The sequence below is a fragment of the Columba livia genome, chromosome Z, assembly GCF_036013475.1.
Source record: "Columba livia isolate bColLiv1 breed racing homer chromosome Z, bColLiv1.pat.W.v2, whole genome shotgun sequence".
Lineage (NCBI taxonomy): Eukaryota > Metazoa > Chordata > Aves > Columbiformes > Columbidae > Columba > Columba livia.
The window spans coordinates 7,266,402-7,410,580 of record NC_088642.1 but is presented as its reverse complement, the minus strand read 5'-3'; the positions used below and the strand labels follow the sequence as shown (position 1 = coordinate 7,410,580).

The 144,179-nt window shown below is 36.5% G+C and overlaps 1 long non-coding RNA gene across 5 annotated transcripts; it reads right to left on the bottom strand.

Moving 5' to 3' along the window:
* Positions 1–50,238: 50,238 nt before the first annotated feature.
* Positions 50,239–125,065, bottom strand: LOC110360291 (uncharacterized). 5 transcript variants are annotated; one of them, XR_010469173.1, is made up of 8 exons: positions 124,891–125,065; positions 120,668–120,908; positions 112,575–120,319; positions 105,161–105,316; positions 101,340–101,486; positions 87,468–87,534; positions 77,448–77,501; positions 50,239–75,269 (listed from the first exon to the last, which is right to left on the bottom strand). It is a non-coding gene; the product is annotated as an uncharacterized LOC110360291 (long non-coding RNA). The 5 variants fall into 5 exon arrangements; XR_010469174.1 differs by having other exon boundaries at positions 105,161–119,237; positions 120,191–120,319; XR_010469176.1 differs by having other exon boundaries at positions 105,161–112,723; positions 120,191–120,319.
* Between the last annotated feature and the right edge of the window lie 19,114 nt (positions 125,066–144,179).

Sequence of the window (144,179 nt, the reverse complement as noted above, 5' to 3'; positions counted from 1 at the left end):
GGAGGAAGAAAATAAAGAAAAAGAACAGAGACAGGAGAGGGAGAGCATGATCACAAAGATCCTGCATGAACTTGGGATGCCTCAGAGAAACCTTTCAATATAATATCTCAAAGTTTTATTTAATTTTATTTAGGGATGGGGCTGAGCACAGCCTAGAAAGTAGCTATTTAAGAGCCCTAAATCTCCCACCAGCTATTCAAGCTAACTGGAACAGGCAGCAGCCATCTGGGACCCTTGCTGGACAGCAAGAGGGAGGAGGAGACTGCCAAATGGCAAAGAGCAAAAAAAAAAACCACAACTTCCATATCTATATTAGGCTTTCAGGACAGAGTGACTAAAAGTCACAGGTATCATAAATCCATTGGCACCTCTGGAAATGCCAGGGGAGAGGCAGGGGAGGATAGGTCTGACAGAGCACGTGAAGGCCTTCATGGCAAGGCTTGTTGTTGGAGAGTCTGTACCGACATCTTTGATTTCAATGCAAAAAACAAGCTTATTTATCACTGCATTAGACCCTTTATACTGACCATTTCAAAGGAAGAGAGGAAAGGGAGAATGGGAGTAGGAGGACAAGGAAGAGGAATGTGGTGGAAGGCTGAAGAGTATGAGTAGAAGGCTATGGAATTTGGAGGTGTTGGAGAGCCCAGATTTGAAGAGGGCAGCAGAGGCCTCCAACAAATAAATTGAGTCTCCAGTCTGATTCAGTTGCAGAGATGCTGAAGTTATTTGCTGAGCTGCCTGGCATTGTTTTGAACTATCAGGGAAATCAGTGGCATTCAGGGCAAATTAGATCTAATTTTCTGTACAAATTGCTGAACTATCAGACCCAGCAAATGTGTTTATCAAAAATCAGAGGCATAGGCATGGGTCACATCTTTGTGGCACCAGATAATCAGAGACTAAGCCTACTAATATGGACAAATTGCGTTTGATTTTTCATGCTGGAAAGGTAACCAATAAGGGCTCCGTCATCCTCACTTTGACTGTCCTGAAGTATGTGTGGCCCAGAAGGGGGTGCTTGCCTATTCCAGTGCTATTGATTTATTTGGGCACCTCAGTCATTGATGCACACTCATGATTAGCACTGAGTAAACATTTCTTTCAATTTGTAACTCATGATGCCCAGAAAGCCAGCATCTGGGCTGCAACAGAAGCAGCACACCCAGAAGATAGAGGGAGGTGACTCTTCCACTCTACTCCACTCTTGTGAGACCCCACCTGCAGTACTGTGTCCAGCCTGGGGTCCCCAACATGAGAAAGACACAAACCTGTTGTGGTGGATCCAGAGGAGGGCTACAAAGATGATCAGATGGCTGGAGCACCTTTCCAATGAAGACAGGCTGAGAGAGTTGCACTTATTCAGCCTGAAGAAGAGAAGGCTTTGGGCAGACCTTAGAGCATCCTTCCAGTACCAAAAGGGGGCCTGCAAGAAATCTAAAGATCTTTTTACATATAGTGATAGGACAAGGGGTAGATGGTTTTAATCTGAAAGAGGGTAGATTTAAATAAGATGCAAGGAAAAAATTCGTCCCCATGAGGGTGATGAGGCACTAGAACAGGCTGCCCAGAGAAGCTATGGATGCCTCGTCCCTGGAAGTGTCCAAGGCCAGGCTGGATAGGGCTTTGAGCAACCTGATCTTGTGGAAGGTGTCCCTGACCATGGCAGGGGGATTGGAACCAGGCAATCTTTAAGGTCCCTTCCAAGCAAAACTATTCTATAATTCTGTGATGCCTCTTCATTTGTCTACATATGTACAGAAATTTTTTAGATCTATAGAGAATATTATGTAGGAAAAAATACCCACATGTTTATATGGATTGTGATGTCACCCAAAACGAGTCATTTAGAATTAAATGAATCTCTATGGTAGAGTCTAAACCCAAAGATTAAAAGAAAACAAAAACAAAAAACTTTAAAGACCCCCAAAAACTAAAAAACAAAGCAAAACAAACAAAAAAATTAACCAAAACAAAACAAACAAATGAACAAACAAAAAACAAACAAAACCAAAATGAAACAATTAATTAATCAAACCTTGGTTGCAGACCTAGACTAAGATTTGTAATTTGACTGTAAGTGAATCTGTTTGCATAAGCTTACGTTGCTCTGTTAAGACCTAGTTTAAATGGATCTCCTTATTCAGAGTCTCATTCTATTGAGAACTGAACTCTGTTGTGCAAGAAACGTATCACAATGCAAGGTCCCAGTCTTTTAATGCTGTATTTCAAACTATGAATTGTATTTTTCAGGTAAAATTAGTTATGCACTAGACAATAACATTTGGAACAGTAAATGTGTGGACAAAATTTTCCATATCAAATAAAAAAAATATTTTCTCAAAAGACTGAAAGCTCTTCAAGGATAATTGGTAAAAAAAATAGTGGAGAAATATTCAGAGTGAGTCATAAAAACTATAGCTTTAATGAAGAAAAGAAGTACATTTTTTTTTTAAAGATTCATCTCCAATTTTTTATAAAGGTAGAATCTTGCAACTGGGAATGCAATTCTCTCCTTTAGCATGTTGCCAAATAATTACATGGATCGCTGTATAATTATGTACACTCAAGGCTCTCCTAAAAAGCTTGATTTATTCAAAATTGTAAAGCCTATGCTTTTTATTGTAAAGGTCTTTGTTTCAATCCCCACTTACGTAATAGCTGCCATCTTGGCTGACATTTGATGCTTGAACTAGATATAGGCAAAGAGAAAGTGTAAACTGTTACAGCTGGAGTGCAAGTTCCAGGGTTCTTTTGTTGGGGCTGGAATAGACTCAGGATCTGCAAACTGAACACACAAGGAGGCCTGTAGCACACAATCTCGAATGTACTACGGGTCCTCTGAATATGAATTTTGTTGGAGCATGATTTTTCATACTACAGGCTACTACTGGTTTACACAGATATAAGAAAAAGATTAAAATTGTTTCAGAAAATCAGAATTATTATCATCAACTCTTGTTTTTTTTTTTTTAAGTAATTTTTTTTTAGGGCAAATTAATCTCCCAGATAATATTCCCAGAACCTATGTAACTTGTGCAAACTAAACAAAAAGTCAAAGGTAAATGGAGGTGTGAAATTTGCCCACGATCGTGATGCAAATGATGGATAATCAATGAATGTGCTACTTTTGCAAAAATATGAATCACTTTTGCAATGTTTTGTGATTGGTATTTTTAAGCAATTATCATTTATGTGCTTGTGTGCTCTGATGAAACTCAAAAGTTTGAGTACTCAGTAATTCTGTGGAGTTTACTGGGAACTCACAACCTGTATATTAAAAGTACAGCAGGAGCTAGTCTGTAAATTAATAAAATTTCCAAAGGTACGTCTTGTGCAATTTCTAAATTTTTTGCGAAAAAAGGTACTTATACAGATTTTTCACAAACCCTTTTCAACCGAACAAATCAAGGACAATGTAAACAGCAAAAAATGTCAGTGATGTTTATCTGTATCACAGATAATTTTTCTTTTCCACAGAAAAGGTAGCAGGATGAATGTCACTTTAATTCCAAATGTAAATGAACAAAGAACTTGGAAAAAAATCAATTGTTTCAAATCATACCCAGACCTGGCTTCTGAATATATTCTTAATCAAAAAGTTCTTTTCTTTTTTCTTTTTTTTTTGGTCTGTGTGAAAAAAAGCTGCAAACATTTTTTGTGATGCTACAATGTACTCATTATCCATTTTGATCTCCCACATAACTTAGAGTACTGAAGCGACCTGTAAAAGCTGGCTCAAGCGTTTTTTCTCTACTGGAGTTCATTGTGGTCACTGTTTCAAATGCAGCTACTCTGATGACTGAGTGCTAGAACACATGTAGGCATCAGAAGAAAATACTTGGAAGGGAGAAGTGTCCCAGGAAAGTTCCTTTTGGCAGACAGTCATGTAAGGGAAGACAATAGTTTAGTATTTCTGCCAGATCCTTCAGATATGCAAAAGTCTGGTTTATTTTCAGGATTTATTAATAGCTTCTTCTAATCTTTTTTTTGTTTGTTTGTTTGTTGTTTGTTTGTTTGTTTGTTTAAAATACTCCATCCTGTTCCAAAAGTTAAGAATGTTTTCTTTCATAAACATATTATAAATAACAATATTATGTACCCAAGAATGACAACATCAATGTTCAGGAGACTCTGCATTGTCCATATATCAGAAGCATGTCTGTCCAGAAACACGGCCTGACATACAGGCTGGCTTTCTGTAATATGATAAGTAGTGTACAGGCAAAATCTAAGATTTTAGGGGTTTTTTGCAAGAAACAATCTTCAGTAAATTCAGGGTCATGATACAGCAGCAGCGCTATCAGACACTTGTCCAGGCCATTTGGTTGTGAGCCTGCTCCTTGGCATAGTTTTATAACAGGTTGTCCACCACTTCTCAAATCGTAGTCTGTCATATAATTTAACATAAATATTGCACACATATGAAAAGAGAAAATGAAGGTGACAAAATTTATGTAATGTTTTAATGGAAGGTTCTTAAATACAGCTGTGATAACAATCATATAAACAATTAAAGTCAATAGAAAAAGACAGTATTCTGCATTTGGTAGCCTTCTAGTTTGCTGTTGAATTAAATGTCATATGTTTATAGGCAATCTTTCCCAGCCAAAAAGTTACACCTTTGTGATATAATTCATGAGGTTTTATTGATATGTACAATTTGAATAAAAGTGGCTGATAGAAATAAGTGTCATTTCCACAGCACAACCACACATGTGCTTCTCAATGACAATATTGTAACTAATGTACTAGCAAACTGTACAAGACCTAACTATGGTCGTTTTTATTTTCCAGGTGTCTGAACTCAGCTAGATTCATAAATCATGAATGTTGGACTCAGGAGAGGTTCTTGGTAACTCTGTCATGTAATGATGCTTGGCAAGGTTAATTTTCCTTTTTAGAAATCCACATTTTAGATAGGAAACCAGTAGCATTCAAAGTTGGGTAGTACTTATCTTGATATTGGCTACTATGAAGGGAACTGAGGACACATTTGGATGTGGTGGCTATCAAGGATCAAATCATGACTCTCCAGAGTTTTCTGTGTGTTTTCATTAGGCTCACCAGGTTTTATACATTCATGAAGCTTAGGATGGGAGAACAAAATACTCATCAATCTGTTACATATATTAGGTAAATAAGTAAAAGAAGTCACAGTTTTCTAATGTCAGCATGCTCATTCTTCATAAGGTGAGCTTGGCATTTTTATTCTTCTTTTTTCCTGTCATTACCTGGACACACAGCTCACATAAAGTACAGTTGGATGAAAAACTGGCAGTGTCTCCTTCCAGTTTGCCCTGCTGTTTATTGCCATGCCTCAGCATCCTGAGTGGTCTGCAGAAGAACAAATTGTAGTCCTTGTCCAGCATGGCAACTGACTGCAAGCTCGGGACACATTGCCCTACCAAAGGCAATCTTTCAATGATATCTCTGGAATAATTATCAACCCTGCAATTATGGGTTCTTCTAGCCTGGTATTTGGTCTCTGAAAGCTACCAGCAGAAACAGCATAAATGGAAATAACATAAAGAACAGGATAAGTACAGTATTATTATTATTATTTTCCTGCTTCAGCTTCTATCATTCTTCTGACAAACTTCTCAAGTTGACTGACTTAATGGCCACTAATGTGTCTACCTTTCAAAAATTGGTTCCACACTTTTTTGGCTTTAGCTACCACAGCTTCATATGGCAATTTATTTCATACTCTAATGACATGCTTCTTTATATTTGGTTTCAGCTGACTTCATAATTATTTCATTGGTTCATTTTTGCATTGTGAGAAATACTGAATCATTGTTTTCTGGTTGCCTATATTATAATATTCAGATTCTCTTCATCCTCTCTTTTGCTCTTTCAGCTGACTGACAAATAACTTTCAAAATACCTTTATACATAAATATCTTCTTCTAGAAGATTTTCCAAAGAAACATTGGCAAAGTCTGGACCTTTAACAGATTGAGATAATGATTTTCAGAGATAAATTAGCTCTCTATCAATTCTGTAGGCTGGCTGTTTTTCTCAAATAAAGCGTGTTCTTTTCAAGTCTGTAAAAGGTAGTTTCCATAAGTGAGTGTTCTGAAGCCATTGTTTCAAAATAGTTATCTAAAATTATATCATCTCATCATGCCAAAACATTTTTCTCCAATAAACATTGATAGTACAGAGGATATTGCAATAATGAAAGCAGTCATTGTACTGTTCAAATTTGTTACATACTATTCCAAAATAATCACATTTTCCTCTCGTCACTTTCTTTCATAGTCAAGTATTGATTGCAACACTACAAGCCAAATGTTATATATCATCACCTCTACCTTACATGAAAGAAACTTGGATTTCAGAAAAAAAACAGCCTATCTCCTACATCTCTTTCTGGCTCCCTCCCATTGTGCCTATTCGAATTTTACTGATGAATAGTAACCTCATGAGCATGAGAGGCTGAAAGAACTGTGTTTTTCCAGCCTTCAGAGAAGGCAGAGGAGATTTGTAGACTAGGTTGACTACAACTGCCTATTGAGAGGCTGTAGAGAGAACTGAGCCAGACTCTTATTGGAGATGCATAGTGGAAGGATGAGAAGCAATTGACACAAACTGAAGTATGGGAAACTCTAACTAGACATGAGGATAATTTCCACTCCCCACCCCTCCTCCTGCTTCTCAACATAGGAGATGCTCACAGGTCTGTATCCTTGGAGATGATGAAAACTTTGTCAGACAATGCCTTGAATACTCTGCTTCAATTTGACTTGCTTTGAGCTGACCTCCTCAGGTCACTTTCAGCCTCTATGGTTATGTTGTTTTATGATTTGGCGCATGTCCCTGATGCAACTTCTGCTTATAGCTGAACCGTAAATAAGTTCCACATATTCATATGTAACAGCAGGTGGTGATAGTTTCTTACAGTTGAGGAATGATAATTTATATAATGCACAGCAGACTGCTTCTTGTAACAACAACAACAAAAAAGTAAAAGGATTCAGCAAGACTCCCTTTTCTCGTTACACCTGGGAGAAGAAAAGCATAAACATAGGTAATTAGAGTTTAACACAGATTTCCAAAAAAAGTACAAGTAACAAAGGGATTGAGGAAAGAGCAGCTCATTTTATTCAAGTGAGTGGGTTAAGACACAGAGAGGGATAGCTCAGAGTAGTCTTGACATAAATAGTCAACATGAAATCTCCTTTAATCTAAGTAGCCCAATTTACAGCAGCAGGTTATGTCCTTCTGGTTTCATTGAATCCCTGAATGGCTAACACCTACAACCGCATGTCAGCTGTACTCTTGTAAGGGACCATGATTTGGAACAGTACTTTGCAAAAAAGGATTGCGAAGTATAACAGGTCTGCCAGTGAAATATGGCAAAGGGCAGAAAAGGGAGCACAAAATGGGATTAAAAAGAAAATGGTTCCTATTACAGAAACAATGCCACACTGAGGGAATGAAACAGAAAATTACAGAATATATTTTCAACTAGGATCTTGAATGAAAATTAAAAAAAAAAGAGAGAGACGAAGAAAAAAAGAGGAACTCTTTTATGACTACTGTAAAATACTCTTTCACGACATGGATTTAGAGATCACACAGTGGGTTTTGGTCTCAAGGTTAGTGAATGGCTCTGGAGCCAGTCTGTGACATCAGGTGTTCCTGCATATGAGCACCCATTTCTAGTTGCAATTATATTTGTGGCCATATCATTGATAATTTACCTTTTTAAGATAAAGTTATCTGATGAATTTCCCTCCTTGCTTGTGGTCTTCAGGTGCCATGTATTCCAATAAACTCTATGGTTATTAAATTCAAAACAGCTTCTTAAGAATAGATGGTATTACTTGCTGGTTGCCAACATTTTTAGAGGAATCTAGTGAGGAAAGAGATGAGTAATACAAACAGGATTTTTCAGTTAAAATTCTTCTCATCCCACAGACGTCTGAAGGCTGAGGCACTTGAAAAAAAGGCACGTGTATGACCCTATTAAAAGCCTGACACCTGTTTCAAACTTTTCTGGATTTTGTTCCTCCCTGTACCACAGTGGTATCTATATCAGTCCTGTAGATAAATTGCTATTACCTTAGTCATGTTTTGGATCTCAGAAACTTTTAATAAAGTCATGCAAGGCTCACAGTTTAAAAGCAATATCTGACAATTATCCACTTAGGGGGTTAGAAAACTGCCTTGAGAATGCAAAGTACACTACCAATCATATCTTTGTTATTTAATGGAGATCTATTGTAATTTAGTTGGTACAACTGTCATTGTAATGGGCCACAGTAAATTCGTTTGAGAAAAGAAGACCAAAGGCAGGATATATACCACTACAACAGCTCTGATGGTCCTAAATTGATATTTTCCTGTAATGCTAAAGAGGTTTTTCAACTAGTTTTCCTTTCCAAAGCCTAAATTCTCCAGGCTGAATAAACCATCACTCGTAAATTCACTATGACAAACAAGGGAGCGAGTGTGTGTACATGAAATATAGACTTAATAAATATTCCTCATATACAGGATAAACGTTGGTATGTGTGTAGCCTACTGGTGTCCCTTCATGGACCTTTCACAAAGTTCGACTGGTAATGTAAGACAACTGACAACTGACTTTGTTACCTTATTTCTATATTGCTTTTTTCCTATAAACTAAAACATTTAGAGGCCCCTATTCATAAGAATAGTGGGGAGACACACCTCATAATCAAAAGACGGATTGCAAGTTACGTTCAATGCTGGAGGAAAAATTTAAATATTTCTTATACTAATTTAATAATTTAGTAAGTAATTAATTTAGTAATGCCTAGTTCCAAAGTTTCCTCAGCTGTCAGGTCCACCTGTATTTTTAAATTATTAATGCAAGAATAAAGCAATGTGGCCTTTTTAGAATGCTGAAGCTCAGACACTTCATTCTATATGTCTACCTATCTAGATCTGCACCCAGAACCTCAGTCTTTGAACACTTTTTTAAGGAAAGAAAATACAGCTCTTTCTTCTTTTCCAAACTGTAAGCCCTCAGCTAAACTACTCAATAAAACAGCATCTTTATTATTCACTGTACGATTTGTGCTTATATTATCATGTATTATTATTACATAATTAATCATAGTGACTATAGTGAAGAAGATAGAGAACTGGAGAAGTTCTGGGCAGGTCTGCTTCAAAATATCATTTGTGCATTAGAAACAATTTTTATTATTGTCTTATCAACATTTTTCAGTAAAGAATATCTTCTACAATTATTTTTATTTGAAAGAACAGCAATATCTTAGAAAAATCCAATACACTATTACTTTTGAATTACTAACTAAAATATTGAGAACTCTGTCCAAGGTGGGAATTTCTCTAAAGACAGGAAAGTGAAAAAAAAAAAGAAGTAATACATTCTTCACAGTACTAAGAAAGCTTTGGCAACGTATTTTGTTCTGTAATAATCTTGTTGTCTTTCTACAGATGCAGGAGAGTCCAATTTATGGAGAAATTTAATAAAAAGGACTGGAAACAAAATTTTTACCATTTTCTGTTTTTTTTTTTTTATTTGACATAAATCAACACTAATCTTACCTGCACGTTCTGTTATAAATGCAATCATTTCTCACCTTACTCTTTAGTAATGGGTAATGTTTTGTATGAAATAATGCAGTTTGTCTTACTCTCACTTTATGTTAATTTTGTTCAAATTCTACCACAAAGACCAGTACCTGCCTGTAAAGAACATACCACATTCTGGGATTAATATGCATTTCAAAATGCACCAGTGATTGCCTGTATATTAGATCTGGAATATTTTAGAAGCTTCTCCATTCTAATTAGTAATATGAAAGATTCTTTACCTGGCTTGACTCTACAGAGCTGTGATTGCAGAAGAGGTTACCATTAATGTGAGATACTACAAGGGCTAATCAAGAACAAGTAAAACAATGTGTCATGTTATAAAAGCAATGATGATTTACCATCAGAATGCTATTGAATATCCTCTTTAATCATCCTTTTGTTGTGAAAAATATCCATATAAAATATGGTGCCTTTTTAAGTAACCAAAGTACATGTCTGTAAAATAAATCTGTCTTCTGAAAAAAAGAGACAGTAAAAACAAAAACAAAAACAACAACAAAACAAAACAAAACAAAACAAAACAAAACAAAACAAAACAAAAACAAAAACAACAACAAAATCCTAGCAACTCTATTTGTGTAGTATGATGGGCACTTATTCACAAGACCATTTTTTTCCTCTGGAATATACACATTAAAGTTATTACAATTTCCAGTCTACTTGCAGTGTAATTGATTCTTTGATGTCTATTTTCTGTGTTACAAACATTAAATAACTTGTCTGCAGGTCAGTGATGACTTTTATTTTAGTGGGAGGTTATATTATTTTTGTGTGTGTGTGTAAGTGTGTGTAATTGATGAAAGCTTTCTGTCACTTATTTATTTTCTTAAAACTACGATGCATGACTTAACATCACTACAAAGGAATAAGATTTTTGAAGACACCTGACTTTGATAGGTTACTCTGTGCTTTCCTAACATGAGAAAGACACAGAAAATTGCAGGAATTTGTGATTACAGCCATTCAGAAACTAAAACAACCAACATATACAAAGAGATTTTTGGAAAGAAAGAAAAGTCTTCCTAACAAAGTGATCATCAACATTATTTTATATTCAATAAAAAGTGAAAAATATCGAAACATTTATTGTCTTGAGTGTTACTAAGACGTCAACATTTTGAGAGATCTTTTCCTAATTTAAAATGTGCAGACAAAAAGGTTTTGCTTCTATCAAACTATTTAAACATTAATGTTTTGTCTTGACCTTCAGTTCTTTTCTGTAATACTTCACTTAATTTTTGAATAAAAGCAATTTCTTATCTGGAACAAAGAATTTTTTTCAGTTTGGAAACATCAAAATGGGACATTTGGAACATTTATTTTCAAAAATGTACTTAACCAATAGATTTAATCTGAATATTAACTGTTCTTTATAGAAAAATGAAAAGGAGAATAAAATGAAAAAAAGAAAGTTTAAACACTTTTTAAAAATTATCTTAGTGTGATACGTATTTAGTAAATAGTTATTAAAGTACATAAAGTATGTATTTTCCAAATAAATAAATTTGGCAAACAAAATACTGGTTTCAAGGACAAAATCTGTCAATATCTATTTGATAATGAAAGGATATCTGAAGGGAAAATGGCATATATTCTTCTCTTTCAGGTTTACCAAATGAACTAGATAGTTCCTGTAAAATTCAAAGGATAAAACAGTATTTTCATTGATGTCAAAGAGCTGTTGTTCTGGACAACATCAAGGACTAATTCTTGCATTGCCAAGAACCGGCTTAGACTATTACCATGACTGAAATATTAAGTCACTATAAAAGGTTTGATTAGGAAGACACAAACACAAAAAAAACCCAACCAAAACAAAACAAAACCACCACAAACAAACCAAACAAAAAAAAAAAAAAGTAAAACAAAGAGTTCTACGGCAAAGGTGTTATCAGAAAGGCAGTGTTAAATAAGAATAATAGGATTATACATAGTAAATTCTGTCTATGCTCATTGGATTTTTTTCTTTTAGTCTACCTGGTAGCCCACCATTCTATTGTGGATCCTGGAAGATGATGTACTTGGACTTGAATAATTCTAGACACTAGAAACTACTCCTTTGAACCACTGAACATCAAATCCACTATCTTTAGAATCAGCAGTCATGAGCAAAGTAATGAGCTAATGAAAGCCATGAAGAACATCTATGATGATGTACTAAACTATCAAATTGTTGTTACTGGATTCCTGTAACATGATTCTACAACACCCAGAAAGGAAAATCATGCTGTCATGTAGGCTTAAAACTTAATACATGTGCAGCCGGTGGTCCAAGTCTTCTGAATGTCTGACAGTTGTTAATAAAATTCAAGCATAAGAAGTGTTGAACCCAGCAGCTCCTGGATTTCAGCATGGAATTCAACGGCAGAAGCACCTGGATTTCAGCATGACATTTAATGGTAAGACAGTGCTGAATACTGGAGTGAACTAATTATTGTCCAGGTACCAGTGATTTCCCTTAGCAGACAGAAGAGAAGATAGGGTGAGAATATATGGAGTGTAAATGTGCATGGTTTCTGAGAATGCCTGTTCAGCGTAGAAAAATATGCTGAGAAACAAAAGTAGCATGTTGAACACCCAAAGACACTAATCCTAACAAAAGTAGTTAAAGAAGTTATTACCAACAACCAATACTCTCATGTAACTAATCAATTGATAGATGGTTGAAGGCACCCCTCAAAGCCCTGAGGAAGTCCAGCCAGAACCATCAGCAACTGATATGAAGAGAGAAATAAGATAATCGTGTGTTTCAGGGAAAATAGCAAATTTATTGCGAGATATTTGAAAAAGCTTGTGGTGTTGCACAAAAATTATTGTGGGATATTTAGGGAAAGGGCAAAAGCAGGCAAATGAATGAGCAAAGTGGATCAGGGAGAAACTGTGGAAAATGAAGACAATGTGGGATAAAAGTCGTAGTGTAAAGAGGATGCAAATCAGTGTACTTTTGCCTAGCCAATCCCTCTACCCGATGACCAGTCTGGTCTTCCTTTTAATATCTTCTTATACAGCTCTACTCTGACCTGTTTTCTCCAGGGGGGGTGTTCTTTGCTCTCTGTGTGTGAGAGGACAGTGAACTTCAAGATGAAATAGCTAGAGCAGTAAGAGTTCTGGGAGCCAACTTCCAGAGACACTGGGGGTCTGAGGCTTGGCCACTGGAGGCACCACACATCTCTTCCACAGAAATGGCGTAGATATCTTCACGTTTGAATAGGCATGCCTTCAAAATCTGAAAGTAATCTTTGAGCCTGATTAGCTAGCAAGCACAAACAGGAACAATTCATTTGTGTTGCTCGTGTTTGGTGTGAGTGCTCTTTGTGCATATGTAAGGGTGGTCTTGTGTTTGTGTTGATTAGTTTGCATTTGATCACATACACTCTCAGCCTTGCTTCTGGCTGAACTGGGGGTCTGGGGACTACCTGGTTACCTGACTGTAGCAAGCAGGGAAGGAATCAAAGCATCCTTTGGTAGTCTTGGTGCCCAGCAAATGTGGATTCCCTTCAAATTCCCTGCAAATGTATAGTAGCTTAGAGTCATACAGGATACTAACACACTGTAGCCATGTTATCGTTCAATACTTCACATTAGTCAAGGCAGAGAATCATGTAGATATTCTGCAGGTATCACAGTTTATCTTCTGATGTTCACCAGGTGTTTCTGCTGACATTTTGCTTTGTGGCTGTATCCATAAGTTCCAGACCACAAAATAGATTGGTGAAGTTTCCTATCCTACTGTGTGACTTGTGGGTACAGTTCAAACTCCATGCAAGCCCTTGGACATAAGCCTCTTGACCAGATGCATCAGAGCCATTGAAGAATAAGGCCAATATAACACATTGCATGTTAAACTTTCTCCCTGATGGTTTCTTGTTTGGAAGTATGAAAACGTGGTGAGTGGCTTTCTAAGGTTAGGAAGCAAATTGATTATGAACTGGAGTTTTGTCTACCAACAATTTTTAATATGTAATCTTGTCATGAGTGAACTAAAGTCATTAATAATACAGTAAGCAAAATGTGCTACAGTTAACCTTAAATTATAACTTACAAAGAGCATTCTTGCAGTTTCTGCTATGATTTATGGGCTCAGTTTATTCTATGCAAATGCATGCACAGTTTCTAATAAGAGGGAGGAGGAAAGATAAAAGAGCCCTGAATATTTTATAAGCTTTTTCCACTTACCTTAATTTAGAAATATGAAGCTGAATATGTAAGTAGAGAATAATTACCTATTACTAATCTCCCACATAGTTTATCTATTTCAGCCCTGAACATCCTAAGCAATGCAAAACATAACTGTTTTACTACCTGTACCACTGTAAATATGATAATTAAGTATACTTCAGTGCTAGTTTTTGCTGATACATGAGAAGATAGATACTGTAATATGATCAGGCAGTGCTTCACTACTGGTTTATATCCCTTTTAAAAATAATATACCTGCTGTTCAGTATTTCATTCATTGGACACAGTAAAGTTAACTTTTAAGAGGATGGTGTCCTAGGCAAGTTCCTTGAGCATGTTTTTCCAGATGTAATCCTTAAATTTTAGAAACAGAATAACAAATTGGGGATTGCCATAGAAATACATGCAAACAGCTGCAGCAGAACTCAGTAGTCTTTGTTCTGCATTGTACTTCAGTACTCAGTGCTCAGTTGAGATCCTGACTCATAAAGGCACTTGGGCTTCTCTATCATATGTCCATTAATCCCATTCCAGAGAAATTTAGGCAATTCTGAAATTTTATCAGAAAGTTGATGAGCCTTGAGGTAGCATGTAAGGTATACCACCACTTTCACTCAACTTTGTACCTCTCTGCAGGACAGTAATAGTCCCAAATCCTCATGCTATCAGTGAGATTCCTCCAATGACAATATAGAAGAAGGATAAAATTTGTGGGTTGTACTTCACTTCTAAAAATCTGAAGGAAGATAATGTTGTTTGGTTTTGTTTTTGTTTTTGTGGTTTTTTTTTTCATTGTTACTGAAAAACACTAACAGGGACCTAGAAGGAGTGTCCACTGTGGTATTTGAAGGTTCCCAGCAAAGAAAAACATACTTATGATTTTATTCAATTTTGAATCCAAGAATCCCCATTTCTCCAGAGGACCTAACAAGACAGGAAAGATTTCCCTGGTTCATGTTGTTTTTTGTTTTATTTTTTCACATCACCATTAATACTTTGAAGAATACTTGAGCTAGTCACCTCTATTATTGCTCTTTACATGGAAGGAAGGAAGGAAGGAAGGAAGGAAGAAAGGAAGGAAGGAAGGGAAAGACAGAGAGAAAGAGAGAGAGAAAGAGAGAGAAAAGAGAAAAGGAGAAAGAGAGAAAGGAAGAGAAAGAAAGAAAGAAAGAAAGAAAGAAAGAAAGAAAGAAAGAAAGAAAGAAAGAAAGAAAGAAAGAAAGAAAGAAAGAAAGAAAGAAAGAAAGAAAGAAAGAAAGAAAGAGAGAAAGAAAGAAAGAAAGAAGAAAGAAAGAAGAAGAAAGAAAGAAGAAGAAAGAAGAAGAAAGAAAGAAGAAAGAAAGAAAGAAAGAAAGAAAAAGAAAGAAAGAAGAAAGAAGAAAGAAAAGAAAGAAAAAGAGAGAAAGAAAGAAAGAAAGAAAGAAAGAAAGAAAGAAAGAAAGAAAGAAAGAGAAAGAAAGAAAGAGAAAGAAAGAAAGAGAAAGAAAGAAAGAAAGACAGAAAGAAAGAAAGAAGGAAAAGAGAAAAAAGCAGGTCCTGGTTGATCCAAAAGTACAATGAACCCACTTTATACTGTATTGTATTTTTCTTTTGTTAACAAACAACAAAAATGTTTTTCTGTTGTCTTTATGTCTAGATATAACAATAAATTAAGATCAAATCACAAATGGCAAGCAGGCATCCTCTAATCAGGACAAAAAATAATTAGTTTTCCTGTAAATCACATTTCCTATTGCATTAGCTCTCTACTCTCCAGTCTATTTTCATCTCACTGTTTTTCATGCACTTTCATATATAAAGCATACTAACACCAAGACCTATCTCCCAGGCAAAACTTCAGTATGCAGTAGTCTTTAGCTTTTGCTGAAATCCTAAATGACCAATAGCTGCCTTTTCTGGTTTGAATCTCATGGCTTTAAGTACTCTTGTTTGCCACACCTAGCTCAAGACAGTTTCTGATGCTTCCTGGTGATCATATCCAGCCTAAAGCACGATAGGATCCTCACGGTGAATTTTTTCTTGCTAAGTTTGTCTCTGAATCTGGAGCCAGAACTATTTGTCTAAACATGGATACTGAAACTGGCTTCACTCAAAGACCAACAGGAACATCTGGGTCAGAAACAATGTTATTTTATTTGGGGAAAAGCAGGAAATCACAGTTTGGAACTGCACTTTCTGCAATGTGTCAAAAACTGGAACCTTTGTCATAATTGCAAGTGTTCAGACTACCAGAAGTCCCGATATATACACACAGTGCAGTCAGTGAAGATGCAGTGTTAACTTTTGAGGATACTATTCCTCTTGCTCTTAAAGCATCTGCTCCAGTTATCTGTTGTTTGAGGGGGAAGAATATAATTCAGATTTGAGTCTTCACTAAAATTTGAGAGGGGAAAATTAACCTAACAAAATCAAAACTAGCTCAGAGTTCACTGGGATCCTTCTAGAGGACTTGTTGAATGACAGCTGTAGCTGGTTAGTGATCAGCAGCTTTCCCCTGTCAAAAATTCATGTTTCGCTGGACAGCTAACTAGTTTTTGAAATATTTCACTGATAGGAGAACCTAATCAGTTTTTCTGGATATTTTATTTATGCGTTAACTGGAGAGTATAAAAATAAAAAATAATAAATTAGACTCTGACTTTTTAGTGGCATGCAAAGGCAGTTTCTTTTTCCCACTGGGGAGCAGTAAAAGTGGCTTGGAGTGAAGAAATCCAACTTCTTTGGCGTCGTCTCCCTTCTCAGGACTTAGGAGAATGACCCTGCAAGGTATTAGATGCTCTTTTCCCAGCAGACTCCTGTCACAGCTGAATAACAATTTCCTCCATCTGACTTCTGGCTGCTAACTGAGCTACCTAAATTATCAACACACTTGCCCTCTGGCTTTTACTATAGGTGGTGCAAAGAAATAATCACCTTTAGATATCAGATTCCTGTGCTCCACTTCTAATTCCTAAAGCAAAAAGTTACACTCATTTGGTTTATAATTTTAACCTTAGTTAATAGTATAATTAAAAAATGAGAATCAATATAGACCTTGAAAATGGTTTCCTATTTCCTAACTCTCCTATAAGATGTGTAATTATGTTTTTGCAAAATGATCACTGAGTCATCTCAGTTGAAACAGCAGCAATAAAGAGGCATGAACACTAGCATACTTTGCAAATTCAGTGAAAGACTTCTTAAACAACAACATTTACCACAATATGTGCTTTTCTGAAGGCTACAAAATCTTTAAGTCATTTATCATTTGTTTTACTCAGGGCCGTCCCAGAGACTGATATATTTTTTCTATCTGTCTTTCTTCTGTTCAAGAGCATTTGTCCAGTAACATCCCAGAGTTTCCATCCTTTGTCCAAAATGCCCAGGGATGTAGATATGCACAAAATGGCTACAGAGCTCCGGAAAGCATCTGACTTGTTATGCTTTCTCGATAACCAGAGGCTAACATTTGTAGCTTTAGCTGCAGACTGCTGGGACTACTCACTGAAATCACTTGTAAATTTTGACTGAAACAGTTTGTCATATCTGGAGTCAAGGAAAGCCATTTAGAAAAATGCGATTCCAGGATAGTCGTATGATGAAGAGCTACATACAAGAAACAGAGGTTCAGGCTTCTGAGTTTCATTTGTGGTGTTAGTACCAGTAACCGTCACATTCTCCCTGAAATGTTCCTGAGGACTGTTTGGAAGAGTCCTAGGCTTCATAGGCCAAATACCAGAGAGTGTGCTGACAGCTGACCTGAATGGACAATCATTAAACACTTACACTGTGGGGTTTATTAATACAGAGCTATCCTTAGCAAATCAGGGCTGAACTTATTGGCATTCCCTCTTACAGATAAACCTTGTCTACCTCAAGATTTTTCATTAAAGGACAGATTCTAAATATCTCAGTTTGCATGAAATAAAAATAAAAACAGATTTGGAAATCACGACAAACATATGTCCATATGTGTACACACATGTTGTCATTGGTGGCTTTCAGCCTATGCTTAGCTGACGAAAGCGTCAGAGCTTGCCGCTTTTCAGGATCCAGTCCCAGACACAGTAATAAAGCAGAAGCTTGTAAATGTGAATTGAGCATTCCAGGTGCTAAGATCTTTGCTGCGATTTAGAGGACCATCATTTCTGACTGGAGGGGAGCTAATATCTTACAGGATCAGCCCCATCAGTCACTGGAAGAGAGCTGGGAGAAGACCTCAACTTATTGCAATGATTGACAATGACTCGAGTGAGAACAAACAGGCTGATTAGCCCTGGATTTATGGTGGAAAATTACTATAACCTGACTCCTTGGATGAGTGGAACACAGTGAATGTCTCTCTGTCTTACACACACTCATTCACACACACATATCTTTACTCTTTTTTCTTCCTAAGATGTAACTGCTCTGGGAGAAGGAAGATTGCATTTCTTCAATGACTGCATTGTTTATAAGAAGCTGTTGGTATTGATCAGTGGTTAAAGCCAACAGAAAGAACATGGTTTACAGTTTCCATTTTAAATGTGTGAAGACTAAATAATCTACCAAACAGTGCTGGACAGAAGCTCCCTCTCACTAGCATTTCCTTTGTTGCCTAGTATGTGGTTTAGTACTATACATGTCCCATAGGAAATCTAGGAACTGGATCTCCAAACCACAGCCAGTGGTAACTCCTTCTCTTTCTCACTGCTCCCTTAGCTTCACAATTATCTCTCTGCAACAGTAATAAAACACAACAAATTTTGTTGTCTTAAATGTTTTCCCTATATGAAATGAGAATGGGACTGGAAGTATAAGCATGTGTATAAGAATTAGGTGTGAAATAAAAAAATCCTTTTTTTTTTTTTCTCGTTGAAGGCAAAGACATGATACTTGTTCAATTTCCCTTCATTTCAGAACAAACTCCTTACTCTCTTCTGATTTAGTTCTCTTTTGAGAAGTTAAATTAACAACATTTTGAAGAAGTCCAGTAGTTTTATGACATCTTGATCTGATCTGAAATAACTTATTTGTTTTGTTTTGTTTTTTTCCGTGACAAGGGTAAATTAGTCTAAAATGCTTTTTTTCTGGCTCACTCCAAACTTAGATTTTTGATCTCTCTCAGGCCATAAAGTAGAAAGAAGATTTTCTAGCATACTGATGTTGTCATCTAAAGTAAACCAAAGTTCATATATTTGAGAAGTGTTAACTTCATTTAACCTGAATATATCTTCTGGAGCACCAAATTTTGCAGAACACTATTTGAGCTGCTCAATTGAATTTCTGTGCATGAAAGCTAGTATATACCACAGGGAGTTCATATTTTTGATTTTCCTGGCTTATTACAACTGATCCAAAATTGGAACTTTTTGAATGACTGAATGCACTAGGGAGCACTGAACATAAATGTGGCTAATGAAAAGATTTGCTAACCATAGCAATTCCAAATTCAGACAGAACGTAAGGGCATAATTTACCTGTTGATTCTCCATCAGGTTTTTCGAGCATTTCAGTGATAAAGGAACAAAAGGAGAGGAGTTTTTGAAGCCAAATGATTGCAACCACCAGGGTTCATATATGATTTTCTGTGGGAATGAAATATAAAGGTCTCTCCAAAGGTTAAAATGCCACTGGACTGCTGCCTAGACACCAAGACAGACCTTTAATTTTTCTCAAATACATAAAAAGGACAAGGAGGAGAAAGAAACATGACAGGAAACCTACATTAAACAAAGCCACTGCTAGGAAGGAAATGGTGGGTATAGATGGTAACTGCCAACCAGTCAAGCTGTGTGATAACGCTCCTCTGTAGACCTGAGAGGGGAATTGGTAATGCAAGAAAGAAGGGTTAACAATACCTTCTGGGGCTTTTATGAGCCTTACTATCGATCACAAACCTTTGTTGTCAAGGAAAAAGGTAAAAGAATATCCAGATAAATTGGAATTGACAAAGCTAGGCAACTTACAGAGAGAAATCTCTTGAGTCTCCTGTAACCAAAGAAGAGATATTGAAAGTGATACAATCAATGTAGCCCAGAAAGGCTCTGGGGAAAAATGACTTTACCCATCAAGTACCCATAGTTGAGGCATGTGGCTGGTATCAGTTTATTTAGGTTGATACACTCACTGAGGCTTCTATCCCTTCTGCATTTCCTGCTGTAATTTTGGTATTTATTTGGAATCAAATGGAGACCATGTTAATAACTTACATAATTCTACAGTCTCTTTTAGTTCTAGGGGGTATAGCAGTCTTTCCAGCAGGAGAAAAGAGATCTAACTTCGTATGAGACAGCTGTAAAACAGAGGAAAGGGAAAATGGGGTAGTGAAACACTGGAACAGGTTGCCCAGAATGATGGTAGACTCCCCATCCCTAGAGACATTCAAGGCCAGGCTGGACTGGGTTCTGAGCAATCTGATCTAGTTGAAAATGCTCATTTCAGGGGGCATTGACCTAGGTGACCTTTGAAGGTCCATTCCAACCCAAAATATTCTATGATTCTAAGACCATTAATACTTGCAAAAATGAATATGCACATATACCTCTGAGTCCGGATCTAGTTATCAGTATCCATGTGAGGATTCACCCACATCAGTCCAAAGGCAAGGATGAAGGCACTGGGACTGGTACAGTTCCTGGAGAATACACAGATCTGCCTATAACTCTATGCTGAATGGTTCAAAATTATAGCTTCATTGGAAGAGCTGCAATGCCTAGAGTGGCCCTTAGGGCATAAAACCCTGCTGTATCAAATGATACAGCTTCAGCATGTGAATATAAGGACCATAATATAGAAGGTTTTACGTATTTAATTTCCTGGCAGAGACCAAGCTGCAGTGATTTAAGCACTCGTTTGCCTTATCCAGGGCCATTTGCCTATACTGCTTTTAGCACCGATGATGATATACTAAACCCTTTTGTTTGTGGGGGTACAAAACAAGAACTTATCTCCTAATAGCAGCAGTTTTGCTATGTTTATGCCAGTGCTGCAATACATGAGGACTGGCATGTCTCTGCTGTTTTAAATTCTCCTGAATACAAGCCTTCCAGAGCTGTAAATAGAGAGAGGTTAAGGCCAGATCTTGCAGCTCAGATGAAGTTGTTTCATCGTTTATTTTTGTTCAGTTACAATCAAATTATTGATGTTCTCAACATTGCTGAGGCCACTGCATGATGCAAGCCACATGAGTGAGATAGAGGGAAACAAATAAGACAAAAATAATAATGTAGAGAAGAATAGAGCTCTTAGCACTTGCATATGCAATCGTATGGGAAATAGAGCCAAGACTGGTGCAGCAAAACTATGAATATTTTTTTCTCGTTCCCTTTAGTCATGCATGATTTGAAAATCATTTGCGTGGGAGAGCAGAAAAAACAAAGTTAAACATTTTCAGGAATGTTGAGATGTCAAAGTGCAGCTTTTTTCCCTTAAGCATATAAAATATTAAGAATGCTCAGCAAAAACCAATAGGGACGCTGCTTAGATAAGAAGATGAAAAATTAATTCTAATGCATAGAGGACTAAGTAATACACTTATTTCACAACCTCAATCAATTTTAATATTTTAGTACTTAAAAATAGTGTTTCTCCAATAATATTTTAGACATTGCTTCTGTCTCTTTCTACTAGCAATCTAAGTCAATCCATTTCTCCCTTTGCCTCTCTTACTCTTTTTCTTTCTTTCCAATACATATAAGAGACTGCCTTAGATGCATTTTCTTCTGGATAACTTTCAGTACAGGGTGATCTATGGGTTCCTCTCTTTCACAGTGCGGTATTTCCTCTCTACTCCTCTCACATTTGAGAATAAAAGGTTCTTGCAAATACACATAAGCCAAACTCGGTGCACTGAAAACACTTTTCTTCAGCAACAGCCCAGATAAGTTGCAATGGAGGATATACATACACATAGTCACTTAATTACTTTGAAAAAGTAACCCATAGGAGAGAAGTTTTCAGTGCAGACTGTAAAATGCAGTGAAGGTAAATGTGTTTAAGCCAAGCACCTCCATGTCTTTGTGACTGTCTTCTGATTACTGTTTGCATTATATAGTTTATGTATATCTGCATGGGAGTGTTGTCTCATTAGAATACAATATAGATATACTTGGAGAGGAAATCCTTATCTTCCAGTGGGAAAAAAAGGGAGGGAAGGGGGGGAAGAAAAAAAATTGCCTTGATTTACATATTGGTAATCATGTCCATAAAAGGCCCTAGCAAAAAGCAAATGCACCTTTAAAAGTAAATCCAAAATCTGTAAGTTCTGTACTGATTTCCAGGTGGGTTCTTACAGATCAGGAGATCTTCTTTTACTTCTAACATCACTTCTATTGGGTGTCTGGGAAAATGTACTTATTATAGTCATTAACCGCAGAGCTATCAGTGAAAGAGGCTAAGTTTTGTTCCTTGTACCTCCATTTAGGCATTTATCTCCACCATCACATACCTTACTCGTTCTGTAACAGAGCTAGTGATGAGTAAATAATTTCCCTTGCATTTCCTCCCATAACTTTACTTGAAAGCATCACAGATTTAAGTTGATGTGAAGAGAGAGCTCTGAAACTATGTTCCTCTTAGGTGAACAAATACTTTATTTGTGCCTAATAATCTTACATATAACTGGAACTATATAAAAACAGAGCACTGCACATCAGGAAGATGACAATGTATGCTATAGGCAAATATACCAGCCTTTACTGATCACATTTTCCTCTTCATTGCAGTAGATTTCCTGATTATCATACCATTATAGCACTTAGAGAAAGAAAAGATTGGCTAAATACTGTCTCTATTGTTATGGCATTGAAGGGTGTTATTTTATTTTATTTTATTTTATTTTATTTTATATTATATTTTATTTTATTTATTTTAATGTTATTGTATTGTATTTAGTTTATTTTAAGATGTTTACATTTTTATTTGTATTTTTTATTATTTTTAATATTTTTATTTTTTAAGCTTCATCTACAATGGCTCTGGAATTTAGAATAATATTAAATCAGATATAGATTTAAGAAAGTACAAATATTTCTGATTATATATGTAACATCTTTAAAAAAATGTAGCAGTATGGCTGACTGTGAACATTTCCACAGGAAAACACTCTTACACATTTGAAGATGTAGAACAAGTGAAAGCACTCTACAAGAGCAGCATGCGGTAACTCCCAGATATAATCTAATCTACCATAATTTCCTTTTCTTTCTTGATACATTATCATCAAAACACAAAGAGTCTATTTACAAATGTCATCCAAGTTTGTTGTTTAATCAAATGTTTAATAGACAATGATGTTTCTGGAATGTTCAAAACTACCTAAATAATACAACTGCAATGCAATCAAAACATTCCTTCCTCTGTATGAACACTTTGTAATCGCTTAAGATCAGTTCAATAATTCTTTTGCATACTTACTTATCACAAAGGGGCCTTTTTTTTAATCAATACCTGAACAATTTTTAGCGTTTTCCTTTAATTGCTTATTGTACACTTTTTTCCTTATTTTTCTCCTTTTTCCTTTTTTTTTTTTTTTTTTTCCTGTCCTGATATTAAGTTGTCTGAACCTGTTTATAACAGTCTAAGAACAATCTCCTTAACAAGGCAGCTGTTTATGAAACAGAGCTCTCTGGAGTGTTATTAACATATGAACTCTGGTAAATATGTATCTCTGCTCCAGAGACTTTAGTTCAGACACATCAGACACATCCAAGATGGATATGTAAGGAATCAAGCTAAAGATAAAATGTTCTGATGAAAAATGTTTGCTTGCTTGTACGTTTTTCCTTTGAAAAATGAGTTTTCATTATTTTCAAACTTGTATGTAAAGACTGTCCATTTTGATGATCTTTCTGATTTTGGAAAACAATACTTTGGAACAGAATAAAATATTTCTTTTAAATTCTCTGTTCAGACCTAAGCCTTTCCCTTTGAATTGGCATTTGAATTAAAGTAGCTTTTGAATGGCATTTCAATTTGTGATGCCAATTTGATACAGAACTTATGCTTCACATCAACTTTTCAAAAAGAAACATTTCATTTTAAATCAATGTTTTGATTCAATGTTTCAAATTAACCTGTCAAAACATTTTGTTTTAATTGAAAAAAACTAAAGCTACATCAGTGTTCTGTACCCATTTATTTCTGAAAGAGTTTTTTATCATTCCGACATGGTGTATTTATCAAAAGTAGTTATAATAGAATTTTCAAACACACATGAATGCTATTTGAACTAATAAAATTTATTCTTAAAATTAAATAAATGAAGTTGCTATAAAATTCTGAAGAGAAATTTGGAATGTTAAAAAAGACCTTCTTAAAATAATTTTTAATTTACCTTTGATGTACATTGAATAATTGGGCAGGTTTATGCACAAAGTGTACACATCATGAAGCAACTCTTAGATACTTACATGATCTTAAAAAGCAGTGAAAAAAATTGTAAAATTAAATAAACCTTAAAATATGTATAAATGTTACAAAGAAGTGAACTATTTGCTTATAAACTATTATGAACTATTTGCTTATAAACTTATAAACTTATAAACCACAAAAGGAAATAGTTAGGATTAAATTAGAAGCAAAGAGGCTCCAAATTTTAGTGTTAATATTATTTATGTATCTATTGAAGTCTGAATAACATTAGAATTGGTATTTTTTAAAATTCTCTCCAATTCTAGTTACAGTTTGGACTAGAATTTTCAGAAAGACCAAAAACATATTTTGTTTACTTTTTTTTTTTTTTAAACATAAGGTTTTGCTGTTATTTGCCAATTCATAATATTTTTTTTTTTTAAGAGCAGTTTTGTGAATTTCTTTCCCAACAAAATAAACACACTTTGAAAATTGCAAAACAAAAGAATACCAGTGTTATCAAACCTACTTGTCTGAGCAGAGGCAGTAAGAATTATTTTTGTTATTAGCCAAACCAATTTGCTCATCTTCCATTAGCCATGTTTCTAAAATAAGATTAACTTTAGGTCAGAGTCCTATTTGCAAACTATATAACTGCAGAAATTATATACCGTATAATATATAAAAATAAAAACAGAATAACCCTGACTACTGTTTATCCTTTTTTTCCAACTGATTTGCTTACATTCTTCATAAGAGGGCTTAATACTGCCCTGCACACGTATTATGGACAATATTTTTGCACATGAACTATAGTAATTGATAACTAAATGTTGCCCAGATAAAACCCAAGCCTATTAAAATATTTACAAATCTTAGCAGAAATAAATATGCGTAATAGACTTCATCCTATTCAGACAGCCATTTTGAGAAGCTCTTTTCTATTTGCACAATGAATTAAAGCAATTATTGTTCATTCTACTCTAAGCCCCAGAGGCTCCATTATGTTACAGTGTAGAAAGGCATATAAAAATACAGTACTCATCCTGAAAACTCTAAGGTCTGCGTAGTGGAAAAACAAACAAACAAACAAACAGAATGAAAAAAGTGCAAAAAGTGGAAGGGTACTCACAGCTGCATAGAAAATCTTTGGAACCACCAAGGAGAAAACAGAGGTTTACATTAATCAGTACAGTCTTCCAGCCCAAGGCCACAACTGACTACTTAAGGGTAAATTTAGAAAAAGAGACTTCATTAACATTACTTTTGAACTAGAGAAAGAGTGACTGACTTCTCAGCCTAGGTGGGCCAGGTGGCATTGAGCAAATGTTGACTCTGCTACTCACCATTCCCTAGTCTAATGAGCAGGTTCAGCACTAAAGAGAAACTAATTCTCTGCAGATTCCAGCCTGAGAGCAAGCTGACATAAACACAGCTAAAAACATTAGCTGGATTGGCTCTAACCTGAAATAATTTGGTATCATGAAAGCAGTGGTAGATCATCACTGTTATCAACACAGTTTGGATTTTGTCTTTCAGTAAAAATGTTCAATGTTTTTTGTTTGTTTGTTTTTATTGCTTGCTCAAAGAAAAAAAATAAACACAAAAGGAACTACTTCACCTTAATGAAAACAGAGTATTCAGTTTGGCTGCAGACTAAATATTTTTGAAACTAATTGCAGGAAAAAATGTTTCAAGTAAAAGGGTGGGGTTTTTTTCTTGTTCTTTTTTTTTTTTTTTTTTTTTCCCCTAAATTAGAGCAGGTATAAATATATTAAAATGATGGTATTTCTTGACAAACAGGTATTCTGATCTTACTTCATTTTTGTCTTCAAGATGCATGCATCTTATTTTTGTTGTTCTTTGTATTTCAGGTCTTTATTTTCAAGCTGTTTTTTCTTTACAGTATAAAGCAATGACTGAAGTAAGTCCAGGAAGACTTTACACAGGCTACATACACAAACCACTGTGCTACTCTCTCTCTTTGTTCTTTCTAGTCCTGCTTCCATATAATCTGATACTCTCATAACCTCTTATGAAACCTGGCGAACAATTTTGATTAAGCAGTTAAATTAATCACATACAAGTAGCCAGTTTTCTTTCTCCTAGAACTTCACCAAAAGGCAAAAAAATAAACAAAAAAGAGAGAGTTTCATATTGTCAACTTGTTTTTGCTACTTTTGTTCTTTTCTGTCTCCTATTTTCATGCAGCTTATTTCAACTGATAAGAGAGAAACAATCTCCAATTACTGTATTATTTAAATGATACCTTTTTCTTATTATAACTGATCTAACTTTCCATATGTTTTTAAAGTAAAAATGGAACTATTATTCATTTATTTTGTTTTTTATTTATTTTGCAGAATGGGGCTTGAGAAGGTCAGGACATTCGGTTACAGCAAATGCTGGTAAAACCTCCATGGAAAAAGGCATCATTACTGGAGTTTTTACTGCAATACGACTGTCAGCTCCTGAGTGCAATTTCCTCCTTTTTGCTGCATGCAGAGAATCTTGGAGATAGACGGCTATTTTTAAAACATTCTCTTCTTTACCATATACTGCAGTAATCAACCTCTTCAGCCTTTTCCCACTCCCCAGTGAAAGAGAAATTGAGGTCTCCCATTCTACCCCATGCAAACATGCCATACTCCAGTGAATGGCATGTGACGGAAACGGGCTCCTACAGTGGACTGGATTAAATCAGATAAAATAATCTCTGACTACAGTTTGTTTCTGATGGTCTTTGCTTAGCACACAAGATGAAGAAACAAGAAGCTTGTGCATTGTTGATCTGACCTTGTAAATAGTGTAAGAATTGGAAAAAAAATAAAAAAAATTTTCTTCCATTAGGAATTAAAAAAAAAAAAAAAAAAAAAAATTGTTATTCAGAGTGAGATTGGGCTTCCAGACTCAGATATTCAAGCTCAGTTGTCTACATAAGCTAGATGTCTAAGATTTTGCTACAGTTCCTGGAAGATCTAGTCAATAAGGGCATTACTTATATCTAACCACATGTGTATCAGGCAGCATTTGAGAGGTGTTAGAGTATCAGAACTATGCACATGGGACTGGTAGATCTGTTGTGGGACTTGGCTTTCCAGATCATTAGTTGGAGACAAGGTAAGGGTGCCTTAGGGTATCATGGTTGTTTCTATGCCTTGTGCTTTAAAAGCTTAAGCAAGCTCCACTAAATATATTATGTAGAACTGCACTGAAAACTCTAGCTCACATGTAGACACTTACATGTGTCTCAATTTGTTTGAAACTGTGAATTTAATCTCACTTCTATAAAACAAGCATCCTATCCTTATAATCACTGGGGAATTTACATATCTTTCAATGTTGAATCAAAACTAGGACTAAATCATTTCCTGGAGGTGATGTTTTCTAGGGAGCTGCCTAGATGGTATTTAGCTTAGCAAACTTGTTAGATGTCTACATTTTGGAAGAATGAACACAGGCAGGTGTGGCTGGGAAAAAAACAGAAACTAGTTAGTTCAGCAATGGTTTTCATTACCAGTTGAGCATCTGCTGCCTGACTGTAAAGCATGTGTCAAGACGAGTGAGTAGAGCAGTTCAAGCTCTGAAATTAATCTGATGTCATTTTTAGCTAGTTGCCTGTTTGAATCAAGCCGAGCTGAACTGGAACCTAGTGTAACCTAGCATCTGGTGGTGGTTTGTGGCAGTAGATCTCACACAACTTGCAGATCTCCAAAGTACAGGAAGGTTATACGTTGGTTTGAAGGGATTAAACATAAAAATAGTGTGTTCCACCAGCTAAATCTCTGTTGCTAAGAAGATCTTTCTGTGCTTATCTTTACAAGTGTGTCAGTGGTCCCATTCTTTCCAGTGTCATCTTATTTTTAAAAGATGTTGACAATAAAGTCTTTCAGCATTGTATCTTAATGCCATCTTTATCAGAGAGACAACACAAAATAAGATGACCTCTGTGGCCTTTCTTATAGTGATAATTTGTAACACAAAATTACAGCCTTGAGTTTGAGATTGAGCTTTTTCTTAAGCATTCTCCTCTGATCTCCATTCCTTATTGTTCCCAACCCTTTTAGATATGACACAAGTTAATTGATGGTCAGTGGCCTGGAGAACTGTTGATGTGGATTATGACACTCTATATTGGATAAAATGAAAAAAATGATTATTGCTCTATCAGTATCAACTCCTTACTTTTATAGTGGCTGCAACCAAATGATATCATGCTGAACACGAGTATGCTCCCTACTTTCTCCAACCAACCTATTTAAAATAAATAATTAAACATGTAATAAACATGTTAAATTACTGAATTTCTGCTAGGTACTAATATAGTACAAACTATCCATGCAAATAGATATTTAGGTAAACTGTCTGCTGGTCCAGTTTCATTGGCTTTAATCAGTAAAGAACACAGCTGAGGCTTCCCAAGGGAAGATGTTGGATTTTAAACTGATGCTGTGTTTGAGTTTCGCCAAGGAGCCATGATGGACTAAACCTATACTCAAACATTCTGAGGATATTCTCCCTTCTTCATATGTTTGTGTGTTTCAAGCCATTTCACTTCAACAACAAATTATGGCAAAATATTTTTACTTCCATATGTTAATGTTTAAATGTAATTATTTAGGGGCAGATTCCAAGTAGTGGGGAAACATTATGTTGGGAGGAAGGAATGTTTAATATAAAACCATCTTTCCCTCCCCCATGAATAGAAAAGAAGTCTTACTCTACCTCTTACTTCCTTCCTCATGCCCTCAAAATGAAAATGAAACAAAACAAACAACTATTAATATATAGAGAGAATTTTCCTTCACTAATGATATTCAATTGTTCTAAGAAGAAAAAAATGGTACTAAGTATAATGAGATGCCAAATACAAGAAAAGCCATGCTGCTCATCTCTAAGCCCTTCTGTTCCTTGAAGTGAAAACTCATTTTAAGAAGATTATGCTGCATATATTAGAAGATGGACTGATATTCTGCATTCATACTCTACTGGGGCTTTGGCAGCAAAAGAGAGAGAGAGGAAGAGACGTAAAAGAGCAAAGCTAAAAACCAACATTTGTTCCTATTTACCTCATATACTAACATGAGGCATAAGTATCATTTCATTCATTTAGGCTTGAATATTTATATAATCTGATGGATTCTTCAGTTGAAAAGGAGTGATACAGTACTTTTTATTAGTAAGGGGGCTACAGAGAGGAATAAGGTGGTATTTGAATAAATTCAAAATTCAACATGAGCTATACAATTTTCCTGGTTTACTGGGAAAAAAAAAAAAAAAAAAGAAAAAAAGGCCTTTGATTAGAGAAGAGGGGCTCAGATTTCCCACAAAATGCTTCCAGAGTTGCAAAAAATGTAAAAAAAATTAATCTTTAATTATTTTACTGCATGAGAGGTAGGGAATATACTGCTACAGAACGAGTAGCTAAGAGTTCCTTAATGAATTTCTAATGAACAAACCCTTTTCAGTTCATACTCAAAGATATTGCTGGGGTTGGAGTTGAAATTTTAAATAAGAAATTATGTGTCTGTTCTTCACTTTAATTATCTCTTAACAATATTTTTGCTATGGTAATTGACTATAAGCTTTTAATCTAATGATTTGTTTAAGGTAGGAAACAGCACATGTAAGATTTTTGGTTGATTTTTGAACAGTTATTATGTCAGCTTAGGAGTAAATTTTGCTATCTGCTGTTGCATATGCAGGAGTTGCTCTGTCCAGAACTGTTTCCTAGACACATCTAATTTATTTTTCAAAAGGAATTAATACAAAAGTATGTTACTGACCACATGTTATATTGAACTCACATTATGTTAAGTTCCTACTGTGAGTGAAGGGCTAGGCCAGATGACCTCGCACTTCACTAGCACAAATTATTCTATTTGTTTGGCAGTTATTTTGTCTAAAGTCTTGTCACCTATTTTATTTAATTTTATTATTTATTTTTCATTCACTTAGTTAATAAGCACCTGATCCTGAGTTGTTACATTTTGAATGATGTGTGAATTTTGCACGAGAAGAATAAGCTTGAGTTGCAACTAGACAAAAATAAATCGGACATTTATTGTACTTTACATTTTCTGCATTTTGCAAAACTAAAGCACACCTAGCACTTTGTTACTCTCAAAAACAAATAAATGAAGAACATTTTTCCCCATAACAAAGCTATACACACACACACACCCCATTGCCTGTAGGTGTTACATATACATATACACACACACATACGCAAATACATAAATACACCGAGCCTGAGATAAAACAAATAGTTTTTAGGTGCAAAGAAGTTATATGTTTAAAAAGTCAAGTACCTAAGGTTTAGAGACCAACTTAATTTTCATTTGTGTCTTTCATGCTTTAAAGTCTCATTTTAGTTGCAATGCAAAGGATTTAGACTTCTGATTACTAGGCTACCACTGAAAATTAAATTTGGATTCCTAAATCATTTATGCATTTTGAAAAACAAATGAAACCAAACTCTTCAATTGTTTAAAGTGTACATATATTTAGACAAGTTAAGAAGAGTTAAAATGAAGCTCTTCCATTATTAAACTTAAGTGCTCTGCTATGCTTGTTTAATGAAATTTAGAGAAGAAAAAAATACATTTTAGACATTTTAAGCTCATCAAAATACATGTGTTTTTTAAAAAAAAAAAAAACAACAAGGTTTTAGTTCAGTTTTCTAACAGCTGTTTAAGAAATTAATTGAAACAAGTGTTTTGTTTATAATGTGTTATAACAAGAGAGAATATAGATATATCTGGTTTTACTGAGTTACTGAGTTACTGGTTTACTGAGTCTATGGTACTCCTCTACTCAGTCTAAACCTATAATGTCAGAGCTAAGGCACCTGATCAGAGTAACTTGAAATGCAGTTCATGAAAGCAGTCTTGAAAACATGTTTTATGCATGCCTATAGGTCAATAATGTTACTTATCATTACAGCATACTGGCATGCAAACAGAGCCTGAGAAAGGACCACAAGGCAGTAAGCAAAAGGGAAGTACAAACAAATGACAGCTGAGCACTGCAGTGCATCTGTTTGGTAGCAGTCATCAGTTTGTGAGTAACTATGGGAGAAGCTGTGGAAGAAATGACCTAATGACCACAGATGATGTTTAGAGACCTCTGCAAATTTTGTGGAATAATAGCAGAAGAAACTAGCTAGCTATGGGGTGAAGTAAATTATTCTGCACTAAGCAGTAACAAAAACCAAGAAAAAAAATGAAAACAAAAACACTTCCTCTTTCAAAGCTCTCTGATGCTACACAATGTTAAGAAAGGCTTTAAAATTAGCGCAAGAAACAAGTGTCCAAATTAATGAGATTGTATTGAGTATTTTGTTTATTTATGGCTGCCACCTCAAATTTTAATCAGATAAATCAGTTCATGTTTTCCCGTAGAAGTAATAATAAAAGTACTCAGGCTATATTACCCAGTGTGCCACACATAAGAAGGAATGAATCACTGCAAACACTCCTGCAGGAAAATAGTGTATCTACCTCTAGGAAACATTACTGCACAAAAAGGCTAAATTACAGTGACTGTCAGCCATACCAATCACAATCCAGGGCTGACTCAGATTTTCCTGGCTTTAAGGATGGGAAGAAGAAGAAATGCCTTCCAATGCCTTGACCACTCCTTGACTACAGATGTAAGAGAAGTTGTATTTGGCAAACTGGACCCCAGGGAACTAGGAAAATAGGAAGGAAAACATGAAATAAAGCCAACAATGAAGGAGGAGATACTAGAGGTCACACCATGAATTGGCATCAGATCTCAATGGTTTGGTAATTGCTTTCCTTTGAGCATGCCTCTGAACACGGCTTTGCAAATGTCGGTCCACAGAGTGCCCTTAGGTGTTCTGTAGAGACAGTCCTCTCAAAATAGCAAGCTCAATATCACATTTCTTGAGCTGACACTCCCTGCTTATTGCATTCCAGCCTGTTATCCCTTAAGAGTAGCATGAGATGTTACTCTGTTTTTCTCTTGGCTAGGTATTTCCTTGGAAGAATTGTGACTACATTTCTTTTGCCGAAGAATTCACAACTGAAGGAGATTTTCCACAAGAGGAAAAAAATGTTAAATTCAGTTTCTGGAAAAATGCAAGATTCAAGCAATCTGGAAGTCTTTACTTCAGGAGGGTACAAATATGTTCAAATGAGAGGTTGTAAATAGAAAATTCCATTTGTATACTTAGAAAAATGTAATTTTGTTAAAGTTTCTTTAGTCAAGGCAACACGTAGTCTAGTTGGCACACTCGAGATACAATAATAAGCTGATCTTGAGAAACATAACTGTTGCAATAGGTCTTCTGGTCTGTACAATCTATCCAAACCAGTTGGATTTCTAAATAATTGAAGAGGGGATTAGTTCTGGTGTTATCATGACAAGAGGATGGTTCTTGTGTACCTTCAGGCTGATGAAGTTTGTGTTTGACCATCCTGTCCATCTAAACAGTAAGACTTCTCTCCAGATTTGACTGAGGTACAAATTTGGCTCAGCTTTGGCAGCATAGCTGCCTTTGGCTTTTTTAAATTACTTGCAATGACCACAGAAGAAGTCTGATTTAGGTGCTACAGCTAAGTGTCTAAATTAGGATGGCATGAATCTAGTCCTTAAAGATTACGATTTTCCCTTGAAGAGTGGCTAGTACGATGGAAAGTTCTGAGTAAAACTGTAATACAAAATAATATATAGTAATAAGGTGCATAATGATAAGATATTACAAATCAAGCCAAGTGACATCTCTCAACTAAAAAGCTTGTTTTATTCGCTTTTTCCTGGTGTGGCTTACAGCATATGTTATCACTGTTATCTGTGTAGTATAAATATTTATTTATGTATTTATGTTTTATGCTTTCACAGGCCAGTAAAAACAAATAACTGAACAAGTTTACAGGCAGCTACTTCAGTGTTTAAGGGAAATAATAGTCTGCAAATGTCCTGCTTTGTAAGAGGACTGAGCTGAGCTTCTCCAGGGAACCATTTATAGTAAGTGAGCTTTTTCCATTTGGGTGCTGGGAACACAGTCTTTGAGTCCCTTTTTTTATTCTTTGAAAAACAATGAAAACAGTGAGATTATGTCAATGACACTGAAAGTTCTCAGTAGTTCTTCCTTTCAAGGATGGAAATGCTGTATCATTTTAAGAAAAATAAATTACAGCAGTTCGCCATCAAGATCTGAGAAAAAGTAATTCAGGCTTGGTCCTGACTGACAAATAATATTAATGAAACTTACGGCTCCTGGGTTTTATAATAAAAATATTTATCATATTTGTAAAAAAATTCAATTATTAAAAAAAATAATTACTATTATTATGTATTCTCCTTGACTTTCCCCCTTTTTTAAAAAAAAAAAAAAAAGGTACAGAAAAAGGAATAAAAGATAAGGGAACTTTGGAAAAAAAAGTGAACGCAAAAACAAACAAGAAAGCGTACTTCTAGGAAATATAAACAGAAAAAATAATCAGTGGTCCTGTTTTGGTTAGGTTTTTTGATATTATTTGTTGTTTGCTAAAATTGAGATCATTTAGGGGACAAAATGTTTTATATGTGAAGCACACTTTAACTAACTAACTAACTAACTAACTAACTAACTAACTAAAGACTAGGCTTTACTTCAAAATATTTACACAGAAAAAACATTCATTATTTCTTTGTCCCCAGGGTTGCACTTGGTCCAGCTGTCTCCTTATTATGATTTCACAGAATCACAGAATGTTAGGGATTGGCAGGGATATTGAAAGTTCATCCAGTCCAGTCCAATCCCCCCACAAGAACAGGAACACCAATATGAGGTTACACAGAAAGGTTTCCAGGCAAGTTTGAGTGTCTCCAGAGAAGGAGACTCCACAGCCTCCCTGGGCAGCCTGCTCCAGTGTCTGTCACTCTCACTGTGAATAAGTTTCTTCTCATATTTAAGCGGAACTTCATGTGTTCCAGTCTGTACCCATTGTCCCTTGTCCTATCATTGGTTGTCACCGAGATGAGCCTGGCTCCATCCTCATGACACTCTCCCTTTATATATCTGTAAACATTAATGAGATCACCCTTGAGTCTCCTCTTCTCCAAACTATAGAGCCCCAGCTCCCTCAGTCTTTCCTCATAAGGGAGGTGCTCCACTCCCTTAATCATCTTTGTTGCCCTGTGCTGGACTCTCTCCAGCAGTTGCCTGTCCTTCTTGAACTGAGGGGCCCAGAACTGAACACAGTATTCCAGATGTGGTCTCACCAGGGCAGAGTAGAGGGGAAGAGGAACCTCTCTCGATCTACTAACCACCCCCCTGGGGTGTATTAACACCCCAGATACCATTGGCCTTCCTGGACACAAGGGCCCAGTGGTGGCTCATGGTCATCTTGTTGTCCACCAGGACCCCCAGGTCCTTTTCCCCTGCACTGCTCTCCAACAGGTCTTTCCCAGCCCTCACAAAGGGGTTCTGTTTCACTGAAAGATTGTTGCTCATATGGGGTAGTTTCCTGTTTATCTTAGAGCAAAAATCAGCTGTACAACATGTCAGGAGAGGCAGAGCCGAGGAGAGGGGATGGCTGGAAACAACACTGTTGTGGGTTCCTGCTGTGCCAGACACCAAACGTCTTGTTTAAACCTTGACCAGTTTTAGTAAATCAAGGCAGCAAAAAAATGATGAATAGGCCCATCTTTTCCTCATTTCTGTTCCGAGGTGTATAAATGACCATGAAGTCCCCTGGGAGGGAAATCTGTGTAACAAGTTTCTAGCCATTGCTGTCATCCACTTCTCCAGAGTAAGCAATTTTATCATAACTCTTCATCAGCAAAGCCTTTTATTTCCTTGAATAAGCTTTTTTCTGTTGTTTGTTCTTGTGTTTGTTTTGTATCTGTTTTGGTTTTGTTTGTTTGTTTGGCTTGGGTTTTTTGTGTGTTTTTTTGTTTTGCTTTGTTTTGTTTTTTATTTATTTAGTTTCTGGTTTGGAGTTTTTTGGGATTTGTGTCTGTGCTTGTGTGTATGTGTGGGGGTATTTTTGTCTGTTTTCATTTTAAAGGTAGAAGTCAAAATTATTTATTTTCTGTAGTACTAAAAGACGAAGGAAAAGCTCACTGAATAGTCCATTATGTTCTTCTACCTCTTTTAAGAGGTTCAGAATTCAGCTTTCATTTTGATGGTGTTTTAACAGCACTTGATTAAAAAAAGTAAACTAATTACAATGGAAATGCAGCTCTGCAAAACTTTTAGAAAAACACATTATTTTGTTTTAGGGTTCAGTTAATATACATTCATTTATCATCTTTATAAGAGATGTACAGGGCAATGATGAATAATCCCTGGCTTCCAATCAGGAAATGCAAATTATTCTTCTCTGTCTTTTTATTTTTATTTTTATTTTTTTTTCCCCCAATGAATAATGCATACTAGTAAATTCGAAGTAAGAAAAAAAAAATGGTGCCAAAAATCTGGTAGGACGTAATGACAAGCAAGAAATATAATGTGGTGTGATACCAAAAAAAAATCCTCTAAAGAGGAATTAAATACTGGTTTACTTCAGTCACAATTACATCATCAACCTTGAATTAGGGGAAAGTCTGCAGAGTATGAAAGTAAAAATGGGGAGGGGAATATGGAAAAGTTCACCATGAGAAATAAAATAGATAAAATCCAACTCCAAATTTTGGAGGCTTTCTTTGGTTTGGTTTAGTTTGGTTTGGTTTGGTTTTATCATAGGGCCCAATATCCTGTCGCCTAACTTCAGAGGTTCATCTGTTTGTGTGAAAGACTTTAATGAGAACTGCCAGCAATCTTGACTCTCTATGAAGAGAGGCAAATCTGCATCACAGAGATCTTAGGCTGTCTGAACTTGCTGAGCTCACAACCTTCTTACAGAATGGATTGAAGGAGTTTAAATTGATGAACTGAAACATGGACTGGATTTACATGGACTGGATTTAGGTTACAGCTTCATCCTTCTGGCACGCACAAGAGTCAACTGTAATGAAACTGGCTGAATAATCACAGTTTAAACGTACCACAAGAAGGTCTCAGTGGAAGACATATTTCTATGCACATACAAGAAACAAAGAACTATATTGTAAGATGTCATTAGTTTCTGTAGAAATATCAAAACTAAGTAAAAGCTTACTCTTCTTCAGACCCGGCTTCTTATAACAGAGCTCTTGACTTTAAACCACAGTGCTGGCATATCTGAATCATAAAGGGCAGAGACAAAGCATTGTAAAGTTTTTTTATCTTTCTCTTTCCATTTGGTTTGTGTTTCAGTTGTTTTGTTGTTTTTAATTTTCGTTTCCCGCTCCCACCCCCATCCTTCCTTAAAATCTTAAAAGTGAAGGATTAGAAAAACTTTGGACTATAGTGCCCATGCTTGTCTCTGTTGTAGTCACAGTGTTTGAATCCAATCTTACTTCCTACAATGAAGAGATAATCCATTACCACTAATTTAACCACCAACTTGATACACTGAAGGCTATCTCCATCTGTGCTCTCTAAATGCCAGGATAACTTTGACAAATAGATTAGACAAGAGGAACCAGACTGCAGAATTTTAAGTGCTGAATTATTAAATGTAACTTGGCAACTTGCAATCACTTTTTTCTTTTTCTGAAGTCAGACTGATTTTGGAGGGCCCTGATTTAGAGCTCCATTCCTCTGTGGCATTTGCTTTGTGAACGAATCTTAGAAGAGTTTGGTTTACTTGAGATGGTTGAGCAAATACATTAATACACTTAAGAACAGATTTACCTTGCCTTTTGTTAAAAAAAAGGTGCAATTTGAAAACCTCAAATATTCATAAAACTAGAGTTAAGTTTTAGTGACAGGAGATCCTTTAAATTTTAAGGCTTTTTGTTGTTTTTAATTTTTCATGTAGGCTTCTTAGCTGTCTTAAAACTCAAGTTTTTAGTTCTGATTAACCATACAAAACTAGGAGACAGGAAAAAAAATGGCCAAATAATTGCAGGAAGAACTGAATACTTAGTTTTGGGGTAATGATAAGCTGACCTAAATATCTTCTGTATGCGTATTTCATTTTTCTTACAAAGCAAAGAGAAAGAAAGTCTGTTTCAGTTCTGTCTACATCAATTTTCCTTTGGGTCTTTTTGGTTTCAGTGTTTTGGTTGTTTATTTGAGACTGTAACTTTAGCCAAAAAAAAATAGTATTTTAGGAATTACAAGGCAACCAAGGCTTTTTTTCCCTTAGAAACAATTTTCTGTTAAAAAACCCTGCTTCTTTTCTAAGAAGTTGAGCTTTTTATTGCTAATAATTGATGACTTATATATATACATATGTGTGTGTGTGTGACATAATAGATAATATACAATACATCATTCAAATACATATATATGTCATATAATTTCATTCAGAGGAGTGTTTGTCATGAAAATGTAATAACCCATAAAAATATAATAAAATCAAGCACAACTGCATCAGTAGATTTACATAGAAGAAAAAAAAATCCTACATATCTATATGTATATGTATGAAGTTTCCATGAAATATCATCCAGACACCACCAAAATTGTTGCTTCCAAGATTTGAGTACTTAGAGATAATTATAGTAGTTAAGCATGTGGGAAGAGGTTTAAAGAATATGGGTTGCTAAATCACCTTGGATTTCAAAAGGTTTTGGATTGCTACACTTCTGTAGATTCCTTCAAATTTCTGAGCTCTCACTACAGATCTATGAATATGTCAGACTGCTGAATAACCATTTACATCTTGAAGCCAAGACCTTCTGAGCAACCACTTGAAACAAGAATGCTTCTGCCACAGAACTAGGAAGCAGTTGTATCTCAGCCCCTACTCTTTCTGATAGCCACCATCATTGCTAGAAATGACAGTTTTTGAGTTTCTTATATTTGACTGGAATAATTTCTAGTTCTACTGCTAAATTACTATTCTTTCAGTATTGAACAGATTGTTTGAGTTCCTTTTGATAAAAAAGTTCACTCACTTTTTTATGCACACATGAGCATTCAGGGCATAATCATTAAGATGGCTGTTGATAAACAAATCCTGTTTTCAAAGGTAAGTTTTCTTCTCCTTTTAGTAACAGGATTGAAATTATAGTTTTTATTCTGTTGACTTGCACATTGTCTTGCTGCTGCTATTTATTTCTTCCCATCTCCTTCCTTTCTGTCCCCAGGACCACAACAAATCCCTGGCATCAATTGCTTGTGTATAAAGACATTTAACGGATAGATAAAAACCAAAATCAGGTTATTTTATTAGGACACAGCAAAATGTCTTCTGGCATGCCTTTAAAAAATCAAGAAATTGAGGCAGGATGAGACATCTCATTGTGTTAGAAGCCAAAATATATTTATTGTCCAAATGTAATTTCAGTTTTATTACCCAGATCATAGGTCATTGGTTAGCAGATGCTAGGCAGGGAATCTAACAGGTCAGCTAATAGCCTCCCCACTGCCAAAATTAACTAACAGTCAAAAGGTTTAATAACCAAAGGTCACAATAGGCTGTTCAAAGAGTCAGTAGGAATCCAGCTGACAAATTATCTTCTTCTGTTCTAAGGGAAATCCTGCCTCACCTCCCTCCGTGATATAAAATGAGAAATAGAAAAGTAAACTCTTACTCCAGGCCAAAAAGTTGATTTTCACAGCTTGCTGACATCTTCCAAAGAGTACATTTCCTATCCTAAACCATTCCTTGTGCTGTTGCTATTTATTCTGAAACCAAAACTGATCAAATTAGTAAGTGGAGCAAAAGCACTGATTAGAGGATTAGGAGTGAGTGGAGATTTTGAGGTTTATTTTTATAAAAGGATTTGAGAATATCAAACAGAAGAAACTATGTAAGCATGTAGAATCCTTGTAATAATCAATTTTATGTTTTCCTTTCAGTTATTCTCCCAGTCATTATAGGGTTAACAAAAACTATTAAAGGGAGGATTAGAGTCCTCAAAAAGATTAAAATATAGGAATTTACCATCAAATGATACCAACCCATCAATCTTGACTCTAATTGCTAGAGGCATACAGACAATTTACAGCCTTGATACGTTGCTGGTATTTTCAATTAAAAAATGACCATTAGTGAACAATGAATGTTTCATGTTTATTGAAATAACATTTTTTTTTTTTCCCTTACCTTTGACTTTTCTCTGAAGTAGGCAGAAGCTTATTTTGCACACCCTTAGACATGACCTTACAAAACATAAAGGTCTGAAACAAGTATTATGGTTATGGAGCAATTTTGAGCAGTGAGGATAGGGAGACAAATTTTCTTTACTTTCCCTTTACTAAGATCATTCTTATGTGCCCCCTTATTCACACAATGGAAGAATTGCCAGACCTTTTCAAGCCCTCCTGTCATTCACATCATAGGGCTTTGTTCACGCTTTATGTACAAGGTCTGATGTGCAAGAGGATTCAGGCTATGGTGTTAAAGTTAGTGGAGAGATGGACCGGGTTTGGTTGTGCTTACCCTACCACAGTGCTGGTCCTAGACTTAGCTTGATCTTCACACTAACTCAGCTCTCATCAGTCATGTCCATGATTCCTACAGAGGGATGTGTTTGGCTTGCTTCTTGTGCCTGAATTATCCTACCTAGCTGACCTCCATTCTAAATGTGAATCAAGTCAACATCTGTGTGAATAGCAGATGAGTACAGTCTGGAACGTGAGTCTGAGTACCAAGTGTAAAAACAGAGCTACACTCTGAGCATGAAAACATTATTAAGCAACAGGAGTCAGTTTCCATAGCCAGCTTTTAATGATGGCCCAATTTCAGTCACTGAGATTTCATTTTAAACAACAAAAACCTCCCCTACTTGGAGAAACTTCTTTCATAGCCTGTAGAATCACAGCTAATTCTGTAGTTTTCAAAATATTCTTGTATCTGTGTGCTGTACTGAAGTTAAAATAATCATCTCCTTTAAATTTCGTATTCATGTCCTGATTCAAAGACTGAGAGAAAAGAAATAACATGTGAATCTCAGGACCAATGCTGCAAATACATGTGTAAAAGACAACATGACCATCACTGCAAGCAAGCACGAGATACTGTAGTAAACAGACAAGCCCCTAACAAAACACAGTGTGAACTCAACACACCTATGTCAGCAAGCAGAAGATTTATGAAGAAACCGCTTGACTAGAAAAGAAATGAAAGCAGCTACAAGGCAGGGCTTGTGATACTGTAGCAAAGCACTGCCAAAAATTTGAAGTTTCCAAACTGGCAAAGAAATTTAACAATCTCAAAAAGAGAATGAGAGTCATTGATCCTTGTGAACTGTAGACCACAATTCAAAAGAAGTCCTTTTTCTTGCATTTTTAGAGATATGCATGTCTTCATGTTTTCAGTTCAAGGGATTCATGGCACTGAAATTCATCTGACACATACATTTTAGAAGAAAAATTGTGGTTTGCTGTGAATGAAAGCTGGTAAAGAGTACAAGAAGGAATGTAAAAAAAAAAATAATTAGAAAGCTATGTTTATTACAGAACAGTTTGGATTAATAGGTGGGGCTCATTTGTCCAAACATAGATGAATGGATCAATAAATGCTTCTAGAAGTGACTGACTCACTTTAAGATATATATCAAAGCTAGATTAATATGAATCAATCTCTCTGTTCCTCTCTATTCTGGACTCTCATGAAGGAAATCTTAAGTAAGTAGATCAGACTTAGACCTCTAAATTTTAGACAACTGGAGTTAGTGGAGATGAATCACGTACTTATTTGTGATAAACTAGTCCTCAAATAACCCAGCTCAAAGGGACACTCACAACACATTGAGGTAATATAGCACAGTCAAGGGTATGGCAGTCACTCTATCAAAAAGAGAAAAATATGGAGAGGTTTTGCTTTTCAACAAAGTACCTAGTACTTAATTAACATATAGACGTTGATTTATTAAGCATAAATCCCACAGTAAACATTGGTGCTTTAGTTGCAAGTGACCAAACTTACTTGTTGCAAACATTCTCAGTTTTTATAATGTTTGGGTGATGTGGCCTTAGTTTCCCACTTAGGCCAGAGCTTCTACTGAAATACTGTGAAATACTTCAGAAATGAGAATGTGTAGAACTCTTAGGCAGGTAAAGAGCTATTCCACATTCAAAGACTTTCTCTGCACTTGCACAGTGATTTTGGTGTGGACTCTTGAGATGAACATTATATTAGCATCCCTTTAAAACCGTTCCTTTTCCTAGTCAGCAGTTTTTCTCTTTTAGTCCCACACTTCCCTTGGCCAATTACATTAATGTGTGTTTGTCAATACTGAATTTCATTTGCTGCATAACAGCTCAGAGCCCAGCAAATCTTGTTGAATTTTCTTTGCCTCTTAAGCCTGAGTTCTTGCATCTCCCCAGCTCTGTGTTGTCAGCAAAACTTAACGCATTTACAATCGGTGTCTTGATCTCGGGCAATTACAGAGAGAAGCAATAGCAGGTGCAGGAAGCTTAACAAGAGATGGATGTTGTACTATCGTTGTGGTTCCAATCCTGCGTTACTATCAGGGTTGTCAAATTGGTTCAAATTAAATTGACATGGTGGTAGAGTAGGTATCACACAGTTGTTATAAATCTGAGACTTTCTTGGCTCTAATGCCTTGATATGAGGCAAGGGGAAGGAGACAAGCATGTGCAGGGGCAGCAGAAGAAGGTGGGAGTGAATGCAGGGAAAAGGAGAAAATAATATGCTTTAAATGGCTACCTACTACATCTGTGGATTGTCACAAGATAGTTGATGAAGACATGCACAGTTCAGGACACAGGAAACGCATACATCATTATTAAATAATTTTTGCTATTCCAAAGATGGAGAATGAACAGGCTAGATCTTGTGTAGTATGAAAATCTCTGTAACTTGATGCCACATCACCCAGTTTTTCCTTTGATAAAATAGCTTGAGTGATTCTTCTGAGTCATTATACCACCACAGAACTGACATTGTCTAACTGTAACTGAATGCTTCCAGATATTTTTATCTTTTAGTATTCAATAAACACTACAAGACTACTTTTCACATATTAAACTCTTTGAAGGACTTATGGAAGGGGTATTCCTTGTATGAAATATGAAGAAGGTAAAGAGCATGTCAGAGTCATATATTTCTGGGCACACACAATGAAAAGAATGCTGATCCATCAAACAAGCCTGATGAAGTATTGTCTATTCACTAAGGTATCCAAGTCTGGAAGATAGTCACTCTGAAGTCCAGACAAATAAATATTTCCAGAATATGAAGAAAGCATCATGTGACTGCTTAAGGAGTTCAACAAAGAAAAATACGAACTCTTAGGCTTGAGGAAAAATAACTCCAGTTAACAATAAGTGCTGGGGGTCAGCTGGCTGGAAAGCAGCTCTGGCAGAGAAGAACTTAGGTCTTGGTAGGCAAGAAAATGAATATGAGCCAGTAATGTGACTTTGCAGTAAATAAAAACAACGGTATTAGGAAAAGTATTGCCTGCATATCAAGGGAGATGATCCTTCCCCTCTACATGGCACTGCTGTGACATCTGAAATAATGTCTGTGTTTCTGGGCTATGCAGCACAAGAGAGATACGAGTGTACTGGACCAAGTCCAGTGAAGAGCCCCAGAAATGGCAAAGATATTGGTGTTAAGCTGTCCACACAGAGAGTATAAATTTAAGCTTCTGTAGTAGTCAACAGATGTTGATCTAAAGAGGAAACATAACACCCATTTTTAAAAAGAGAAAAAAGGAAGACCCAAGGAACTTTGGGCCACTCAGTCTCACCTCTGTGCCTGGCATGATCATGGAGCACATCCTCCTGGAAATAACATTAAGACACATGGAAAATACAGAGGTGATTGGTGACATCCAACATGTCTTCATAACGGGCAAGTTGTGCTTGGCAAGTTTGATGGCCTTCTATGACAGGGTTACAACACTGGTGGAAAAAGGAAGACCAGTTGATGCCATCTACTTGGGCTTGTGCAAAGCATTTGACACTGTCTCACACAACAGTCTTGTCTCTAAAATGGAAAGACATGGATTTGGTGGATCCACTCAGTGGATAAGGAACTGGCTGCCTGGTTGCACTCAAAAAGTTGCTGTCAATGGCTGAATGTCCAAGTGGAGACCAGTGATGAGTGGTGTTCCTCAGGGTTTGATATTGAGAGCAGGTTGGATGGGGCTTTGAGCAACCTGATCTAGTGGAATGTGTCCCTGCCTGTGGCGGAGGGGTTGGAACTAGATGATTTTATTATTCTAAATACATGTAGTCCAGAAAGATATATACCTGGTCCTAAAACACACATCTAAATTTTTTAAGCCGAATAGCTCAGTAGGCTTAATTATGTTTGTGAATTAGCGGTTTGACTCAGCTGTCTAAAATGAAACATCTACTGTCATTTGAGATGATGAGAAAGTATGAAACATCCATATCAGTCTGGCAGGACTACACAATGCCCATATTTATGGGGATATAGCAAAAGATTTGGAGAGGAGGTTAGTTAAATGTAAATACGCTCAAGTGACTTGCACCTGTCTATAGAAAAAGCACATACATCCCACCAATTGTTTTACTGACCTTGTGTGCTTGATGAGTAGAACCTCTGTGTTAGATAACATAGGCCTGTGAGAAACTCTAGACACCTTATCACTATGTCTGAGATTCCTACTTAGTTGTGAGAAAGAGTGGGAAGCTGCGCCTGCTTGAAGCTTGAAATACAGGTGAGCTCAGCAGGCCCGGTGATCTTCCAGCAGGGCTGAACTTACCAGTGTCTCTGTCCCCGCTTGTGTCACCTCTGCCTGGGAACTTAGGTGCTACTTCGTAGATCCCCCAGTAGAGAGGTAACTAAAATAAAATTTGCTCTCTGCAATGCATTCATGGCCTCTGGCTCTTTTTGCAAAGTGCCTACGCATATGTGTACACATGATACCTCACTGGACTGGAATTTGGAAGCCAGAAGCAATTATCTAGAGCATATTGAATGACATTGAACACCTCTTTTAAACAGCTCAATCAAATGTCTGATTTCTTTTGACTGTAACAGGAGATTAGAAACATAGTTCAGTTAGACCTTTACATCTCAATATCTACATTTAGGTTTTCAGTCTATGAGTTCAATCTCACCCAGTATACCAAGGTGAGTTAGATCTCACTCAAGATAACATGGAATGAATGTGTGCAGGAGAAACATTTCCCTGATAAAAAACACATATTTCTGACAGAATAATATAAGAAAATGAAAGGAAATAAAAACAGCCAACCGGGTTACCTCATGTTCTGCACGTGGAGAATTCTCTTTTCTTTTTTATCCTTTTGTTATCCGGAAGGTAGTTTACTCATTCTTAGTGTTCTAAGAGCCTTCTCAGGGTCAACAGGTCCTTCAGTAAATCAGCAGTTAAGGTACTGACCCTGACTATGGCCTTTACTTCCCGAGCTCTAACCATCCTTGTTGTCCATTAAGTGGAAACAAATGGCCTGCTCATGAACCAAGGTGTTTGATGCTGCATCCAGTGTTTTAGGGTAGAAATGAAACTATTGTTCCCTGACTAGGTTATAGTTCCACATTTTGAAGTATCTCCATGTGAGAGGCATTACTGTTGAGGGGACTCCTGTGTACAGACTAGCTTTGCTCTTTGAAGAAAGAACCATAGAATCATAGAAGCATAGCATTCTTTTGGCTGGACTTTTAAACACCTTCAGGGGTGGTGATTCTACCACTTCCCTTGGGAGCCTGTTTCAGTTCTTCCAACCCTGTCCATGAATAATTTTTTCATAATATCCAGTCTAAACCTCCCCTGGGGCAACTTGAGGCCATTTCCTCTTGTCCTATCACTTGCTACTTGAGAGAATAACACCCTCCATGTTGCAACCTCCTTTCCGGCAGTTGTAGACAGCAATAAGGTCTCCCCTCAGCCTCCTGTTCTCAAGGCTGAGAGCAGAAAGCTTGTCAGCTTAAGAGAATATTTAACCATTAAGGTCATTATCATGAGATGGACTTCCTTTTCATCTCCATCCACCTCCTTTAGAAAACAAGTCTTTTCCATAAGGACTTATTGAAGTTACTATGGATTGAATGCCAAGCACTCCATATTTATCTTTTTGATAGATTTAGTCAAGCCATTTTGTTTAATTTTCCATATGCTTCACTCCAAATTGATTATTTCACCACCATCACTCACCTGCTTTTTTCTCCTCTTAGCGTGACCTTCTCCATTTCTAGGCTTTGCTTTACAGTTACAATTATTTCATCCAAAGGTTTAAGTGAGATTGAGATTATAGTTCTATCTGTTAACTACCTATCCAGAACAATTTTAAAAAGTGATATATATACACATACACACCTAAAAATAGATTATATTCATGGCCTCTTTATCATAGCCACCTTTTGTTACCCTACAGAAGAGAATATGTTACTTAATAAAGTTGAATCCATTACTCAAATATAAGTTCTTTCACAGTTACACACTGCTTTCTATCGGATTCCTGAATTCTGACATAAGTCGTTGACTTTGGTTGTGATGCACTGAAGTGATAGTTCATTTCTGTGTAGCTGTCATGAAAGCACATCTATAATTAGAGTTATTGCAAAATACAAACAAATCCCGTGTCAGGGAGGATTCATTTTGATAGTTGTTTTATTGAAGTCTAGAAAAACAGCCTGCATGTCTACAAAGGTAAGGAAGATTTCCAAAATCTTTCTAATAGCATTTTGTTTAAATTATTTTTCATTTGTTTGTTTTGGTTTTGGTTTTTAACTATAAGAATTAAAAATAATATAAAATTATATTTTTTTCAGTCAAAACCCAGATGTAGCCTTTACAGAAAATCGTTACCAATAGTACTGAAGAACAAAGTTTTGGCCAAATAAAGCCAATGCAAAAAACCCCTAAAAAATTATGGTAGATAAAGGAATGTAGTCATGATGGAAGACACAATGCATTACATAGAGCAAAAACTCAGCTGAAATATATACTGCGGAAATATCTGGTTATCTTGTATGATTCTCTCAGGGAATGTTGGGATATTGTCCAGCAGATGTTTCATTGTTCAGACATTTAAAACTAGATTAGGAAAAGCAATAGCAAAGTAAATGCAGTGAATAATTATTCAAAAATGGATTAGATTGTTAACAGAATGAATGAACTGATTCAGTGTGCCTTATTAAATATTATATATTTGATTGCTATGATCCTAACATACCCTACAATCCTTTGTAACTTGGTTGTATGTTTTTAAGACATTACCAAATGTAATAAACACTAGGAATGTGGATTTAATTCAAATCTATCAGTAAATTATGTCTTTTGTATATTTAACTAAGAATTATTAAACTAATACTAGGATGAAATCACTGTCCAGATTATGACATAGTTCACTGGTGTCTATCACCTTTATACTGAATGTTTTATAAATATATATATACACAAAGTGCAATAAAGAAGTTATTTCAGCTGCACCTTTCACAGTGTATTTCTCTATGTAACATATCCTTAGAACAACCAACTCAGCAAATGTTTTGGTTTTTCATACCCCTATGCCAACTCTAGGCTTCTAGAAGACATTATGGTCTCTGTCCCCTGAAAAATAAACATAGGCCAGCTACCACAAAATGGAAGCAACTCCAGATAGAGTACTGAAGCATAAACTATTTTTCCAGTCAGGGCACTATGATTTGTGTGCTTATGCGGATGTGTAGACTGTGTATGGTGGTAAGAGAAAGCTGAAGACTAAAGAGAAGAAATGAGACTGCACTTGAAAATTAAAATTACAACCCCACCAAAGGCAAACCAGAAAGAGTACAGAATTTTAAATAGGTTGGTAGATAACATCAGCTCATTAGCAGTTCTATTACAGCTTACAGTGGTGTGTTTTCTCTGAGCACAAAAAAAAAAAAAAAAAAAGCAAAGCTGATGTGTTTATGTGTATGTGTCTATTTGTGTATGGAAGGAAGCAAATTAGGCAGACATAGCACAAGTCATTTTAGGACAGTCTGAAAATTTAAATGCGTCCTTCAAGACACTGGAGCTGGGAAAGGGGAAGATTGTCAAAGCCGATTTTCAAAAACGGTGCTATATCTCAGGTCTCGCGCAAGACTTCTACTGCCTCAAGTGGGCCATAATTTCTTCCTATTTTAAAACCATGCTGTTCAAAGTAATGAACAGGTCCAGACAAGTGGGAGCTAGGGCCTTGCTCCTGCAGCCTGTGCCACAGCAGTCAAGGTCAATAGCAAAATGCAAAACAGAACAAAGGAAATTATACAAAATATAATTATTTGCATTTATGAAAAAAATACAGCACTTCGAAAAGTAGTGATTGGTTTTGTTTGTTTGAGGGAATTGCTTATTTGTTCATTTCCCAGTTTTCCTTAGAAGAAATTATGAAGCCACAAGGACAAATCAGAGATGTTGCAGTACCAGAGAGAAAAAGTCCCTTCCTACTTTAAGACTAAAACTTTCATTTCTGCTAATAGATGCTATCATGAAAGGTCCAAGAACACTATTTGCATAAAATCTTATTGCTGTTGTCTCTGTGACAAGTCAGTATGTATCAGCTTAATAAAATGAAGACTGAACAACAACCATATGCAAATATTAAAGCAAGTTTCCTTGGAGACAGGGAAATGATTGTGGGCAACATAAATGTGAACGAGGCTTAAAAGATTTTACTGGGATACCAGAAGAGAGAAGCACTCAGATTTCAATGATGGCTTCAAACAAGACGACAATCATAAAAGCACATGTAACTTTTACTTATTTGTTTTAAATTCATGGGGGTGCTTGTTTATAAATTGTAAGAAATATATATTTCTTCAAATGTTGTTCCCATTTTGTATTTTACAAATCTGTATAACCGTGTGGAGTCTAGTCACAGTGATCACACATGGATCGATGCATCTCAGAGTAGCACAATTAATTTTTCAGTGAGATCACTTTGGACTTCATTTTTGCTTGTAAAAGCAATATTTTCTTTGCTTTGGGAAAAAATATAATTAAAGACATGGCCCATTTACTATGTATATCCATTTTTTCAAAAAGCATTTTGGTATCTAATTCACATTGAGTCAACAAAACCTGAAGCCAAATTCAGTTCACTCACTGGTTCATAAAAAACAACTTCTACTCAAGGTGAGAAAGCCAGGCAACATAAAATTTTAGATACAGTAGTTTTAAGTGGGATGAATATGTCCCTGCAACCATTTACCATCACTGTAGTTTTGTCTGCTAGATGCTTCCTACTAAGTATAGACATGAGAATGAGTTTCTGTGATCAGACTAATGCTCCTAATTACCTTTAAAGGTTCATTTTGTAGTGTTCAATCACTGGTGTAAGGGACACTAGGAAATTAAACACTCTGTCTTCTTCACACTGTTCAGGATCTAGGTAGATTTTCACCTCCTGGGTCCTGAGACAGTATGGACATGGGTGAGCACGTTTAACTATCTCTTTATTAGAATACAGGCAAAATTTCAGCAAGTATAAGATGAGATAACTGTACCAGATTGGGTAGAGTGACACTATCCAAAGTCGCTGTAAAAGCATTAGCTAATAGGTTCTTTCTTGCTAAGAGGAACTATTGGCACATTGTGAAGAAAGAAAAAAAAAAGGAAAATAAAAGAAGGAAAATAAAAGGAAGAGTGAAAAAGAGAAAAGAGAAAGTAAAAAAAATAAAAATAAAAAATAAAAAAGGAAAAAAGAAAAAAAGAAAAAAGGAAAATTAAAAAATAGAAAAATAAGAAACAAAACAGAAAATTAAAAATGAAAAAAAGAAAAAATGAAACGGGAAAAGAAGAATTAAGAAAAGAAAAAATAGAAAATAAATAATAAAATATAAAAAAAAGAAAAAAGAAAAAAGTAACAAAAAATAGAGAAAAGAAAAAAAAAGAAGGAAAAAAGGTGGAAAAAAAAGAAGAAAACAAAAGGAAAAAAAAAAGAATAAACAAAAAAAAGTTGATTACTGAATACCTGGAAAATACTTATTTCTTGAAGTGTTTTTAAGCCAGAAAAATACTTAAATACTGCTTACTTCTATAGTTTTCCATCGAGAAACCCATAGGATGAAGTGCACCATAATGGAGACACTATTCATCTATGAATTGTTCTGGATAGAAGATTGAAGGTAAAATTAAAATTAGGCCTTACAAAGAACATTCACGGCAGTTATCACGTGCATAGATGCTATCCAGTAACGATTTATATAGATCTAAAAGACCTCAAAGGAAAGATTTTTATTTTATCTATGAATTGCAAGGAGAGTTATGGATAATTCAGATTCAGGTTTGGTGAAGTAATTTACTGTTTCTCACTTATCACAGTAATGTTTCTAAAACAGGGAATATTTGCAGCACTTCATAGCAATTATGCCAGAAAGTGATTTAGGTCTGAATTCCAGTGGAAACAATAAGGAACATCTCTCCATTTGGGGTTTATTTCTCCAGAACTGGCTGTTGTTCACTGGTAGTGGTGTATTTCAGGAGTCAGAAAAAAGCAAACAAATTCTGGGCAGCAGTCACGTCACACAATAACCTCACTCCTGCTATATGTAAAAGAAGTCTACTATTATGTAATTTATTACTAGCTGTATTACATGGTATGCCCACCACAGCTTCTTGCCCTCACCAATGAAGCCAAAGATACAGAAAGACAAGAGAAAATAAAAAGCAAACCTAGGATGGTACGTATTGAGTCACGGCCTTCCCCTCCCCCCTCCAAGAGACAACTGGAAAACTTAATTAAAAATAAATAAATAAATAAATAAATAAATAAATAAATAAATAGAATAGAATAGAATAGAATAGAATAGAATAGAATAGAATAGAATAGAATAGAATAGAATAGAATAGAATAGAATAGAATAGAATAGAATAGAATAGAATAGAATAGAATTGTTGCACTTCTACTTGATAGAAGTTATTCAAAAAATGTTGCAATCAAAGGCCGATCCATATCTGAATGAACATAAGGACAGGAGAAAATGTGACTATGTGGGTAAATGTACCAGGATATTTTCTTCCTTTATATGTCCAAAGAAGGATCTCTTTCACAAGAACAGTTATTGGAACAGTCTGAATACTTTGTCATGTTCCACAATGAACTTTATTCCTATGATTTCTGGTGCCAAGGTATTATTTTCACTTTAAAGAATTGCTTTAAGTTAGTAAGAAAAAACTCAATGTTTCTCAGTGAGTATTATATTTACAAATATATAACTTTTATTTTATTAAAAAAAATAAAAACAAAAACAAAGCAAATAAAAACCACCACAACCAAACAAAAAACAAACTACATAGAGGAGCTTGTAAATAAATTTTAAAACCACATCAGCAAAAATGAAGCAAGTAGATGGATATCATGAGAATCTGGGATTTATGAAAACTGAAGTAAGGCTCTAGAGGCAGGCATAATCAAAGACAAGGAAGCAATGGTGACAGAAATAATCTAGAGTAAATATTCATTTGTATTGCTCATATATGCATAAAGCCTGTTTTGTTGCTGAAACAACATTATTGATTTGAATTTTTTTTTTTCAGAGAGAAAAGGGGTTGGTCATAGAAATATGGATAGATACTTTGCATGAATTGCATTACATACATTCTTATGTTTCCTTACTTCAGAAACATGACATTGAATAGACCCCTGAGGGTCTAGTAATTCTAGTCTCCTAGTACTCTGAACACACTAAAATCCCTTTTGCAAGTCCAATTCCATGCCACTCTGGTGAAATATTTTCCCATAGAATTATTTGCAATTTGCTATTTAAAATCAACATTGTTGTGGTTTAACCCCAGCTGCTAACCAAACACCACGCAGCCATTTGCTCACTCCCTTCTGGTGTGATGAGGAAGAGAATCAGACTAGTAAAAGTGAGAAAATGTGCAGGTTGAGGAAAAGGCAGTTTAATAAGTAAAATAAAAGCCATGCACCCAAGCAAAGCGAAACAATCAGCAAATAGGTGTCCAGCCATTGACTGGAAAGCCAGGCTCCACTATGTGTAATGGTTACTTGAGAAGACAAACACCATCACTCCAAATGTCACTCCCTTCTTTCTTCTAAACCCATCTGTTATTCTGAGCATGATGTCATATGGTATGGAATATCACTTTGGTCAGTTTGGTCAGCTATCCTGGCTGTACCCGCTCCAAGCTTCTTGGCCATCTCCAGACATCTTACTGAAAAGTCCTTGACCTGGTATAAACATTGTTTGGTAACAACCAAAATATCAGTGTATTATCAACGTTGTTCTCATACTAAATCCAAAACACAGCACTATACCAGCTATGAGGTAGAAAATGAATTCTTTCTCAGCTGAAACCAGGACAAATATCTAGATTAGTCTAATTTTCAACACTGATGAAAGAAGTCTTATTCAGAAGTAGACTGAGAAGCCTCTTTGATTTCAGTGGCTCTTCTGACTCCTGAAGCCTCAGTGTCAGAGACAGTAATTTTCTTCTCCAGATTGTGTACAAAAGGAAATTTAGCCCTCCTTAATCCAGTGGTCTTCAATATCCACTTTTGATACTGATTGTGAAAATGCTATTTTACAACAGTGTTCTGGTACTGATTTTCCATCAAATATCTGTAACTGATAGTTGATTTTTACCTTATTTCTTTCTCTTCCTCCATTCTGCCTATAATTGTGAATCTCTATGCATGTAACCACCCTTGAAAGTATTTTTTTCATGCTTTCATCAGGTTTGAGCCAGGCCAATTGAGAGGAGAAACTAGTGAAATGGATTTGCACCATCAGGATAGCTGCATTTAATCTTGTGATTAAAATTTAGAGTTGACAGTATGCAGATGACTCTTGTAGTAGTAACCAAACTATTTGTTTAATATTTCTGTAGTGTCAAAATGCAGGTAGACATGCATACTCTGTTTGTTCCCAGAATTATAACCTTTTGAAAAAGACAGTGCTACTCAGAAAGTCTGTGGATGTTCTATCCAGACTGCAGAGACAACAGTCATGTTTGTTAGTGCTTACACACAAACACAACCTGCGACCTGAATACTTACGAACATCAGGGCAGCTAAAATAAATCAAACTAGAGGTTTGCCCAGCTCAGTCTCCTCTCTCTGACAGAGGTGTAAAGCAAATGTCTTGTGGAGGGTAAAAAGATCAGTACAAGTAGATGAAATAAAGTGTCTCTAAATCCTTCTTGATCTCTAGAGGTTCCTGAACTGGGGCAGTGTCTCAGTATTCAGTGGTCTGAAAAGGATTTCTCTGTCAGGAACCTTCCCAGTCTCCCTAGAAAATGTGTACCTTGTTGAAATTTGGCATTCAAAACAGCTATAGCAAAGAATAATGCGCTTTTGTGCTGCTAAGGTGGTCAGTGTCATTGTCAGTGCAATGGACAATGAAACAGGCAAATCTCGAAAAGAAGAAACTCAAATGTTCAAAAGTAGAGCTACAGGTTAAGCCTCTCCAATATCTGGCTGTAGATCTGAGAAGCTAAATTTCCACAGACCTAGCAAAGAGAGAGACTTATATTTGTATGTTACACCAAGTGCAGGAACAAGGAGTATATATTCCAGCCATAAACTAGTAACTCTCAAAATCATTTCAAAACAGTCTGGAGTGCTCTTTAAATAACCATAGGCACAGTGGTATCTTTACATTTCAAACTATCTCTACTGTTAAAATAAGAGAAACAGATAAGTAAAGTCAGTGACTTTGACAAACATGAGTCAGATTGTCCTCTGCTAAAAAGCAATAGCGTTCACTGAAGTTTGTGAACAATCCAGCTTACACCAGGCAGAGGTTTGGCCCAGTGATGCCTCTTCAAACTATTTTAGCACAGCATAGAGGTTATACCCGAAGAGTACAATCATAAAAATATAAAATCATAGAATGTCCTGAGTTGGAAGGGTCCCACAAGGATCAGTAATTCCAACTCCTGTCCCTGTATAGAACAACCCCAAAATTCACACCAAGTGTCTGAGGGAGTTGTCCAATTACTTATTGAATATTGTCAGGCACCAGCCTGTTGTGACACCTCCCTGGGTAGTACAGGCACCAGCCTGTTCATGGACATCACAGCTCACATTCAATGACAGTAGTGGAAATGAATAGCACTTTTATGGCATAACTGATACAAGCAATTTCAGACACCAAATGCAAAGTTAGCAAATCACCTCCCAGTAGTGCCTCTTTCCCTCCATGGAATACAAAGGACTCTCAGTTGATAAGCTCAGCAACAAGCAAGATTTGTCCAGCACTAGATGTTTTTGCCTTTCTGTCAGTTATGACAAAACTGAAACACAGTAAAGTTTGACTAAGCAGGTACACTGCTGGAACACAAGCCCACTTAGCAAAGCACCTCCACTACACTCCCTAATGCTGGAGAGAACTACCCACAGTGTCCCACAAGTCTGATGCCACCCTGAGGCAAGTTAGGTCTGGAAAGAGCCTGACTAAATACATTTATTTATTTTATTATTTTTTTCTTCTTTCAAGAATGGCATAGTGAGTTGCTCTTTCTTTTGAATTTGGGAAATAAGCATCAGTTTTAATAGAGCTTGACATGTTAAACAACCAAGGTAAACTGTGCTTTCACGCTGATTATATGCATTTTGGACAATTTTCTTTCAGTGAGGATTTTATGGGGGGAATACCATGCTTCTTATTTTTCTCAGTGTGATGCAGTTACATCTTGTAGGGCTCTGTATAACATGTGCACATCAAAACACATTTGACTTCTTTGACAATAATATATTTTGGGTTGGAAGAAAAATTAACCACTGCATGACCCAACTATGTATCCCGGGTTTGTTTCAACCTTTGTAAACTTTATATTGCCAAGCCCAGAATTACCTGCAAAACCCCAGCACTTTTTTTTTTTTTTTTTTTCATATAATTTTCAGTAATTGGAGCTCTGAGTGGTTCCAAAATTCATTATCTGGAAGCAACTGGTCTGCCTTAAAAGATCTTTGCACTGATCCAGAAGCTGCAATTGGTTATTTGAGAATTTGCTTCACTGGAATGAGAAAACTGAATATTCAGCTATTTTATCAAGTTGTAATTGTAGATCTCAATCCTGTTGCTGCTGGATAGGTGCATCTGTCAAAGAATCAGCTGTTGTTTCTATCAGTTGTAACAAGGCGGCCAAGTGAATAGGTGAAACTGAACATGCACATCCACACACACAGTTCTCATGACATCACTAGAGCTGAAAGCCAGGTTTCCAAGAACATGTAAGACAATATAACTACTTTGACTTAAATCTGCTATTCACAGCCAGAGCAATGTGAACAGCAATGGGAATAGCTGTTAGAATGTTCTTTGCCCTTTGCTGGGTGTCCACCAAGAGCTCTTGATTATGGAGAATCAAGTCTACTGGACACAAACAGCAATCCACAGTAAAAGTAAAAGGAATATAGGTTATAGAAAGCTTTATGTAGGGCTCAAATTGATCCAGGTGCTGTTGCTTTCTTCCTGCTTTGTCTTTCTTTTAAGTATGATCCAAGCAGTAATGACAGAGGGAGAATGTAAGAGAGAGATCATATAGGTTTTGTTGCATACTAATACTGCAGAACTGACAAGACTTTTTTCTACAAAAATCTTAGAAATATAAAATAGTCATAGCTTGTGTTAATATTTGCCTGAGCTTATGGAAAGGCTGAGTCACTTCTCCAGAAGATGAAGTGCTTTCTTGTTATTTTGTGGATCAACAAATTTGCACTTCACCAGACAAGCCTGTCTCTCCCTATATAAATATATAACACTATAAAGATAGAAGATCATATGGCTGTGATTCAGATACCAAATGATTCAGTTGCATGACAATATTGAAATTCTACTGAGCAGATCCAGTCTCCCCAGTTTAGACTTCTGAGTAACTCAAAAGCTACAGAAAGCTGAGACTTGCATGATAGCTAATGCAAGAATTTGGACTGTTTTTAATGATTTATGTTGCATGGGGTGCAGTATATATTGAAGGAAGAGTTAAATGGAAGCCATCAAGCACAAAGAAATGTCTTTTGAGAAAGGATTTATAGAATGACCCAGCAGATGGACGTTGTCTGATTGTAATCTGCATATGAGGGCAAGGCATAGGGGAAAGATACTAACAATCAACACTAGAGTAATTTGCCTGATAATAGAAAATCAAAGAACTGGAGAGGCAAGCAGCAGCCTGCAAAATTCATGCAGATTTAAATCTGCCTTATAATTAGCCACAACAGTTAAACTGGGAAAAAAAAAAAAAAAAAAAAAAAAAAGACATCAAATTTGAGAAACACTTCTGTAATATACAATAAAATGGCAAATTTTATATAAAAAAGGAGGCCTAGATAGTGGGGAGAAATTGAAAAAGCTAGAAAACTACTCATAATCTGAACAGTAAAAATTTTGATATGATTAGACAAGCATCTGTGACTTTACAGTCAGTACAGGTTGTAGTGTGATACTGAAATAAAATTGATGTACAATATGCTTGCACAGAACAAAGCCATCATACAAACATATACTTCAGGGATGGGTTGAATGACACTCAAAATAATGTAGTGGTAAGAGAAGGATTTGGAATTTTGTGCTCTGCATGCATCTTTAATTATATTTTAAAGATGAAATGTACCAACATCTTATCCCATTTTGGGCTATGTATATGAAAGTTAAGATTCTCTGAAAATTAGTTCAACCTAGTGCAAGACTATGGTCTTTGTCTGTCTTTGAGACCGGATCTTCCCATGAGGTGAACTCAAGTCCTGGTCTGTGAAAGCTCCTGATGAGAGGAACTGTTACATTTTTTTTTCTTATGCTTTCACCCAAGTTTCCTTCCAAAGAGGAAAGATATAACATTATTTAATAGAAATAGGACTCAATTAAGATTGGATCCAGGAATAAGGATTGTATAAGGCACTTAAGGCTAATCTGCCTGGAGTGAAAATACTGAAACATATGCTTGCATTTTAAACTCCTCCCTGAAGTAACAGGACATTAGTGCCTACACTGTATTCCTTCAACATAGGTTACCAAGTACTTTGCACACTGTAAATGGCTGTGCATCTTTATTCAAATGAACATTCAATTTACAGTGCTTTTAAGAACTCTCGTGCTGAGTAGTGGTTAGAAATTCCTCCTAGGCTACCAAAGGTTGTAGAGTACAGTTTAGGGACTGGTGAATTAGGGGAAAAATAAACTAACTTTCCTAAGGTCCTGAAATCTGTAATTGACTGAAGGACAAAAATCTTTCATAATCAGCCCTTTGATCTGTGTCATGTGTTCCTTTTCTTCTGTTTTTGTCCTATTGAGTTAATACTATGTTTTTATTTTTCAGCTAAAAAAAAATAACCTGAGTATGTCTTCCTGATTTTGCTCATTCCCATGTGGTTTCCACTGTGACTAGAGAAAAAATAATATTGCAAGTGTGCTTTGAATTAATATATGTTTGTAAAGAGATTATTGTAGACAAAATGTTCAGAAATATGCTGAAAAGTCTTTGGGTTTTGCAGAACATATTGTATCTCTGTGTTCTCTTTTGAGTATCTGAGTATTCAAGTAATTTAATACCAACACCTGGCCTTGAATCTAGGTAGGATATAGGTACACATTCAAACAGGGTTTATTGCAATAGATTAAAAATTTCCTATTTATTGATGCCTTGGAACCAATAATCAAGCTCTGCTTAACCAGAAGCACAGTCAAAAGTTGGAAGTGAAAAAAATAAATAAGAGATTTAACTTCTTGGAATTAATTACCTTCCTATTTTCTCTCTTTTTAGTTTTCTTTTCCCCCACAGTCATCATGATAAGCATCCTTTCTATTTTTAGACAAAGGATAAATGACAATACACAATAAAATAGAACAATTCTGAACATGAACCTACTGTCCATTAAAATTGCTACAAGACCCTGCATAGAATGGCCACCAGCAGTGTGTGCAAAGTGGAAGAGTATTGGTTAGAGAAATGAAATCTAATTTTCTCACCTCTCTCTCTTTTTCATTCCTTCCTCAATTTATTAAATACTTATTAAGAAGAAAACAACAACAACAAAAAAGGGTAAGGGACACTTGAAACTGAAAGGCAGCTAGTTCAAAGTCCCCAGAAATAAACTGTAGATGAAGTCTAGCATTGCTTTTCTAGAACAGTTGCTAGAGATTATAACTGAACAGCATTTAGAAGTTACAACTAAATGTATCTGAGCTTTCCATTGTCATTTATTTATGCATACATTTTAAAATAGGAATTACTGTACTTCATTTTGAATGGGGCTATGACTGCTGCTGATCAAGTTTTGAAGCATCGTGAAGCATGGTGTACTGCAGAGACTAGACCTGGTCTTGAGGAGATACTTTATAATTAAGAGGTCAGAAAGAATAAGTTTCATGCTTGTGAGTTAGAAAAAGAAATAATACTGGAATTTCAAATAGTGTAAGGTGTAACTTTGGTAGATAAAGAATTTTGCTAGTCTCTTTTTCTGGTGAAAATGACCCCACTTCGTATTCTGAACCAAATAAAATCTTTATTCAAAACTAAGAGTTATTTAATGGGAATAGACACTGACCAAATTTCAGTGCAGAAAGAAGTCTTTGGTATTTTTTCTCATATGAAACGGACAAGAAAATAACTTACCTTCCAGACACGATGGTTTTCCCACTGTATTTCCTCACCTGAATTTCTCTATGTTGTATCCCCTACAGGTAAATACTCTTTTTATCTTTAGCACCACTATTACACTTCATGTTCATTCCTGATGTAGAGTTTTCTTTTAGGACACTGTAGTAATCAGAAATTTGATGATGTTCTTGGAAAAGCACTTTTCATGGAGTACATTACTACCAGCTGAAAGTCAAAAGGCAAAACCACTCCTCATTTTTCTACCATAACTTTCTTATGAAGATTTTTTTTTTGTTAAATATTTAATCAAATCCAGGACCTTTCACTTGGGACTGTCGTTAGCCCTTCCTTTCCAATTCCAATATTTCACAGAGTTCTGAAGTATAAAGTGCTGGCTTTCTCCTCTTCTCTATTGATCTCATATACATTCACTTATAACATTTCACAGAAGTCCACTTCTCATCAGCACTAAAACGTTTAATAGAGGGTAGGAAAAAAAAATAGAATTAAAACAAATTCTAAAAATTTATCTGCAATATCTATCTCTCAATACCTTAATTCATCTGTCTAAAATATTCATTTAGTGATCAGTCTATCCATCAGCCTATATATCTATGTTAACTTTCACTGTAGAATAGATGAGACAACATGGAAGAATATATCCCCTCAAAATCGAATGTCCAGTTGGTAGCTTCAGATAGAAAAACAGATTTTCCAAATATGCAATTCAGCAGTTAAGTTCAGTAAGATTATTTCCACGGTAAAACACCAAAAAAATAATTTGGGTATTGCCAAAGTTAACAAGCCAACCTTCAGCCCTAAGAGATATGTTAACTTACTTACAAGTAAAAGCCTTCATTTCACATTCAGGATGGTATTAAAATAGAAAAAAAAAAAAAAAAAAGGATTAAAAAAAAAAGTTATTATTATTTTGTGTGTCATAGTTACCAAAAGTAACAAAGTTCTAATTTTTATGTAGAAATGGAAGAAATCATTTATGCACAATAGCATACAGTGGACATTCCCTACATTTTAATCAACAGGAATAAAGAATCAAGAAATTTTATGCATTTTTTTTCATCCCATTTCCATGTATCTCCTAGGTTTTGTGACTTTTTATTAGACTTTTCTTTTTGTTTGATTTTTCTTTTTATTCTTTATCTGTATTAGATTTTCTTTCAGATATTTTAACTTGGTTTAAAGTTTCAGATTGACACTGAGTGCCCTTTAATATTTTTCATGTGAGAAATTATCTTCTTGATATGAGTTTCTTTAGCATTCATGATTATGCATGAATGCAAAAGAACAAACATATGCCCTTCCATCTGTCCACTCTTTAGCCTGGAGATTCCCACATGGTTTCAGTCTCCCCATCTGGAAAGTCCTACCAGGCATCCAACCATCTTCATCTTCCATTTTTGTAGATTCTCCAGCTCTTCTAAAAGTGACTTATACCCAATGCGCTTTCTTGGTAATAACAATGAAAGATATATTTACTTGACAATAATGGTTTAGCAATGGTGACTTGCAGACATGACATGAAAATGTTCCAAGCATGGTGCACACATCCTACTCTGTCACACTTTACTTTTTAAATTGTGGACAAGTCATTCCTGCCTGTAATTCCTTCTTTTTTTTTTCCCTACACATAGTTAGACTCTCTCTCTCTCTCTCTCTCTCTGTATATATATATATATATATTTGTTTGTTTGTTTGGTTGGTTGGTTGTTTCGCTTTGAGGAAGAAGTTCAAGACTTTGAAAATGGACCAAAAACTCAGTCTGTATGGGCTTAATCTGGATGTACAATCAGAAAATACAACTGTCAATTCAGTTCGGTCTGATAGAAAGATGACTTTTTTATATTTCCATGTATAATAGTGTAAGTATTCATTATTACAAAAAATTAGCTGGACCATTCTGGATATTGGATTGGTCAATTTATTCTGCTCCTATCTGTATCCAGCTTACTTTATTATAAGATCAAAATAATTATTTCATGAAGAGTGGGCTATGCTGTTTGCCCACTTCTGTTGCAAGTGAAAAGTCTGAAACACTCAAGTATTATGTTCCTTTTGCTCTTTCCTTTCCCTTTAAGTCCACTTCTAACCCACGTACTTTAAAGCGAGCAGAGCAAAATATTCAGGGACTGTACTGAAAAATTTTCGCAGGACACTTTAAGTCAGTCTCCTTTGGCTAATTTGAAAAAACAGGTTTTGATTTAAAATAGAAGGATGGCATATCTCTCCCTGGGAAAAAACTCACATCCACTAATATTCTTCCAGAAGTGAGTTATGAGAAGAAACCTCAGAAGGATTAGAGACGAAGGTTAAATTCCGAGGCACTAATTTGTTGAAAAGGTGAAGGTGGCTAACTAAAGAAAAAGAATTAAAAATTGATAGACCAAGTCTGAAATATCTTTTCTTCTCACTGAATAATGATGATAACTTAAAGATCTCAAGAAGAACAAGTTCCATAAAATAAAGCAAGGTTGTTTCCCTTATGAAATGCTGGTGCAGAGTTAAGGTAAAGACAAATAGGCATCTTTTTATCTTTTTAAGTTGTTGTTATATGAATTCTGTCTATATCAATTTTACTTTAATAACTTGCAAGATTAGTAATAGAGAGATAGCTTCCACTTTAAAAAGTCCGATAACTTTTTTGTCTGTAGAATCATAGAATTGTTTATCTTGGAAAGGATCTTTAAAATCATCAAGCCCAACCATTACTTAGCACTGCCAAGTCTGTCACTAAACCCCATGTAAGGGGATAGTGACTCAACCTTTTCCCTGGGCAGCCCTTTTCAGTGCCTGACAACAGTTTCCATGAAGAAATTTCTCTTTATGTCCCAGCTAAACCTCCCTTGGTGCAACTTGAGGCCATTTCCTTTTGTCCTATCGCTTGTTACCTGCGAGAAGACACCAACACCCTCCTCCGTGCAACCTTCATTCAGGTAGTTGTAGAGAGTGATACAGTCTCCCCTCAACCTCTTTTTCAACAAGCTAAACAGCCCCAGTTCCCTCAACCACTCCTCATAGGATTTGTGCTTCAGGCCCTTCACCAGCTTCATTGTCCTATATGCTTTTCCATATTCAAAACAGTTTTGCCTTCAAGCATCCTCTGTATAAGAGACCGTTACATTTGTAGACTCAGACCAATCATCAAATTACCAAAGTTTAACAAATTAACACACATTGTATCTCTGCTTATGTAAGTCCTTAGGAAAGGTGAAATACTGAAAGGTCTTTGAGATAACTTTCTTTATGACTCCTCTGTTACAGACTCATTACGTGCCCATAGAACACAACTGAATCTCAGCTGATGCTTGGTTATAACATGAGCTGCAGGGACCTGACTGTATTTACAGTCTCAGAATGGCAAACGTATCCATCAAGACAAAGTTCCTATGCAAATAGAAAAGGAGCAGCATCAGAGAACAAGATTTTATCAGAAATACTTAGCGGTCCTCATGTCAGTTGGAGGTGCAATAAAGTTGAAAATGTAAAGTGTGGTACCAGTGAAAACCTTGACAAGGAGGTTAAAAACCAAGAAAAAATGTCTTCCTTTTCTCACATCCCCGGCCCCAGCATTCATTTTTAGCCAAATATTTCAATTTACTTATTGTAGTAGAGAAGTTTAACTGATTAAAAGGCAGAATGTTAGTGCTGTGCTATTCTGATTTCAGGCCATTGATTATGATAATAAAACATAGAATACCAAAGTTTTTGGTAAGCAGAAGTCTCAGGCTCTAATACACACTTAACCTTATTGATTACTCTGATTTATGAGATAATAAAAGTACAAACATATGCACACACCTTTTTCAAATAAGAAAAATAATCTGTCTTGGGCTATCTCCTCCTTTGTGCTTTCACAGTAATTCAAAAGTCATAATAGATAATGGGAAAACAGTTTGCATTTCATGAATGACCTTGGAAAAGTTGCCAGATCTCTCTGTAATGCAGTTCTATCACAGGGTAGGAAACATTGTCCATTGTCCTGCTGTAAACACTGGTGAGATCATATATATATATATATATATATATATATATATATATATAGTGGGGTTTTTTTTAATGAAAAAAAAGCCTACTCTTTTTTAGGAAAAAAAAAACATAGAAGCAGACAGTGTTACGTTAAAATGTTTGATTTCAATATCTGGGTGTGTTTTGGTTATAACTTGGCAAATTGTTTTGGAGAAGGAGTTCTGATCTACTGTCTATATATAAATGGGGTTAATTTTAGCTGTCTGTTCTTTTTTGCAGTTTGTCCATGTAATCTTCAAAGAAGTAGGCATGTATTTCTTTTCTTAATTGTAAGCAGTTCTTCTGTGGTAATTGGAGATCAGTATGGTATTTGGATCTGTTCATATTTGTGAGACATTATGTGCTCCAGTACAGAGTCTTGAGCAGGATGGTTCAGTGGATCACAGTTTAGACACTGTCACCATCCACCCAGTGTGTCTCAGTGGGGATCTCACTCTTGACATAACTGATGAGGGAATTTCACGCTTTTCATCCAACTCAGCTGTCACTACAGGTGCACACTTTCCCAAAATGCTTATGAATATGACTTGTCCTCAATGGGCTGTATTCACGTATCAGATGTTGGATCCACCAGAGAGTCAAAAGATAGACAGGCTACCTGATCTGGTGATATAATCTGGGTTTCTACTATCACTTTCCACAAGAGGAGTGGAGATACATTTTCTTGAAGCTTAGACTTTAATGCAGGTGTAATGGGAGTTATGATACCTAAGTCTTGGTTCAGTTAGTGTATCTCACAGTCTGCAAGCTGCTCCTGCATCTACCTAATGTGATGCAGATCTGTGTGGGATGGAGCCACATACTCACTCTTCCTCTCACTCCAGCTCAGACTTTGCTTATCACAGTGTAGCCTGAGCCCATCACTTTTTATGCACCTCTAGATATGACTTATGGACTTCAGTGGGAGATTAAAGCACTGGAGTGACTTAGGGTGAAAGATGATTTCTATATTATATTTTATTTTATTTTATTTTATTTTATTTTATTTTATTTTATTTTATTTTATTTTATTTTATTTTATTTTTTATTTTGTTTATTTTATTTTTTTAAATCTTTTTTTATTTTTTAAAATTTTATTATAAAACAACTTAATCAATTAATCAATGAAGTCAACCAGGTAGTAGAAACTGAGTCTTCTGTTTATGGGGAAAATGTTGAGATTTATTTTGGCCATTTGTAATCAGTGCAAATGTCTGAGCTCTGAAGGAAAAAGAAATGGAAAATGTGACATAATGTGCTGTTCTCAGTGTGTGATGAGTCAAAATTTCTTTTTCTTTCCAGGGGTTCTACAAAGTAAAAAAGTGACAAGATTGTCCTATTTACGATGTTTGTTGTGCTTCTGTGTGAAAATAAATAGATTATTCCACATGAATTCCAAATAAAATATATGTCTAAAGTAAATTTTACTTATGGATATTGATTGTGTGGACTGAAACCTTCTCCTTTCAAATTCCCTTGTTTGTATAACATAAATGTTACCGCTTGCCTGAAAAAAAGATACATATAATGAAATTTGTCACTGAATATTTTACTTAATAATCAACCAAACAGCTTTTATTTTTCAGAGATTTTTGTTCTGATTCCCAGTTATGGGAAGGGAGAGGTGGATTTTTTAAAAATTATTTTTTTAATAATAAGACTTAGTGTAATCCTAGGCTGGCTTTTTTTGTTTTGCTTTGTGTGTTCATTTGTTGTAGGTGTCTTTACAAACCTGCCTGCATTTTTGCACTCAAATAGACTGCAGTATGAAAGGTAGAACAATTGTTGAAGCCTGTTCTTCTGAAGTCTGCAGAAATTGTATTACTGTTTTCATCCATACCTATGTTAGTAAAAACACCCTCTCTATGCAAGCCCCCCCTTTTATTTTTTTATTTTAGAATTTTGCTAAATAGAGATTGTGTTATGCTGACCAAGAACATCAGCATTTGTTAATAATGATATAGAAGGACAAAGTGAAGTGCAAAAGAAACTAAACACCCAAATGTGGCCCACATTGTCATGTAAGTAAAATCAAATTACTCCTATACTACTCAGCTGAGATGATGGTATATTGTTTATCTTCTCTTGTTGCAATTGCCTGTCTTCATCACATACAGTGTTATTCCTCTACTCACAGGAGAGCTTCATCACAAGCATAATTATAATAAGACAGTGATGGCCACTTAAAATCTTCAGCACCTGCAAAGATGCCTGTCTTCCTCTTTGTTGACTTCACAGAGTAGGTATTCTTTACTCAGGTTCTTAGGTAGTCAAATGAAGACAAGTGGAATTAATTCAGACCAGTGTTCCCACCAAATATTTAGGGAGTGACGCCCAGAAAATATATCCCTAGTCAAGAAAGAGAGAGAAGTAGCAGAAGAAACATTTGCAAGATTATGTGAGGTTCAACATCAACTAGCAGATTATGCTCAGTAGGTGCAACATTAATTATAATAGAGCAACAGGTAAAACATCTGTTTCACCACAAGGCCCTGCTAGTAGTTTTTAGAGGAGTTAGTTTATGGAGACGCAGAAACTCCGCATAGACGGTAGGAAAAAGAAAACAAAATAAATGATCCAACACAACACTTCAAATTAAATTTCATTTAGCAGCAAGTTAATATATGTCAGCAATAACTAAATATGTTGTTCTCACTTCCAGTAGAGGCAAGAGTTGAAGTGTTGGGGGGGCTTTAATCTAAAAGTTTGCATCTGGTTTTTAACTTCTAGGTTGAAGAGGGAAAGTTTAGGAGTAATAATGACCAACCCATGTTATATTTGATTATAATGACATTGAGGTTCAAACTTCATCCTGTTTCAATCTACTTTGTCTGCAATTTACGATATACAATGGCTCCTAGTGTTCAGAAACCCTCTGTCTCTCATTGTGCTGTAAATATACAGAAGAAAAACTTTTTCACATTTTGTGGTCTGCACAGCCAATAATCAAAGGATGCAAAAGACTGAGTGTCTCTACACTGTAGCTGATGTGAGAGTGTAGGAGCAGTTTTATACACAAACCCCCACCATCTCCCAGTTATGTGGTGGACTCATAACCTGCAGGCTACATGCCTGGGCAGTCATGAGTGGGACACAATTTGCTGAACTAACTCAAGCATGTAAATTCACATATAGAATCATAGAATCATAGAATGGTTTGTGTTTGAAATTGGCAATTGCATGAAGTTCAACAAGAGCAAGTGCTGGATTTTGCACCTGGGACACAGCAATCCTGGCTGTACATACAGACTGGGGGACAAAATGCTGGAAAAGAGCTTTGCATAGGGGGATGTAGGGGTTCTGTTCGACAGCAAGTTGAACATGAGCCAACATTGTGCCCTGGCAGCCAAGAGGGGAACCATGTCCTGGGTGCATCAAGCACAGCATTGCCAGCTGGGTGAGGGAGGTGATTGTCCTGCTCTGCTCTGCACTGGTGCGGCCTCACCTGGAGCACTGTGTGCAGGTCTGGATGGCACAGGATACAAAAGATACAAAGTTACTGTAGAGTGTCCAGAAGAGGCTACAAAGTTGGTGAAAGGGTTTGGAGAAGAAGCCGTATGAGGAGCAGCTAAAGTCACTTGATTCGTTCATCCTGGAGAAAAGGAGACTGAGAGGAGACCTCATCATGGTTACAGCTTCCTCACAAGGAAAGGAGGAAGTGCAGGTACCAAACTCTTCTCTTTAGAAGTCAAGGGAATGGCAGGAAGATGTGCCGGGGAAGTTTACGCTGGACGTTAGGAAAAGCTTCTTTACCCAGAGAGTAGTGGAGAACTGGAACAGGTTCCCTAAGGAGGTGTCACAGTCCCAAGACTGTCAGGATTCAATCAGAGACAGGACAACACCCTCAGACACATGATTTCCACTTAAATTTGAGAAGAAACTTCTTCTCAGTAAGAGTGACAGAGCACTGGAACAGGCTGCCCAGGGAGGTTGTGGAGTCTCCTTCTCTGGAGACATTCAAAACCCGCCTGGACATGTTCCTGTGCGACCTCACCTAGGCGTTCCTGCTCCAGCAGGGGGATTGGACTAGATGATCTTTTGAGGTCCCTTCCAATCCCAAACATACTGTGATACTGTGATGATGTGAACTGCAGGGTTTTCATAGGAAGGGACAGGAGTTGGACTCAATTATCCTCGTGGGTCCCTCCCTGCCAACTCAGGACACTCTATGATTCTATGACCTTAAAAAATCTTCTAGTCCACCCCCCCTATAATGAGCAGAGACATCTTCAACTAGATCAGGTTGTTCAAAGCCCCGTCCAGCCTGGCCTTGAATGTTTCCAGGGATGGGGCATCTACCACCACTCTGGGCAACCTGTTCCAGTGTTTTACCACTCTCATAGTAAAAAATTTCTTACTCATGTCTAGACTGAATCACCCATTGTCCTAATGCAACAGGTCCTGATAAAAAAGTCTGTCTTTATTTTTCTTATAGTGTATTAGTACTTTTGAGTACTGAAAGGCCACAATGAGGTCTCCCCAGAGCCTTTTCTTTTCCAAGTTGAACAACTATAGGAGAGGTGTTCCATCCCTCTGACCATTCTCGTGGTACTTATGTATGTACACATGCATGTAAATGTCATCCTTCATGGCAAGTTCATTTTGTCTTGAAGACCTTGTCTTCAGCAAATAATAATGGAAATCTATTTTTTAGCCTATTGCATAGTGGGAGTCTAATGTACCAGACAAGTACCTGAATTCATCAGGATCAAAAATCTTTGACAGAATCAACAAAGTAAACCCAGGTCTCTTCAGTCACATTTTTTTTGCTTCCACAAAATGGGTTATTTTAGTCTTGCACTCTTCAGTTTTGTAAAAATGATGGTGGTTTTAATGTTTGGAGCCCCAGCTTTGACAACCAAATGTTTCAAAGAGTCTGTCTAGACAGTTCCTTCTTATGCCATAGGTAGGTACCTAATAATTCTTTTCCTTAGTTTACTGATCTTCAAAATGGGAACATACTGAATCTGTCACTAACTCCAGGAAAAATTCTGTTGACTTCATTGGCTGCAAAAAGAACCTTAAGGATTTGGCCCTATACTGACAGTCAGTAAGCTGGAGTACAAATGTTCTACATGTGCTATTTGACCTCTACAGTTGAGGATTTAAAACTTTAATTATAGGAACGAGAAGATGAGAACAGATTCTGAGTTAGCTACTTTTTTTGAATAGATATTCAGACTCCAGGGGGAATAGTGATTTGCAGGCTCATTGAGGGAGAAAAAGGATGTCCTTTCTTTCCTAGGTGTACGAGGGCAGGAACAAAGAGGGGCCTTGATACTGTTCCATTAAAATAAATCACTTCTCAATCCAGGCGAGAATTTGTATCAGAATATTTGATAATTGAAACTTTACCAACAAGAGCAAATCAGAGAGGGCATTTGATTACATAGGGCCAGATCCTGTCTTACTCAATCCAGGAGCACATCAGTATGCAAAAAGTTACCTGGATAAGACTGTTAGACAGAAGAGTCTACAAAAAAAGAGAGCTGTGTCACTTCTTTGTTCTGGGCAGAGTTGGCCGTGGACACATTACAAGGGTACTAATCTTGTAGCCTGACCTCCAGCTGCCATTGAAATTAATGAAAAAAAAAAAATAAATAAAATTTTTACTCCAGCAGAAGGAAGATAGGAGAGTTAGTGTTAATTAATGAAATACTTTCCAGAAAATACTTCCAGATCTTCTAATATAGAGATCCTATATAATGGCAAAATGGCATAGTAATCCAGAGAGATGTTTAGAGAGCTGTCATTCATTGGTACCAGAATACATTCATGTAAATTTAGTAAATCTGCTTGTTTCATTCCATTAGGGCAGAGACATATTTTTAGGGTTTTAATTGTCTAATCAACAACAGAAGCAGTAGTCTGGGAAAAGGGGAGGGAATTTAGTAAAAAAAATTGATCAATGAGTCTATCTGGATATGAAATGTGACATAAATACCATGAAACAGTCAAACACTTTGCTTTTTCTCTGAAAGAGGGTGTGTGTGTGTGTGCAACATACTTACTTGATCAGTAGGTTATTTCTTTCAGAATTGAGATGCAAATAATATAGATTAAAAAAAAACAAAACTATACTACCATCACAAAAAAAATTTCCAAAAGATAAAATATTTGCTTCCTGTTTGGTTTATTTTGCAATGTTTGAAAAGACAAATAACTGTGAGCACCACGAAGTAGTTCTTCCTTCCTTACTATCCCACCTACATTTTTAAAGCTAATCCACTAGTATTTCTTCATATATATCTATATGCACACCCATGCACTTACACACATATATATTCTCACAGTTTTTCTTTCTGCATCATATTTTGATTCTTACAGAGAAATTACTCCAAACTGTCCCTAAAAATAAACTCATAAAGCTGGATAGATATATATTTTTTTAGAAGACATAAAGAAAGTTCCTGCCCCAAATTATTAACAGTAATAAATGGCCTGTCTGCATTCTTTTTCAGTTACAGATTGCAGTACGTCTTATAAGCAGTCATTTAGTTTTGTAACACCCTGGCAATGTAATACAATATTACCATTCCCATTTTATAGATGAGAAGAACCAAGGCAGAACGATTAAACAAGTCACCCAAAGTTATACAAGGTCTGGGGCAGAGCCAGGAATAGAATCAAAGTCTCTTGAGTCCCTGACCTTCATATTAAACACAAGATCATCCTCCCTCTGTTTCTAGTTAGAGTGTTCAATTCACCCCATCTGGTGTGCATGTGTAATTTGTACCGGAGGGGTAATTCATCCCTAGAGGAGGGCAGGCGGGGCTTGCAAGGGGTGTCAGCTGTGAGCTCAAGATTTGCATAGCCTGAACATTCATTGAAATGAGAATTCTCCCAAGGAGCATCTCTGGTAAACACATTAAAAAAGAGACAATGAAAAATTCTGCTTAGACCTCTCCAAGCTTTTAGAAGGTGATATTCCTCAACAGTTTTCTTCCTTTGGTAGTAAAGCTAAAAATGAAGTTTATCCCTCAATACCTCAGCCTTCATTTACTACCTTGAAACTGTCATTTGGTGTATGGGACAGATGATCGTTTAATGTCTTCTTCTTAACCCTGCAGGGGACAGGTTGTTGATGGTGAATCTGTGCTGATAGAACCAATCCTTTACGTGGCCTTCACATACTTAATTAGCCAGTGTGAAATGAATGCCTCTCAGCTATCAGTGTCATCGTTGGAACTCAGTAGTGTTCCTTCCAAAGGAGTACTAAAGATTGAAGGGAAATAATTGCAATAATATTAAGAAGAACCTTAATTATGTGTGTGTGCATGCACATACTCATGTATATACAAAAATGTCTATTTTGTTTGGAAATTATATAGAAGTTCCCACTTTATGTTTAAAAAAAAAAAAAATCTCTGGAAATTCAGGAGCCCTTTGTTAGTTATTTGACAACTTAATTGATTATTGTTTCTTTTCATGGCACCAATTAGGATGCAAAATTGATCTAATAAGGTAGGTTGTCCTGGGAAGGTTCCCAACTAGATGCCTCAAACTCAGCAGCTTCAAACTAGGATAAGGATCCTCATTCTTTGATGTTTGTCTAAAATGCAGTATTAAACTTGTTCAGATTAACCTAGGGCTAAATTTAAAAGCACACATTTGCAGAAGGAGATTCTCTGTTCTGTGAACCTGAAACATTTGAGGTTCCACATTTTTAAAATATCTGCATTTTTAAAATATTAGTCACAAAAAATGTGACTAATTCTTCTCTCTGATCAGTTTGATGATGATGTAATCCTGCTGTCATCAAGAGATTTCTTCCCGATTTATGTCACTGCATGAATGTAAGAAGATAATCAGGTTCAGTATCTGTGTTTAAAGCATAAAGCAAGATAATTTGATTTGTTGTCTGTCATTGCAACAGGCAAAGTGTCACTCACTTAAGTCCCTAAGTTTTACAGTAATATTGGGTCTTTTCCTACTGAGGTTGAAGTCAATGAATGTTTTCCACTTGACTTCAGTAGTCAATAGGCTTGTATTTGCTTTAATATTTTTCTTTCCCATGGGACCAGAATGCTTCTGGTGACTTCCCCTAAGGGTTCAAATCAAGCAAGCCATTATTTACAATATGCTTTCCTGGGTTTGGCCCTTTGCATCACAGAGCAGGAGATAAGAGTGGGCAGGGGGCAGAGGAGCCTCCTCAAACCTGCATAAAGCTGTCAAGTTCTTGTCCCTCTTGCAAGCCTGTGATACTGTCCACTTGACCCAGGTGTGTGGAGAGAGGACAAAATACATCTTCAGCCTCCTTCAATACCTTGACAGAGACTTCATTTTGTCATTCTATCCCTGGCAAAGATCACCTCTAAAAGGCACATTTTGGAGACATAATACTTTGGGGGTTTGATACATAAATAGGTGGCAATTGTACATTCACATTTTCTCTTCCCCGTTTTCAGCTTTTACCCACATCAACAGCTTTGCAGAGAAATCTGCAGTAACCCGTTCTCAGGCACAAATTTCTTCAGAGGAGATGGAGATACTCACATGAGTAAAGCTGGGCTGGATTGGGCCCAAATTTAGTATTAAATCCTGGCAGTTCCAGAACTGTAGCTTTAACAAGGCTTATTTGAGATGAAGGCACATTTTTCAGTGCTCATAACAGCAGCAAGATTCTTATTATACAACATTTAAAAGCAATAATTTCTGCAGATTTAACCTCATAGATTTTCTAATACAATAAAATTAAATTTAAAAAACCCTGAATGCAGCAGATATAACCCCTTCATGTGCAATTAGCAAATTCTAAATAGAAACTTTAATATTAACATTATTCTTTATGCCTCAATGAGTGGAATATTATTTAAATTGATATGACATAAGAGGATATAAATAATTCCTAAGTGTAGATCTAAACTAGAATTTCAGATCGTATTGAAATGGCAAAACATTATCAATTCCCTATTTCCCAATGTATCATTCATTAAAAGCCTGATGACACATTTTTTCAAAGAGATTAAATTAGCAAGTTCTGATAAACCTTATAAATAAATACAAAAACTATTCTGAAAATCCAATGTAACATAAAATAAAAGTCTATGCTCCACTAAATTTCATCTTATTTCTTGTAGCTAAGAAAGTGGTGAGAGCAGACAGTTGAGAGTGAACTGCTGCTCTCATCACTGCAATGAAAATATAAACATATTAAAACCTGGAAATGTAATTTAATTAAGGACAATTCTTTATTCCAAATAAACCTACAGTTCATAATGGAGAGAATTGCTATTGACATTTTTACTAAGAAAAATGAACTAGAAAGGTTCTCTGTGCTGCTTTATACAAGTTAGATGAAATAGTCATTTTCTCTTGCACAAGGTACCACAGAATCACAGAATGTTAGGGATTGGAAGGGACCTCAAAGGATCATCCAGTCCAATCCCCCTGCAGGAGCAGGGGGAGTAAACCTATAAAATCATGACAATCTGTAACTAGAAAAAGCCCTGTAATCCATATATATATCTTTTTTTTTTAATTAAAACAGTAAGGTCAGTCTGAGAAGATCAGATGTATTGCCATCTAAGTAGTTACTTTACATTGACTACTTTCCTTCACAAAATCAGGACTGTTTGTTTGTTTTAATTGTTCAGTTGTTTGTTTTTTTTTTTTTTTTCCCTGGGTTTGTTCTTGTTTGTTTGTTTGTTTGTTTGTTTGTTTGTTTGTTTGTTTTGGTTAGGTATTTCATCAAGAAATATACAGCTATTGAATGTCATTTTTATGTGTGATGGCAGTACACCCAACAGGGACCAGATCTGTGTAATTTTTATGCAAAGTAATTTGGGGCTACAAGTCTTTTAGATCCTTTAAGGTAAGTAGTTTAAGGTACAAATCCACCTATCCTCTGTCATAATTCCTGTAAATTCAGTTGGATTTGGACTTTGCAATGTGACATTTGATTGCTGCTTCTTTTTAAGCAGATAGGAAGAAAATAACAAGGGTCAGACATAACATAAAACTTGACTTCTTCAAGTTGCTTAATGAGAAAGTTTATCTAAGTGATGAAAACTGTATCTTGCCTAAAGCTTCTCCCTCTGTTTCCCACAGTGGTCTTCAGAAAGCCAAAATACATTTCCTTTCAGAAGTCTACCAGGGTAGAATAATTAACCCATGGTACCATTCAAGGTTGCACGATATCTACAGCTACAAAATACACACAGCCTAATGGTCTCTCTGAGACATTAACCTCACATTCCATATACCCTCAATTCAAGGTTGCAGTTTTGCCCATTTAATTCCTAAGGTTATCATGCAACCCACTCTCCTGTTTGCTATTATTTTTAGTGAAAAATCTACTTTCCAAAATTCTTCAAAACATGAATCACCTGAAACAGGCCAAACCCAGGTGATAATGTTGGAAGGAGTGCAGTGTTCTCAACAGATTGTGCCTCCTTGACAGTGCTGAATATATTGTTAGATAAGATGGGCAGCTTTGGTACGTACTTCACCCCTGTGACAGTCAGTAAGGCCAGGTATGCACACAGGTGCTTATGTCCCTAATAACTACATTGCAAATTACCCACACCTTAAACTCTTCATGAAATTACAAATGCCTGTAGTTCCATGACCTTGCTATCATAAACTCTTACAGACCCCAACGAGTAAATTACCAGAAAATTAGTGAAGTTGATAGTGCTATACTGAATGGACAGAGTTAGTGCCTCTCAGAATCTACAAGTCAAAATAACTAAAAAGAAAATAAATAAATGCCAAAAGGAAGAGGTAGTTCAACACAGGACTTTGAAGATTAACAGAAAGAAGAGTATCTCACAAACAGGAGAGAGAGAGAAGGCGGCTGAGGATTTCGAGAACCCAGATTTCCTTCTGGCTGTTCTTACTTATCTATGAGAGTTTAAAGAAACAAAACAAAATACAACACTTGCTTTAGTTTAGTTTCTCCATGAGTTAAATCACAATGCAAAAATAACTTCTAATTCACATTCCTTAGTTTGAAGGAGTGTGAGATCTTCCCTACCTCAAGAGTTCGTAGAAAAATAATCCATTTCAGTCATAAAGATTCAGAAGAAGGCAGGCACTTAACCATAATAAGGAGAATATAATTTTATTTTCTAGTACACATCAAAACTTGCAGGCTTCCCAATCTCTCTGTTGAAACAGAGCTGTTCTGTGTAGACCATTTCTCAGCACCGCCACTGGTTTTCAAAGTTTCTGTGGTGAGTAACAGAAAAAAAATATCAAAAATATCCTAGAACCAACATGAACTCTCTTCTTTCTGCAGCTAAGAGTAGAATCACAAATAAGAGGAAGTGTTAATCAAACATAGACTCTGAAGAATAAGATTTGATTAACCTTAGTGTGTGCAAATACAAAAGCTGTTCAGAAGGTAACATTATTTTTCTTTTCTTCTTCTTTCCTTTGAAGTGATAGGGCCAGGTTTTCAGTCTAGCTCTGGTCACTATTTCCTATTCTGTATGATCAAGCACACACGCTTTGTAACGACATCTGCTATGCACACAGCTCTTTGAAAGCATAGAATAACTCACCAAACCTGTCCAGCCCTGTTAAGGACAGGCAGAGTTCTTCCTGTTGACCAGGATGAGATTAGGAGAAATGAGTTTTAGGGATCCTAAAATACATATTGTAGGCAAAGGCCAGCCCCCTGGCATATTTGGCATTGTACCTACCTCAAATATAAGGAAATCCATGAGATAAACTATTAGAACTTTGAAGGAAGGCAATAGAAATGTGTTTGGCCTCATACAGTGTTTGAAAAACTGAGACATATAGTCCCTGCTGGCTGTCTGTGACCACGATAACACAAAAATAAGCTAGCAGTGCAGTGAGCTGCTCACAGTGTAACAGATGAACAAAAAATGAACACAGTGAAACAGAAATTATTCCAAATTCTTAGCTGCTATTTCTCCTTTCTCTAGCTTAGCAACAGCACCTCTCAAAATTTTGCAAGACCCAAAAGCCAGCAGCATTATGCTTCAACTATGCTGAAGCAGGAAGGTTGGTTGTATTTGCTCCAAGGTGGGTGTAACACAACTGGTCCATGTTGGGCTATGCACTTTTATGGTTAGACTTGGTCCTAAAGAAAGAAGTGCAACATTCTGCAGATTTGTCTCTTGTAGTCTTAAGGGAGTCTTGTAGCTGGCTCCTGTTGTACTGAGTGGATAATACTAAGTGATCATTTAATAAAATATTGAAGTGTAAATACTTAGGCGCAGTTAGTTGCTCAGATTTTCTGAGTCTTCACCCCTGTGGAGGGAAGAAACACAGCTCTACACATCAAGCATTCAAGGGAAAAGCTATCAGAAAAGGTTTCTCTTTTTCAAGATCATGAAAATTAGTTTCTTAGCTCTGTAGGGAGGAAGCGGAACCAGCCTTGCAGTCTGTGGGAGAAGAAGGATAATACTCTTAAATCCTAAACAATACCTCCCTGTGATATTGGCTGGACTAGAAGATCTAGTTCAAAATTTGAAAAGAATGTGAGAGGAAGTAGGTGGAAATTTTATCTGAAAAAGCTCCTAGGTTGGTGAATAAAGAGCAGGTCACTTTATTCAAAGCTGTTTATGAGAGATCTGTAATACTGGCTGTCTGCCTTCTGCATTTCTTACATTTTGCTATGAAAACTAGCAGCTCTGTAATGAAGAGCTAGTGGCTTATTTTCTGCACGCACACACCCACGCACACACCCATGCACACACTTGGCTTGAAATGGGTTATCTGGGTTGTAAACACTGCTCTAAAAAACTTTTGGAACGTGCAGTGGTGCAAACCAATGAGCATTTCCACAGGCTTTTCCTTTGTTTAGGATTTTTGTTTCTTTTCATTTTTCATACAGCTCACTTTTTTCCCACTGGGATGTTTCTGCCATCAGAGCAAGCATTGCATCTGGCATGTCTCTTGTTGGCTTAGTCCAATGCACTGCACCAGCTCTTCTCTTTTAGTATACTGGAGACCCTTCTTACTGCCTTGAATCAGGGTCTTTATGTGTCCCTTATTCTCCACTGTCACATGTCTATCTTCTTCTGGTTTTCCCCTCAAGTAGGGATGCTCTGTGCCTGCCACACAGACGACTTCAAATCTCTGTTCCCTCATTCTTGCTTTCCTCCCTTGTCCTTTACTTCTTCCCAGGGAAAATGTACATATCATTCCCTTTTTCACATCCCTCATTTTTCTACCAAGTTTCTTAATACCCACATTAGCAATCCATATTGCCCTTAAACTGCTCCATGTTTGCAGTCCTACTTTTATTCCAGTACCCACCACAATTTTTATTGATTTTCAATCTTTACAGGAAATAATTAACACTTTTAGATTATACTAGGAAGAAGAATAAAACTGACTCTGTAAGTGTTCGCAGGAAAAATGGAAATTGATGATCCTTCCTTTTAATAAACACAGGACTGAAAATACCCAGTGGCTAACACTTGAACAGTAATGAATCAAAACAAAAACGACAATGAACAGTCAAAAAACAAACAAAATCCCAACATTAAAAATAAAATTATAGTGCCAGTGGTAAGCTCTGTAGTGTTGGCAATTTGAAAAGGTACAGTTTCCTTCTACTTTTTCTTTCTTCCTCCTACTCCTCCTCTTCCTCCTCCTCCCCTTCTCTTTCTTCTTCTCTTTCTTCTTCTTTGATTAAAATCTGTTCTAATTCCATGAAGAATTAACTCGAAAGCTTCATGAGCTGCTTCTGTGTTCTGTAGAAGATAAAGTTGCATGGCTATGATACCCTGCTTACATTATAGATTGCATAAATGTTTATAATGTAGGATGATATTAATGGCTGTTGTGAATGGTTTATTTTACTTCGCAAGACTGTTGAAGCTGGTGGGCATAATAAAGTGATGTGAGATTCTTTGTGTCCCTCATCCAAAGTGCAGCTTTTCCCCAAAGTCCATTGACCAGCTAGATCAAATGGAAAAAGCAAAAAAACAACAAACAAACAAACAAACAAACAAACAAAACAAACAAGAATAACAACAACAAAACAACAACCTAAAACCAAACAGACCTCTTTCCCTTTCTCTTTCCCTTTTTTACTAATCACGGTATCTCGTTTTCTAAGATAACCCAGGTAACCCAAACAACGGGACAACTTAATATCTAAACTTAATTTCATTTTTATTGTTACAATTTTTTGATCGATGCTACTTAGCATTATATTTCAGTAATTCTTGGGAACTTCAGTCATACATCAGAATCAGATGGATGTACATCTGCAGTACAGTACACTGTTCAGTTCATCAGACACTGTGCCCTACCCCAAATGAAGCAAAAGAAAGCACCTGTATTCATAACTATGAGCATTGTGAGAAGTGGAAGGAAATCTTTTCATTTGGAGTAAGAAGCGCGATTTCATGATATTAAGGTCCATTAGAATTAAAAATAGTCAGACAAAAAATACTCTGAAAACCTCCTCATCTAGGGAGCTCAAAACTGGTATAAAACAAGACCAGAACAGCCATGGGGAAGAACTCCACCTTGACAAGGGACTGGGAGCAACTTAGACGATATTCTGTTCCTCTAGTCTACTTTGTTAAGGATTGTGACTGATAGCATGGGCTACTTCTGAGAGTTTGTTTTGTCAACTAGTGAGTAGCAACCTTTGTGAAGGAATTTCTACTTCTCTGTGTTTGCTTGCTGTTCATACCCACTAAGACGAGTATTACCTTTGAAACTTTATTACTCTTACAGCACTCCTGCTAAGCTTTTCTGTCTCTGTCTACTAAGATCCTCTTCAGTTTTATAACTGTAACTTGTGCTTTTTATTCAAAAGTGTCTGGAAGAAAAAGTTAGATGACCCAGCTACAATGACTAGGCAATTTTTAAACCTGTAGCATGTTGTCCCCTTTGCAATCAGTTGGGGATTTAACTAGATCCTAAAACGCATCCATATCTGGATGGTTATGGTTCATCTAGGTTTTGTCAAATTCTCAGAAACTGGTTTTCCCTTTGTTTCGAAGACCAGTGATAAATAACTGTGCAATTTATTGAGCCTTCTTGGACATTGTTGGCTTTTCTTTTCCTCCAGCATGGATATTATTAAAAATGGTGGAAATGTTGGATACCAGGCAAAGCAAATAATTTAGGGTTTTAAATGAACCCAAGGAACTTTGATGTTTATTTATTTGATAGTTACTTTTAAATTTCTTTTAAAACCAATCGCCAGCCAAATCTCATGATTTTTTATGTCTCACAGTGTTAAGGATTTTGCTTGAAGGCTAAACTTAAAAATTGTATCAGTTATCAATAATACAGAAAACACAGCTGGAAGATACGTTGAGAAAGCAAGTAGTCCATCCTCAAGGACTCAAATCTACTTCCTCAAGAAAAGATCAATTCTATCTACATCATTCTTGATAAATGTTAATAATTTCTTGGAGACATCCAGTGATGAAATAGCTACAGCTTTCCTTCACTAAGAGTCCCAGAACTTCACTGTTGTTATGTCAGGGATTTCTCTTCTTCCTTTCCTTTTTCTTAAAATGTCTCTGTCCTCTTGTGTTGTCTCAGTGATGAACAGATGATTTCCACCCTTTTTGAAGTTTAAAATTACAGCTAAACATTTAGTACTTCTGAGTGTTTTCTCTGCTGAAACTAGTGCTTGCATGCTCACACATAGACAAAACAAAAGTGCTGCAAACAAAAATCACTTTAGAAATTGCTTTCTAATTCAAATGAATATTCAGTGTTTGCTCCTGTCTCAGCCAGATTTTTCTGCAAAAAAATATTTTTGTTATGAAAGATGTAATATAAAACCCAGCACATTTTTCTATTTCTTCTTGCTTTCCAGATTTTTGTATAATAAACAAAAAACCTCCCAAATAAATAATTAACAAAAAATGACTTATTTATAATCAGAAATGCTTGCCTACCAGATGGTCCAGAGTATATCTTCATGTAATAGGATCTCGAGTACGGTTTTAACTCTGCGGGAACAAACAGCAGAATATTAATAAAATGTCAATTAGTTTAATTTAGTCTCAGATCTATTGAATATATATATTGGCACCTACATGGTTTTAATTTCATTTTGGGATTCCAGCTGCTATTGAAGGCAGAAAACTTTTAAACAAGTAAATTAAAAAAAAAAAAACAAAGACAAATAAATATGTCAAAGAATGGAAAGAAATAATTTTAAATGAAGCTGGCAAGATACTTCACTGGGAATGTAAAAACTTTTTGTGCATCTGCATTGTTTATGTCCTTGATTATTTTCTTTCTGACATTAAATTGAAAGTGTTATTCTAATTCAAAGTAGTTTTCATTATCAGCATGATCATTAAATATTCCTAACATCAATGTTTCTCCCCCTCCCCACTATCTATTTTCAGACTATTAAAGTTTTTGGTGCATGGTTAGATTTTTGTATAGTTTATGCGAGTTTAATTTCCTCATATTTTGTTGACTCCTCTGAAACCCATTCTTAGATCCTCGATTGAAAGTCACTATTTTACATATTTTCCTGAATTACACTTATGTTAAAGGCACCTCAGAGAAATTTAACAAATATAATAAACTCACCATGAGCTAGTCAAAAGATTGTATTTGACCCGTTCTCAGACACAAGGTATTTGAAGGGTCAGACTCACAATCAGTGATGAGGGCAAATATATCAAACTGAGATTTTATTTCAGCTGTTGCACTGATCTGGCTGGGATGGAAATAACTTTCTTCACACCAGCCTGGATAGTGCTGTGTTTTGGATTTGTGACTTAGAGTTGTTAACATACCAATCTTTTAGCTGTTGCTGAACAATGTTTGCCGTGTCAAAGTTTTCTTTGTTTCTCACTCTACTCCTTTGCATTGAGTAGTCTGGAGTTGGGAAACAAGTTGGGAGGGACATAGCTGGGACAGCGATCCAAACTAACCAGAGGGATATTCCATACCACATAATGTCATGTTCAACAATAACTGGAGTGTTTTTGTGGGTTGTCTTCCAAGCTAGCTGTTGCTTGGACACTGGAAGCGCATCAATCTGATTGTAGGAGTGGCAATTGCTTTTGTGTCAATTGTGTCTTCCTCTCTTTCATTTTCTTGAACCATGAGTTTTATTGCTCTTCTCATTCCTATTTTCTCCCACATCCTGCTGGGGACAGGAGTGAGCAAGAATCTAGGCGGGTGCTCCATTTCTGGCAGTGGTCCACCCACTACAGCTGCTCATCACTTGCAGCAAAGGCTGCGAAATCCAGCTGGGAAGGTAGTCAGTGCTTGATGATTAGCCAGGGCTGAGCTCAACGCTGTTGCAGAAGTACTGTTAAGTCCACTGGGACGTGCCTATCTACAGCATTAGCATTGAATTATATATATGAAGTATCAAGACTTCTTTGTTTTCTGACACATGCTGGCTGTCACCAGTCTGGGGCCTGTGCTTGATAAACCCAAATTTCTCCTAGGAAGAGCAAAGATGGTGATGCCTAATGCAGGGCTAAGATGTCATATGTCAGGCTCCATTCATGCCTTCTCTGATCAGAGTTCATGGTGCATGAATGGGTCTGATTTTAGGGTTTCAGAAAGTCTAGAATTTGTTCCACACAAGTTCCAAAAGTTATACTGAGGTGCCCCACCCTCACTGAGGTGAGAAAAATCACTATGTCAAAGGTAGTTGAACTCTGAATTAAGAATAAGCTCAGATTGGTACATCAATTACAACGTAGTTTTAACCTTTAATTTAAAATTAGAAATGTCTACACAGGTAGATGGCGGAATTGACTGCATTAAAGAAAAACCCTTAAGACAATATTGCAGGATTACTTAACTTTTTTTTTATTTTTCTGTGTTGCAGCATGTAGTTCAACCCCTGTACTTCTCTGAGAGTTCAGAGGAGAGCATCCACAACTGTGTCCTGTGTAGAAAAACTCCCACATTTCAACTTAAAGTGCTGTGCCAGAAGAATCTAACCTCCTGTCCTCGTAGTGCTGGATGTTAGAGGTATGTAGCTAGCTTTTTCTTTCCAGGTTCCACCTTTTTTTATTTTCCTTTTTTTTTTTTTTTTTTCCCAAGGACAGAGTACAGAATTTCACACTCTCTGGCTATAGTAGTTTCTTTTAGGGAAGGACGAATTGTCAAGGTGAATACAGGTACCACTGCATTGTCTGAGGCAAATGAACACACAATACACAAGGAAGTGCTAACAGAAGGGAAGAAGGGACCTTGATCCCTTCCTTCCCTTTCCTGTGAAGAAATCCTGGACAATCTAGAAGAAATCCAGAAATCTGTCTTTCAGGCATACTATGTTTTTTGAACACCAGGATGCGGGATGTTCCCTTTCTTTTTTTCTTAGAAGTCACGTGTACTTTATGTACTTTAGATATAACACCATGTGGTTGTAGACTTATGAAAATCTATATTGATATTTTAACCAGGATCCAGGTTTTTGCAGTACTACACTGTACCAGAATTGATGATGCTACTTAAATTCTTTGTTGCCAGGGAATAGTTTTGTTTATTTCTATGATCTAGATACTGCATATAACCCAGAATCATCTGCAGCCACACTGAATGCAGAAAGGTAGATTAACATTATCTCTGACACATGGATCCTGGAAGTTTCTTTCAATTATTATTTGTAGGATGCTCCAACAGAGAAGAGAGCCCATTTGCACTTGAGGCTGTATAAACATGCAGCAGGGCATGGCACTTACACTGAAGAGTCTACAGTATGAATAGACAACAGAGTGGGGAGGGAAAGCTTGCTCAGAGACTTGCCTTAAGTCACACTGCAAGGAAGAGCTGGGAATAGTATCTAGGTCTCCTGATCCCCTCAAGTCTGTTGTTTATTCACTAGGCCATGTTGTCTCCCTCCACTTAATTCTCCAGTTTTTCACTTTACTGTAAAGAATTCATCAGCACAGGTTCCTATATGCAAACAGACATTCAGTTAAGAAAGTGGGGCGAAATCCACAAAGACCAACTTTATGGAAAAACACCCCTTCAAAAGATTTGTTACAGTGCTCTTTGAATAAGGTAGCAGTAATGGACATGAGTTTGTTTAGGGAATATTTGTATAGGGAATTTGAATGTATTTTTATATGTAGTTCTTGAAGGAGTGGTAAGTTTAAGATGACAGGCAGCTTGGCCTGTGTTTTATGCATAAGCCTCTTTACTAGGAACTTGTCATCTGTGGGATAAAGGCAGTGTGGCATTGGGGTGGGAGTAGGATAAAAATAAAGGTTTTTTCAATATTTTTCATTATTTGCTTTAAATCCAGTGCATGCCCAATATCAATTCAAAGAACTTCCCTTAAGTTCAAAGCTAATTAGCATGGTATACCCAGACATATCATTTTGCTCTTGACCTCTGCCAGATTTAATTAATTTATTTACTTTATTTTCAAAATGAGATGAAGATTCAAAGATCCTTAAGTAAAATTTCTGGGTCACACAGCACATAATTGACTACTGGGCATTCCTCATAACTGCCATAACCTTACTACTTATTTATTGATCTACACGAGTATAAATAAAAATCACATTAATGCACAGGTTGTTTTATAAACTGGGGATCTTGTACAGTAGTGAGCACAGAGAGCTGTAAATCACATTTCTTGGATTCTCATCACTGGAAAAGGCTTTGTTAGTGATCTTTGCAGAGGACATTTAAGGTAGTATTTTTAATTTGTTGTCACAGAGGAACCTCAAAAGTCAATTTAGATTGAAAACAAGCTCCAAACAGAATTTATTCTAGCCAGAAAAGTATAGCAAATGAACTCACTAGAAACTGGGTTTATCCAAATTATTTAGCACTCTGACAACATAAAATACAGGTTGGGATACCAGCTGGAGAAATTACTGTTGTATGACCACACAAGAACAATGAGCATTCAGAGTGTGCGTGCATTCACTCACAAAAACAGAACTAGAGGCCTTCTTCACTCAGGGGTACCCAGTGGAAAATAATCTCTTGTAGGGGTGGGAAAGGTCTCACTCAAGGGTATATCCAGAAGGACCATCACCCACTGAAAGAGGAAGCAAGATGCACTCAATCTTGAGAAGTCTCCGCAGACGGCATCCCAGTCTAAGGGGAGGGTTCTATTCACAGACCCACTGTTTCAAGACGACCACGCAAAGGGGGATCTTCAGTAAGGACATCATTTTATTGCCTGGTCAGATCTGGCTGTGTTGATTATGAGCATGGTCCAGAAGTTTCTCAACTTCACTGGGTAACTACTTTGTTGAGGATCCTATCAATTGACAGAGGGTCTCAGCCTTCCTAACCCCCTAGCCAGGCAGAGGTGAAGTCACCCTGCCCTGGGGTGGGGGAAGATGTGGCAGTCAACACCTTGGCACTAGCCTGGGTGTGTACATGGGAACAGGCACAATGGGTCTACAAAAGGTGCTAAAGATCCATCAACTGCCCTATTGAAGGATCTGGCTCTCATTCAGGTGATGTGCAACTGCCACATATGTTAAATAAGGACAAGGTCCCTTTTTGACATTTTCTTTCTGTTCTTCTGAATTCTGTGTAAGCAAAAGCCTTAATGTGAGAGGACCCACTTCAGTGTGTTGTCCCTTAAGTACTTTCTTAGCAGGCACAGATCACAACCTCTACTGTGATCACTGCTAGCAATGAGCTTCCTTCTCCTTTGACCCAAGTCTGATGATTTGCAAGAGACTGTCCATAAACCCTGTTGAATACTATATCCAAAAGTTGAGTTTGAAAGATACACATCAGATAGGACTGTTGTGAGGCATCAGGAGTGAAATCTTGTGATGGGCTCAGGGATATTAGTGAGAAAAATACTACAGGCAGTTGCTCTGGTGGGAAAAGCTACCTATTGATGAGAAAAATTATTTCATAGCTAGCTCATTTGATATCTGTGTTCACTCCTGCTTCTTTACACAGATTCATTCTGTTACTTGGGACAAGGCTTCTCTCCAATCATATGTCATCTCTGTTCCCCCTGTTGCAAAATAGGGAATAACAACTACCCTTTGCCTTCTTTGCTTAAACAGCAAGTTATGCAGACAAGACAAGATTCTTTATTATACATATGAACAACATCTGGCCTAGTGTGCCAGGTGCACAAATCATTTATTTATGCAATTAGTTAAAACGTGAGCTAAACTGTGATAACAAATCCATGTAGACACTCAGTCCAGGGTGAATACAGGGTAAGTAGAGTAAATTTTCTTTCTTTTAAAAGCCTAGTGCATATTGCCTCATATTTGCTACAGGCTAAATATATGTGAGTTGTCACAGATGAGCTGACACAGAGTCACCCCTTCTTGTTTACATCTTGGAGCCTTTACACACTTCACTATAATGCTCTTAGTAAGGTAAGGAATGTTACAGTGTTAGTTGTACTATACTTCACTTTGGAGGATAATTAAAGCTCCTCACCCTAGTTTATGCAATGTCTATTATTGCCTCTGGGATACATCAGGGATAAGGAAATTGCAGGAAACTCAGTTCCCCCAGAGGAGCTTTTTCTCTGATCAATTAAATGTCAATAGCATGGGCAGAAATTTGGGAAAGTAAGAACGGACAATCAGTGCAGTGACTATCTTTTTCTGCACTGGTAAATGGATGTGTGTTCATTTATCTTCTGATCCAGAGCAAAGTCAAGCAGGTTATCTCAAACCATCTGTGCTTTGCATTAACTTGTTTGTCTTCAAATTAGAATGGGACAGGAGAGACAAGGTTTTACATCCAGCTACGGTGTTCAGATGAGATATAGCAACTGAAAACATAATTTTCCAGTGATTATGGTGCCTACTGTATTTCAGCTCAGAGATGTGTGTGCTGTAGATACAGCAAATAGCAAAACTAGTTACACCAAGGGCCACAAGCCCAGCATAAACACAAATTATGCAGAACTGCTATGTTTTTCCAGATAATTAGTAGAATAAGTAACCATACTGTCTTAAATACCTCTACATCAAATTCTGCTCTTAAGCAGATGATAGAAATCTAGAGAAGTACACTAAATTTTACTGATTTCACACCACTGAAATGGTTGATTGTGGTAACATCAGTCACAAGCGCCTAGCAGGAACACTAAATACTTGCTTTAGTTCTAGAAAGGCACTAATAGCAGATATTTGTTGTGTGTATCATTTCTTCCTCTTTATTTTCTCCAATTCAGATTAGCTACACGTTTAATTAAATTAAATAATTATTTTCATGTGTGACGTAGGTTCCCCCATGTGGATTAAGCTGTAAGGTAGTCTGCCTTTCCTAGGGACGGGGCAGGGGGCAAGGGACGGGAGGCAGGGGACAGGGGACGGGGAAGGGAAGGGCAGGGACGGGACGGGCAGGACAGGTCAGCGGGGGCCTGGCCAGGTACGTTGGCCTTTCCGGTTCCTTTCCTTTCCTTTCTCCTTTCCTTTCCTTTCCCTTTCTGAGGGACGGGAAGGGAAGGGCAGGGAAAGGGCAGGGAAGGGACAGGGGGACGGGACAGGGAAGGGAAAGTGAGGGAAGGGGAAGGGAAGGGACACGGGAAGGGCCCGGGCCTGGACAGGGCCCGGGCACTTGGCCGAGGGACCGGGAACGGGAATCCCTTTCCTTTCCCGGTCCCGGAAAGGAAGGAACGGGACAGGTCCCTTGGGCCTTGCCCTTTCCCGTTCCCTTTCCCTTTCCCTTCCCTTTCCCTTTCCTTCCCTTCCCTTTCCCTTCCCAGGTCCCTTCCTCCGTGACCCGTTCCCTTTTCCCTTCCCCTTTCCTTCCCTTTCCCTTCCCTTTCCCTTCCCTTTCCTTCCCTTCTTCCCTTCCCTTTCCTTCCCTTTCCTTCCCTTTCCTTTCCCTTTCCTTTCCCTTTCCTTTCCCTTTCTTTCCCTTTCCTTTCCCTTTCCTTTCCTTTTCCTTTTCCTTTTCCTTTTCCTTTTCCTTTTCCTTTTCCTTTTCCTTTTCCTTTTCCTTTTCCTTTTCCTTTTCCTTTTCCTTTTCCTTTTCCTTTTCCTTTCCTTTTCCTTTTCCTTTCCTTTTCCTTTTCCTTTCCTTTTCCTTTTCCTTTCCTTTTCCTTTTCCTTTCCTTTTCCTTTTCCTTTCCTTTTCCTTTCCTTTCCTTTCCTTTCCTTTCCTTTCCTTTCCTTTCCTTTCCTTTCCTTTCCTTTCCTTTCCTTTCCTTTCCTTTCCTTTCCTTTCCTTTCCTTTCCTTTCCTTTCCTTTCCTTTCCTTTCCTTTCCTTTCCTTTCCTTTCCTTTCCTTTCCTTTCCTTTCCTTTCCTTTCCTTTCCTTTCCTTTTCCTTTCCTTTCCTTTTCCTTTCCTTTCCTTTTCCTTTCCTTTCCTTTTCCTTTCCTTTCCTTTTCCTTTCCTTTCCTTTTCCTTTCCTTTCCTTTTCCTTTCCTTTCCTTTTCCTTTCCTTTCCTTTTCCTTTCCTTTCCTTTTCCTTTCCTTTCCTTTTCCTTTCCTTTCCTTTTCCTTTCCTTTTCCTTTCCTTTTCCTTTCCTTTTCCTTTCCTTTTCCTTTCCTTTTCCTTTCCTTTTCCTTTCCTTTTCCTTTCCTTTTCCCTTCCTTTTCCTTTCCTTTTCCTTCCTTTTCCCTTCCTTTCCCTTTCCCTTTCCCTTTCCCTTTCCCTTTCCCTTTCCCTTTCCCTTTCCCTTTCCCTTTCCCTTTCCCTTTCCCTTTCCCTTTCCCTTTCCCTTTCCCTTTCCCTTTCCCTTTCCTTTTCCTTTCCTTTTCCTTTCCTTTTCCTTTCCTTTTCCTTTCCTTTTCCTTTCCTTTTTTCTTAATTGTTAGTATTTATTTTAGTTATTTTGACTTCATCACCCAACATTAAGTAGGACTGGCTTTTCTTTGTATCTTTATTGACAAATCTATATTAATAACAATATCAATACTGTATTAAACCTGAACTATGGGAATAAGTTGTAACCACACTGAAGTTAGTAATATCGCATATCACATGGAGAGTACTAGAGTATGGTAAGTAGAAGTACTGTTAGCTTGTGTTATTACCTTATTATGGCTATTTAAATAGACTGTAATTCTGGGAATTTAAAGGTCATTTTGATTTATTCATTTCAGTTTGTCATGTGTTTAGAAAACTAATTAAAGAACAAACAACATCGTTATATCATTCTTAATGGCAAATATGTGCAAAGGGGCTACTCATTCTGAAACCCAACTGAATAATGAACACTTATAATTTTCAACATTCAACATTGCTTTCTCTGAAAAATGATTATTTTTCCCTTGAATTAAAGTGGTTTCATGCAATTTTGCTCTTAATATTTTGAAAGGGATGTCCTGTGAATATTTCCCCCCAGGCCTGGAAGACTAAATGATGTCTAGCTAGTTTGAGCTTTCAGGAAAATGACAATGCTAAATAAATATGGAGAAAAAATCATATTCTCTGAAATAGCCTTTAATCACCATGACTGACCTACAATTTGTTTGCAAAGTAATGACTGTCAATTGTTTAATGTTTCCACAAAGACTTTTACTGTGATGGCAATTCTTCTGTGCTACCTATTCAATAAAGTACCTAAGTTTATGCTCAAAAAAAATGCTGGGCTGCCTGTAGCCTCAAGAGTCTCAAACACCTATAAAATTGTAAGCCAGATTTAAATGCTTCATTGAATAGGGAAGGATGTTTACTTTGTGTTGAGTATTTCACAGAATTGGATCATAATGAATAAAGCTGTTTAACTCATCTCTGCTTTTAAGTCTGCTCTAAAATGGACTGTGACAAATATTGACCCAAAGAGTTCAGAGCATGGCTATGCAGCATGTTTGTGCAAAGGTAGATAAAGAGGATTGTAGACAGATGGAAGTTATGGGGGAGATTCTATCTAAGAAGTACAGAATTCTCAAATAAATTAATGTAGCCATGACAAGAAAATTAACATCCTGGTTTTACATTGAAAAAAGTAATATTTCTTTGGGCAACCAATGGCAAAATGTGCCTGTTTCTCCAATGCAAGGCTTACATTATAATGTTTTACTCCTATCCTTTTTTTACAACACCGAGATTAGTGTCACAGAAATGCTTCTTTCTTTACATATTGGCATTAATATGAAAGCTTCCTATCTGAAAGGAACCAAATGGAAAATAAGAAGTTTATTAATATCATATTTTCCTAAGTAGCATTTCTGACAATATCTATCAATCAACATCTTTATTTTGTGTTTTTGGTTTAAAACTGAATATATCAATTTGGAAATGTTTCCTCAAGGTTGTGGGGCCCTATGGAATTCAAAGGTCATGTGACTTTTTTTTAAAAAAGGAAAACAGAATAATTCAAGATCCATTTTTTTCCTCTGAAAAAAATACTAATTAAAAATGATGATGTATTTTTGGGTTGTCATCATGCTGAGTCAATTCAGTTTCAATTTAACCATAAGGGGTCTTCTAGAATAATAGATATTAAAACTGCAAATGATCTTTCATGTCAGTCCAATCCATCTCCCTGCAAATGTACAGTCAATATCCAATATGAACCCATTACACAACACCATGTGCACACTTAGTCAAATACGCATGTGAACTTCCACTTGTTTCTGGAAAGGGAAAAACAAAGGAGATCTCCACGCTGAGAAACAGGGAATATGTGGCAAAGATCTCAAGTCAGTTTTGCATCCAGATGGAATTAAAAGTGGCTGGTTCAAAGCATAACTCCATTCTGCTTTTACCAGAGCCAGAAAACCTGTTGCTTTTCAATGCCTTATCTGGAAGGCAGTGTTTCTTCAAAGCTCAAGATTCTGGTGCTGGTGCCAGATATATTTGGCAGGCAAGAAGTGGATGCCACTTGTGCATCACCACCAACATTTCCCATAAGATTGGAGGATGTCACTGTAGCTTCTATTCAAAAAACGCTCCTCCCAGATGATCCACGGAGTACTAGCAAGGTTATCACCAGACACAGGTTGCTAAAGGCCCAAGATGACAAGAAGAATGAGGGTATGTGAATGTTAATGTACAAAGAGACAGCTACCTGCTGGAATCCCTTACCTGGAAGAGGCAAGATGTTTCATCCCCAGAAGTTTTGAGGCCAACACAAATGTGCAGTATCTGGGACCTAAAAGGCAACAACAGGATTGTCCTTCTGTTATTGTGCTCTTAATACATTCTTCATGTATAAACTTGTTAACCCTGGTTGCTGCTTCTGTGTCTGCTTTTATGCAAGACCTTCATCAGCAAATTAATCCTTACATTGTAATGGCACTTACTTGACTAGATATGTTGGACTTAGTGCAGTGCTGCTATTTGTTCTGTGTGCAGCGTCACACAGGGATGTGAGGGGTAAGAAAATTGAATGGTGGACCCTGTTGAAATGCACAAAGGGCAGAGAGAACAGGCTGAGCAACAGAGTGGTGAAGTGAAGAAAGACTCCATTGCCCGTAGTACTCTGTGAAATACTGGAGGTAACCAATGCTGATTTAAAACAAAAATAAATAGAGATGGTCACTTTTGAGGCCACTGTATCTTTCATAAATACTGCTCTTTATTTTGCTGTTTGATAATGTGTCTTTGTCTTTATTTGCTCATCCTCATTATCCCCTTTTTCCTAAACGAGAGCCTCCAAGAGTCCCAAATAACAGGTTAGAAAACAGATTACAGTCTTGAAGAACTACAAGGGAGGGGATTTGACTGCTGAGTAGGAAATACATCAGGCACTGCTCTGGAAAATGGTATGTGCACAAGCTCTCCTGACCCAGGAGGCACTGACCCTCAGAGACATTTCCCTGAAGGACTGTCTCTCTGATGCTTCTTGCTTGATCTGCCAAGTGGAGAAGCAAATGGAAAAGGAGAAACTTCTTATCTGGAAAAGTGAAGACCACCACCCATCTGGTTCAGCTCCAAATGGCAGTGCAGATGAGTACTCTTACTTCCCTCTGCTCCCTCAGTTTGCTGCCTCTGGATGCCTTGGAGAGCAACAGCAGAAGTTTTGCAGCCGTATGGAGTCAAAGGGTCAGACAGGTCTGAAGCCATGCTCCTTCCTCTTTTCTCTGCTAGTCCAGAGCACAGACAGTGAGAAAGGAACCTTTAAGCAGGATATATATATATATAGATATATATATTTTATTTTTTTATTATTATTATTTTTTTTTTTTTTTATTTAATATGACTCCTGGCATGAGATTGGGCTGTGAAGCTTGACTTCATGGCTTGACCCTGAATGTTTTTGTGCAGTGGGTTTAGCTTAGGTAGTGCAGAGCTCCAGAAATGCTTAGCCTGAGGTTGGGCTTGTTCATGCAACAGAAGACAGTGAAGCACAGAGAAATATTAGGTGAGAAGTGCAGTCAGTAATAGGAATCTCAGTTCAGTGCTCATTTATCTACAAATAAAAGAGAAGGAAAGAGGCATACAGCTTAAAATTATTTTCTGTTCAAAACATTTAGTTTGGCCCCTCTGCCTAGCTACAAAATGTTCTGAACTCTTCTTGCTTCTGTTTGCATCCCAGTGCATCATCTGTGCAATTCCTTCTTACAAACTGAGATTCAAATGCATGTGCACTGTATAGAAATTTCTTGCCATGAGAAAGAAAATCTGAGCTAGCTCTCACCTTACACCTCTAAGAAACACCTCTAAGTACAGGTATAAGGCCTGCTCCTTATGAGGTGACCTTGGTGGGAATATATCTTTTGACCTTTTCCTTTCATTTTTTGCAGTTAAAAAAGAAAAAAAAAAAAAAGAAAAAAGAAAAAAGAAAAAAGAAGAAAAACTCCAACCCAACAAAAACCAAAGAACAACAAAAAAACAAACAACAACCAGTGTTGGAGCAAAAGCTGGAATCAGTGGACCAGGACCACCTTTAGGGGAGGATGTCCAATATGCCACAAATGAGAGGTGTTCTCAGAGTGCAGAATCTCTTCTCCCATCCTCTGCTCTGACTGTGAAATTCCTTTCCTGACGTGAAGCTATGGAGAATATCAGTTGCTCCCTGCCTTTTAGTAGCTAGGACTGGCTACTTTTCTGAACCAAAACCAGAGTTCATGCCACCTCTGACCATAGCTGAATGATCCCAGATGACATCTGCTTGTACACATGTACAACCAGAGATGTTTCTGGATGTGCTCACAATTTTCATCTACACCTTTTTTTTTTTTTTTCCGTGTGGATAGAAGTGAAAAAATCAGCGCCTTCAATATCAGTTGACCAAAGCCAAGCCAGCTCCAAGCTATGGGTTGCCTGGTTGTTTTACAATGGCTTTACACTTAAAGCAGAATTGCAGAACAGCTAACAAGCTGTCTTAGTGCATCTCCACCTCATCCAGGAAGCTCAGAGGACAGAGAGGGTAAACTCCCATCTGTCTGCAAAAGACTGTATAGACTTCCACTGAGCCATGAGCAGGACTTTGTTAATGTGTAATGAAATTAATTAAAAACTCTCCCTTCCCCCAATATTGGTTAAATATTATGACTCACCTGGTTGCCTTCTGAGTATAATAAAACTTGACAGGATTGGAGGAGGGGGGAGATATGGGAAAGGAGGGCATGTGAGATGTTTCTTCCTCTTTGTGTCTTTTTGGCTTTTCAGTGCAAAGTCACATTCTGTCATGTTACATACCAAAATATTTAGAAACACACAGGGCAAGGATCAGTTTGCAAGCATAAGTTCACAAACCCTGCCAGCGTGCAGATTTCTCTGGCAGAGCAGCACAGCATCCCAGAGGCAAGTCAAATGAAAGCATTCGCAATAATATGCTCAGGTAACAGAAAAGGCAATTGTATGGCCAGGACCAATCCTGAATAGAATACATTTTGACATGTATTGAGACCTTGACAAAAGGAAGCCTCCAAGGTTACCAGCAGAATTGACTCTGTTTTTTATCTACCCTTTTATTATTTTTTTTTTAAAGGAGAAGGAGTGTTTAATTATCAGTTCTCAAACAAACGATGGTTCGGCAAAATGTCAGATCTCCAGCTGAGACGCCACCAGTTTATGCTTGGGATTGTGTGCCAGGCAGCTGTATGGACAGGCGAAGACCTCCGACTGTTCACTGAATGAATTTCCACTCAAGCTTCTCGACATTGATTGAAAGCGAAGGCTGCTGTTGGAGCCCTCAGGCTGTCTTAAGAAATCCATCCCTCCCCATGTTAGATCTTTGATGAGTGTAACTCCAGCTTCAAGAGAGACTGGAAAAAGTAGGAGGGATTTAACCCTTCTGGCCCCTGGAATCACAGTCACTGGTTTGGGCTGATACTCAAAGCAAAATAAAAGTAAGAGAATAATGAAACAAGAAGAGAGACAATTTTTTTTTTTCTTTCTTTCTTTCTTTCTTTTTTCTCCCCAGTAACACATAAAAGACAAAAAACACAGAGTCCCTTGTAAGATGTTATTTTGTTTTGTAAGTTTAAGGTAGAACTTCCTCTCCAAATCCTTTTCAATGTCAGAATGAAAAAGAAGGAGAACAGCAAGCCCATGAATTTGGCATGGAGAGTTAACTACAGCCTTTGCTGAAGCAAGGCAAGTTGGACTAGGCATAGATTGGTGTAAATCTGTCTCACTATGATAGTGGTGCTTGAACTGAAAATCAAATTTATGTCTTTTGCTAGCATTACAACTCTGATTGTCAAATACCGAGTGTGAGTTAAATAGCGTGCCACAAGGTTAATGTATGTTCTAATAGAAGCACCTGACAGCCAGATTCTACTGAGGCATCAATGGGTCCTGTCACATTAGTGCCACACCAATCCATTCTTTGCAGGAATGTAACCCATGAAATGTAGCAAAAGTGTCTGTTCATTGCAAGCAGCATTTCAACTTGTTTTTATCATGCCGTGTAGAATTTCTCCTAGAACTTAGTGTTTTATATTATATTTTTAATAATGGGACTGTATTACCACTAGAGCTAAATGAGACTGCAGTCTATCATATCAACCAATGCTGTATGTTTTTGTTTCAGTTCAGCTTTTTTTTGTGTGTGTTCACTTTGTGCCCCTCTCTCTGTATTCTCCTGCCTCATATTTCAGGGCCCATATTCTGTTTCAATAGTTGTACATCATGTAGCACAGTGGGGTTCTGATACGTCACTTGGAAATATTACAGTAACAGCACTAACAACTGCAGACAAGCCCAGAAAGTCACTAACACTGCATACCATAGACATAGCAGGCAGAAAAGGAAGCGTGAAACATCAAGCAAAAATTCCCCCAGATAGTAAAGACAAAAGCCACAGCTCACTAGTAAACCATATTAAATAAATAAAATAATAATAATAATTAAAAAAATTTAAAAAACCCCACATCTGTCTCACTGCTAAAGCTAATCAAAACCACCACTGATTATCATGGGATTTAGTTTAAAATTTTCCCCTAAATTTCTGACATAGGCAATCACTTCTAAATCAAATCGCATAAAGGCCTTTTCCTTTGTGTCTTTGGATTTTGGAAAAAATGTTCGATATAATAAAACCCCCTTTTACTTTCATCTAACCCTAAAATACAAATATTATACAATTTTCAAAATGAACAAACAAAAATTTTGGAATGGGATAACAGTTAATTTGCTGTGTATTGTTTTGTTTTTTAAATTTCATTAAATTTCATTAAAGTTCTTAGGTTTTCAAAGTATAATTTTTATTCGGATCTTCTTTACCCAGCAGAAAACCAAGAAAGTTTTATAAAAGTGAAAATTTTCACTTAAAGGGAAAGTTTCCTATACAAATAGCTTTTCAGCAGAACACCAAACCATCCCCATTTTCTTCCTTGGATAATGGATACAAAGATAATTAATATTCTTGGAAAATGGGAAGAGTAAACTACTCCCTACTGAAATGAATGAAACATCTACTATTGACTTAAGTGAATGCTCGATTGGTCCCTAAAACAGACTGATGAAAAAAGGAGGGAATCCAACCTTGGTTTCTGCTCCAGATGTCCCTGAAACCATTGAAAACTCTGACATTAGCCTCAGACTCTGAACTACCAGTTTCTGGTCACAAGTTACTATGAATTAGCTTCACCGAAATAAAGTAACGTGTGCAGATAGGATGGAGAAGCCTTGGTGGAAGACAGTCTTCAAATGCATAAAATCATTGAACCATCCTGTCTGACCAGGAGGTCCATCCATAGCTGTGCTCTCCTCTGTCACTACAGTCACGGCCAGGATATTAGACAGACAGATCCTTCATCGTCCTGAAGCAATGCTGGGAATATCTAACCCCTCTCCCACATCCTGGTCTCCTGCAAAGGACACAGTTGTAGCGTCACTCCACTGGGGGTGCTCATGTGCATAAATCTTTCTGTTTGTTCCTGGCTCTAATCTTTACCCCAGAATTACCTTGGTTTGTCATTCAAATAGCAAATTATATGTATAGCCTTAGACACCAGAGCTCTCACCTCAGAAGCATATCATGTTCCCCATGTACACAACTCACATGTGGGGACCCTCACAGTCCACCCTACACAAACCAAGAGGAAGGGATATACACTCTGTCGGGGTACAGGAATGGAGACCTTAGGCTTCTGGAGAATGTCATAGCCAGTGAGAGATCGGAAGAGAGATGTGTGGTAGAACACCTCTCACCTCCCTCAAAAGAAGTGAGCCATATGCTTTTAGTTCAAAGAAGAGATGTGTGAGACTGCCCCTGATGAGTGGTCCTGGCTACCAGATACTATATGTTTGAAGGCAGCTACCTGCAGTCTCAATGAGGAGTCTGAGCTCAATATATAGCCAAGATTTTCTGACAGTATTCAGTAAGCTTTTTTTTTCTTCCTTTCTCATCCTTTGACTTTTCTTTGTGAAAACACTCTTTGAGGTGCCTTATACTTTATTTCACCACACAGAACAGCTGAGGTGCTGATAGTCTATTCTTTGAGGCAAGGACTGTTAAGTTATTACCTGGTGGTTTTTTTTTTTTGTTTTATATATATATATATTTTTTTTTTCCAGCACCTTCAACATTAACTGATTTAAATGGAAGCCACTGTTATCTTAGTACCTGGGAGTAATTAGTACACACAAGTCATCTGAATTTGTTTAAGGAAATAACATGCATCATAACTGCAACTCAAACTTTCTACAATTTTTCCCTCCTTAGCTGGCAAATATGAAAGGCTTACATAAACCACACCAGAAAAACTCTTTCAAACATTTTGTTGGAGAAATTAATTTTTTTTATTAAAAAAAGAAGAACAAGAAAGAACCAGAAAATTCCTTGTGGGTATCAGTTTGCACTCCTAGGAAACCAGGCTATTTTCATTACAATATGGGTCTCTCTATTTGCTGTCTGTGACAATGAGAACCACTACACCATCCAGGACACAAAAAGGAAGATACCATTCAAAGAGATGCTTTGGCTCATGTGTAAAATTCAGTGTGTGAATTTTCTTCTGCTGAAAGTGGTATTTTGCAATGTTGAAGGAAAAACATACATGCAAAGTCTGCTTCCACATTTAATGCTGAACATAGTGAAGCACCTTGCCTGGGTGAATTTGGACATAACTACTTCATAGGTTTATCCACACAGTTATCTACTGGAAGTTACGGACAAGCAAGGTGAGCCAGCAGGAAGCTATATAAACCTGCACACTTCCGAGCTTGAGTTCATGAAGCCTTTATAGCATAATAGCTAAGATGGTTTGTTTTCACTTAGTTTAGAGAATGCCTGTGCCCTCTGGCTTAGGTATGATTTCCAAAGTATAATGAAGAAATATATCTAGAAGTAGACCTGCCAATGCAAACTACTGTTACATGTTTACTCACATCAGCAACATCATTCCTAGAAATAGCCTTAGATGAGAAAAGTATAGTCTAAATCCAGTATGAAAGCTCTGTGAATGTTCACTTAACTGAGCTCTGTCACAGCACAGATTTCAGAAGTCTGTAAAAAGGTCAGAGGAAAGGAATTTGGAAAATAAAGACACAAGGTTTCTTCTTCAGCCTACAATGACCCTACAATGTTTATTCTGAGAAAAGGCTTTTTAGCAACTTCAGTAGAAGTTTGTGACTGTAATGTGTTAAGTAAAATTGAGTGCTGCCCTGTCTGTTTTAGAGACTCTTGCTTCTCAGTGGGAATATTTCAGTTAGCCCAGGCAAGGTTTTGAGGCTGCCATTACGAATACATGGTACTGTTGTGCATGACATGCTACTACGAAGTGAAGCCTGTTACATCCACTACTGAAGCTCTCATGTTGATAGTGGCATCTGAAAGCAATACATTTTTTACTCAGTTTATCTTCAGAAAGTTGAATCTGGAACATAAAGAAGGAATTGTGGTAGAAAATATATTAGACAGATGGTGTAAACACACATTGCTAACTTTGCATTTCTAGTTTGGGACCTCTGTTTCCATCCTGGTCTTTGCCTTCCTCATCTATTTAGCTAAAAAGTTTTCCAGCATGGACAAAGGAAAGAGTCTGAAAGGAAAGTTGAATACTCTATCCTGATAAAGAAATTGAGAGACCAATGTTTAACTTCTGTCTGTTATCTCTCATTCTTTCACTGGACACTTCCAAAAATCATCTGACTCCATATTTTTGTTAGTACCTATGAGGTAGTCAGACACACAAAAAAATATCCCCTCGGTCATCTTTTCTCCAGGATGAACAGACTGGCCTCCATCAGCCTCTCTGTATTCATCTTGTTCTCCAGAATTTGACAATCCTGATGGTCTTTTGCTTGAATCTTTCCAACCTATCCACGCGTCTTGTGTCTTGGGAAGCACAGCATTCCAGATATGTTTCACCAGCCCTGAGTGGAGAGATCATGTCCCTTGACCTACTGGCAATGCTCTGCCAAATGCAGCCCATGAGGCTGCTGGCCTTCTTTACTGCAAGGGCACATTGTTGTCTTATGGTGAAACAGTAGTTCAGAACTATCCCAGGTCTTTTTTTTTTTTTTTTTTGCAAAGCTTCTTCAAAGCCCACACACAATAAAATAACATAATAATAGGAAAAGGGGATTTTATCAATGCTTATTAATATCTTAAGGATAGATGTCAAGTGGATGAGTCCAGACTCTTTTCAGTGGTGCTCAAAAAAAAGATAAGGGATAAAGGGCACAAACTGAAATGTAGGAGGTTCTGTCTGAACATAAGAATAAATATTTATTTTTTTTTTACTTTGAGGGTGGCAGAGCACTGGAACAGGCTTCCCAGAGAGGCTGTGGAATCTCCTTCTCTGGAGATATTCAAGGCAATACCTATGTGATCTGCTCTGGTGATCCTGCTTTAGCAGAGGGGTTGGATTGGATGATCTCCAGAGATGCCTTCCTAACTCAACCAGGCTGTGATTCTGTGAAAACCATACAGAGAGGTCTCATAAGCAAAGTTACATGAATGTTTTCTTTCCCACTTAGGAAGCCAGACATATCGAGAGCAATACAGCAGGGGACAGACATGGTCCTCCCTTTTCTGCGGATTTGGGGGCCAGGAAGCCAGCAAGAGCAGTGTGGCTGCCTCCTGGGTTTGTTTTCCATAAGGGGATGGGAGTGTTTGCTGATCCACTGTTCCTGTGTTTAAACTGACTTTAAGAGTCTAATTGCCTGGTGTTTTCTGGAGTGTATTTGCTTGCTGTCTTGACTTGGTTTGGACTGGAGTGTGTTTGTTCTGACTGATTTTGAAGTTTGTTTGCTTTAAAGGAAAGTGAGGATTTGTCTAGACTGAAACGTGGTGTGTCTGTGCCAGCTGCTTCAAATGAGGAATTTCTCTTCCCCTGGGGAATCACTTTCTCTGGGGCTTTGTCCTCATTTTTCCTCTATGCGAGCAGAGGTATCTCACGTAGAAAGGGGTCACCACTTTTTTCCCCTATTATTTCAGGTCCACTGCAATAGGAATTCTTTAGGAAGGAAGGAAGGAGAAAATTTCCTTTGAGATAATTTCTAAACAACTCCTGGATGTTTTCTCGAGAGCAACAAACTGGGTATATTCATTTATTATTTTTTTTTACTTAAGCAGAAAGAAACAAAATAAGTAAACAAAAAAGAGAAACAAAGAAAACAACAAACAAAACAACAGAACCCAACAAAACCTGAACAGATACGTTAGATAATTTTTAGAAGTAGTTGTGGCGAAGAAACATATGAAAGAAAAATTAAGAAAAACACTGTTTCTGTTTACTCTTCTCATTGACAGTACAATGCCAGGGAAGTTTTCAAGTATTAGAAATCAAGGTAAAAGAGCACAGGAAAACAAAGATATTGCTATGGGACTAACCTTAGCCCTCTGACTTCTCTACAAGAAGAAACTTCCACTGTTTTTAAGGGTCAGAGAAAATAAGCATCACTTGCTTCAGTGTTGTCTTTTTATTTTTAATTTTTTGTTCACTGAAATGCATTGTGAGTGATTAGACAGCAGTACATGAAGCAAAACATAGACCAAGAAGGTAAAAGGTGAAACCTAAACTTTTTTGAAGGATAGAATTATAGAAAGGTAACTCTGAAACATCACAGGCAGGTTTGTGAGTGGGGAAAGGTTTCTTTCGACAAGACAAATCCCTAGTATCCCACTTGAAAGGACTGGGAGAAAAGGATCCTTAAAACGTCAAGACAGCTGAAGCTGTTTATGCATCTTGAGCACTTTAAAATAAAGAGCTGCGTGCAGTTATACGCTTATTCGCAATTTATCAGTCAGCCACTAGATGTCTCTGATTGTTGCACACAGTCTCAAGCCAATTCAATCTCTAGTAAACAAAGGAAACAATAGTGGATTTAAAGAGGTGTGGAAGACTTTTGATGTAGAGCTCGGCTTATATTGGCTTTGTTGGATAAATATCCTCCTTGTAAAATGTTCACGGTCCTGCATATTACAGCAGTATCAAAATTTCAGATAGATGAACTTCCTTTTATCACAAAAGATGCAAGTGTACTTGTCCTCCTTCTTGTGACTTCCATATTGTGTAAATAAGTTTGTTTTGTTTTGTTTTGTTTTTTACAGTAGATGAAACCAAGTGTAAGACTCCACATGGTAGCACTTGTATCAGTTTAACAGAAAACATCACTGCATTGCCCTAAGCCCACACAAATGTGCCAACTAATGAGTGAAATGTTTTTAATAAATACTATTTGTGTTCATTGAAAATGCCCAAGTAGTTTTCGTGCATGTGCAACAAACAGTTGGGAATGTCATATTGGACAAATTCAATTGAGGGCATAGTATGCATTACTCATCTAAAATATCCTGGACCTTTTGATTAAGAGGATTATATAAAATGTATTTTTTTCCTAAACAAAGTACATGATGTCATAGGTCAAGCCTTTCCAGCCCAGAGTGTTGATTGTAAGGAAAATACATACACGCATGTGTGCATGCAGATCAGCCAGTGTTCAGTTTTTCTTTATGTGTGCAAATGTAAGGGCCAGGTTTTTGCTGCCTTTTTCTTAGTAAGCCAAGCATAGTGAATTTCAAATTGTGTATAAAATGGAATTACTATGTACCTGAGCTAGATACAACCATATATTTTAAAACAAGAGGGAAACCTACACGATGTATTGAATATAGTGGCATGGTTACTTCAGGAGCTATTCATTCCGTAGCTGCATTTTCATGTTCCCTATTATTCCAAAGGGTAAGCAATATCCGGAAAAGGAAGAAGACAGGTTTGGCACTTTGCAGATGTCTGCAGGTTTAACTTTTCCAAAAGAAGTCCTTCCAGACCAGAGAGAACCTAAATCTGACAACCCAAGTGCCACCTTCAATTTCAACAATTCCTTAATAATTTTCTGAAGTGGGTTAGGGCCTCTGGGATGTGTTAAATATCCACTTTATCAGAATAACAATCATTGGAAGGGTTTATTCATTGCCATTTTTGGCCAAAAAAAATTTCTCTGTGCTGTGCCAACCACACTGAAATAAGGTATCTCCCTGTTCCATGCTGTGATTAAGTGGGTTGGGATGTCAAACTAGAAAAAGACTTCTTGGTACAGGCAAAAGTGATAGAAATAGGAAGTTAGATTCTCAGGGAGATAAATGAGTAGGAGAGATTTATTGAGGAAGCATAGATAATGCTAAGAGTAGAAGTTAAAACAGTAGAAAATGAGGTTCAAGGGAGTAAATTGAGGGAAAAGATTTGTACTACAGGGAGAAGCAGCAAATGGAAAGTGTGTAGCTGTGATAAAAGGGTATGAAAAACATGGGCAAGAAGCAGACATGGGAAGCTATAAACATTTCCTGGACTTTCTGTGTGGGTAACCTATTTTAGCAATGAAATTTGGTATTTAGTGATGACTTTGAAAGGTGGTGGGCCACATGTATTGCTGCTGTAATCCCACTGGTGTCACCACAGACTGTGAAGTTCCTCAGGGGAGAGAACACTTGGATGTTACACCTGCAGTTAATAAACCTCAGCACACCTCAGCCTCTCCTTTCTGATCAAAGGCAGTGGTTCATGATAAACCAGACAGAACAGCTGGCTTGAGGCTTTTGTTGCTGCTCTCAGGAACAAGACTCACTGGCATGGTTGGCTTCATTATTTAGCTAACGTAATTCTTACTCTCTTCCCCAATTTACACCTGCAACAGATTTGATCCAGAGCTGTAAAAACTGAGCTTGAACTGCCTTTAGTTATTTAACACAATGATAATTATTTATAGTGTTTCTAAATTCAGAGTGTTAGAAGCGTAAATTATTACATTTGCTTGGATGTGTCTGCAGATCAGGTTTGTAAAACAATTGTAATGAGCTTTGACAGAGAGAGTCTTAGCTAATTCTGCTCTATTGAAAAGCAATAAGTCAAGACAGAAACAAAAGCATCAGATTGGAAAGATGTCATCTGAACTGTAAACGTAAGGAGGATTGAGTCTTGTAAGAATAAAGTCAGATAGACTGCAGTTTGGGTAACAAGAGCGTAAACTTGATGTAAATATTTCTGCATTGCTGAAGCTTGAATCAGAGCTCATTGTGGCTCAGCCAGATGCTAGATCTCATTCAAGCCCAGGGCATGATTCTTACCACTCACTCAGTTTAATACCGATCACAGAGCTGCTCTAAAGACCCTATAATTAAAAATTAATTACTTAAGTTACCAGAGATTTCAAACTAGTGCAGTGCTGCAGTAGTCAACATGGCAACATGGTTTATCCTGACCTATCCAGCGAAATTAGGATTAGGTCCCTGCCTTTTACAGTGAAAGTACAGCTGAGAGCTATGGTCCCAGGTATTTGACCTGACAAAGAAAACTAAGTATCTCCATCATCCAGAATAAGAAACACATTAACTACTTGAAAAACTGCTAAGGACAGAGGTTCACTTAACCAGGACTTAAATGTTCTAATATTTGCTGTAGTCAGGCAGGTAAGGTACCAACAGCCTTTACTTTTTCTTTTCCTTTTTCATTTTCTTTTCCTTTTTCTTTTTCTTTTTCTTTTTCTTTTTCTTTTTCTTTTTCTTTTTCTTTTTCTTTTTCTTTTTCTTTTTCTTTTTCTTTTTCTTTTTCTTTTTCTTTTTCTTTTTCTTTTTTTCTTTTCCTTTTCCTTTTCCTTTTTCTTTTTTTTTTTTTCTCTTTCTCTTTCTCTTTCTCTTTCTCTTTCTCTTTCTCTTTCTCTTTCTCTTTCTCTTTCTCTTTCTCTTTCTCTTTCTCTTTCTCTTTCTCTTTCTCTTTCTCTTTCTCTTTCTCTTTCTCTTTTTTCCTTAATCAAAGTCAGAAAGGGAAAAACCTACTTATTCAGAAGTCAAACAGAGTAGGCTTCACCCCCTTTGATTTTTGTGGTTAGACCTGCTTAGCTCTAGCCATACTTTCTTCTTAGATGATACTTTTAAAACAAATCCTACTAATAAGAAATCCACCCCTATCAATTGATTTGCTATACTAGACTTGACAGTGTTTACCAGACTGATAAATAGTTGACTATTAAAACTAAACATGTGTATTCATCCTGGTAACAATATCATCCATCCAGGAAAACTCTAACTTGTCAGACAATGAAAGCAATAGGTTGGGTCTTTTGTTCTGTTCTCCATGAACCCCAGGCATCTAGCTTATGCAGAAATAATTAAGAAATTAGCTTTCTGTCCACTAATAATTACAATAACTTAAGAAGTTGCTCTATTCACATCTTGTCTGACCAATTACTTCCTTCGAATTATGCTGGTTTTCTAGGTTGGCCAGTACTTTCAGACAAAACACATTCAAAGCCAAGTGTCAAACTCAACTCTACCTCAATAATTTCTTCACATAAGTACCTATACAGAAACAGTCACAGACACAGCTCAGCAAATCAAGCAATTTTCCTCCTCTGGGAAAGAAGAAAAAAATAGATTACAGCTGTCCTGTCTAATCTGAAATATTTGAGACATACTGAATTACTGCACTGATGAGACCTATGATTTCCACGAGAAAATGAGACATGTAGGCTCCCTCTGGGAAAGTATTTGACTTTAACAGAAACATGCATGTTCCCCCAGGCTGGGATGTGACTGGCAACGTGCCATCGATCCGTAAACCAACTGATTTCTTATCCTGCTTGCCATGCGTGGTGTTATCACCAAGGCAGTAGCTCTGCATTTAGAGCAAGAAGCCACTGCAGACCAGCTCTGTTGGGGGTTCACAAATGTACCTGATATCCTAGATGCCATATTTGAGAAAAGGAGAGAAGCTAATGCCTTTCAGAAACTTACAGCTGCTTATACTGTACTCATTTCAACATTTTGGGAGGTCCATCAATCCTATGCACTCTTCTAGTTATGAAAATATGGCCATGAAAATATGTAAGAGAAAGGGCTGTTCCATCCCAGACCCTCTCCTCCATCTCCTCTTTACTCTCTGTAGTCTCCAAATAGAGGAAGAAGTAAAGTTTTCACTCCCCAATCCAAACAGTAAGGCCTAAGCTGATGTACAGGTGAATAGCCAAATACAGTTTGAAAACCTTCTACATTAAGAAGACATGAAAAACAGCAGATTAAAACATACTGGAGAACCTGAGGTATTGCATAATGACACATACCTTACACCTGGGCTCATCCCCCAATGTTTTAGGCTCTCATGTAATACTCTGCTCTGATAGAACCATCTCAGACAGCCACCAGCATCCTTAGACACCTTCTTTCCTTCTCCAGCAGTGTAATCCTAATCAGCCTTTAAAGATGGATCACTGTAAACAAAACAAAACAAAACAAAACAAAACAAAACAAAACAAAACAAAACAAAACAAGACAAAACAAGGAATTTAGTGCAAGCCTTCTTAAAAGCATAAAGTCAAATAATGATACTGTTAGATATCTTGTACAGATATGTTAGTATTTCTGATATAGAACGCAGAATTACAATATAACAGTTCCTGTTTGACTGTGGTTAGACCTGTGGTTCACCATTTAACACCAGTTGACACCTTCCATGTCTCTCTCCGTCAGATTCCTCATCAAAAGGAAAATCAAAACCCCAAAACAAGATAGGTTATAAATCTCAAATCTCATTATTGGAATTATTTGTAAAATGCTTTAGAAACCATTGAAAAAGTTTCATTAGAGGCTGGTAGGTTAGTAATAGTCCAGGTATGAACTACATGTTTTCATCTGAAAACCTACAGACAGTGGGTTTGAGATGTAGACAACACAATACACTAGAGGGGTAAATGAATTAACTAATGGTGAGAGAGACAAACAGTGGGTGTATAAGTAGAAAGAACTGATTTTCATCACTGGAAGTAAACACAGTGTTCCCTTTAACTTCAGGCCAACAAAAAAAATGGATGTGTATGGGTTAAAAAAAGATATAAAGCATGAAATGAAGGAACTTGTCTTCCAGACCATTGTTCAGGTGACAGATGACTTTGTAAATGTCACACAGCTTTTTCCCTCCTGTATGAAAGAAGAAAGAATCTGATCAATTCCTGCCCATTCCCCCCTGCTTCCCCAGGCAACTTTTGCAACCGATGCAAAGCATAGCATTCAGTGTCAAAGTCTGTTACATGCTGCTATCTCCTAATAATATTAAAATGAAAATGAAAGTAGCTCCCAAACAATCTTTAAATCAATCCTAATGTGATCAAATGTGAATATCTCCCTCTTTCTTTTCCTCCTTCCCTCTCCCTTCCCTGTCTCTTGAACGTTTACTACAGCATTTTGTCTGCAGCAATGGATTCAATTGTCACATTGCTGATTGGTGTCCAGTCTCTCAAGTTTGACATAATTGTTCTGTCCAAAGGCCTGCTATACCTATCTTTTTAATGTGATTTCTTTCTCTCTCTTTTTTTTTTTTTTTTTCATCCTGACCTGGAGCTGCAGCATGTTTTTGGTGTAATTGAACTGACCATAGGAAGATAAAAACTTTTACAGTGATAGGGAAGGATGTAACTTCTGCCTTTTCTGGTCTAAGGATGGTCTATATTTTCCAGACCTTTTATTTTTATAGGCCACCCTTGATGCTTACCAGAACTGTTGTTTCTGGATGCTACTTCCCTGTTTTTTTGCAGCTGCTATGAAATAGCTGCGATAAAATTGTCTTTTGATACTTTCCATAATTCTTATCTGCACTTGACTTGTTCTGGAAAAATAAAGGCATTTTAAAAAGCTGAACAACTGTATAAAATGGTGGACACTTTTTTTTTTTTTTTACTTCTCCATGTAAAAAAAACTAAAAACCGATCTTTTAGGAGAAGACATTGTAAAATAGACTAAATTAATTTTTAATATGTCAGTCATTATGGCTTGAAAAGACTGATGTTCTGGTACTCAAACAGAACTTTGAAGTCTTGGACAAGGGTTGGCTGACTATAAGAACATTCTTACAAAAATAAGTTAGAATTATTTTCTAAGAAGAAGTGGAAGAGGGAGTTGGTAGTACTGCTTTTAATAATTAATATAGCTTACTTTGCACAGATGAAAAAAATACTGACTATTATATCGCAAAATATCACATAAAATGAGCAATCAGCCCTCAAAAACTCCTTTCAGTGGAATTCCAAAGAGGTCATGGTTCATATGTATCAAATAGTTTTAACAAGGAACTTGGGAAAAAAAATGAAATCATTACTGAGGGTATTTTCAGATGACATAAATTTGGGTATAGTAATAAATAATGACAAAAATACATGACTGACTTGGAGCTCTCTGGATTGCTTGGTAAGCTGAGTGTAAGCAAACAATTGGGACCAAGTGTATCATTACAAATTGAGGAAAAAGAATTAAAGCTGACTATACAAACAGAAGGATAATACAAGGAGGTAGTGACCCAATTTTTAAACACAGCTATAAATGCTACTCTTCCAGATTTCCTTTGTAAAATCTTTTTACATTAGTGTTCAGACATATTTTTTTCTTATATGTCCCCACATGAATTCAGTGTTTCATTTTATTTGACTTAACAGAGGTAAAACACATGTGGAGATTTGTTTAGTCTGTAAGTAACTACGTGAAGAACATTGTGGACAAATTTTAGCAATGTTTGAAGACTGGTTGTTAAAGTTATAGAAATTCAAACTGAAAATAAAGCCTAGATTTAAACAGTAACATGATTATCCATGGGAACTGTTTACCAAAGAAGATGATAGTTTTTCCATCTCTGGGTGTACTTAAAATGGGTTTACTATTCTTTTCCTACTTCAAGCACAGATTTTGGGCTCAACGTAGGAGTTAATATGAGAAACTCCCACGGCTTGCTTTGTGAAAAGAGGTTTTCCTTTATCCAGAGATCTAAAGAAGTTACACTGACAGCAACGACTTGTTTAGCCCAAGATTTAACCAACTGGAAAAGTGACTGTGAGGTATTCACCCACATGTATTTTACACCAAGCCCAATCCAGCTGCATCTGCAGACACGGCCCAAGGATCAAGGGTGCACTATTAATTGCCTCTGTCCTCTAAGGTCGCACCTCTTTTCCCTGATACACTCAAAATTTTCAGCTCAATCCTGAATTTGGCACTGCTTCAAGCTATTTATTATGATTTAGAAATAAATCCTCAAGTCTCATAACGCAGCAGCTTTTGTCACAATAATCACCTTAGCACAACATGTTCCTGTTTTGAAGCTTGATAGGTTAACTCAGCTTCACAAAGCTTGCAACAAGGTTTGAGATGCTTGGATAAAAGTGGTATTGGGTGAAATCACTGTTAATATTCTTTAAAACCTCTCAGGTGTAGAAGCACCCAGTTATACATGCTGAGAACATTAGCAGAGTATTAGTCAGGATATACATCAGCACCTTTCTCTCCTCAACCTTCTTTTCTATAATAAAATGGAGTTGTTGTTTTTTTTCATAGGTTCAGCACTGAATCATTAGGGCTGGAATCCGGACCCTAGTGGGTGGCATATCTTGTGCTTGTGCTTCACAGCAAGAATGAATTCATTTTCCTTAAGCCATTACTGTTAGACTGATTATAAGTCCGCCCTTGAAAGCTTCTAAGTGAAAGTGATTCTGTGACCTCCCTTGGCAGTTTGTTCCATGACTCTAGCTATCCTAATAGTTATAAAGTTTGTCTTAATCATTAACTTAAATTTCCCCTTTGTTGCAGCTTCATCCCATTACTTCTTGTTCTGACCTTGATGACTAATTAGAATAATTGGCCCCTGACCTCCTTCTATTATTCTTTATGTATTTGGAAGAGAGGTAGTTGTAGACCAGAAAATGTGGAACCGTATCCTAATGCCCTGACAGCCTCAGGAAAACATACAGTCTTGGGACTTCTGTTTGACCTACAGTAAGGTTAAAAGCCATGTGTAAAAGTTAGAACAGCATTCAAACTTTAAAGAAACTTCCTTGTACTAGAGTTGTTATGCAGGTTGATCAAATTGATCAAAGTCAAAAAGGGTTTGCTGAACTGAACTTACCTGGCTACAACTATCTGGTGACTCAAGTAAGGTCATCTCTTATTCAGTTACAAAGGAAATAGTGAGACATTAGTAGCTCAGAGAAGTACAGATGTTTACATAGGAGAAATTTGCCAGAAATTCAATGCTGAATGTTAGCAGATCCATCCAGGAAGGCTTGGATTTGTGGAGAAAGAATAGACAAGATTAAGTTATATGCTCAAAGATATTTGAGGAGCTGTTCTTACTGGTTTTGACAGAGAAACTGTTGAATCCATGACACTGTAAGACAGAAATAATTATGCTAATCACACCTTTCCTCTCCCTCTGAAAAACTTATCTGTTGAATTTAGGAGTCAAAATGTCATGAAGGCACACCAAAATTACTCCAAGCAAATAGGCTTAAACCAACTTTAATGCAGAACCAAAACAAAATGATGTATCAAAACCAAAGAGAAACAGGGTGAGCAGTCCCAAACTCAATCAGCACTCCAAAAACATTTAATGAACTACAGGTTTGATTACACTGGTTGAGGATATTATTACCATACGAGCACATGAGAATGATGATCCACAGCATACACACACCCACTCAAAAGAGAAATGTCTCTCACTCAAGGGTAGCCAGAAGAAACAGTCTGTTGTCCAGGTGTGGGCAAGAGCTCACTCAAGGAGAAATATCCAGGAGAAATAAGCACTCACCAAGGAGAAGGTGAGGGCTTTCAGACCAACGAAGTCTCCTTAGATGGCATACTACTCTAAGGGGAAGTCTCCGTTCACAGTCCCGCTGCTCCAAGAAGACCACTCAAGAGGGATCTTTGACCCGGACCCCATTTTATAGTCTGGTCGAATTTGGCTGTGGTCATTATGAACATGGTCAAGAAGCCACTCTGGGCCTGAGGAACCTCGTTGGCTAAGGACCTTGTCTGTTGACCAAGAGTCCCATCCCTCCTGCTCCTCCAACTGACTGGTTGTATGTGACTGGAGTCACCATGCCCAGGTGGAAGGGGACGTGAGAACAGCCACAGTGGGACACAAAAGTTGCTAAAAAGGCATCAACTGTCAAATTGAAAGCTCTGGAAATTATTGGGGTGCATGCAAGTGCCACACCTACAGAGTTTAAAATTTCTGTTACATACAGACTGACATGTATTTAAAGCTATTTTCCAATGCCATGAGCTGAACCAAAGAACCTGTATTCAGAAGATGCTCATGACCCTGAGATCACAGAAACTTTGGTAATCTCTTTATGCAGAGCACTAGTATGTCATGTACCCTCAGTCCTCCCATCCAGCAAATATATTTATTTTAGTGGAAATGGAGCTTCTGTCTTCCTCCTATTGGAGTAGCACCTAGTGGTTAGATCAGTCACTGGTATTGTCTGGTTGCCTTGAAATGGCGTAGAAATTAGGTCTTGTTAATAGGACTTACAATAATATTAAGAAACAATTTAACACTATCAACAAATGTATTTTTTATAAATGAATAAAATTATTTTATAGCTAATATATATAGTCTTGGTTTCTATTAAACTCTATGGCAAAGAGTTACACAATACAGTTATATTATTAACGGAAAAAAATATATATTTACCCCACTGCCTAAATGTTTCATTGTTTACCATATGGTTCTTGTACTGAGGAGAAGAATAATAATTTTCTTTATATCCCTTTGTAGCAATTTTATTTTAAAGACCCCCGATTCTTATCCTTTTATCTGTGGAGATCTAATAATACTGTGCTTGGTTGTACTTCTCTGCCAGATTGACATTGGTGGTGTCAGTGAAATCTGTAAATCGTTGATTTCAAGAGGAGTATATATTCTTGCTCTGATAAGTATCTTTTTCCTCTAAATGGTGAAGGAAAATAATTTGGTGCATGAAGCAATACAATAAAATTCAGTGGCTAAATTCACAAGCGATGTGCAAATAAATAGAACCAAATTTTCTCGGCTTCAGCTCCATCAACATGATATTTCCCTGTGATAGTGCAGCAATGACATTGTAGTCTCAGTCCTAAATTACGTAGGTAGATAAGTACATTTTACTGGTGGGACAAGATTTCATGTCCTGCTTGACAGTTGTGACAGAAAGTAACTTCTGAGTTACAGCACCTTATCATTCATGGCATGGCACAAAATATTAACATCCTTGAGTATGATTAAGTAAGTGACACCTCATAATAACTTATCATATATCTTGAAGCAAGTCAGAAGTCAGTACTGGCCTCATTTGATTATCTCACCTCCTACCAAACATGAAAAGCATGACACGTTGTTTGCAAGCTAAGGGTCAACATCTCAATAAGACATCCAGTGAAATACTTCTCCAGTAATAATTAAAATGAAATGGAAATAGCCCTACCAAGGAAAGAAAGAACTACGCAGTCATCAACATAATTCTTTTTTGTGCAGTACATATTGTTCTGAAGTACAATGATAGGTTTTGCATTTCATTTGGGAATGGAAAGGGTGACATAGAGTCAAAAAGCTTTAATTTTCATTGGCTGATGGTCATTGTCTTATCAGGGGAAGGAGGTCACCAAACTGATCTATGATTATGTAAATCTACTTGCTATATTTTGAAATAGATCCAACAAGAGACAGATTTTTTTTTTCTAGTTTGCAATATTGTTTAGCGTTATTTGGATGTAATTAATGAAGAAAAATCCCTTTCTATCAATAATATTTTTCCTAAAATATTAACATTTTGAAATGTTACTTACCAGTTCAATATTATAAAAAGACCACTAGTTCTTTTTTTTTTTACAAAATTAATTATTTTTTGTTGCCAAAAATCCAGCTATTTTTACCTTTTCAGTTCCTGATCATTCAAAAAGACTACAAGTTTATGGATTTTTTCCATAATGCACTGCAGACAAAATTTCTGAAGAAGATTTTTGATGAAAAGTGTAATAAAATATCTATTTTTCAAAATCAGTCATACTGAAATGCAGGCTTCCCTAACAAGCTTTTATCTCTATTCATTTGAAACCTTCAAAGGGAGGTATCAAACAGTCTTAAGAGTGTATTTTTTATCATTTACATTAGTTACTTTGCAATTCCATATTTCATTATTCTGTGCAGCTTGTATCAGGTGTCCTGAGATTCTTTCTCTTTGTATTATAGTGTGTCTTGATCACAGTTCATCTAAGGTAGAGGATCACTTAGCTTTTCTTCACAGGACTGCAGCTGAGATCCACATCTCCCAGGAGACCATCTGTGGTATAAGGTAAGTGACTCCCAGGAGGACGTCACACAAATTTACATCAATTAGTACACTCAGACACCAGAAATATCTGGTAGCTTGTCAAGGGGAGGAGTAAAAAAAAAAAAAAAAGGCAAAATAACCCCTCCTCAAGATTCATTGATGTCCTTTTTGAATTACCCTGCAGGACTATGAAGCTGTGATGAAGAACCGTGACTGTTGAAGACACTACATCTGCCTCTGAATGTCTCTGGTGTGAATCAAGCTTATTTCTATGTTCACATATTTAGAAAAAGCACACCGTATTCCTGTCTCTCCAAGGCAAACAACCCTCCCAAGACTTAAAAAGATATAGTCTCTGATTTACAGTTTAAAAACATGAGACATTCTAAGCTGAATACTGAGTAAAGGCAGTCAAAGTTTGCATAGGCGGTCTCAAATGGAGAGCCCTTCAGAAGGAATTTCGATCATCCCAAATTAGGTAAGAACAAGAAATTTCATGCTCCACCACTTGAAATGTCCCTAGTACCAATCTAAAGTGGGCAATAGTGTAAAAATTTAAGATGGGGAGTGTAATGCCCTGAGTTCATGCAAAAATAATACACTTATTTTTTTTTTTTTTTTTTTTTTAGTTTTGCCTTGCTATTTTCACTGAGACTCTTACATTTTCATGTATGGTCTCAACATTAACCACTCCAATGTTATTAGTCATGTACTATGATACGGGTTAGAGGTTTCTCCTCTGCATATTGCAGAAAAAGAAAAATTCTGCCAGAGGAGTATCAAAATATACCTATTGTTCAGAAGTGAAATGGTCATTGCTGGTTCTATAAAGCGGTCTTAACTTGTATGCCCCTGTGATACATGCACCCTCAGACCATTTTCATATGACTTCACCAGAAGGAGCAAAGTCCCGTGATGTTTTTGATAAAAAGAAACTCGAACCAGAGAGTTGAGTGGCATAGTCATGACCACAGAGAAGGTAAGTGGCGAAGCAGGAACCTGAATGAGGATCTCACCATTACAGCATTGGTAATCTAACTGTTTCTGCCTCCTAAAACGGCAGACAGACAGGTATCAACCGAGCAAACTACAAACACAATGTATTAAGAGGATTATGTGTGGTCTCAAGCTGAGGAAATCAATTACTTAAACTGCTGAAAGCAGATGGATAAGTATAGGCAAAATCTTCACATTAATTATTAACTCCTTTCAGCTTTTTATTTTATCAGCAGAATGAAGGAAAAGGGAAAAAGAAATCTTTGTCTTAAGAGTGATCAAAAAGATTCTTTCCAAGAAAAGCTGTAATAAGGCTTCATCAATTATAAACCAAGAAAGGCAGGGGCAAGAAGAACACTTGGCAGGTTGCTGTGGCTTTTTTTTTGTTGTTTTTTTTGTTGTTGTTTTTGTTTGTTTGATTGGTTGTGGGGTTTTTTGTTTGTTTTGTTTTTGTTTGTTTGCTTTAGTTTTGTTTTGTTTTGTTTTTAATATTTCCCCCCTCTCTTAGTTCTTTCACTGTCTTTGTTCTTGTGCTTCTTCCTCAACCAGGAGCAGTCCTGCTACAGCGAATGCACACCTGATGTACAGAACTGTTTCATGGTTAGACAATTTTGACAGCTACTCTCTGCATGTTTTTTGGGTGGGGTGGGGGTGGGAAGAAAGGCAGAGGGCTGTCTAGGCTCTGTGTGGGTGTAAGACATTGTGCTTCTGTGCTGTTTTGCCTCTGAGTGCATAGTCCTACATCCAGCCTGGAACCATCAAAGTCATGTGTGCAAAGAGACCATTCAGCATGGAGATTTAATGACAGATATTAATATTATTCAGTCAGAGGGGAAGAAAGAAAAATATCTTTCAAATCTGATGACAAGTTCTCTTCCTTCTGCCTGCACCATGACTGCTTCCAATTCTGCTGAGGAACTAGTTTCCTCTTTCTCAGTTCAAAACTCCCTTTTCTTCTCTTTTCTTCTTTTTTCCCCTCCTTTCTTTTATTTTCCTTTTAGGTTCTCAGTTTTTCTTTTTTATCTTCTTCTTCTTTGTTCCTCTTCTCTGTGGACCCCTCTGCCAAGATCAGATTTCTATTGTTTTTGCCAGTTTCATTTTCACTTTCTAAAACTCATTATTTCTTGTGATGATGAGCATTCATCCTTCTAATAATTCAGATATAAAGAAAGACAGTATGTAAAGAGAATAGCTAATAACTTCCCCTGTTAATGTTTCAGTCTGCAGCAGGAGCTGACATCCTCAGGAGAACATGGTAACAAGTTTTGGAGAAACTTGTAAGGGACCTGCCATGGAAATTACCAGGAGAGACCCTAGTCACAAAGAAAGAAAAGCAAATTCTTCCCTGGGCCAGTGACAGACTCTTAACTCATTTGTGTTTTCTCCTCAGAGGCACAACAGAAAAAGCCTACAGATAGGAAAAGGGGATGCAAAGATTGATGTTCAAATATCATGAAAATGGACCAGATCCTCAGCTGATATAAATCGGCACAGACCCACAGGAATCAATGCAGCAATGCCGATTTACATCAGATGAAGACCTGGCCCAGTAAATCTGTCATGCTTTGGATAAAGAGGTGACTGGGCAGGGGGAACCACACTATGACTTAGTGTCTGGTCAAACAGGCAGTGAAATGGAAACACAGCCCCTGCTTGTTGCAAAGGGCTAGCTGTGGTAAATGCTTCCTCTGGAGAGAAAGCACATCCCTGGGGACTCCATGTGCCCTTGGCTCCAGATCCTGTGAGGGAGACAATGGCCAGTGCACCACTGCAAGTGTTTCCCTGAAAGTTTAAAGGAGGCTGAGGCATTGATTCCACATTATGCAAAAGGGATATTAAGTTGTAGCTGTTTGTATGTCAAAGAAGCAACCCTCCTGTAAGGGCTCTTCCTCACATGCATCTGAATTCCTCAGCCAGAGATTGTCCTGAAATGGTGCTCAGTGTGTGGTATCTCCTCTACCAGCCATACTGCTATTAACCTACAGGGCTCTGGTATTTGAGCACTTTGTGAAGATTAAATGAAATACTACCTCTGATTCTTCACCTTTGGTCCCTCTTTAGTGTTTAAAAGTATAGTGTGAATCTTGCTTGTGCTTTTGAGCTATGTGATGTGAAGAGTGTGACATCTTTGAGGTGTTACTGAAAAACAAAGAAATAATTATATGAACTACTGTCCTTTATTTCTTTTCACCTGTGCTTAATGTTTCTCTTCCTCACTTTCCATCCCCCACAGCAAGGGCAAAGTGAGTAACAGGAAGAAAAAGGCTGAAAGAAAGAAGACTGAAAGAAAGCACAGAGGTGGGTTGGGTTTTTTTTGTTTGTTTTGTTTTGTGGGTTGGTTTGTTTGTTTGTTTGTTTGTATTGTTTTTTGTTTGTTTTCAATTTGAGGAGAAAAATCCCTATTCAAAATTTCACAGAAAAAAACAAGCAACTCAAGCTGATGGTAGGATAAACAGGAAGTTTTGTTCTGTTGTTAATGTTCTGGGTTGACATTTACTTTTTGAGAGCAAACGCTAACAGCTTAAAAGAAGACTATGAGTAACTCTCAGGTATTGTCAATAGTGTCATGTAGTATTGAAACTCTCATTTATAATCTGTTGGAAAGTTTTTAGGATTTTTTTTTTTTTTTACTTCTCATTTCTTTGTTTCTAATGTAATTTAAACTTCACTAGAGAAAAAAGAATACAGAACATATCAGCCAAAACTAAAAAGAAAGCTGGTTGTCAGAAATTAACACAGATGTACTTTCCCAGTGACAAAAGTGAGCAATTTCTCACTTAACATAAAAAAGAGGAAAAAAATAAACTCTTGGATCTAAGGGTAGAAGACTGAAAAGTGATATTCAAAAATGGCAAAATTATATTTGGACTCGAAATCTCTGGAAAACTAATTGGAAGAAGCAAATAGATTATGATTCCATTTGTTTTGCAGATAAAGCTTGAAAAATTAACAAGGTTAAACAATGAATAGTATCAAACTATCAAAACTCAGAAATTGTGTTACATTCAGACCAGTGCAGCAAACAAGCACAGACAAACATGTTCAGCAGGTCGTGAGGATTTTTAACAATTTAATTAAGAAAACAACAAAGGAAAATAAGGAATTGACCTTAGGGGCCAAGAAGGTCCTCTCCAATTTTATTTCTTTAATGAATAAAAATTGCTTTGTTAAAGCAGTTTGGGGTAAATTTTTCAATGTCCATTGTTAACAGACAAACTCAGACAGACTTACCAAGGATGAGAATTTTACTACATTAATGCTGACGCTTGGTTTTCCTTCAGAGCCATCTCAGGGATAGAAGAAGCCCAACCTGTCTGCCTAAAGTAGGTCTCTGCATGTCAGCTAAATATGCTATAGACAGAAACAGACATGTCCATCCTCTGTAAAGAGATCAAAAAGATAATTCCTCTCATCCAAACAATTAACGAGGATATGCATAGAATGGAACATAGTAGGTCTGAATCTTGCTTAAGTCCAGAGAGGAAAAGGAATAAGATGTTAATTCTTTTTTTCCTGATTATTGACTTGAACACACGCACAAGCTTGACTTCTGAACTTGAGTCACAGAAGAAACTTTGGTAATTCCTCTCTTTTACCACGGCATAGGTGTATTCTTCCTCCCTCTCTTCTGCGTTTGTTTTCTCTTTTTTTCATAGCCATATTTTCAGGCCTTTTCTGGCTGTCTGGCCTTTTTCTATTCTATTTCTGCTTCTGCCCCTTCACCCTTTTCTTCCCACCCCTCCTCTGTACAGCTGCAAAAAAGTCCACACTCCTTCCCTCCCCACTACTGCTGTGTTTAGTTTCAGGCCACTGTGAATTTTTGTGCCCACATTGTGCAGATCCCTTATTTATTTTATATGTGACCTGTATTTGGGGCAGTGGCTCCCGTTGTTTCAGCTGCTTCTAAACAAAAGACCATTTATTTGTTCCCTCATTTAGCTCCAAGAGGAGGTGGCTGCTAGGCACACCCACTTCTATGAGGTTTCCCCCATCATAATGAAGCTATTTTGTTATTTTCTTCACATTTAAAATGCAAGAGAACAACAGGCTTGATCTATTTGTGTAGATTAAACTCCACAGAGGGAAAGAAATATCAAGCATTAAAGAAAGAGAAAGAATGTGAGAGAAAGTGACTACTGAAGGGAAACAAAAATGTAGAGATAAATGCAGATTTAAGTTATAAAAAGGTTCTAAAATGTCCCCAAGGAGAGATGCAGGACTTTATTCAGAAGAAGGCAGTCTGATCAGGGGTTACAGTACATAAATATTGAAAAGCTGCCTAACAGGTAAGCAAGGCTGCTAGATGTCAGCATGTTCTTTTCAAGATCCAACTTGCAGCAAATTGACTGTGAAAGAAAGGTGGAAAAAAAAAAAAAAAAGAAAAGAAGAAAGAGAAATGAAGAAAGGAGAACTGCTTGAAGGAAGGCCTTAAAACTTCTTATTCTTTCTTTTCCTCCTCATTCAGACATACTACATATAAATGCACTTAAACTTCTCTGAAATACTGTGCTTATACCACCCCTACAACTTCTCTCTTGGACCATGATTTTCTCAGAAACCTGCCTCTTCTGGAAGAAGGAAAAAAAAGTATTCTCCCTGCCAATAACACCTCTGTGAATTCTCCTCAAAGGACAGCACTTCTTGCACTTATGCTTTTCCTCCACAAGCTGACATCTGCTGTAATGCATCTCTATCTTAAGCTTTAGAGTCATGTGACTTAAATCCCCATAAGTGTTGATTGTACATGATTGGTTCTTCCTGAGACACAACTTCCCTGTATGCAACTTCACACAGAGCTTTACTTTGGACTGCTCTTCCACTCTTGCTCTAATACATTCTTTTCATATCCTACCATTTTTGCAATTGTTCTTTTTACTGTGGTAGTGTCTGGGGATTTCAAGCAGTTAGAAAAAAGTCTTGTTATGCTATATGTCTAACAAGTGTTTCTTCAATAGTGTAAATAATGCCTCTGTCTTGCTCTAAAGAGTACCTTACATTATAATAACAGCTAGTAAATCTGAAAAAAATAAGCAGCCTGAGTAATCTAAAATTAGGGAAAGAAATAGCAATTATTCTGCTGAGGAAAACTGAATTTAATAAAAGGTAGTTTTAAATAGGTGTTGTTGTGTTTTTGATGGGGATAAGTAAGGCTCATAGCCTTTTTTTTTTTTTCTTTTCAGGTCATTAGACAGCAGTACCACGTCATTAGATTGCAGATATCCATGCTGTTTCTACCTGTCTTTTGCCAGACTACTTCCAGGATAAGAGGTAATTTGGCTACCTCTTAAGATACTTAATAGAGATATTTAGACTCATGGTTTGGTGTTTTTCTCTAGGTTTCTTTTTCTGATCATCGAAATCTCCCAGCAATCACTCAGTTATTTCTCTGTTTTACTTTTGTCCTTCCTTATTTCTAACAAATTCAGTGCTGTTACTGCTTTCAGAATTGACACTGTTTTGGGTATCCCTATATGGATCTAAATTTTACTATGTAAACTCACGTTTAGCTTCCTTCAAATTTTCTTAAAAGTAAAAACTGACTAGTGCTTGTTCCACTCTTTATAATTTACAAGTTGTGGGTTTTGTGTTTTATTTGTGTTTTTTGTTTGTTTGTTTCTTTGTTTGTTTTGTGTTTTTGTGTGTTTTTTGTTTTTTGTTTTTTTTCTCAGAGGGATTGATTGTATATCCTGGGTGCCAGAGCAACCATGATCAAATCAGCATGTTACTCATAAGCATAGAATTACGCACCTGGTTATACTGTCTGCCTAGTGAGCAGCTGAGTGAGTGAAATGGCTTGTGAACAGCCTGAGAACAAATATCCAGATTTATCTCCAAAATAGTTGCTAATGCCTCAAAAATACAATTTCCTTATATTCAGTCAGGGGGAGTATGACTCTTGGATAGGATTTGACTTCAGAAAGCAAATAGAAACTTGAGGGAAAGATGCAGAATGTTTCCTGCTTTTATTTTATACTTTTTTTTTTTTTTTTTCTGTCTTCTTTTCTTTAAATGATGGACTTGAGCTTAGATCATTTGCAAGACTTTTGGATACAGATATACAGAGAATATGAATCTTGAATCTTCCATTTCACACTCTGCCTGAACAGGGTAATAGCTTGAGGTTCTGTCAGGACCTTCATCTGCAAGAAATGAGTAGCAAACTTTCTGTGATTACACAGCTGTGGAACAGGCCACAAGATCTTCGGATGACTGAGAACTAAAAAAGCATTTGATTTTTACTGATGCTTACTTTTGTGCATACTGGAGCTGCTAAATTAAAGGAATAAAGGCTCTATACTCCTTCTCCAGACAAGAAGAAGATAAGATATTAAGTACAGGGCTGAAATTCAGCTAATTCAGGGTGTGATATTGCTATAGACTGCTTAGCTTCTTATTTGAGGATGGGATAATCAGTGACCCCAGTAGTGGTTGTGGGTGAATGAGGAGAGGGAAAGAAAAAGTAATGGTGAGGACACGTGACTACCATCTTTATCAGATAGACTATGTCCTGGAGGGGTGGGCAGGAGCTGGGGGGATGCATGGTTACAGATTCCTCCTTCATCTGGGAATCCTCCAAAAATCTTGGGAACTCAGTGTATTTTGTCTTTTGTACCAGAGGATTTGATAGTAGATTTTTACACACTGTTTCATTATGGATTAAATTTGAAGGATATCAAGCATTTTGAATATTTGAGTGAAGAGATCAAGTGTAGTTTAATGCAGAAGACAACTGATGTACAGAGCTCAAGCGGGTTGTCTCCAGAAAGATGATTTTCCTCTACATTTTTTCAGCCAACACTACTGAAATATGTTTTGTGTGTATGTAGCATGCAATCATACATGAAAACTAGCCAAAGAGAAAAAAAAAAGAACAACAGATTATCTAAAGGAATAATCATCTCAACATATCTGCTGCAGGAGCTAGAAATAGTATTTTTATTTTATCTTTGAAGTGGGTGAAACATTAGCATTTAAGTAAATTAGTTTCACAAGGAGCCTCTGAATCACGTGTCTCTGACTCATCATTACACATGAAGAATGAGATTGCAGAAAGCAAGAGTACTTGTGATCGAATTAATTATGGGTGGTTTTTTTTTCTTCTTTTTTTTTTTTTCTTTTTTTTTTTTGTAATTTAGGAGAATGCAATTAAAACTGAACTTGATAATTAATTCTGAACCGGTAAGAACCAGTTCCAAAGATTATGACTATAATGCTGTGTAGCCATTGATATAAATATTCATAAGGTTTCATTGTTTTATGGTTTTTATGAAGCACACAGCTTATCTGAAGAAGTAAAATCAAAGTACTATTATTTAACATCATAGTATGAATAAGACTCAATAGAAAGAGATAAAAATATATGCAGAAGAAAATGTAACATGCATGTTCTGTGAATATGTTTATGGGTATTTGTGCATTTCAATTTGTATGCTTTATGCAGTATTATGTACTTCTCTATAATATGTATAGACGTATTGGATTGTACAATCCAATTGGATTATACATAATTGGATTATTAGACACTTTTGCAGGCATGTACAGAGTAACCACATCTGAAACTGTCACATTCAAAAGCACATAGGCACATATTCCCAGAATTAGAAAAGATTAAACAATTTCAATCTGGGCACTACCTGTTGGGTGAAATTCATAGAGATTGACTTATCCTGCCACCAAAAATCAATCAGCATATAAAACTAATTATGTCTAGTTCATGACAGAGTAAGAAAATGCCCTTATTCCATCTCAGCTCAAGATGTTCACCATAGCTGCCTCCAGATCAAAATTCATTTTATAATAAACATGGAATCTTAAAAAATCCCAGAAAAATAAAAATAGGATGAAAATCAATGCCTAAAGGAAACAATATGGCTAAAGTAAAGCCTTTTTTTTTTTTTTTTTTTTAACTGATGTAAAGATACAGTAGCTTAAACAAAATTGTTCTATAGCATTGGAGACCTGAGGAAGCTGGCTGTAGCTCAGGCCCTCTAGTCAGTGAACACAATATTCAAATTGGAAAAAGATTTAAATCTCCTGTGCTGGTATGTTCAGTTCATTTATTGTGAGGCACTGAAAAGTCAAATTCAGTATTATGTGATTAAGCTACATCTGTCTCAGCATAAGCAGTAACCATATTTCTTTAAGTTCAGCAGGTGTTTTGCAAAGAATCTAAAGGATTTTGCACAAAATTAGTGCCTATAATAAAGCGCCAGTGATGAAGAGACAGCTCTTTATATCACTGATATATTATAGTTTCATTCTAATAAATGTCATTGCCAAATATTTCAAAACCTAAAACAGGTTTGCTGACTGAACTGTTTTGCAAGCATATTTGCAATGCCTTATTGCAAAGATGTTCTTTTATAGACATACAGTTTAGAAATTTTATTTGACACTGCTGACTACTAAATTAGCAGCTTTTCAACTTTGCCAGACTCGTGCAACACAATTGAGATAAAAGGTAAAATGCATAACTTCTGCATTAATTCTTGTTGGCAGTATCATAAGAAACCTCAAGATGTGTTAATTGAGCCTAGAATATGTGAAACAAATGACAAAGCCCCCCCTTCCACTGTGAGATCCTCTCTCTCCCCTTCTTCTGGTACTTGGTCTATTCAGTCTGCACTAAGCCCAGCATCACAATATATTAATTCAGCCCCAGAACAGTATGGCTGGTACTAAGGCATGTGGCTCTCCACAAAGAAAACAAGCCTTTGGTATACTTTGCCTCTTGTAATGGTATTTAAGAGAAAAGAAGTGATGTTTCCAGCTTTCTAGTTCTTCTTGCATTTGTTTATGTGGAGTTACTTTAGGATATGATTTCAAGGTTCCTAATGCATTGGGATCAAGACTACACATCTGCCGACACAGTTCTGCTGAAGTTCCAGTATAAGAGACTCAAAAGCTTCCCACAGAATCTGCAGAAGTCTCAAGACACAGAATTAAACAATGATTTGTCTTTACTAAAAGTCAGATTTGTAATACTATACATTTTTGTTTCTTTTTGGTTCAATGAGATTTTGTTTGTTTTGTTTTGTTTTGTATTGTTTTGTTTTGTTTTGTATTGTTTTGTTTTGTTTGGTTTGGTTTTCCAGGGGCCTGTGTAGCTTCATTGACTGTCATTTGTCTCCTAAAAAGTACTAGAGCAGACAAATCAAACCCAATAGACTCAAAGAGATGTTGGTCATGTTAGGTGTACAGATTTAACTTCAACTGGCATACAAACAGAATTTAAAATGTTGTGCAATCTTTTTCTTAAGCTATGAGGGAACAGTGAAAACTTAATCATCTCTGGGTGAGAAACGTAACCTGCAAACAAAAAACAACAAAAAAGCAAGTGCAGCTCAAAACTCCACAGTTCTGTGTTAAAATATGCTTCAAACACTTTCATTATTTTCATTTTTCATTATTATTTTATTTTATTTTATGTTATGTTATTTTATTTTATTTATTATTTTCATTTTTTCTTCATTATTTTGCTCTCCAAGGAACTTGAATATAAAGACTCAAATTCCACTGACATAACTTTAAATATCTGAGTTATTTAAACTAGGAATAGTAGTATTTTAGGTTCTTCCCACTGTTGCTGGAGAGAAATAAATACTTCTCAGTTCCTGGATGATACAGTCCACCCTCCAGAGGCACATACTTCTTTTCATTGATTATGGAGGGAGTCTACTGTGGCTGTGTTTCTAACTTAGGCGTATCACTTAGGATTCCATAGCTAGCTAGAATGAGTCCAAGCCAAAATCAATAGCAATAGCAAAATCTATGTCAGACTTCTGGAAAGAAAAGAAGACCCCAGTGTCTCCTTCCCTCCTCTCCTCCTCTGATAACAACGTAAACCAGGAGCCTTCCTTCAGTTTGCACTTTCTCTAGAGCACTCCAGTTGTTCTGTATGAAGAATGCGGAAAACAAAGACAAAACACAGAGTGAAGCTCCAGAAATAACCTCTGCAAACAGTCCCTACAGTGTAGCTCCCCCTGCCAAGAAGCCTTCTGGATTTGATGAACCAGCTCTGCAACGAATTAATGGTGACTGATGGACAAGACTAAGAAATCTTGTGTATATTTTATAGTATTGCTGTCAATGAATGTCTAGAATTTACTTTCAGATGAATATGTCTGCTGGGACCCTGCAAAAGAAGCTCCTTGAAAACACTCTTGGATCCCAGGGTTTCATTAAAACACAAAAAAATTAAAACCAGGAACATTCTTATTTGTTGATTTTCTTTTAAGAACAGAAATGAGCAAGGTAAAGCAGATTGCCAAAGAAAGCCAGCTGCAAGCTTTATTTTTAGAAATCTCTATTTTTATGAAATTACTTTTTCAAATATACTATTGAAACTGATAAACTTTTTTTACCTAGAGCATACATTTATGGGAAGGCAAGATACTGTAATCATTAAAAAAATGAAGGCTCTAGTGAAGCATTTTGTTATGAGATAGGTCTTTTCTCTTTTAGTTTTAGAGAGCTTTCAATTATGTTTTCAGTGAACCACTTTTTCTAGTTGGGGAAAAAAAAAAGGAAACCAAAATTAAGCAAAATATTAAGGAGGCTTCCATCCTTTTCACCTACCTTATTGTTATACTTTGATAAAAATTTAACAATGATTTAATAATGGGATTTGATTGCCCCAAATCTTCCTTGTTTGTTTTTTTTTTTTTTTTTTTTTTTCCTTAATGGAGAGTCAAAACACATTATGAGTTTCATGTAAGGAAATGTAAGGAAATTATATGAAATTATATGAAATATGAAAAACAAAGCTATGAAAAAAATAGAAAATGCATTAGAATTAACACTTGCACCAATGCTGTGGAAATATGTGAATCTCATGATTTCCATACCTTCTCATAATGCAATATGTCAGGGAAAAATCAGATACGTAGCTGATTTTCTCTCTATAAGGCCAGAGGTTGCAGTTTAGCTGAATCTTTTACCTTGTTTTCGTTAACTCCAGGAAATTCGTCCACCATCTGTAAAGATTTTGGAAGAAGGAATTATTGGAGAGCTTAGAAATATGTCTTTAATGTGTGATAGCACTGTCAAATTCTACGAAAGGTGGAAATAATCCCTTCTTCCTGTTATGACAGATGGGACAAAAAGTTGCTCATTTAAATCACTGCAGGGGAGATACCAACTATGAGTAAAGAAACTTTTCCAAGGGCAAGGGTGATTGGGGCTGGAATACAGTTTCACAGGGAAATTGTGGGGTTTCCAACTTTGAAAGACTTTCAGAATAGTTTAGACAACTGTTAAGTCAAAACAATAAGGGTAATGTCAGGTTTGGTGCATGCCTGGGCCATAGAGTGAGCCTGTCTCACCTTGTGACATCTCTTTGAGCCATGTTCTTCTCTGTGATTCTCTGATGAGGATAAAGGCATGAAGGTGAGCATTGATAATAGGAATCTAATTTCCATCTCTTTCCAGACGTTCTGTGTCCTGCAGCAATTATCTTTCATCTTTTCATACCTCAGCTTCGTAAAATAATACAAATCCCCTGGTTTGTCAGGCATAAAAATTCTGATGAGAGAGCATCTGAGACGGTGTCCAGTGTAGTGGTAACTGAAGCAGCAGAAGAGCCAAGAGAGATGAAATAGTGACAATTATTATAACTACCTACTCAGCCTGAAACAGGCTGTGCTTATGTAATCATAAATAGATCTAGCTGTGCAAAGAAATATTATCAATACTGGTTTACAAATAAGAAATTATAAGTCCTTTAAAAAGGAAAAAAATACTCAGAAAACAGATTTTGAGAATATATTTAAAGAAATATTTGTGGTGGGTTAATTAGATTGCCAAATTAACAAATACACTGGATAGAATGGATAAATAGAATAGATACTGATGCCAATAGTTAGAACTTAATGAAAATTCCAGAGTTATCTGTTAACCTCTTTTCTAAGAGTTAGAGTCTTTTGGCAACCTGTTTGAACTACTCCTAGGCAACGTTACTTGTGTTTTATTCCTGCAAATGATATGCTTAAATCCCTTTCATAGTCTCTCCAGTCTGGAAACTAAAAAGTACCTGTCATTGAAGTTCAGAGCCTGCATGTAGCCCTGTACCATCCTGTGCTCAGCCTTAGCCATTAATAATGAAAAAAGAATGAGGTGTATGAATGAGCTGGAATTTGTTTTGGAACTAAACTGAATTTAAATTGTTACTTTAGTGCAACATCTTTTTTTTTTTTTTTTTTTCCTATTTTTTTTCAGACATATGAATTCTCTGCTATTTATAGAATACTGTCTACATAAAGGGCATATTAATTTTTTATGAATCAGGCTTCCAAAATGAGAAAAAAATACACAAATGGAAACTGGACCCTTTCCATATTATCACAAACACAGGCATATTCATTATTTAGCAGTAATAACATAACCCAGACATTGAGTCACCACATTAGGATGGACTTGAAGTAGTGACTCCACTACCAAAGTGCAACCTGCGGTTCATTATAAACCTAATTCTGAATCACTTTTCCCATCCCATCTCCCCAAACACATATAGGAAATGACTTGCAAATAGCTTGCTTTTACTTTCAAACTCCTTTACAAGTTTTGATGCTGGGGAGTTTTTCTTTATTTTGCTAGCTTTGAATTTAATTGAACAAGTTCATTCAAAGACAGCCTGAGCCATTTTCTCCTCACGAGACATGTCTCTTAACACGTATGAAGAAAACTTCAAGGATCAAAAATGACCCTATCCTATGCCAGCAAATGGACTACATTTAGGTGTCTACAAGAAAAGAACTGTAACCCAGACTCTTTTCATAAAAAGGGAATGATTCTTCTGCAATTCCTGTAGAAGAGCTAATCTTCAGAAAATTCTGAAATTGTTGTCCACTGCCAAACTCATAAAGAAGAGTCTGTAGTGAGATCCATTAATTCTTTGCAGCTATGCATAATCTCAGTAACTGTATTTAAGCTCTGAATTGTTGTATATTAGTGGGTCATACAAACAAAATGAACATTAAAAACAGCTCTACCAAGTCAGACCCTCCATTCGTACTGTCTCCAACTCTAGTTGACAGTAGATAGCTGATAAGAACCCTAAGAATAGGTCAGTCATTGAATGGCACTTTCCCACAGTATTCTTCCAACCTCCAAATATTAGAAACTGATCTTTTGAGAGAGGTGGCATCTTTGTAGTTGGTATTCTGAAAAATCTTATTCTTCCATTCTTCTTCACTTGTCTTTTTAAACCCTGTAAAATTTAATGATTCATTAATTCATTCTCACATGCATATTATGTGTATAAAAATTCACAGTTTTGTAAAATATAATAGAGAATTTAATTTAAGGTGTAATAAGTTAGGAAAGACTATGAGAATTTTTTTTTTTTTTCTCTTCACCTTCTCTGTGTTACCCAGGGTTCTGTTAAGTCCACATTTTATGTACTGGAACTACACTGGCAACTTGCTTGATCTGGCCGACATTTGCAAGTTTGGATGCCTATGTTAAAATAGTTCATTTTACAATTTGTAGTTCAGGCTAAAAAAAAAATAAATATACATACATATATATTTCTCTTTGCCATATAAGAGTTACTAGACACTTATCTGTCTTAAACAATATTGGGAATGTCATGTCAAATGATAACATTAATTAAAAAAAAATTGTCACTGTGGTTAAACAGTTGAAGTCCATGAGAGTGCTAAGTTTATGAGTCTATTGATAAAAAGATTGTCCTGTTTTTTGCTAGGATAGAGCTAATTTTCTTCCTGGTAGCCGGTGTAGTGCCATGTTTTAGAGTTAGTATGAGGATGACATTGATAACACACTGGTGTTTTAGTCGTTGCTAAGCAGTAAGATGGGGGAACTGTTGGTCAAGGAATTTTCAGCTTCTTATACTGTCCTGCCAATGAGAAGATGGCAAGTGTGCAAAAGCATCAGGAGGAGACACAGCTGGGACAGCTGACCCCAAATGACTAAAGGTATATTTGATACCATATAATGCCATGCTCAACAATAAAAACTGGGGAAAGAAGGAGAAAGGGGGTTATGACTTATGAGGTTTGTCTTCCCAAGTACCCATTTTGCACAATGGATCCTGGCTTTCCTGGCAATGGCTGAACACCTGCTTGCACATGGGAAGTGGTGAATTAATTCCTTGTTTTGTTTTATGTGTATAAATTTTGCTTTACTTGTTAAACTGTCTTTACCTCAACCCACAAGTTTTCTCATTTTCACTCTTCTGATTCTGTCCCCCATCCCCCCAGAGGGGAGTGAGCAAGTGGCTCTGTGGGGCTTAGTTGCTGGCTGGAGTTAAACCGTGATACAGATCTAAAAAGATCTAGGAGGTAGAAATCACACAAGGCTTTAGGATCTAAAAATAGTTACAAAAGCTAAAAGCATGCTTAAACATCTCAACCAGATGAACTGTACATGGAGGAAACACTTTTCATTTTTGAGTACGTGTACCATTTTCTCTTCAGAGCAACTCTTCAATTTTATGTTTAACCATATAGGCAGTTCAGCATCATGTTTCTACTCTATGGTTTACTCATTGTTGAAGTCATGCCTTTCTAGATCCTACGCTCACTTACAAACATCTGTTTAAATGAAGACAGCAACATGATGTACAGAGTAGGGCTTCATAAACAAAAGCTACAACCATTTGATTAAAAAGAATTGCACTGGTTTGCACAAAAGTTATCTTGTCTTTGGTAGCGGTCAATGCTGAAGCAGTAAGTGTCAGAAACCAAATGAGCAGATAGGCAGAAACACACACAAATATGTTCACAGAGAGAGAGAAGTATGGATATATACATACATGTATCACGATCATTAATTGAGACACTTCTAGCTGCTGACAGAGACAACTTGGATCAGAGTTTGTATCTAGAACCTGTTTTTTGCTTAACATTGCTACATGATCTTTAAGTGATATTTAATAAATAATTTTAATCCCTTCCCTATTAATTGATTCCTTTCCTTTTCTGAGGTTTTACAAGGATGCATTATTTCAGATTTAGTATTTAGTTTTATGTTGCTGTTTTCTTTTTAATCTTCCTTTCAAACACTGCAGGCTACCCGTTGTCTCTTATTACATTATGTACTGCACTTAACACCATGGAGATGTGGAATTATCATGGGATTCTAGACATTACTGAAACACAAATTACGATAATTACAGTATTGCAGCTGCTCAACTTGTATTTTAGTTTGGAGAAAAAAAAAGTTCACCTCTCCTCTCCTCACACCCTATTTCCATCTTTATAGATTTGCAGGTGTAAAGAAGACAGGAAAACAACAATCAAATTTGTGATTGTTTTCTGGAAGGGACAGTACTTTTATAAATCCCCCTTGAAGCAGTATTTGATTTTGTAATAAGTTTTTCTTTCTTCCTCCTCAGAAGAGTTTGCACATATTGCAGGGAGTGGGGGTAGAAATTGAAGAGGAGAGAGGGAGAGGAAAGCAGAGAAAGGGAGACTGATAGGTTTGGATGTAAAAAAGATGTCCTCAAATCCTTTAAAAAATATCTTCCATACCCTCAAGAGCCCATTGCAGATCTCAGCCAGACATCTTCTTTTTCATCACATACCTTTTGGGAGATGTCAGCGATGTCAGCAATTTCAGCATTATTCACGTAAGGAGGCAGAATTAAATTCCTCAGCTCCTGGCTGAGCAGGGAGGAGGCTGGAATTTACCTACTGTTGTTCAAGCATAGGGTGATAGCAAGGCTGCAGCTGCTTGGCTCCCTCTTAAACAAACCTCCTAACCAGTCACCATGGAGCATCTTTCACTCTGTTCCCATGGCAACACCTCTATCCTCTGGTGCCCATGGTGTCTCTAATGCTTTCGACTAGTTGGATTCCTTGGCACCTGCCTCCAGTGCCAGGTCTTGTCAAACCTTATTAGGCTGAGAATCCATTTTGGCTGCACTAGTGGGAAAAGAAAGCAGGCAAATTTAGTTCACCTGAGATCTCTTTCAAATCCCAGTAAAGTCAATTTTTCAAGTTTCCAGCTAAAAGCTGAACTTGCCTAGAACAAAGATGTACACGTGCACACACAGAAATAAATACACAGAATCTCCTTCTGTCACATGCAGTGCTTCTTCCTTCTGTGTAATACACATGTATGATCACACTCTCTCGCACTCACAGATTAATGCAGGTGTGCTTGCTTTTTTTTGTTACAAGAAACCCCCTAAAAACCTGTTTTTTAATGCATGAGCAAACTATTGTAGACAAACAGCTTGCCTCTCAGGTTTAAACCATTGGCTCATCACAGAATTCCTTGCACATATGTAGTTATAGTAGTTATAGGAACTACCTGTCTCACTGCTACACTGTCACGTGGAAACCTTGTCTGTTTTACAGCTTTTGATGTGATTGTCACATGCAGATGCCCAGTACAACACACTTACTTTGTCTTTTCACAGACTCATGCTTCCACACTCACTGTCGCACCTATAAAGCTGTTTAATTTGTTTAAATGAAGACAAAACTTTAGCAATTTAGTGGAGAAACAAAAGTCACATTTCTAACCAATATGTATGCTCACTGACTAGGAGGAATAACGTAAGTTCACTTGGGTATGATTATATCTCATGCTCATAACCCTCATATCTAAGTACCTACATATGTATAAGCATATTAATAAGTGAGAATACCTGTATGCTGGTACTTGCATTGCATTTTTGATGGGCATGTTTTGCCAGTTAGGGGAATATCTATTTTTACCTTGGTCCCCAAGCTGACTTTTTTAATCAACATCAAATTCAGAGTTTGAGTTTGAGTGTTTAACAGAGACACACTGTTACTCTGGCCTCCATCTGTATTTAATGTTGTAGACTGATGACTTTGTTTAGTCAAGTCTGAGTAAGATCTGTCTAATGGTGACTAATCTAAATAAGTCATCTAAACTCTTTCTAAAGAGACAGAAAGGAAAGGAGCTGTAGAAGATGACTCAGTACACTAAACTTCCCCTTAAACATCTTATTTTTAAAGAAATTTAGATGACTGTTTACTTTACTAAGCATATAAATTATGTGCCTAAAAATTAATTTGGAGCACGATGGGTATGCAGTTGAATCCTCTTTGAAAGAAAAGCTAAGGGTATTTTCATCAAGTTGCTTTCTGATGTGCAAGATTCTTCCAACAAAGAATGCATAAATTTCTTCTGTTGACAACCTCCTCTAAGCTGCTGAAGAAGCAGCAGTGCCTTAGGCCTGAGCTCTCTCTGTATTTTCTAGGAATTTGCCTTTTTACTTAGATGAGCAACAGACAGCTCTGGATGTCTCTGAAAACAAAACAAACGAACAAACAAACAAAAAGTTAAAATGTTTGGCTGAAAACTTTCCTATCTTTTGTTTCTTTTGAAGTTGTCTACATTGCTACGTGTTTATGTGACATGTTTCAGAGTACAGTTCATCTGGATTATCTCCAGTGTCTAGAGAAAGTTTAAAGCTGACCGTTGCTCTTAGCTAACAATATGCTGGGCACCAATTTCTGGAATCACATTGTTCCCAATGCTTTTTCATGGAAACACCTCTCTTCATCAAACTTCCACTACATATAGCCCTGTTTTGTTAGTGATGAACTTAAATAACATTCCTGAGATCAGAGAACTCTAGTATGAGAAAAAAAAAATAAAAAAATTGTTACTGACGATTTCATATTCTTCCTGGTGTCAATTCAAGAGTCTATTAGATGATTCATTCATAAACACCAGTCTGTACCAATATCCTTCTTGTGCCACTAGTCCTCCAAAAATGTGGTTACATCTGTCTGCCCAATCCTAATGAACTTTGCTATGGGGAAGGCACTCACGTATCATATCAGACTGTCCATTACCTAACTGTTGCCATGTGTCTGGTTTGTATAATTTCATGTTTGTCATCAGGCATAGTTAACAAAATGATCAATTAATTTTATTCTATCCACAGTAAAAGTTGAAAGAAGACTTTAATGTTTGGTGAGATTATCACAAAAGTAAATCTGATTATTACAGTCATCGCACAACCCCCAGTGAGAAATGACTCAATCTCCATAATGCTTTTGTTAGAGACCAACTCATTCACTGAGTTGTCACCCAACACAGTACACAAGCACCAGTCACAAAACTTCCCCAATTACTCTTGTTACACTACACAGGACAGATTTGTGTTTTGAGACTAGCAACGGAGCCTGCTGCTTAAAAGTGACTTTCATCAACTAAATTTGAAGACAAAGCTAACAACTGCTACTTCTGGCAGAAGCATGCTTTTCTGAACTGCATTGTGGTCAGTATATCCCTCAGAGCCCTGTGTACATGCATCAGAACTCTAGTGTAGTAGGACTTTCTAACATGGGACTTTCTTTCATCTCAGGGCTGAGTACCCAAAAAAAAAATCCTCTGCTTTCTATTTAACTCATCACTTCAGTGGAACTCACAGTAGTTTGATTTCAAACTTACCTAATTAAAACTAGTAGTCAAAGAAAACCAAGGCACTTGTTTACTCACAGAATTCAGTGGCTGTGCAAATATCTGCACTTGGTCCCTTTGTTTGATTCTTATCTCTAATTGAAAGTCTTGGTTTCTTCCATCTCTCTGTTGCATCCTAAGCCAATTCACATTTCATCTGATCTAGTTGTACCACTTCTGTAGTTTAAAAATTATTTCAAAAAATCACAGTAATGTCACTAAATTCATTTTCTCCTTAAGAATTCAGGAGACATAAACATAAAAGGAAACTAGATTAAGCATAGAGTATTGTGGTTGTTTCTCACTGACAGTTTTGGATAGCTTTTCAGTTTTTCAAGGCTTACCATTGGGTAACTACATGTCTGGGAGCCTTAAATTTATCCAGAGGTCCCAAAACTTTCAAGCTTCTGGTTTTAAGCTATCCACCTTAGAAGGTCAGTGTATTGATTGCTGAAGTAAGAGAGTCCTTTCTGCAGGAAGTGCAGAATTTTTTTGCCTTCAAACCAACACACACACACTTTTTTTTTTTTTTTAAGTATGGAGTTGTGAGTTTCAGGCAGCATTGGTTTGTTCCTTGTGTGCAGACAGAAATAAGGTTTTTCTAATCATATTCTGTTCCGTAATCTCAGTTTCATCTGTGCATCAAGATAACCTGAGACAACAACATTCTTATGTTAGCTGAGTTTAGAGGTGATGTTCCTTTCATCAGAAAAGTTTTAATCCCTGAAGAATACGGGCTCTATATCTCCTTCACAAATAGTCTAGGCAGAAAGATGGATAACCTTGATAACTGAAAATTCAACCTTGCAAAAATTCATCTACTGAATAATAAGATGTAATTTGTACATGCACTTGTTAATTCCATTCAAAGCTCTGGCAGTGATGTTTCAGAGGCTTCAGTGCATTTAACTAACCTAAATTGCACATTTCACATTCAAGACTTAAATTGAAACAATAACACATTTATCTAAAATTTAGAATTCAGAAATGTTAGCATAAAAGCAAAGATTATCTCATAGTTTTTGGTTATTGGTTGTTGGGTTTTTTTTGTTCTGTTTTTTTTATTATTATTTTTTATTTTTTATTTTTTTTTAATATAATGCTTTTAGAGTTGTTTGTTTGTTTGTTTGTTTGTTTTTTCTCCAGTGCTTCTACACCCAGGTTAGTATAGGTACAAAACCACAATATTTCTTCACTTAGACTTTCATATTTTTGTAATTATTTAATCCTGAATTCCTCTTGCTTTGCCCATTTTGCACCTTGTGTCTTTTTTCTTGCCCATTTTGCTCTAATAGGTAACAGAAAGATTGTGACTGGAATGACATATAGGGCAAATTTCAACTACAAGCTTCTTGACTATCTGAGAACTGATGATTTCTACTATGATCCTGAGATCTTTTAAATATAAGCACACAGAGGAGGTGAAACAAGAGGTAGAGTGCTGGTAAGGTGATTGGTAAATGCTGTCAGGATAGGTTTATATGTACTTCAAAACAGCAAGCTGGGCATAGGCATTATGTAACAAAATTACATACAGCCCTTCCTGGATCTGAAAGCTCATCAAAGGCATAGCAATACTTGGTCTTTATGAACCATTTAAAGTCCAAAATAAAGACTCCAGTATCAAATAAATGGAGCAGCTTTGCATCTGCACTGGGTCATGAGAAACTATATAATTCTGTCCCACATCAAGACACCTGAGAGCCCCACAGGGTTTTATCTCAACAATTTCTGTTTTGTTTCACATTGTCTGATGCAGATATATCAATGTGCACATACAAAATTTATGTTGAAGAGGTTCTTGTCTTGCTAGTAGCCTCTAAGATCAAATGTTATGAAGTCTGAAATGTTCTCATTTGTTGAACTGAGGTCACATTGCTCCATTCTCTGTTTCTTCTCACTTTCAAGTATGTGCTGGATTAGTACTTCAATGGAAAAAAAATAAGGACCCAGGTGGTATTGGAGATGGGTGCTGCAGATGGTAATCACTCCTAGAGACTTCTTTCTTCATTAGTGACTCCATTGGTTTACCTGGAAACCTTTCTTTGCATTGCCTTATCCCATTAAATACTTTGGACTTCTGAGATGGACAAGGAACATACACCTTGTCATATCAATTTGCCTCTATGTAGTAATACAAAAATGGGGTAAAAAGGAGAATTATACAGACAACACTTGTTAAATCCACATGAAAACATGTCACTCTGATGAGATTTTCAAGTTGTTTCTTCTGCAGAAATAAGGCATCTATACATAGGCTCTGTAGTAAATTAATAGAGGAAGAAACCTTCAGAGATGCTTCAGCTTGTGTATCTTAAGCAGCTTTCTCAGGATATGTCTCCATGGCAAACAGAGGGAGCATATGTGACCAAATGAGACTCAACATCTAGAATTTACATAGTTAAATAGGTGAGATAAAACACATAATTGACTTCTTTGGTTTACCTACAGAAGGTACATACCAGCTAATATATTATATTAAATCAATTGTTTTTCCTTTTGTTTTCCAAATTATTATTTCCTTTATTAAATAATAGAGTTACATCATCAAAATTAATGGGAGTTTCTCACCTGGATTTGAAAACTTACTATATTCCTACCCAAACCTGGGTATCTTTTTATTGTAAGTTAAGGGCGTGTTTACCATTTAGATTGTTGAGAACACTTATTGTAAGAGAGCACATTAGGATTCTATAATGAAGTATGCTCTTCTGTAGAATATTAATATGATCAACATTATCTTTAATTTTACTCATAGTTTTATAATTTTAACATTCACACTATAGAAACAATATTTAAAGCACTTGAGCTGAATAACAGCAATAAACATTGTTGAAATAATAGCAATGATCATTGTGCATCATAGAATCACAGCATCATTTTTGTTGGAAAAGAACTTCAGGGTCATGAAGTCCAACTGTTAACCTAGCACTGACAAGTCAGCCTCTAAGATGTGTACCTAAGAAACTCATCCACATGTATATCTTGATAGCAATGCTGTGAATAACAAGTGATAGTAGTAGTTAAAATAATCAGACTATACTACAACCTAGAGCTGAACCAAGATGATACTGAATAAACTGAATAAATATTCTCCAGTCATGGAAGATCCAGATTTGTTTTGTTTTGTTTTGTTTTTTTAAAGTGTTAAAAAGTGGAAATACTTGACAAAGAAGTGAACCTCAAGTGAACCTCAGCAAGAAGCTTTTGGACATAAGTCAGCAAACTTAGGGAGGTTTGCTCAGTTCTTTGTTATCTATTATCACATTTTTTTTAATCCAAATACACAAGGTATGGGTCAGTCACATGAAAGGAACAAATCACCAAGATTTTAGAGCACTTTGGTAACCATCAAGATGGATGTCACTGTAAAAATGCAATGTATCATTAGAATTATTATTGTGGCACATTACAAATAATATTTGTCTAGAATGTTTTCTGAAAGAGACTGACACTGGTACAATCACTGATTTTCTCTGTAATGGGAAAAACAATTAGTTTTCAGTCATTTGCCTTCCTGTGAGTGCTACATGCAAAATTACATCCCTTGTTCTTCAGTGAAGAGACTTTGTACAACTTAATATTTCTGTTGCAAGACTTTCAGATGATAATGGTGGATCTGCTCCCCTTGCTTGCTGTCCTCATCATTGTTTTTGGAAGCTATAATTACACAGTAAGCATTTACGTTTGAAAGCACTTTCAGAATCACCTTCCTCAATTTTCTCTCCATGCTTCTTTTGATGCAGACCAAGATATGATTCACTTTCTGGGCTATGAATGCAAATTGTCAGTTAATGTCCAAACTTTCATCCACCAGCACCCCCAAGCCCTTCTCAGCAGGGCTGCTCTCAATCTTTTCATGCCACAGCCTGTATCGATATCAGGGCTTGCCCCAACTCAGGTGGCCTGACCTCATCAGACTCACATGGGGCCACTTCTTGAGCTTGTCCAGGTCCCTCTGGGTGACATTCTGTCCGTACGTCTCTAACTATTTGCCTGTGGTCTCTGGCAGTAAGAAATGGGAAGAGGATGTTTTAAGAGAGAAAGTATATTCATAGGTAAAAGAAACACCTACCTATTTTCAATAAGAATACAAAGTTTAACTTCTTGTCTGAAGTATGTCTGGAATATAAACCTGTCAGAAGGCCGCAAAGTTTCTGTGCTCAGGTGGCAATAGTCTTCCTGATTCCTAGAGATGACATTATTATCTGGGCCAGTTCACAGATGAGGTAGCTTTCTTTGCCCCTGAGTCCAACTGAGAATTCAAGAAAGATGGAACAAGGGGGAAAAGCTTCATAAACTTATGTGAGAGTTTCTTTCACCTAAATGTAAGCATGTAAAACAGAGTGGCTAAGGCTGAACTAATCATCCCAGACTCCTCTTCTAATTGCACCATAAGATACATTGTTTAGCCCAGATTCTGGTATGTGGGTGTAGATTTGGAGGATTTTGTAGGACTTCTGTCTCACAAATAAAAGTATAAGAACTGTTTATCAGAGAAACAATGATCTTAATGATTTGGAAGCCTCTATTCAGAGAAAAAGTTATAAAACCTTGAGCAGAAAGGTACTGTTGTTATTTCGTTTGCTCTTTAAACAAAGTCTAGATCCTAAAGGGTATTTTCTGGACACAAGATGTTGACATAAAACACCTTATTGATAAAAAAAAAAAAGATATTTACATTCACATTTAGATGTTACCTGAACAAAGCACAGGTCTTTACAAGTCTCTGATGAATCTTACAATAAAAATAGTACTAGAGGGAGGTGAAAAAATCCCTAAAGACACTGTGAGATCTTTCACTTCGGTCAAGTTTCAGTTTTTTGGAATGTTACTTGCTAGATGTTCTAAGGATTTTCAGATAAATACTCCAGTGATTATCTGGGTTAGAGTCACAGTTTTGTTTATAGCAACACTTTCAGTTAAAGAAAAATTGAACACTGAGAAGGTCCTGTTTTCTTTCTATCTTTATATAAAACCAAAAATTTAGTTAGCATATCTGAAATATTATCAGTCTTATAATTATTAGTTCAGATCTAATTATTACAGAAAAAGAATACTTTTGTGCAGAAAAGTTTTCAATAATGATGACAACAGAGTTACAATGTTTTAAAACACTTAGGTTTTACTTCTTCATGTGGTTAAAGTTAGCTCTTCTATTGTTCTTCCTGGTCCCAAGGTCACTGGCTTCATTCAGTTTTAGTGGAGTGTTACAGAGAGTTGGTAGGATCAGGAATCCTTTGTTGTTTATTATTATCAGCTATATAAAACTATGGGTTTATGGCTAAGCTCAAATTAAAACAAACAAATAAATAAATACATAAATAAATAAATAACAACCAAACCAAACAGAAAAACACCAACAACCACCAGCCTAGGCAATTAAAGGAGGTATACTCAGTTTTAAAAACTAAAAGACAGTATATTCTACTGGCTTTGGTGGAATTTATTCTGGTATGCTGGAGAAGGGGAGCAGATTTTCTAATAAAACCCTAGTCATACATGGTTAATTTGTTTGGAATGTCTTAGGCACTCTAGCTATCCTACTAGTTGATTAGCTGGTTATTCAGTGTTGAGACAAATATTCAGGTCTGATTTCTGCTTCAAAGAGCTTACTGTCTAAGTTTAGATACGCAACATGGAAATAAGAACTGACAAGTGAACAAAAGAAACAGCAGGGGAGAGAGGGTGCACAGAAGGATACTGTTTACAGAATCATCATAGAGTTTCTGGAAGGAATGTATCATCTCACATGAATTTAGTCATTGGAGTTATATATCTAGTATTAATAAATAGAAGACGATTTCTACAATGGAGCTAACTGGTTGCCTTCAGAAAATGATTTAATTTTGAAATGTATTTTAAAGTAGATGAATGACTTTCTACATGTCATTCTCTCCCCCCTCCAAAAATTGAAATACCTTTGGCTTTTCCTACTCACCTGACTTTCAGTTTGTAATGTTTTATGTGACAAATCTTTTGCAAGGAGGCCATATGGCTAGCTATGAAAAGATGATAAAGTAACAAAGCAATGATAAGAAATTACCTTAGTGAAAGATTGCGGAGCTTCATCTTGTCCTATGCACGATTTTAGAATTGTTTTAAAGAATCACACATATTGATCCCATTCTTCCCTCTTAATACACCTAACTTTAGGGTCCAGTCAGCAGCGGATTTTCTATAGTGAGATTCTTATTGCTTTAGAACAGTGTTCAGAGGAGAAACTTGCCCAAACTCAGCCCTTTGCTTTGACAGACAGCACAGGCAGTGCCCCATGCTACTGAGTGGCAACATGACCATGGGAGGAAGTCACTTAGTAAAACTGTAAAGCGAGTGTTTTCTCCTAAACACATTATTAATCATGACCAGCCCCAGAGATTTTTAGACTTCAGAGGACTCAACAACTCTCAGAGAACTCAACAACTCTCAGTTTTGTGTAGATCCAACTGAAGTCCACATATTACTCAGCTCTTATGAGCTAAACAGACTAGAGGAGGCATTGCAAGAAATCTTGAAAATTAATCATCTGTATCAATCATCTGATTCCAGGGGCTGGGAAGAAGGAGAAAAATGTGTCAGATGCAAAAAATGAAATTTCAATCTTGTTCCTAGACCATGCATTGGAAGTAATTACTGGCTTAGTATATGAGACTATTTTACTTCATATAGGCATTTTCACAAGAAAAAAATATTGTTTTCATCAGGGAGTCTGCAAGATAAGCTATGTTTAGGAGGAAAAATATTAGCAGCCTATTCAGACTCTGCATCCTTTGAAAAGAAGACATCATACAGGTAATTCAGAACTCGACTGAGATATTTACTTCTTTCTATTGACTATGTAAGGACTGCAGACAGTTCTAGAACCCTGAACACTATGTAAGAAGATGCTTAAGTCCTGGGAGTGTCTGAACTAGAATATTAATTAAGTCTTCATTATGGAAACCACCATCTTTTCAGTAGTCAAAAGACTGCAACTTTTTCCAATGTAGCATGCTTATTGTACGGAAAAGTAGAGGACTGGGACTGAAACTGAATTTAGGCAGTCTGGATAAGGTTCATGGTGACTTCAGAATGGAAGAATGTCTTCCAACCTATGGCTTTTATGTGTGGCTAAAACATCCTTCTGTAAATGTCACCATTCTTTAATCTGTAAATACCACTTACATCACGAGTAAGGGTAGGTTTTGAAATGGACAGATTTAACACTCTTTTCTAACATAGGGAGTTTAATATAATCTAAAGGACAACATCTTTTTTTTTCTTCTCTTTATGCTCCAATGACAAATGTAAGTGTAAAACAATATTCTGCCAAGAGCCTTTATACATTGCATGTAGGTGAACTAAAAATAATTGCTGGAAAATCTTCTACTTGCATACACAGAATTCAAAATGAAACCTGTTCCCTCACACCTCAAACTCAAATCCCTCCACCCAAAATTACACAAGTTGAGACACTACCCTTAGCCTCTCAGAGGTCATTCTTCTTTGTCCATAGCAGCCTCCACATTAGGAACTGTATCTTAGATAGATGCTGGACAAAAAACAACCTGAAATCCACATCTGCACCTTTACATCTGGGATCTACACACGGTCAGAGACATTCATTAAAACATGCACATAACTTTCCTGCATGTATTCAGCACAGACACATTACAGACACACACTTAAAAAGCATACTTCTTTCAAAATTTAAAAAGAGAGAGACTTCTTCCTCTTCTTATTCTTCAGTTTAAACATCCTAGAGGACATGTAAAAATAGAAGGATGGAAGGAACTTCTTGAAAAAAAGAGTGAAGTAAAAGATTTAATTTTTGCTTGGATAATACATCCACAAAGCTTGTGAAAAACAAAATACATTTGGTGATCTAGATATAGATTTTATTTGAAAATATTAACAGATTGAAATATTAAAGATATATTTTAATTTGAAGTAAATTTTACTTTTTATCTACCGTTTCAACACTTGTTAATGATAAAATTTGAAAGAAATAAATTTTGATTTTTTTTTTAATTTGAAAAGGTTTTTTTAAAAGGGAAAGCACAACACTTTTGTATTAAAAATCAAAAATAATGAAAAATGTTTTGATTTTCTCAAAAAAAAACAAACAAAACAAAACAAGAAAGGCTAAATGAAATTATGGCAATGCAGAGTCTGAATTCTCTTCTAAAGATAAAAGCTCAAGAAGTTCACCATGGTCTAACCAGCAGGCTTCTCATTAACACCTGTTGAACTTTGATGACGCCACTATATTGTTCTTGATTTGCCTTTCTGGATTTCTTCAAATGCAATTGATTTATATCTAATCTACATGGATGAGAATTATATTCTTGGAAATTACTATACCACCCTCAAATAAGTTTCTACTGCATATTTTACTCAATGATCCTATTTCTTTTCACATATATGTAGACAATTAGTGAATTTAAATCCTGTAGGGAACAAAGACTTAGGAATGAAGAAGAAAATATTGAGATTGCATTATTTTTCACTTGAAAATGCTGATACATTAGCTGGAAAATCTTGGAGGTCTTGCAAAGATTCTTTTGTGCAAATCATCTTTGTTCCAGACAGAATTTCTATGGACTTATATCCTATGACCTCTCAGATCAGCCCCAGATTTCAGGCTACTAGAAGTTCTAGATACATTCCATTTAGTAAATAACTAAATAATAAATATATAATTAGATATTGTTTTTATTGTTATGGGTTGCAAAAAATTGATAAAAATCTGTCTGCGCAGATAAACCCACAGATGTTTAGTTCTATTCAGAGCTAGAACTTCTACCTCCAGCTCTGCTAAAATCTGTTTTCTCAGCTTAAGCTCTTTTTTCCTTCCTGACTCAAATTTCTCATTTGTAAAGCAGGAATAAGTATACTTGCTCTGGTTATACAGAAGATGTAATTACAATATAATGAAAACTGACAGAATTGCCAATTTCAGCTGCATACGGCTTGAAAGGAGAACTGAAATTGTTAATTTCTCATCAAGAAAAAAATATGGTTTAGATCATTATGACACATTTGAAACATTTCAATTGACTTTTTATCATCTGTATTATGATGTAGTATGTTATGGAATGGTATTGCATGGTATGTTATGCTATTTTAAAAAACAAGAATGGAAAGTCATTTCAGAAGAAAGAGAGAAAAAGAAAGAAATAGCTTATTTCAACAATGTCAAAATGTAGTATTTTGAATTGTGATAGCTTCTATTCCATTTTTCTTCAGAAAAATATTACATTGAAGCTGACCCAATTTTGTAAAGTGTTTAATTTCTGAGTGAACTGTTCATTCCTGATGGGAATAGGGTGCTTTTTTTTTTTTCAGAGATGACTCTACTTTCTTTAAAAGTGCTTTGAAATCTAAGAGTGAAAAGTGCTATATAAAGAATTACTGATCCCCCCCGCCAGGCTAAAGAAGGATGACAGCTCAGATAACTTGCTGCTCTCCCATTCTACTGTTATGAAAGTACCCGCCACACTCCTGTTTCTTGATCTCTGAAGGAAGGGTGTGAAGATCTGGTCTTGAATACTGCATCAGTTGACGCAGTAAAAACATGTGAGTGCCATTAAGTAATGGAACCTTGTGCACTGTCATATCTTTGTGTTTCATTGATAAACTTTCTGATATCTTGTAAAGTATAGACACTGATTGTAGTGTTTCACATTGATGGGTTTTATTGAAATTTGGAAAAAGTCTCATAACTTCTCTTTCCCTTGAGAGCTCTAGTGTGACTATTAAGGACAAATTTCCTGATTTTACCTCTCAGATGATGACATAATTTAATAAGGTGTCTTTTTTTTTTTTTTTTTAACCATTATTTTCATAGAACATATTAAAATTCAATAGCTATAAATTTCTTCTTTATTGTTTGTGCACAAAACTGAGTAACAGGTTCACAAGCTGTTGAAGAGAGATAGTTGACACATAGAGAAACAGACAAACATGCACACACTGACAGAAGTACATAATGTTATTTTATCATGTTAATTTACTTAGAAAAGTAGACTAGAATATACACAAAGAAGTAATTCTACTCCAGGTCAATTCTGATAGATAAGAACAAATGAATTTTCTGAGTGTTAACATGCAAGTTGAACATGCAAGTTAACATGCATAGACTGAACTAAGTTTAAAGAACAAAACTCAGTTTAAGTTACATAGGAACTGTGTGTGTGTGATTGGAATAAGGTTATTAGGATCAATACTTGAGTGAGAGCCTGGGTCAGCTGTAGTAAAGTCATCACCTGAGTGCTCAAAGTAAACACCTCACTCTGCAAGAGTAGGACATGTATTCTAGAAAGCTGAAGTGTAATCTCACAGCATGAAGCATCATGAAAAATCCAGTAGGTATGAATGAGTGACACCAGCAAGGATAAAACAACAGGGGACCTCAACCCTCCTGCTTCAGGGCATGAATTGTTTAAGAAAGATGAAAGCCATTTTCACCACTTTTTCCCTGAAGTATAATACTGAACAATTGGTTCTTCTGGCTGCGTGTCAGAGTCTGTTGCTCTCAAGATTCGAACACTGACCATCACTGATGAGGGGTCAGTAGAAGAGTGGGACCCTTGGGTGCTAATTCTTGTTTGCACACAAAAGCAAGGCATGCAGGCAGATGGATGTTTCAAAGCTGAGAAAAAAAGCTGTGTAGCTTCTTTTGAGAGCTAGAAGTTGAGACGTGCAGATCACTGTGCCTCTAGGTTAAATAAAGTTTTCCCATCCCCAGCCTCTGAAGTGATTAAATTTGTCCCAGTATCATTACAAAAATGGAATTAACAGGAAATTATGGAGCCACAGTAGCCTGGGGGTGGCTTCAGTGGATATGGTGACACTGCTCTAATAACAAGGCCTGAGAATGACATGTCACAATTACTGTTGGTTATACTGTTGATTTACGTCAATGAAACAGTTCCATGGCAGCGATCGCTCAGTTTTATGCTGATTTCCTGGCGAGTATTTCTGGATATGTAAGTGTTACCAAGGCTTTGGGATGTGCTGGTGGGTCACAGAGAGAGATCCATCATTTTGTGAAGGAAGGTAATAACACAGTGAAACTGGAGATTACAATAAGGTTTTTGACAGTCTTCAAACAGGAGAAGTGAGGATAGAAAATAATGAAAACAATGAAAATAATGAAAACTATTATGTCATTCTGTGGGTTTTGTTTTGTTTTGTTTTGCTTGTTTGTTTAAGTTTTTTGTTTTGGTTTGTTTTGGTTTTGTTTTGGTTTGTTTTGTGTGTTTGTTTTGTTGTTATTGTTGTGTGTGGGTTTTTGTTTGTTTGTTTGTTTGTTTGTTTTTAATTTTCCAAACCATAAAATCCAGCGTATTTGGGTTAAGTCACAAGAAAATACTTTTTTGATGAAATTCAAGGCCAAGTTCATGGTGAATCTGGAGTAAGCTAGTGAGATTTAGCCAATCTTTTGGCTTACATAGAAACTGTACAAAGAGTAATTTCATTTCCCCAACACAAGGTGAACACCCATCCAACCACTACAGCAGCTAAGAAAGCAGTACAGGTTGTGTTGATACTGACAAAGATTGTGGCTGGTGCCCATGTCAATGGACAAAAAATACAAATTTTGGAAAGATATAGATTCCAAAGCTTAATTAAATTATATTTAATGCCAACAGAGAAACAAAACAAATAAGCATGAAGACTAAAAGGCATAATTTCTTCATTTCCAATAAGATTTGCATTAAAACCAAGAAATACTTCTAATTCTTCGTATGTACCTCTCTTCCTCTTCCATTTCTTCACTTATGTGAAAGTAGATGCTTCCCTTCTGTTAATCTCTAGAATCACTGTATCAGTGTGGCATACAGGAGAGTGGAAAAATCTGTTACATTTCCCAGTCCTTTTAAATCATACTCTGAAGAACAGAATCAAATGTGACCTTTGAAATGTTTGGCGAATCTGTTGTGGAGAATCCATATTTTTTTCATGTGAAATAACTCAAACAACCCACCACTCTCACAGGAAGTAAATTCTTGCTTAGCAGAATTAGGTGAAATGATCATTTTTTGGCAAACCAAATATAATTCCAGATTGGCCAAGAAACAGAATAACAGATTTGAGAATTAAAATTATTCCTTAGCATAGAAACACTAACCTAAAATTTTTAATTTTATATAATTTTATGTAATTTTATTTTATAATCTATTCTGTATCTTTTAACAATCTTATTGTCTGTCTCCCCCAGCTCTGAATTTAAACTTAGTTGAGAGAAGTGTTGCAAAAAGACAGAAGCTTTAAGATTCTTCCTAAAACCCTGTGTAACCTTTCAAGTTGAATGTTATAATTGTCTGAGCACTTATAGATTTTTTTTTCTTCTCAGCTTTCTTGAGCTGACATAAAGGTTGACAAGCCTGGTGACATAATGGCTATTATTTTGAGTAGTTTCTAAACAATATCATTTTTGTGCCCTTCTGCTTTCAATAAAATTATAGGTTTCTTTATTTTTTATGAAACAATAGCTCTCAGCTCCCATGCTATATTTCCTGGGCAAATTTCCGATAGACTGTCATGACTTGCTATTAATGCAATTATCGCTGTTGACGTCAATGGAAGCATTGGCTATGCTGAGGTCTTCATTAATGGTGTTACTTTTAAGCACAGAGTTCTAGACACTATCTTGTTATTTAGCCAGCCTGTGTAAACCAAGTAAATAAATAAATACAAATACAACAAAATAAAATAAGCTGCTAATTCAAAATACATCCAGATAAATAAGAGCAGTATTTATAGAAATGCACTAGTGAAAGATCATATGTGCATGAGGAGCTGATAAATTCTCATTACCTGCTTGGGTCTGACAACTGAAATGACCTGCTAGGCATTCAGACATCCTCTGAAAAAAAACAACATGCGTAGGGTCTTATATAGCGTTTAGGTGTTCCCTTCCTGTGCAGTCAGGAGTGAAGGCTAGTCAAGATTTCAAGCTTGTCTAAGGTACAAGGAAACTTTAAAGGGTTTGCTTTATCTCTTTTCCTCACTACTTCATCCAACTGTGAGGTTTGTGTGTCTTGGTTTCTAATAAAGGAATCAAAACTTTCTTCGTTTTTTTTTTTTTTTTTTTTTTTTTTTGGGTAAAGCAGGAGGATAATGGTTCCACTCACACAATGTTCGCTCCACTCATGAGAGTGTGTAAACACTTAAACTGAAGGAGAAATTGATAACCATGGTGGTGATAGACACTAAGTTTTAGGTGGCATCAGGAACTTTGTACCAGGTCCACTAAAGCTGGAAGAACAACCTTTCCAGTCACAGCTCTCTCTTTAGCCCTTAACTCATATTCTGAGAATCCCCACACCCTCCTACTGAAACTCATTTATATCCTTCTGCCCAGTCATTTATATATTTCTGCCCAGGCTTAAAATTTTGCCCCAGATTCCCAATAAACTTACCCCCTTCACTGAGATCTCAATGGTTTTCTTTTATTGGATCCAATCACATACGGCCTAAACCAAGCTTATTTTGGGAAAGAAGGAAGGACTACTACAGTCTAAGGCTGAATCCATAAAGAAGATGAGAAGATGTTTATGGCAATCCCAAAACAATGCTATTCAACTCTGAAAAGAGAAAGAGAAAGGGAAAGGGAAAGGGAAAGGGAAAGGGAAAGGGAAAGGGAAAGAGAAAGAGAAAGAGAAAGAGAAAGAGAAAGAGAAAGAGAAAGAGAAAGAGAAAGAGAAAGAGAAAGAGAAAGAGAAAGAGAAAGAGAAAGAGAAAGAGAAAGAGAAAGAGAAAGAGAAAGAAAAAGAGAAAGAGAAAGAGAAAGAGAAGAGAGAAAGAGAAAGAGAAAGAGAAAGAGAAAGAGAAAGAGAAAGAGAAAGAGAAAGAGAAAGAGAAAGAGAAAGAGAAAGAGAAAGAGAAAGAGAAAGAGAAAGAGAAAGAGAAAGAGAAAGAGAAAGAAAGAGAAAGAGAAAGAGAAAGAGAAGAGAAGAGAAAGAGAAAGAGAAAGAGAAAGAGAAAGAGAAAGAGAAAGAGAAAGAGAAAGAGAAAGAGAAAGAGAAAGAGAAAGAGAAAGGCTGAGCTAACACATTTGTAATCAAAAAAGTGAAATCCAAGTAGAGACAATATTAATGCAACTCATGTAGCATTTGGGACAACTGCTCACAAATGTGACCACACTTGTCCAAGGATAATAAATACCAAATTGGATCAAGCTGTTGCAAAAATCCAGTAATGAACTAGGAAAGAAGAATCTACTTTATTAAATTAATTTTATTTGTTTAGATAAGCAAAATGAAGGCAGAGAGGAAATAAACTACTATCAGTTAAAGAAATAAACACCATCATAGTAGTTCACTTAGTTTTACTAATATCCTGGTAGAGCGAGTTATTTAATAAAATTAACTAACCGAAGTTATTTCTGCTGGAAGTTAAAGAAATTGCTAACCATCAGAGGAGTATTATTCTGAAATAACATTTAAACAGGAACAATAGAGTGCAAATGTCCTAGGTAATCTGAGATTTCTTCATTTTTTTGCTGTTGTTTGTGATTTTTTCAAGATTGCGACCAGTTTGCTGATGACATTACATACCTTAGTTTCCTATGACAACAGGGGACTGAATTCTGTGATAGAGATCCCTTCACTTCATGTGTATTCCTATGCATTATAGTGTTACATACCATAACAACAAACTCAAACATATCCTTGATGAAGTGGAATTACGTTTACGTATTCTGAAGTAACAGAGGAACTCGAAAATTTTGCAGGTGAGATTTATCCAAATATACATCATTAACAACATTCAGGTACCTTCCACCTGATTAAATCAACTATACATAACAGAACCCTGAGTTCCTTCAGGCAAGCAAAATGGGTCTTATGAATTTTATTTGATTTTTCTGCTCCAGTTCCTTACTCTTTAACACATCTTAATAATTTAGTTCAACAACAGATTTGTCTGCATAAGACTGTTTGGTAATGCATTCTATTCTACTAAGTAGTCATTAGGCTGCCTACCCTAATGACTATGATACAGATGTAGAATTTAAGGAACCTGGGTTTTATTCTGTCGTTAATTCAATGCACAATTTTTGAACTAGTCACTCTCTTACAACAAGAACTTGCATAACTTTGGGTTATTCTGTAATGTGGGTGGATGACAGCTGTCAGGTGCATCGAGCCACTATTATCCTTGAAAAGTACTGTTTTTTCACCATTGAATACAACAGGAACATAGACTTCTGGTCAGACTTACACATCTAATTTTAGGTATTTAAATTAGATCAATAATTCTGTCTGTAAATTTCAAAAAGGATATTTGCACAAGGACTCTAGCTGGAATATCATCTAACAGATGAAATGAATGATCCATAACATTATCAACCAGAGATTATAGAGAAATTTTGATTTTTTGAAGTTCTCATCCTTCTTTTTATATATCAGTCAGGTAGATCCATATATAATTTAAAATAAATATTCTGCCTTTAGGTTGCTGTGGCTACTCCAACAGATTTTAACGTTTCACCTTTCTCTCAGAATTGTTTGTCCTATTTTCCAGGCTGAACGTTACTTACTGTGGGATTACACACTTGCTATCCTCAGAAATATTCCAACCATGCTGTAGCAGGAGGTTTTAATAATGGTACAACACAACTTGAGTCATAGTTTCCATACCTTAGTATCCCAGTTGGGCGCAAATAATAAAGATCTTCCTCAGACCAGGATTTTGGAAATAAATTGGAGACTTTCACTGATAATTTTTATTAATGGAGAAGATGGGGTTCTTTAGAAGGGGAAAGTGATAGTGGGAGGGCAAGTGCTTATTTTCAGGCAGCCTATACTTTTAGGCAAAATGAAGGTTACCCTAAATGTTACTACACTCCAGGTCCTTTGTCTTTAACTTTACACTATAAGGTTATTTCACATATTAGCCAAACGAAACAATACAGTCCAAAAATGCAGAACAGGTTGGATCTAGACAGTTTTGTTCTTCTCTAGACTTAGCAAATTCATGTACTATCTACGTTAGTGAAGTACTTACAATTTTTCATTGAATGAACTGGAAAAAGTGTAAGACTTGGCACAAAATGTAGTTCCCTTAGGAGATCTGTCCCATGGAGAGTCCCAGATTTTACACCCAAGCTTCTCTCACATGAAGAGAAAATAGAGGCAAAACTCAAAACAAAAGCAAAAACAAAATCTCTCAGTGCCTTCTTTGATCTAAAATCACTAAAGTCACAAGAGTTATATCAGAAATTTGATCATATTCATATTAGAAGTTTGTGCAAAATAAAATGCTTTTAAAGAATTCCCCAACTCTAGAAAGAAAAGACATCTTTTTCTAGCTCAAACTGTGATAGAAGAGTGACAGTGAAATTGAGATCCTAAAAGCCTGACTGGAAAGACAAGAACACCTGCTTCAGTTTCCACAGTAAAAAGGAAGGGAAATTGTAATATCAAGAGATGACAT